The 143,013-nt window shown below is 46.9% G+C and overlaps 3 protein-coding genes and 1 long non-coding RNA gene across 7 annotated transcripts; 3 read left to right on the top strand and 1 right to left on the bottom strand.

Annotated features, from left to right (window-relative positions):
- The first annotated feature begins 13,212 nt into the window (after positions 1-13,212).
- Positions 13,213-15,089, top strand: LOC148144662 (uncharacterized). The gene has a single exon (XM_087975030.1). It carries the CDS (start codon positions 13,364-13,366, stop codon positions 14,144-14,146), a length of 783 nt encoding a protein of 260 aa, XP_087831156.1. The 5' UTR covers positions 13,213-13,363; the 3' UTR covers positions 14,147-15,089.
- Positions 15,090-21,918: 6,829 nt separating this feature from the next.
- LOC148144660 (uncharacterized) lies at positions 21,919-86,479 on the top strand. The gene is made up of 3 exons (XM_087975432.1): positions 21,919-21,964; positions 42,384-43,383; positions 84,018-86,479. The coding sequence occupies exons 2-3, from the start codon at positions 42,754-42,756 to the stop codon at positions 85,815-85,817; spliced, it is 2,430 nt and encodes an 809-aa protein (XP_087831558.1). The 5' UTR covers positions 21,919-21,964; positions 42,384-42,753; the 3' UTR covers positions 85,818-86,479.
- On the top strand, positions 47,414-58,812 carry LOC148144661 (uncharacterized). The gene is made up of 3 exons (XR_015751576.1): positions 47,414-47,727; positions 55,468-55,572; positions 58,445-58,812. It is a non-coding gene; the product is annotated as an uncharacterized LOC148144661 (long non-coding RNA).
- A 32,703-nt stretch (positions 86,480-119,182) lies between the features above and the next one.
- LOC148144659 (uncharacterized) lies at positions 119,183-135,749 on the bottom strand. Of its 4 annotated transcripts, XM_087975034.1 has the most exons (3): positions 129,642-129,718; positions 125,018-125,074; positions 119,183-120,843 (listed from the first exon to the last, which is right to left on the bottom strand). In XM_087975034.1, exon 3 carries the CDS (start codon positions 120,431-120,433, stop codon positions 119,717-119,719), a length of 717 nt encoding a protein of 238 aa, XP_087831160.1. In that variant the 5' UTR covers positions 120,434-120,843; positions 125,018-125,074; positions 129,642-129,718; the 3' UTR covers positions 119,183-119,716. The 4 variants fall into 4 exon arrangements, with proteins under 4 accessions (XP_087831160.1, XP_087831161.1, XP_087831162.1 ...); XM_087975035.1 differs by lacking the exons at positions 125,018-125,074; positions 129,642-129,718 and adding an exon at positions 135,730-135,749; XM_087975036.1 differs by lacking the exons at positions 125,018-125,074; positions 129,642-129,718 and adding an exon at positions 130,036-130,055.
- Between the last annotated feature and the right edge of the window lie 7,264 nt (positions 135,750-143,013).

Here is a 143,013-nt window from a genome sequence, read left to right as displayed (position 1 = left end):
CTGCCTGCCTGCGCCTCTCTCTCTGCCTGCCTGCGCCTCTCTCTCTCTCTCTGCCTGCCTGCGCCTCTCTCTCTCTCTCTGCCTGCCTGCGCCTCTCTCTCTCTCTCTGCCTGCCTGCGCCTCTCTCTCTCTCTCTCTGCCTGCCTGCGCCTCTCTCTCTCTCTCTCTGCCTGCCTGCGCCTCTCTCTCTCTCTCTCTCTGCCTGCCTGCGCCTCTCTCTCTCTCTGCCTGCCTGCGCCTCTCTCTCTCTCTCTCTGCCTGCCTGCGCCTCTCTCTCTCTCTCTCTGCCTGCCTGCGCCTCTCTCTCTCTCTTTCTGCCTGCCTGCGCCTCTCTCTCTCTCTCTCTGCCTGCCTGCGCCTCTCTCTCTCTCTCTGCCTGCCTGCGCCTCTCTCTCTCTCTCTCTCTGCCTGCCTGCGCCTCTCTCTCTCTCTCTGCCTGCCTGCGCCTCTCTCTCTCTCTCTCTGCCTGCCTGCGCCTCTCTCTCTCTCTCTCTGCCTGCCTGCGCCTCTCTCTCTCTCTCTCTCTCTCTCTCTCTGCCTGCCTGCGCCTCTCTCTCTCTCTCTCTGCCTGCCTGCGCCTCTCTCTCTCTCTCTCTCTCTGCCTGCCTGCGCCCCTCTCTCTCTCTCTGCCTGCCTGCGCCCCTCTCTCTCTCTCTCTGCCTGCCTGCGCCCCTCTCTCTCTCTCTGCCTGCCTGCGCCCCTCTCTCTCTCTCTCTGCCTGCCTGCGCCCCTCTCTCTCTCTGCCTGCCTGCGCCTTTCTCTCTCTCTGCCTGCCTGCGCCTCTCTCTCACTCTGCCTGCCTGCGCCTTTCTCTCTCTCTGCCTGCCTGCGCCTTTCTCTCTCTCTGCCTGCCTGCGCCTTTCTCTCTCTCTGCCTGCCTGCGCCTTTCTCTCTCTCTGCCTGCCTGCGCCTTTCTCTCTCTCTGCCTGCCTGCGCCTTTCTCTCTCTCTGCCTGCCTGCGCCTTTCTCTCTCTCTGCCTGCCTGCGCCTTTCTCTCTCTCTGCCTGCCTGCGCCTTTCTCTCTCTCTGCCTGCCTGCGCCTTTCTCTCTCTCTGCCTGCCTGCGCCTTTCTCTCTCTCTGCCTGCCTGCGCCTTTCTCTCTCTCTGCCTGCCTGCGCCTTTCTCTCTCTCTCTCTCTCTCTGCCTGCCTGCGCCTTTCTCTCTCTCTCTCTCTCTCTGCCTGCCTGCGCCTCTCTCTCTCTCTCTCTCTCTGCCTGCCTGCGCCCCTCTCTCTCTCTCTCTGCCTGCCTGCGCCTCTCTCTCTCTCTCTCTCTGCCTGCCTGCGCCTCTCTCTCTCTCTCTCTCTCTCTGCCTGCCTGCGCCTCTCTCTCTCTCTCTCTCTCTGCCTGCCTGCGCCTCTCTCTCTCTCTCTCTCTCTCTCTGCCTGCCTGCGCCTCTCTCTCTCTCTCTCTCTCTCTCTGCCTGCCTGCGCCCCTCTCTCTCTCTCTCTCTCTCTGCCTGCCTGCGTCCCTCTCTCTCTCTCTCTCTCTCTCTGCCTGCGCCTCTCTCTCTCTCTCTCTCTCTCTCTCTCTCTGCCTGCCTGCGCCTCTCTCTCTCTCTCTCTCTCTGCCTGCCTGCGCCTCTCTCTCTCTCTCTCTGCCTGCCTGCGCCTCTCTCTCTCTCTCTCTCTGCCTGCCTGCGCCTCTCTCTCTCTCTCTCTCTCTGCCTGCCTGCGCCTCTCTCTCTCTCTCTGCCTGCCTGCACCTCTCTCTCTCTCTCTCTCTCTGCTTGCCTGCACCTCTCTCTCTCTCTCTCTGCCTGCCTGCACCTCTCTCTCTCTCTCTCTCTGCCTGCCTGCACCTCTCTCTCTCTCTCTCTCTCTCTGCCTGCCTGCGCCTCTCTCTCTCTCTCTCTGCCTGCCTGCGCCTCTCTCTCTCTCTCTCTCTGCCTGCCTGCGCCTCTCTCTCTCTCTGCCTGCCTGCGCCTCCCTCTCTCTCTGCCTGCCTGCGCCTCCCTCTCTCTCTGCCTGCCTGCGCCTCCCTCTCTCTCTCTGCCTGTCTGCGCCCCTCTCTGTCTCTGCCCGCCTATGCCCCCCTCTGCCTGCGTGCCTCTCTCTCTCTGCCTGTCTGCGCGTCTCTCTCTCTGTAACACTCTTCAGCTTTCTACATGTCTCAGTTAATAGTTGCCCAATGTGTCCTGTATGCCAAATTCATTCATGTCTGGACATCCTGAAGCGAGCAATTATAGTTCAGATTTCTACTCGCCAATTAAAACTAACATTGGGCACTCAAACAGATCGGGGGCACCTTGAAGCATGCCACGGACCTCAGTGTGGGTCCTGGGATTATCAAATAGGGTTTCACCTCTCGTAACCCTGGGGTAAGCAAATTCATTATTACTAACTTTGTAAAGCCACAAGTGCTCTCAGCAACATAACGTCAGGACACGAGGACCCTGTTGAGTTCTCTCACTAGTATCTTGTGACTGAGTAGGGAGAATTGTATCATCATTTCTAACAGCATTTTTGTCCCTGGCCAGCTTTCCCCTTTATTTTGGACACAACAAAAGCAGCAACCACCCTCTATATTTCATCTCTCAAAGGATATCGGCCGGTGACCTGGCAGGACCCGGTTATCTCCTGCCTGACTCGCCAACTGTGGGGGATGGAAATAAAGGCTCATGTCAGGAAAGAATTTGTTTATCAGGAAGCAGTACAGCTGCAAGGCCAACCATCTCCGCTGAGCCTGGGAAACACGAGCTTTAGCAAGCAGACACTAAGCTGAGATTCAAAATGGTTTCCTGGCTGACCAAATCTAACAATTCTCCCACATCATCGCAGGGAATAAAACAAGAAAAATGAAACAAAATTAGAAATAAGTAGGGGATCATGCTTAATGTTGGTTCATTACAAAGTAAACAAGAAATACAAGTCTCCCAGGATTCGTATGGTGCCCTACTTGAGAAATTCTGTCCAACAAGTTTAATTGGAAGCAGTAGCTTTCGGAGTGCAGCTCCTTCATCAGGGGATTGTGGAATATAAAATTGTAAGACACAGAATTTATAGCAACAGTTTATAGTGTGATGTAACTGAAACTATATATTGAAAAAGACGTGGATTGTTTGTTAAGTCTCTCATCTGTTCGAATGACCATGATCGTTTCAGTTCTTTCAAATGTAAATCACAAAACCTTTTAAAATAGTTAAATCCTCAAGTGAACTTTACCAATTGGTGTCGTGTCAGTCCAGATAATGTATTGAAGGTGTGAGCTCCCCTGTGTGAGACTGTCTGTGGCACAATGGTTAAACTGATTTACAGAATCTTACATGGAGTCATGCAGTTTTTGAGCAAAGTAAGACATAATTCTGCAAGTACGAATTCACCCAACAAATTTGTGTGTGTGTGTGTATGGGGGGGGGGGAGAGAGAATGTATATTTGCAGATACATTCTATGTGCATTTTTTTTAAGGAAAAATCTGCAGGCAGTCCAATACATGTAATAGTTTGTAAATTCGACTTTGGAAACAGAATCAGTCTGACTCAAGATTGGGATACAGGCAGACTCTGACCTCACACCTTTAATGCATTGTCTGAGCTGAGATGTGAGCTTTTGCTATAAAACCTTGTTATCTCGAGAAGGTGACAACAAGAAGTTCTGGGGTTTACATTGTAATGATATCTGCAACCTATTTGAAAAGGTGGAAGACTTAACAATCCAGGTTTGTTCAATATACCATTTCAGTGGCAGGACACTGGAATGTTTTGCTCTAAATTGTGTCTTAGGATCTTATCCTCCACAACCACCTGATGAAGAGGCAGCACTCCAAAAGTTACTGCTTCCAAAGAAGCCTGTTGGACGACAACCTGGAGTTGTGTGATTCTAGAATCTGGTTTCTAGTATCTGCAGTCCTTGTTTTTACCGAGTTGATTTTAACCCTACAGCGAATCCTCTTGCAAGGATGCCTGCCTTGAAGAAGTTTTCCTCCTCTCTCTACGAGAATCTCAAGGAATCCCTCTCCCACTGCAACTTCCAGGTCATTTCCTCTGCCCTGAAGCTCTTCAACCATGTCCTGAAACAGACTTGCTACCACAGCCACATTTGCTTCCTCAGTGCTTGTCTCCGTAACCAACTCATCCTACACAGATTCCGGACCACCTTTAAACCAGCAGAGTTCGGATCCGAACAGGCCACTCCATCCTCCTGTCTGACCTATCACCTTCATCCCCACCCCTATTCATCCATTGTACTCTTTGCTACCTTCCCCCACCCTCCTCCCTGACCTATCCCCTCCATCCCCACTCCCATTCACCTATTGTACTCTACGCTACTTTCTCCCCACCCCCACCCCCACCCCCACCCCCACCCCCACCCCCACCCTCCTCTCATTTATCTCTCCACCCTGCAGGCTCTATTCCTGATGAAGGACGTTTTCCTGAAACATCGATTTTCCTGCTCCTCGAATGCTGCCTGAACTGCTGTGCTTTTCCAGTACCACTGTAATCAAAAGTGGATTGGCCATGTTGAATTACCCATAGTGCCCAGGGATGTGCACGTGAGGGTGAATTGGCCATGCTATATTATCCATAGTGCCTAGGGAGTGGAGGTTAGGGTGAATTGGCTGTGCTAAACTACCCATAAGCGCCCAGGGATGTGCAGGTTAGGGTGGATTGGCCATGCCTAAATTACCCATAGTGTCCAGGGATGTGCAGGTTCGGGTGGATTGGCTGTGCTAAACTACCCATTGTGTCCAGGGATGTGCAGGTTCGGGTGGATTGGCTGTGCTAAACTACCCATTGTGCCCAGGGATGTGCAGGTTAGGGTGGATTGGCCATGCTAAATTACCTGTAGTGCCCAGGGATGTGCAGGTTAGGGTGGATTGGCCATGCTAAATTAGGCATAATTAGATTAGATTAGATTACTTACAGTGTGGAAACAGGCCCTTCGGCCCAACAAGTCCACACCGCCCCGCCGAAGCGCAACCCACGCATACCCCTACATTTACCCCTTACCTAACACTACGGGCAATTTAGTATGGCCAATTCACCTGACCTGCACATCTTTGGACTGTGGGAGGAAACCGGAGCACCCGGAGGAAACCCACGCAGACACGGGGAGAATGTGCAAGCTCCACACAGTCAGTCGCCTGAGTCGGGAATTGAACCCAGGTCTCTGGTGCTGTGAGGCAGCAGTGCTAACCACTGTGCCACCGTGCCGCATAATGTGCAGGTAAGGTGCATGATTCAGGGTTAAATGTAGGGGAGTGGCTGTGGGTGAGTGACCCTTGGGAGGTTCGATGAGGCCGAGTGGCCTGCTTCCACACTCTGGGGATTCTCTGAAGGGAGGGGTTTTTTTGGAAAGTGTTTTCTCGTCCTCGTCTGCAGCAGGCGTGGCGCATGCGCGGTGCGGCGGCCCGCTGTTGGCCATGCCCCGCCCCTTCAGCTGTCACTTTTCCTCGCCCCGCCCCTAGTTTCTTTGTGACATCACAACGCGGAAGTTGCCCTGTCAGTTTCAAAGTGAATCTCCCGCCTTCCTGACGACTGTTCATCCTGGGAGGGAGACAGAGATGGGTGGAGGGTAAATTGGTCACTTGTAGCAACGAGAGTGAATGCAGAGAGGGAGCAGACTCCGCAAACTCAGGTATGTGTCTTAGTTAGCCAGGTGGGGAGGGACTGAAGGATAGAGATTGGGAAGTGGGAGGGCTGGATATCTTTTCTATTTTTATTTTTAAAATGCACCCGATTCCCACCAATAACTGCAACAGGTACAAGTACAGCACATGCAATATTCCTCATTGCAGCTTCAAGCAAGTTTTGCATCCTCTGTTCTTCCTCCACTTTGGCTCCGCACATTCAGCTTCTTTCCCTCATCCACATTCCTCCCCCCTCGCCCTGATACTCCAAGCTGACCCGCAAAAGATCGGTTTGTCCCTCCATTCTTTCCCGGTGGCGCCCATTACTCTTGTCTATTTCTTGCCTTATCCAGCCTTGTGCGTGAACAAAGTGTTAGCGTATATCCTCTTTCACTGCCAGCTACTTCCTTGTTTCCGAAAGCAACATTTCCTCCCATTTTTCGCCGACACTGAGCCTTCTGACCTCCTTGATTGTGTTTTTTTTTTGTTTTTGCAGAAGCAGGAAACAGATGATTATAACTTTGTACGAGCATATCTAGCTTAACCTACACCCCCTCCCCTCACAGCACCTTATCTGTTTGTCTGTAACATCTACCATTGTTGGCAGGCACATTTCATGTATGCACATTTTAGCTAATACAAAAGCAATTATATATTTCCTTCACATAGCTTTCATTCTTGTTAACTCCACGCTTGGCTGAAACAATTATACCCTGGCGTTAGTTCATTTACCTTGCAGAAGCAATTATGGTTGCAGAAGTAACACTGCTTTACCTATATCCCACAGGGGTGACCCTACAACCTTGTATAAAATAATATGGGGCATGGCAAGAGTAAATAGACAAGATCTTTGATCTGGGATTGCTCATAGGTTTAGGGTGAGATTTAAAAGAAACCGAAGGGGCAACTCCTAAATACAGAGGGTGGTGTGTGTAAAGAATGAGCTGCCAGAGGAAGTGGTAGCTGCTGGTACAATTACAACCTCTAAAAGGTATATGAATGGGTATATATTGGGAAGCATTTAGAGGGACATGGGCCAAGTGCTGGCAAATGGGACAAGATTGATTTAGGATATCTGGTCAGCATGGACTGAAGGGACTGTTTCTGTGCTGTACATCTGTGATTCTGGCTTGCCACGAATGTTTGTCACATCTGTATGTTCAGTTTCTCCCTGGTGTTGGTGTTAACGCCTTGTTGTCTTATTTTGCTCCCCACATCCTGGGGACATTAACGATTTCCTATCTGGTTGTTCTGATCTGGACTGCCGTCCGGATCTTCAGATTTCTGGGATTGGTCAATAAACACACCTGGAAGTGACTTTGTCAATCATACAAGCAATAGTTTATTCTTTGATATTGCTGGGTCGGTAGACTCTGATCAGCCCAGAAGGATTAGATTAATTCCCAACAGTGTGGAAACAGGCCCTTCGGCCCAACCAGTCCACACCGATCCTCTGAAGAGTAGCCCAGCCAGACCCATCTCCCTCTAACTAATGCACCTAACATTATGGGCAGTTTAGCATGGGCAATTCACCAAACCTGCACATCTTTGGATTGTGGGAGGAAACCCACGCAGACATGGGGAGAATGTGCATACTCCACACAGCCAGCCCCCTGAGGCTGGAATCGAACCTGGGACCCTGGTGCTGTGAGGCAGCAGCGCTAATCACTGGGCCACCGATGAGTACTCCCAGAGTGCCAAAAGAATCCGCCAACTTTTACAGAGTTTGTATAGAACTTATGTACATTGTTTAGAGTCAGACATTGAGCATGATCACATAGTAACAACCAATCAGATCCCGCAAGGTCCTCATGCATTTTTGACTTAGCCTAGGGTGTCACGGTGGCTCAGTGGTTAGCACAGCTGCCTCACAATACCAGGGTCCCAGGTTCGATTCCAGCCTTGGGTGACCGTCTGTGTGAAGTTTGCACATTCTCCCCGTGTCTGCGTGGGTTTCCTCTGGGTGCTCCGGTTTCCTCCCAGAGTCCAAAGATGTGCAGGTCAGGTGTATTGGCCATGCTAAATTGCCCATGGTGTTAGGTGCATTAGTCAGAGGGAAAATGGTTCTGGGTGGGTTACTCTTTGGAGGGTCAGTGTGGACTGGTTGGGCCAAAGGGCCTGTTTCAAACTGTAGGGAATCTAATCTAATCTATCATAATTTCTTGTAGACAACTTGTTCTTGGAATCGTATTTGTCGTGTCTGGTGGTTAGGATTAAACTGTTACTTCTGCGATTGATGGTTAGGTTCAAATTTGCAATTTTCTTTCACTGGATTGACATCAGTCTGTGGTTTCTTGTTTGTTCTGAGTCATGAGTATCTGCCTGACTCAGTCCCACCGAGTTAGCCAAGCAGAAGCCATTTTGTCCGACCTCCCATGTTAAAGTGGAGATTTGAGGTGGCCCTCAGGAATCCTTTGAGAACTCAGACCTGTAAAGCCTCTCTCTTGGTTTGTCCTGGAGATCATACTCTTTGGAAGCCTGGAATAAAAATCTCTCATCAATTCAATTCAATCCATAGTAGATAAGCACTAAGAGTTAATTCTCTATGGGATTCAACAGCCTCAGCCCTAAAATGGTCTCTCTCTCTCTCGTGTCCTTTTGAACTCTCAAGACAGCAAAGATTTATTTTGTGAATGCCCCGCTTGCAAGAGGTAGTAAGAATCCATTATAATGGACAAGATCCACCCATTAATTACACAGCTATGGATAGTACCGAGTCTTGTTTCAGGGTCAGATTCAAATACTATCATTCATTTCACAAGGGAACGGCTGTGAATGTTATCACTTGGTGTCCTGTTCACACAGATTCACCGATGATAAAGTAAACGTTCTTAATTGCCTTACAGCATCTTGTTATCGCTTGGTGAGCCCAGGTGTCCCTCTCTTTAAGTTCTCTCCTCTTTCTGAGCCTTCCTGCCTGTTTATTTTCTAGTGCAGTAAATGTATTCAATAATTCAGCATTACATTTTAGTCTGAATGTTGAAAGACAAGTTTTAAGGCTATAGACTTTATCACCCAGATGCACACACCCTCATTCCTCCCTTTGATTGCACCGCGATCACTGAAAGAGAAGGCTCGTCCAAACAAATGCCCTTCAAGGTGGTCCAGCCATCAACATCCTGCAGAGCAACACCACCATCTTCGCAGCTCATCTGGTCATATTTATCATCGCCATCGACACGTGTGGGTGAACCATCGGATCGCAAAAGCAGGATCTTCTGGGGCAAATCTATATCACTAAGGGACCTCATAAGCCTAGCAATTAAACACCTAACAATACCAATACCAACAAACAGACATAGCTAAATTGCTAAGCCAATTGTACCATGAGCCCGATCTGCAGTTTCCCCAACTGGTCCCTTCAGTCATTCTGTCAAGGAATACCTGGATCTCTTCTTTTATCTTAGTTAATATTGCCAGTGAGATCAGGAATGCCCATAGTGCATTTATCTTGGACAATGGTGCAGACCTCACCCTCCCGGACGAGTATATAGTCTAAGGCATACCGATTCTGCATAGAGTAAAGACACAGGTCTGATAATCCCAGTTTACTCTGTTCCAGAGCCTCTTTAGTCTTATTTCCTTGAATGGTCAGGCCGCAAAAGAGGGAATTGCGGTTCTGTTGACTTGTCACCCCTGCCGATCCTTCCAACCCCAGGGTACTCTGGATTCCCCAGCCTATCGGGTGTCCTGTATTGTCACCCAGTCCCTTGGGATCCTTCCAGTTGGAGCAAGGTTGGCTGAGACCGACCGCTGCATCCTCCTCAGATGGAGGTTCCATCGACTTGTCCACTGGCCAGGACAAGGTACTGTTGTGGGAACAAGGACTCCGATAGTGACCTTATGAGGGACATCTTTGCCATCCAGGACAAGGAAATTGGTAGCATTACCTTAGCTGAAGAAATAATAGTCTGGTTTGGTGTATATTAGGGAGAGTTTGTCAAACTAGATTACTGAAATGTTACAGCAGGGGGTCTGGTCAGGTCTACAGGAGTAAAGGGTCGACGTTTTGCAAGAGGAGTTGCTTGAGCACTGTAAAAATGGGCCAAGTGACTCGAGCACTCGCACTGTATAGGAGACAATGGTCCTCAGAATGCTGTTCCCATTGGGCTCTCCCTCAGCTCTATTGTACATGGTCTTGGTGACAGTATCAGATTCTGAAAAGAGAAAAGGCCTATAAATGCGCAAGGGAAGGATTCCGTTCCAGGTCCATGTGCCGCATAAGGCCTGCTGTACCCCAGCCAGTGTTACACCAGCTGTTTGTATACACAGACCCGAGGTATTGGAAAGTGATATTTCTCTTCGCAGGGTCGACAGTAGGAAGTCTGACGAATAGAATGGAATCGGGGACTGGGGACGGGGCAAGTAAGTCATCTCCCGATAGAGAGGAGTAACATACTACTGCCTCTGGGGTGAAGAGCGTTCTGTGGGCCTGTATAAATAAGTTGTTTGTGGATTGAGGAGTTTCCCCTATCAGGCTTCCCTTTTCTCGAGTTGGCCCGTCCTGCAAAAAGGGATGGTGTACCTCGGCGTCCTTAAAATATTTACCATAATAACGGGGTTGATCATTTTTATCCTCACTAGGCTTGCGTCTGCAGGTAAAATAAAAAAAAACATGATAAAGACATGGTAACTCCCACTGATTTCTACTGGCCAGATGGACCATCTGGTCTTTCTGATGTAAGAGTCCATTGCAATAATCAATCGTCATCACGTTCCACACGTCAAAGGCGTCTGGTCCGGTGCACTGGATGACATCTCCTCAGCATGGGTGGTGGATAATCTCTGATCATTCCTGGTCGCATCCATACTTAGTGGCTTTCCCCATCAGGATGTTGTACGTGATCAGAAAGGTGAGGAGATAGGCGATCCCCTACATGTCCCTCCTCCTAGTTCAAGTATCTGTAATAAGATTAACATTAGAACAGCAGCAAGATTCAAAAACCCAACCGGACAGGGTCCACTCCTTTTGTTGGGGTTCCAGGATTCTCTCCTCCTCTTCTCCACTTTTGATTTGGTGCGGTCAATCAATTTACAATGGTGCAGTTGCACCCAAGCTGAGCGCCCAGTGACTGTGACCGCCATAGGGGTGGGAAGTAAAACCTGGAAGGGGCCATCGCAACGAGGTTGGAAACCTTTGCCAGTCCAGTTCTTAACGAGCACCAACGAACCAGGCTCTACCCGTGACGAGGCTGAAAGGGAGGGAACATCGCTGTAGGCCGCACGCTCCTGGGAGTCAAAGGCACACATAACATTGGTTAGAGCAAGAACATAACCAATGATTGCTTTGGTCATGTGGTGGAAGTGGACTCAGAAGGGAGCCGAATCGTTCCAAGGGGTACGGAGGCAGTGACCAGAGAAACTCTCAGCTGGAGACAGTCGTGTCTTGCCCACAGACATGGATCGCATCTGGAATAAGGCCACAGGTATTAGCATAACCAGGAGAGGCCACACTCTGCCATTAATTGGGCAAGTTTAGTCTTGCATCTGGTTAAAACATTCAACAATGCCGGCCGCCTGAGGATGATAAGCACCATGCAGTTGCCGACAAATACAAAGCTGGGAACAGAGTTCTCCGTTAATATTACCTACAAAATGTGGTCCATTGTCCGAGCCAATGCACGCAGGTATACTGAAGCAGGGAATTATTTCCTTAAACAAAATCTTCGCCACAGTCTCAGCAGTAGCGTTAGGAGGAGGTTAGGCTTCAATCCACTTACAAAAGACATCAGCAATAAGCAAAACACATTTATAGCAACTCAACTCATTTCTACAACTCAATGAAGTCCAGTTGAAGTGTCTCCAAGGGACCCTCCAGTAAGGGAGTTCTCGTAGAGATACTTGAACTAAGATGTGGGGGATCGCCTACCCACTAACCTGTTTGATCACGTACAACATCCTGATCGGGAAAGCCACTGACTGAGTATCGATGCGATCTGGAATGATCTGAGATTATCCTGGTGTCATTTGGTGCACCAGATCAGACGCTTTCAACATGGAGTCGCTTGAGCGATGGCGTGAGCTGCCAGAGGAAGTGGTGGGTGCTGATACGATGACAAGTTAAAAGGCTCCTGGATGGGCATATGAATATGAAGGGTTCAGATGGGTCAGGGCCAAGTGATAGCAAATGCGACTGGAGTCATAGAGATGTACAGCACAGAAACAGACCCTTCGGTCTAACCCGTCCTTGCTGACAAGATAGCCAACCCAATTTAGTCCCAGCTGCCAGCACCCAGCCCATATAGGGGCCAAGTGATGGCAAACGTGACTAGATTAATTTAGGAAATCTGGGCAGGTTGGGCCAAAGGGTCAGTTTCCGTGCTGTGTGACTCTAATTGTCTTCAGTGAGAGCAGAAGTGTGGTTGTGAAGGCTGGACTTTCAGAGCATGTTTTGCCCTGACTGGGAGCAGAAGAGTTTGACTGAAGTGTGTCAGTGTTAATGCCTTGATGTCTCATTTTGCTCCCACCTTCTCTGGGTCATTAACCATTTTGTGTCTGGTCCTTCCTCAAGAAGCTGCGTTGCAGGTTTACCCTGAATTGACACTTTTTTTTGCTTCCCAAAATCAGACCTGCTCACTCTCAGCAGGATCCCAGTGTTGTGAAAGATATTAACTTTCAGGTGGAGGTATCCAAAATTCAGAGAGATGTCAGTCTTGATGTTTTTGCTTTTTCTGCCCCTGTCAGATCCTGAATCAGCACCTACAGGGGAATTAGTTAGAGCGGAGTGAGAACAGAGGGGGAAGAGAGTGTGGGATGGTACTTTCAATTTTGTGGAACAACAAAAGAATATTCCACAGCAAGTATAATTGCTTGTTCTGAATTTCTACCCTGCACTGACAGTGATGACTTTTGTAATCTCTTTTTGCAGAGTATTTGAAAATCTGAAGAGGGAAGTTTCAAAATCAACGGATGAAGGGCTTATGCCCGAAACATTGACTCTCCTGCTCCTCGGATGCTGCCTGACCTGCTGTGCTTTTCCAGCGCCACATTTTTCGACTGACTCTCCAGTGTCTGCAGTCCTCACTTTGATGTCAATGTCTGACAGTCACACAATCCATCGGGACCACAACGATTTTTGACTGTGATTTCTGTGAGAGGGATCAACGCTTTTTGGTTCCTGTTTGAGGACGTTTTCAGCATCAGTGGGACTGGACGAGAGACCCCACTGTTGCAGCGCACTGTGCGTGGAGCCTGAAACAGTTATACGGCCTGGAAAGGGGATTTCACGGCAGGGAGGGGCTCTACACTTGTTTGTGTGCAGCTGAAGCTGTGGCCATGGAGAAACCTGAGGAATCCCGCCCTGTGGAGGAACCGTGGAAGTGTGGCGACTGTGGGAAAGGCTTCCGTGTCCCGTCTGCCCTGGAGACTCATCAGCGCAGTCACACCGGGGAGAGGCCATTCCCCTGCACTGACTGCGGGAAGGCCTTCAGACATTCCTCCCACCTGTTGGCCCACCAGCAGTACCACACGGGGGAGAGGCCCTTCAGCTGCCCTGAGTGCGGGAAGGCCTTCAGCAATTCCTCCACCCTGCTGACCCACCAGCGCACCCACACCGGGGAGAGGCCGTTCACCTGCCCTGAGTGTGGGAAGGCCTTCAGCAATTCCTCCACCCTGCTGACCCACCAGCGCATCCACACGAGGGAGAGGCCGTTCACCTGCTCTCAGTGCGGGAAGGGCTTCACCTGCTCCTCTCACCTGCGGAGCCACGAGCGGGTCCACACCGGGGAGAGGCCCTTCAGCTGCCCCGAGTGCGGGAAGGCCTTCAGCACTTCCTCCAACTTGCTGACCCACCAGCATGTCCACACGGGGGAGAGGCCATTCACCTGCTCTGTGCGGCAAGGGCTTCACCTGCTCCTCCACCCTGAAGAGCCACCAGCGGGTCCACACGGGGGAGAGGCCCTTCAGCTGCCCAGAGTGCGGGAAGGCCTTTACCCAGGTCTCCACACTGCTGACCCATCAGCGGGTCCACACAGGGGAGAAGCCCTTCAGCTGCATCGAGTGTGGGAAGGCCTTCAGCACTTCCTCCAACTTGCTGACCCACCAGCATGTCCACATGGGGGAGAGGCCATTCACCTGCTCTCAGTGCGGCAAGGGCTTCACCTGCTCCTCCACCCTGAAGAGCCACCAGCATGTCCACACAGGGGAGAGGCCCTTCAGCTGCCCAGAGTGCGGGAAGGCCTTTACCCGGGTCTCCACACTGCTGAGGCACCAGCGTGTCCACACAGGGGAGAAGCCCTTCAGCTGCATCGAGTGTGGGAAGGCCTTCAGCACTTCCTCCAACCTGCTGACCCACCAGCGTGTCCACACTGGGGAGAGGCCGTTCACCTGCTCTCAGTGCGGGAAGGGCTTCACCTGCTCCTCCAACCTCCAGACCCATCAGCGGGTCCACACCGGGGAGAGGCCCTTCAGCTGCGCCGAATGCGGGAAGGCCTTTAACCAGGCCTCCCACCTGCTGACCCACCAGCAGGTCCACACTGGGGAGAGGCCGTTCATCTGCTCTCAGTGCGGGAAGGGCTTCACCCGCTCCTGCAACCTGCGGAAGCACCAGCGAGTTCACGTGCCATCGCAGGGGGATTGAAGGAGTGACGGCCGAGTGCCATTATCGATTGGAATATCAACCCGGTTCCGGGGACTCCCGGGTTCGAATCCTGCCACGACAGATGGCAGAGGGAGGGGGTGGTGCGGGGGAGAAAGCCCCCATCTGATTCCCTCTCTCCCTTGTTAGGGAAGGGAACCGCCATTGTGGGAAAGGATTCACTCAGTCGTTCCAGCTGCATCCTTTACCCGGTCTGGCCTACACGTGACCCCACACCCACAGCAGTCTGGTTGACTCTACACTGCCCCTTCCTGACAAAGGAGTGGGGAGAAACTTACTTGGAGACAGGGTATGGGTTGAAATTGCTGAGTGAGGCAATACTTCCTCCGGGTTACGGCTTTACCAAGGATCCAATTACAAAGGGACAACTTGGTGCTGGCAGTAAAGACAGTGAGGGGGGTGGGACAGGGGAGGTGTGGTGTGTGCACTTTCACCTTGAGCTGTTCAAAAAGCAACTGCTTTTTCTCTGGCTTTTTGCAGGGGAATCTGAAACTGTAACAAAGTTGGGTTGCAATAAAGGTTACCTGAACTTACCACCGGGCTCAGACTCTCATTGAAAGCTTTGAGCTCCAAGAGGTTTTTGTTTTAAAGCTGCTCATTTCTTTCCGCCTCCTGCAATAAGTTTAGAACATAGAACAAAGAACATAGAACAATACAGCGCAGAACAGGCCCTTCGGCCCTCGATGTTGCGCTGACCTGTGAACTATTCTCAGTTCGTTCCCCTACACTATCCCAAAATCAACCATGCGCTTATCTAAGGAATGTTTAAATCTCCCTAATGTGGCTGAGTTGACTACTTTAGCAGGTAGGGCATTCCACGCCCTTACCACTCTCTGCATAAAGAACTTGCCTCTGACATCTGTCTTAAATCTATCACCCCTCAATTTGTACAGGTTGTAGGGGGACTTGGATAAACTGCAGAATTGGGCTGAGAGGTGGCAAATGGAGTTCAATGCAGCTAAATGTGAGGTGAATCACTTTGGGAAACTGACGTCACCATCCTAAGAAAAAGTCTTTCACTGTCTCCCCTATCTAATCCTCTGATCATCTTATATATCTCTATCAAATCCCCTCTTAGCCTTCTTCTTTCCAATGAGAACAGACCCAAGTCTCTCAGCCTTTCCTCATAAGACCCTCCCTCCAGACCAGGCAACAACCTGGTAAATCTCCTCTGCTCCTTTTCCAATGCTTCCCACATCCTTCCTGAAATATGGGGACCAGAACTATACACAATATTCCAAGTGTGGCTGCACCAGCATTTTGTATAGTTGCAGCATGATATTGCAGTTCCGGAACTCAATTCCTCTACCAATGAAACCTAATACACTGTTTGCCTTCTTAACAGCACTATCCACCTGAGTGGCAACTTTCAGGGATCTATGCACCTGGACTGCAAGATCACTGCCTTCCTGTTATTCTTCCCAAAGTGAATCACCTCACATTTAGCTGCATTGAACTCCATTTGCCACCTCTCAGCCAAATTCTGCAGTTTATCCAAGTCCCCCTGCAACCTGTAACATTCTTCCAAACTGTCCAGCACTCCACCGACTTCAGTGTCGTCTGCAAATTTACGAATCCATCCACCTATACCTGTGTCTAAGCCAATTAAAAAATGACAAACCGCAGTCGTCCCAAAACAGATCCTTGTGGCACACCACTAGTAACCGGACTTCAGGCTGAATATTTTCCATAAACCACCACTCGCTGCCTTCTTTCAGAAAGCCAGTTTGTAATCCAAACTGCTAAATCACCCTCAATCCCATGCCTCTGCATTTACTCCAACAGCCTACCATGTGGAACTTTATCAAAGGCTTTACAGAGGTCCACGTACACCACGTCAACTGCCCTACCCTCATCTACATGCTTGGTAACCTTCTCAAAAAACTCTGAGGTTTGTGAGACACGACCTGCTCTTGATGAAACCAAGTTGACTATCTGAAAATAAATTGTTGCTTGCTGAATGATTATAAATCCTATCTCTAATGTTCCTTTCCAAAAGCTTTCCTTCAACAGAAGTAAGGCTCACTGGTCTATAATTACCTGGGTCATCTCTGCTGCCCTTCTTGAACAAGGGCACAACATTTGCAATCCTCCACTCTGGTACTAAACCTGTAGACAATGACAACTCAAATATCAAAGCCAAAGGCTCTGCTATCTCCTCCCTCGCTTCCCAGAGAATCCTTGGATAAATCCCATCCGGCCCAGGGCACTTGTCTACTTTCACTCCTTCTAGAATTGATAACACCTGTGTGCAACTAACCTTGATCTTTTCGAGTCTAATATCTTGTACCTCATTCTTCTCCTCTGCAATATTCTCTTTTTCCTGAGTGAAGACCGATGAGAGATATTCATTAACACCTCTCCAATCTCCACAGGGCCCACACTCAATTTCCCACTTCTGTCTTTGATTGGCCCTATTCCTACCCTAATCATCCTTTTATTCCTCACATACCTATAGAAAGCTTTAGGGTTCTCATTTATGTGTTAAAGACTGCTCATGACCCTCTTTGCTGTTAACTCTCTCTTTAAATCCTTCCTAGCTGATCTGTAACTCTCCATCGCCTCATCTGAACCATCTTGCCTCATCATCACATAAGCCTCCTCCTTCTTTGTAACAAGAGATGCAATGTCTGTTGTAAACCACGGTTCCCTTCCCTTATCACTTCCTCCCTGCCTGACAGGGACATACCTATCAAGGACACATCTGTTCCTTAAACCAGCTCCACACTTCCATTGTCCCCATCCCCTGTATTTTGCTACCCTATTCTATGCATCCTAAGTCTTGCCTAATTGCATTATAATTGCCCTTGCCCCATCGATAACTCTTGACCTGTGGCATGTTCCTATCCCTTTACATCGCTAAATGAAACCTAACTGAATTATGGTCACTCTCTCCAAAGTGCTCACCTTCCACTAAATCAAACACCTGGCCTGGTTCATTACCAAGCACCAGATCCAGTGTGACCTCCCCTCCTGTTGGCCCTTTGACATACTGTGTCAGAAAGCCCTCCTGCACACACTGGACAAAAATTGATCCATACGACGTACTGGAATGAAAGCATTTCCAGTCAATGTTGGGCAAGTTAAAGTCCCCCATAATGACCACCCTGTTCCTTTCACTCCTACCCAGAATAATTTTGCTAATCCCCTCTTCCACCTCCCTGGAACTCTGCGGAGGCCTATAAAAAAACTCCAAGCAGTGTGACCTCTCCTCTCCTGTTTCTAACCTCAGCCCACATTACCTGAGTAGACGAGTCCTCATCAAAAGTTCTGTCAGCCACCGTTATACTATCCTTGACTAACAAGGCCACGCCTCTCCCTCTTTTACCGCCTTGGCTGTTCTTAATGAAAGATCAAAACCCTGGAACCTGCAACATCCATTCCTCACCCTGCTCTCTCCATGTCTCCGAAATGGCCACAACATCCAAGTCGCAGGTACCTATCTGTGCTGCAAGCTCACCTACCTTATTGCGGATACTCTGGCATGGAAGTAGACACACTTCAAATCACTTCACTGTCTGCCAGCACATTCCTGTGACCCTGAAATCCTGTCCTTGTCCTTCCTACTCTCATCCTCCTGTGCATTGCAGCTACACCCCCCGGTTCCCATCCCCCTGCTGAGCTAGTTTAAACCCACCCGAATAGCACCAGCAAATTCCCCACCCAGGATATTAGTACCCCTCTGGTTCAAGTGAAGACTGTCCTGTTTATACAAGTCCCACCTTCCCCAGAATGAGTCCCAATTATCCAAAAACCTGAAACCCTCCCTCCTGCACCATCCTTGCAGCCAGGTGTTCAGCTGATATATCTCCCTATTCCTTGCCTTGCTATCACGTGGCACGGGTAACAAACCAGAGATAACCACTCTGTTTGTTCTAGCCCTCAGCTTCCACCCTAGCTCCCTGAAATCCTGCCTTACATCCCTATCCCTCTTTCTGTGGGAGATTAGGAATGTTTTTGCGGATGGGTGAGGGGGTGTAGTAGGGGGAAGGGAAGCGGAATTCTTGTAGCATGTAGCATACATAAGGCTTAGACTTTAATGAATATAGAGGGTCTTTTAAAGAAAATAGTTTTAAGCTAGGGAATAACTTTAAAGTGTTGTAGTTGACCACAAAAAGAAGCAGCAGGGGTATTTCACAATAAACCTGAAGTAAAGTGATTCCGCAACTTGTAAACTGAATAAGAAAGCGAACAGGCTCTGTTTTGACACACATTTCTGCTTGATTGCAGAAGCGTCCAGTACTTAGAAGACTGTAATAAATTGTTCTTGTTTCCAAGGCTTTGTCTCAGGCTGATTGATTTGTGAGTGAGTTCTGTTTCTCACAATTGGGGGCCTCGTTCCGGGATCCAAGCCTCAGACCGCTCGACACTCTTGGGATGACCGGGGAGGTGCACCTCGCCGATTTCGGTGATCTCCGACTCCCTTGCTTGTCATTCGCGGTTTGGGCGAGTACGATCCGGACTGGGAGACCCTGGAAACAAGGCGGGCAGACGCGGCGGGTTCTGTCGGGCAGCTCTTGTGCACAAGACCCGGGTAGGGAAAGGTCTTAAAGGATATATCCGGGTGACCGGGGGCAGCGGTATTTGCTGCAAGAATTGCTGCGGGACGGGGTGCACTGAAATGACCAGCTAACTCTGTGCACAGACCAAGGTAAGAAGAGAGACCTTTTATGTCTTGCCTTGGTGGTCGGGACATATAAAAGTATGGGGAATTGGTGATATATAAAATTAAGCATATGTCAATGGAAAACAGCCCGTGTCAGAAGGGCTACTGAGGATGCCCTTCATAACTAACTTATGGCCAGACGTCCAGATGAATATTCAAAAGCTAGGGGAGTCGTTGCGGAAAGCTCAAAGTGTCTGTGAGACACGGTGTCTGTGTGTGTGTGCGTGAGAGAGAGAGAGAGAAAGAGCTGTACAGCAACTAGCAAGTTTAACCCTTTGTGATTTGGTTTGAATGCACATTTGTTTGTTGGTGATTGAATGTTTCTGCTTTGTTCCCTGGAGCTTGAGATCCAGGACTGTTTTGAATCTGATTTCTACTATGGAAATTTTAACATGATTTCTTTTCAGGTTAAGGATTTTACAGATTATGAAATAAAATGTTAACTCCTGTTCTTTTTACAGGTCATGACTGCCTTACTATCAGATTAGATTAGATTAGATTAGATTACTTACAGTGTGGAAACAGGCCCTTCGGCCCAATAAGTCCACACCGCCCCGCCGAAGCGCAACCCACCCATACCCCTACGTTTACCCCTTACCTAACACTAGGGGCAATTTAGCATGGTCAATTCACCTAACCTGCACATCTTTGGACTGTGGGAGGAAACCGGAGCAAACCCACGCAGACACGGGGAGAACGTGCAAACTCCACACAGTCAGTCGCCTGAGGCGGGAATTGAACCCAGGTCTCTGGCGCTGTGAGGCAGCAGTGCTAACCACTAATCAGTGCTAATCAGTTTCTAACTAATCTCTTTTATCCTTACATAAAAGTGATTTATGGAGAACAGTTGAAGTCTCAAAAAGCATATAGTTGGTCAGATTAATCGGATGAGTAAGGTGTCTAGTCAGGACCCTGAAGGGGGTGTGGAAGAAGGTGACACCGGACCTCGTTAAGATTAATTAAATTAGCAATGATGTGAGGCACGGGAAGTTGCCTGGGTAACGATCGATCTGTAAATAACGTTAAAGGGGAATATATTTCACCCGACAGTCCTTTGGGGAGAATGTTGGGAAATTGGGAACACAACTCCCCGACACGGGGGAAAGATAAGGCTATAATGGTAAACTACTGTTGTTGTTTTGTCTGGACTAGAGAAAGTATTAAGGCGCCTGGTATTTTTTGGCCCAAATATCGGTCCGATGAGGATTGGCTGTGTCAAGATCTTAATATATATGTCAATCGGAAAGAAGCGTACAGTCAAAAAGAGTCCGATTATGCGGTTTGTTGGATAGGGAGCGAGGGAGTAAAATTATGTCCCATGAATAGGGAGGAATCAGGGAAAGAACAGAAAAAGAATGAACAAGGGAAGCCACAATGGGATCCCTTAACATGTTTGCCGCCCCCATATACTACTCCCCGGAACGAGCCTACAGCTCCCGAAGTAGAACTGAGTCCAGACACAGAAATGGGAACGGACTCTGAACTAAAAGATGCAGAACCTGGGGGGGGCCCCAGAGTCACTCGAGCCACCACACGTAAAGGAGGGGCAGAGATAATGGAAAATGTAAAATTATGTCCCTTACGAGAGGTTCCGATTGGGGAAGGTACAATCAGATATGTAAACGCTGCCTTAACTAGCAGTGAAGTTAGGGTCTTTACAAAGGAAATGAAAAGTTTAATAGAGGATCCGGTTGGACTAGCCGAACAATTAGAGCAATTCCTAGGGCCTAATTTATATACCTGGGGAGAACTGATGGCAATTTTAGGAACGTTATTTTCAGGGGAAGAACGAGGTATGATTAGGAGAGCAGCTTTATAGGAATGGGAAAAGAGGCACGCAGTTGGGGAAGAAGGGGCCCCAGCAGAACAGAAATTCCCAAATGTTGACCCTCATTGGGAAAATAATGACAAAGATAGGGAGTCAATGCGGGATCTATGAGAAATGGGAATATTAGGAATTAAAGAGGCGGCACCAAGATCATAAAACTTTGTTAAGGACTTTGAAGTACGACAAGAGAAGGATGAAACCACTTCTGCATTTCTTAAAAGGCTCAAGGAGGCCACAAGGAAGTGTATGGGAATGGATCCCGATAATCAGATAACACAGGGACTCTTAAAGGTCCAGTTAGTAACTAAATCATGGCCGGACATACAAAAGAAATTACAGAAATTAGATGGATGGAGTGAAAGACAGATGGAAGAGCTGTTACGTGAGGCACGGAAAGTGTATGTGAAAAGGGAAGACGAGAATCAGAAACAGAAAGCCAAAATGATGGTGGAGGCAGTAGAAGAAATAACAAAAATGAGGCTGGGATCAAGGGATAACAGGAAGGGTAGGGGAGGACACGAAAGACAAGGGTCAGATACCTGGGAAAGGAGGCAACAAACCAAAGATAATCACTCTGTTTGTTCTAACCCTCAGCTTCCACCCTCGTTCCCTGAAATCCTGCCTTGCATCCCTATCTCTCTTTTTTTTGTGGTTAGCACTGCTGCCTCACAGCACCAGAGCCCCCGGTTCAATTCCCTCCCCCCCCCCCCCCCGTGCCGCGTCTGTGTGGGTTTCCTCCCACAGTCCAAAGACGTGTGGGTTCGGGTGAATTGGCCAAGCTAAATTGCCCCGTAGTGTTAGGTGACGGGGAATGGGGCTGGGTGTTTTGCTCTTCGGCGGGTCAGTGTGGACTTGTTGGGCCGAAGGGCCTGTTTCCACACTGTAGGGAATGTGATCTAAAGTTCCGGAATTTATATATTGATGAACTGAAACCTGCAACCCATTCTAAAAGATGAAGGACTCAGCAGCGGTCCAGGTTTGTTCCAAATATTGCATCGGTTGCATGACACTGTGATGTTTTGCTATGAATTCTGTGTCTTATGATCCTGCAGCACAGCTACCCGCAGAAGGAGCAGCGCTGCAGAAGCTCGTGCTTCCAAATACACCTGGGTGGGCGGGGTTTACCAGGAGGGGCGGGTTTAGTCTGGGGGCGGGGTTTACGATCTGCGTTCAGAAGGGGCGGGACTTACGCGTCGCTTTGGCGGAAGAGGGGGCGGGACAAGGACCAGGGGGCGTGGCCATCCCAAAGCTGGAAGTATGCCCGCGGCCTGTTTCCTCCGCTGGAGCCTCGGCTGCCGCAAGTAAGGTAAAGCTTTATCAATATTTCCTTTTACAGAGTTTGTATTTAATAACCAGTAATGGCTACTCAATATCATCATAAAGTCCCAAAATGCAATTCATTTAAATCCATAGCACATAAGCACTAAGAGTTAATTTTCCAACAGCCTCAGCACTAAAATGGTCTCACAAGGGAACGGCTGTGAATGTTATCACTTGGTGTCCTGTTCACACAGATTCACTGATGCTGAGGCAAACGTTCTTAATTGCCTTACAGCATCCTGTTATCACTTGGTGAGCCCAGGAGTCCCTATCTTTAAGTTCTCTCCTCTTTCTGAGCCTACCTGCCGGTTTATTTTCTAGTGCAGTAAATGTATTCAATAATTCAGCATTTCATTTTAGTCTGAATGTTTAAAGACAAGTTTTAAGGCTATAGGCTTTCTCACCCAGATGCCCACACCCTCATTCCTCCCTTTGATTGCACCGCGATCACTGAAAGAGAAGGCTAGTCCAAACAAATGCCCTTCAAGGTGGTCCAGCCATCAACATCCTGCAGAGCGGCACCACCATCCTCGCAGCTCGTCTGGTCATATTTATCATCGCCATCGACACGTGTGGGTGAACCATCGGATCGCAAAAGGAACATCTTCTGGGGCAAATCTATATCACTAAGGGACCTCATAAGCCTAGCAATTAAACACCTAACAATACCAATACCGACAAACAGACATAGCTAAATTGATAAGCCAATTGTACCATCAGCCCGTTCTGCAGTTTCCCCAACTGGTCCCTTCAGTCATTCTGGATCTCTTCTTGTATCTTAGTTAATATTGCCAGTGAGATCGGGAATGCCCATAGTGCATTTATCTTGGACAATGGTGCAGACCTCACCCTCCCGGGTGAGTATATAGTCTAAGGCATACCGATTCTGCATAGAGTAAAGACACAGGTCTGATAATCCCAGTTTACTCTGTTCCAGAGCCTCTTTAGTCTTATTTCCTCGAATGGTCAGGCCGCAAAAGAGGGAATTGCGGTTCTTTTAACTTGTCACTCCTGCCGATCCTCCCAACCCCAGGGTACTCTGGATTCCCCAGCCTATCGGGTGTCCTGTATTGTCACCCAGTCCCTTGGGATCCTTCCAATTGGAGCAAGGTTGGCTGAGAGTGACCGCTGCATCCTCCTCAGATGGAGGTTCCATCGACTTGTCCACTGGCCAGGACAAGGTACTGTTGTGGGAACAAGGGCTCCGATGGTGACCTTATGAGGGACATCTTTGCCATCTAGGACAAGGAAATTGGTAGCTTTTCCTTTACCTTAAGAAATAATAGTCTGGTTTGGTGTATATTAGGGAGAGTTTTTCAAAGTAGGTTACTGAAATGTTACAGCAGGGGGTCTGGTCAGATCTACAGGAGCAAAGGGTCGACGTTTTAGATTAGATTAGATTTGGTTACTTACAGTGTGGAAACAGTGATGAATAGATTGGAATCGGAGACTGCGGACGGGGCAAGTAAGTCATCTCCCGATAGAGAGGAGTAACATACTACTGCCTCTGGGGTGAATAGCGTTCTGTGGGCCTGTATAAATATGTTATTTGTGGATTGAGGAGTTTCCCCTATCAGTCCACATCGCCCCGCCGAAACGCAACCCACCCATACCCCTACACATCTACCCCTTACCTAACACTATGGGCAATTTACCATGGCCAATTCACCTGACCTGCACATCTTTGGACTGTGGGAGGAAACCGGAGCACCCGGAGGAAACCCACGCAGACACGGGGCGAATGTGCAAACTCCACACAGTCAGTCGCCTGAGGCGGGAATTGAACCCGGGTCTCTGGACCTGTGAGGCAGCAGTGCTAACCACTGTGCCACCGTGCCGCCCATTGGGCTCTCCTTTAGCTCTATTGTACATGGTCTTGGTGACAGTATCAGGTTCTGAAAAGAGAAAAGGCCTATAAGTGCACAAGGGAAGGGTTCCGTTCCACGTCCATGTGCCGCATAAGGCCTGCTGTACCCCAGCCAGTGTTACACCAGCTGTTTGTATACACAGACCCGAGGTATTGGAAAGTGATATTTCTCTTCATGGGGTCGACAGTAGGAAATCTGATGAATAGATTGGAATCAGGGACTGGGGACGGGGCAGGTAAGTCATCTCCCGATAGAGAGGAGTAACATACTACTGCCTCTGGGGTGAAGAGCGTTCTGTGGGCCTGTATAAATAAGTTGTTTGTGGATTGAGGAGTTTCCCCTATCAGGCTTCTCTTTTCTCGAGTCGGCCCGTCCTACAAAAAGGGACTATGTTCCTGGGCATATTTACCATAATAACAGGGTTGATCATTTTTATCCTGACTAGGCTTGCGTCTGCATGTAAAATCAAAAAAAACATGGTAACGACATGATAACTCTCACTGATTTCTACTGTCCAGATGGACCATCTGGTCTTTCTGATGTAAGAGTCCATTGCAATAATGAATCTTCATCACGTTCCACACGTCAAAGGCGTCTGGTCCGGTGCACTGGACGACATCTCCTCAGCATGGGTGGTGGATAATCTCTGATCATTCCTGGTCGCATCCATACTTAGTGGCTTTCCCCATCAGGATGTTGTACGTGATCAGAAAGGTGAGGAGATAGGCGATCCCCCACATGTCCCTCCTCTTAGTTCAAGTATCTGTAATAAGATTAACTTTAGAACAACAGCAAAATTCAAAACCCAACTGGACAGGGTCCACTCCTTTTGTTGAGATTCCAGGATTCTCTCCTCCTCTTCCCCACTTTTGATTGGTGCGGTCAATCAATTTACAGTGGTGCAGTTGCACCCAAGCTGAGCGCCCAGCGACTGGGACCGCCGTAGGGGTGGGAAGTAAAACCTGGAAGGGGCCATCCCAACGAGGTTGGAGACCTTTGCCAGTCCAGTTCTTGACGAGCACCAACGAACCAGGCTCTACCCGTGACGAGGCTGAAAGGGAGGGAACATCGCTGTAGGCCGCACGCTCTTGGGAGTCAAAGGCACGCATAACATTGGTTAGAGCAAGAACATAACCAATGATTGCTTTGGTCATGTGGTGGAAGTGGACTCAGAAGGGAGCCGAATCGTTCCAAGGGGTACGGAGGCAGTGACCAGAGAAACTCTCAGCTGGAGACAGTCGTGTCTTGCCCACAGACATGGATCGCATCTGGAATAAGGCCACAGGGATTAGCATAACCAGGAGAGGCCACACTCTGCCATTAATTTGGCAAGTTTAGTCTTGCATCTGGTTAAAACATTCAACAAGGCCGGCCGCCTGAGGATGATAAGCACCATGCAGTTGCCGACAAATACAAAGCTGGGAACAGAGTTCTCCGTTAATATTACCTACAAAATGTGGTCCATTGTCCGAGCTAATGCACGCAGGTATACTGAAGCAGGGAATTATTTCCTTAAACAAAATCTTCGTCACAGTCTCAGCAGTAGCGTTAGGAGGAGGTTAGGCTCCAATCCACTTACAAAAGACATCAGCAATAAGCAAAACACATTTATAGCAACTCAACTCATTTCTACAACTCAATGAAGTCCAGTTGAAGTGTCTCCAAGGGACCCTCCAGTAAGGGAGTTCTCGTAGAGATACTTGAACTAAGATGTGGGGGATCGCCTACCCACTAACCTGTTTGATCACGTACAACATCCTGATCGGGAAAGCCACTGACTGAGTATCGATGCGATCTGGAATGATCTGAGATTATCCTGGTGTCATTTGGTGCACCAGATCAGACGCTTTCAACATGGAGTCGCTTGAGCGATGGCGTGAGCTGCCAGAGAAAGTGGTGGGTGCTGATACGATGACAAGTTAAAAGGCTCCTGGATGGGCATATGAATATGAAGGGTTCAGATGGGTCAGGGCCAAGTGATAGCAAATGCGACTGGAGTCATAGAGATGTACAGCACAGAAACAGACCCTTCGGTCTAACCCGTCCTTGCTGACAAGATAGCCAACCCAATTTAGTCCCAGCTGCCAGCACCCAGCCCATATAGGGGCCAAGTGATGGCAAACGTGACTAGATTAATTTAGGAAATCTGGGCAGGTTGGGCCAAAGGGTCAGTTTCCGTGCTGTGTGACTCTAATTGTCTTCAGTGGATGCAGAAGTGTGGTTGTGAAGGCTGGACTTTCAGAGCATGTTTTGCCCTGACTGGGAGCAGAAGAGTTTGACTGAAGTGTATCGGTGTTAATGCCTTGATGTCTCATTTTGCTCCCACCTTCCTGGGGTCATTAACTATTTTGTGTCTGGTTCTTCCTCAAGAAGCTGCATTGCAGGTTCACCCTGAATTGACACTTTTTTTGCTTCCCAAAATCAGACCTGCTCACTCTCAGCAGGATCCCAGTGTTGTGAAAGATATTAACTTTCAGGTGGAGGTATCCAAAATTCAGAGAGATGTCAGTCTTGATGTTTTTGCTTTTTCTGCCCCTGTAAGATCCTGAATCAGCACCTTCAGGGGAATTAGTTAGAGCGGAGTGAGAACAGAGGGGGAGAGAGAGTGGGATGGTGCTTTCAATTTTGTGGAATAACAAAAGACAAGAATATTCCACAGAAAGTAGAATTGCTTGTTCAGAATTTCTACCCTGGTCCGATAGTGATAATTTTTGTAATCCCTTTTTGCACAGTATTTGAAGATCTGAAGTCGAAAGATTCAAAATCAACAGATGAAGGGCTTATGCCCAAAACATTGACTCTCCTGCTCCTCGGATGCTGCCTGACCTGCTGTGCTTTTCCAGCGCCACACATTTCGACTCTGACTGTCCAGCGTCTGCAGTCCTCACTTTGAAGTCAATGTCTGACAGTCACTCAATATCGGGACCGCAATAATTTTAAACTATGATTCTGTGAGAAGGAGCAAAGCTTTTTGGTTCCTGTTTGAGTACGTTTTCAGTATCAGTGGGACTGGAAGAGACACCCTACTGTTGCAGCGCACTGAGTGTGGAGCCTGAAACAGTTATACGGCTGGGAAAGAGGAATTGACGGCAGGGAGGGGCTGTATCCGTGTTTGTGTGTAACTGAAGCTTCAGCCATGGAGAAAACAGAGGAATCGCACCTTTTGGAGAAACAATGGAAGTGTGGTGACTGCGGGAAAAGTTTCTGTTACCCTGGACTCTCATTGGCACAGCCACACTGGGGAGAGGTCATTCCCCTGCCCCGAGTGTGGGAAGGCCTTCAGCAATTCCTCCACCCTGCTGACCCACCAATGGGTTCACACAGGTGAGGGGCCCTTCACCTGCCCAGAGTGTGGGAAGTGCTTTACCCAGGTCTCCACCGTGCTGACCCACCGGCAGGTTCACACCAGGAAGAGGCCGTTCACCTGCTGTCAGTGCAGGAAGGCTTACACCTGCTCCTCTGCCCTGCGGAGGCACCAGCAAGTTCACCTGTAGGGGAATTGAAACAGTGATGGCCAAGTTGCATCCTTGGATTGAAATTGCTGAGTGAGGCAATACTTCTTCCGGGTTACAGCTGTTCCAAGGATCCAATTACAAAGGGACGACTGGGTGCTAACCATTAGTAAAGAATGTGAGGTGGGGGAAGTGTATGTGCTTTGACCTTGAGCTGTTTAAAACGCAGCTACTTTTTCTCTGCCTTTTTGCAGGGGGGGATCTGAAGCTGTAACAAAGTTGGGTCGCAATAAAGGTTACCTGAACTTACCGCCGGGCTCAGATTCTCATTGAAAGCTTTGATCTCCAAGAGGTTTTTGTTTTAAAGCTGATCAGTTCTTTCAGCCTCCTGCACTAAGCTTCCAATGTTGTCTATCAGATGGAGCAGTGAATGAGGAGCCAGTATCATTAGAAATTGTGAATTTTTCAGGATTGTAGAGTGCATCATTTCATCGGCATTGTAAAGTTTACTGGCAGCATTGGGAGGTGTGGGCTGTGTTCAGTGGAAACGATGTGGAGGAGCCGGTGGTGGATTTGGCCTGGTTAAAGTGAAAAATCACACAACACCAGGTTATGGTCCAACAGGTTTATTTGGAAGCACTAGCTTTCGGAGCGCTGCTCCTTCACCGGGTAGCTGTGGAGCAGGTTCAAAAGACACAGAATTTTTGGAAAAACTCACAGTGTCATGCAACTGATAGGATATACTGAACAAACCTAGATTGCTGTTAAGTCTTCCATCTTTGAGAATGGATTGCAGGTTTTGGTTCATTAATCTGTAAATCCCAGAACATCTTTTAAGTTACGTTCTTGAGATGACTTAAGGTTTTATTTTTAAAAAGGCTGACAGTTCAGACAATGCATTAAAGGTGTGACATTCGAGTCTGTCATACCTCAATCTTAGATCAGACTGGTTCTATTTCCAAAGTAGGAATTTATAAAATATTACATGGATTGACTGACTGCAGTTTCTGCACTTTTTGAGCAAAGTAGAATGTATCTGCAAATAATTCTGCCAATTCAAATTCACTTCTTGGAGTTATTTGTGTGTGTGCATGTGAGTTTGTGTGCATGCTTGGTAAAGAGTATAAGCCTGTGAGAGTGTTGGGGGGTGTATGTATGTGTATATGTATGAGAGAAGTATGAATAAAAGCAAGGGGTTGCATTTTGCTGAAACAAGGAAGGATGGACCTATACAGGTGATGGTAGGGCCTTGAGCCTTGTTGGAGAACAGAGACATGGGAGGATTCAGGTGCATAGCTGCATCACTGGGAGACAGGGTGGTTAAGAAGGTGTTTAGCACACTTGCCTTCATTGTTCACCCCATTGAGTATAGGGTTGGGACATCATGTTGAGGTTGTACAGGATGTTGGTGAGGCCACTTTTAGAGTACTAAGTACAGTTCTGGTGGCCCTGTAATAGGAAGAATACTATTAGAGAGGGTTTGGTAAAGATTTACCAAGACATTGCCAGGACTGGAGGGTTTGAGTTATAAGGAGAGACTGGGACACTTTTCACTGAAGTGCAAGAGGTTGAGTGGTGATGTCATTGAGATTTATAAAATCATGAGGAGTGGAGGTAAGGTGAATAGCAAACGGCTCTTCCTTGGTGTAGAGGTGCTCAAACTAGGAGGCATAGTTTTAAATGAGAGGGGAGAGAGATTTAAAAGGAGCCTGAGGGACAACGTTTTGGTACAGGGTGGTTTGCATATGGAATGAACTTGCTGAGGAAGTGGTAGATGCGGGGACAGTTACAATATTTAAGCGAAATTCAGATGGGTACATGAATAGAAAGGTTTAGAGGGATATGGGCCAAATGTAAGTAAGTGGGACTAGTTATTTTGGGAATTGGACGAGTTGGACCGAAGGGTCTATTTCTGTGTTGTCTGCCTCTATGAACCAGAAGTGATCTTATTGAAACCAGTAGAATTCTGAAAGGGGCTTGACAGGATAGATGCTGATCAAATGCTCTTTTGTGGTGGGAGTCATAGAATCCCAACAATGTGGAAGCAGGCCATTCAGCCCATCTACTCCACACTGGCCCTCTGAAGAGCATCCCGCCCATACCTAACCCCTTTTTCCATATTTCTCATGGCTAATCCACCCTAACCTACACCCTAAAATACAGAGGAGGAAGTATTGGATGTCTTGAAACATAAAGGTGGATAAATCCCCAGGACCTGATCAGGTGTAGCCTAGAGCTCCATGGGAAGCTAGAGAAGTGATTGCTGGGCCTGTTGCTGAGATATTATCATCAATAGTCACAGGTGAGGTGCCGGAAGACTGGAGCTTGGCTAACATGGTTCTACTGTTTAAGAAGGGTGGTAGACAAGTAAGCCTGATGTCATTGGTGGGCAAGTTGTTGGAGGGAGTCCTGAGGGACAGGATGTACATGTATTTGGAAAGGTAAGGACTGATTAGGGATAGTCAAATGACATTGTGCGTGGGAAATCATGTCTCACAAACTTGATTGAGTTTTTCTGAAGAAGTAACAGAGAGGATAGATGAGGGCAGAGCAGTAGATGTGATTTATATGGACTTCAGTAAGGCATTCAACAAGGTTCCCCATGGGACACTGATTAGTAAGGTTAGATCTCACAGAATACAGGGAGAACTAGCCATTTGGTTACAGAATGGGCTCAAAGGTAGAAGACAGAGGGTGGTGGTGGAGGGTTGTTTTTCGGACTGGAGGCCTGTGACCAGTGGAGTGCCACAAGGATCGGTACTGGGCCCTCTACGTTTTGTCATTTACATAAATGATTTGGATGTGAGCATAAGAGGTACAGTTAGTAAGTTTGCAGATGACACCAAAATTGGAGGTGTTCTGGACAGTGAAGAGGGTTATCTCAGATTACAACAGGATCTGGACCCGATGGGCTGATAAATGACAAATGAAGTTTAATTCAGATAAATGCGAGGTGCTGCATTTTGGGAAAGCAAACCTTAACAGGACTTCTTTACTTAATAGTAAGGTCCTAGGGAGTGTTGCTGAACAAAGAGACCTTGGAGTGCAGGTTCATAGCTCCTTGAAAGTGGAGTTGTAGGTAGATAGGATAGTGAAGAAGGTGTTTGGTATGCTTTCCTTTATTGGTCAGAGTATTGAGTACAGAAGTTGGGAGGTCATGTTGCGGCTGTACAGGTTAGCCCACTTTTGGAATATTGCATGCAATTCTGGTCTCCTTCCTATCAGAAAGATGTTGTGAAACTTGAAAGGGTTCAGAAAAGATTTACAAGGATGTTGCCAGGGTTGGAGGATTTCAGTTACAGGGAGAGGCTGAACAGGCTGGGGCTGTTTTCCCTGGAGTATCGGAGGCTGAAGGGTGACCTTATAGAGGTTTACAAAATTATGAGGGGCATGGATAGTATAAATAGACCAAGTCTTTTCCCTGGGGTCGGGGAGTCCAGAACTAGAGGGCATAGGTTTAGGGTGAGAGGGGAAAGATATAAAATATACCTAAGGGGCAACATTTTCATGCAGAGGGTGGTACGTGTATGAAATGAGCTGCCAGAGAATGTGGTGGAGGCTGGTACAATTGCAACATTTAAGAGGCATTTAGATGGGTATATGAATAGGAAGGATATGGGCCAGGTGCTGGCAGGTGGGACTTGATTGGATTGGGATATCTGGTCGGCATGGACGGGTTTGACCAAAGGGTCTGTTTCCATGCTGTACATCTCTATGACTCTAAAAGCAAGTTGTAGACAAGTAAAAAGGCTGACCAGGCAAGGAGGTGGTTAACAACCTCAGGGCATCCCTCTTAAACCATGCATCCTGTTTGTTTACAAATTAAACATGCTCCAGCTCTTTTCCTATCTGCTTTCTGGAAATCTGGGTGACACCAGGTTTGTAATACAGTACTAACCATTCCCTCCTTGCCCATGTGTGTACAATAATGCACATAATCAATTGAAAAAGGCAGCAGCAAAGAAGGAACACAAAGTAGTCCATCAGGGATCACCCACATTTCAGTTTGAGAATTGAGGGAGAATCCTATTTGAGGCCATAGTTTGTGCTGCTCAGCAGGGGGCCTCCCCTGTGATTTCAGTCCCATACCCAGGCCTGGCGTACCTGTCCCCATATTGTCTCTATCTGGGTTTTGCTGGGGACCCAATGGGACCAGAAGTTTGGGGTGTCAGGCTGCCTGCTTGGCAGCAGCATCCATCTGCTCATTCCTTTGGAGACTGTATCCATTGCCTCAGCATGAGCTGAACATCTTGATAGCTGCCAGATTGCTTGGACAAAACAGCATTACTATTCGTCTGCCCCGTGGGGGTTACAAATCCTCTATGTTCCCACAAGTCTCTGTAATCATGGGTCACACCAAAAGCACAGTGAGAGTTGAAGATCTCAACCCCCCGAGGGGTCTCTCAGTTCCAAGATCGGTCAAAAGAACACTAGGATTATGGTTTGCTTCAGCAAGGTTTCACACTTTAATTTGTAAGGGCCGGGCAAAGATTTGTCCAGCAACACAGATATTAAAAGATTCTGTGTTCCTTGGAGAAACTGCATGATTAACTTGGAATAAAAGATCAATTTTCATATGTTTCTTAAGAGACAGTACAGTCTTAATTACAGAGTAAATCCAATAAAATTACATAATGGACAACAGGTTAACCCAATGATATTTCCTGGGAAATAATGTTGTTTCACACGCATTATCTCCTCATACCTGTGCTTCAAGGATAGCTAGGATGGTCAGTAATGTCCTATCTAGCTTAATTAGATCCATACTATGAAGAAGGCATTGTTTGCTTAGGATTGCTGTGATTCAGTTAGCTCAGGAATGCAGAAATGCAGCTTTTAGCCATTTTAAACACAGTGTTAATGTGTAGCCTGAAGCCATGTTGTTATATTACTTTATATTGAGATGCTATTTTGTGGTTAATAAAAGCTCCTGACAACAGCCTAAATCCAGGTATTAGATCCTCATCTGGTGTCGACCTGCTCCGTCACTCAAAAGAAAACTAGATTTACAATTTAAAGCCATACATGCTATTCTGCTAAATTAATCCAGTTGATTTGTTTTTGTTTAAAAATGTGAAAACCTCATGAACAGTTCTTCAGTTAATCACTGGATATTCAAATTTCTCTTCAAATTAAAGGTCATAACAGAACTGGGTGTCATTGTGGGATTTTGAATCTGGAGGGTGTGCTTGTGAAGGTTGAATCAACAATATTTCAAAGTGAATGTTATCGTGTTCAGTACTAAGACTTTCTGGAGATGAAAAATTTGCCCTTGTGTGTTTTGCAACACTTAACCAAGGTCAGTTCCATAGAATATGCAGTCAGATTGATGCGAGAGTTAAGAGCTGGGGCAAACATCAGAAATAATGGAGGCAGGAGCACAGCAATTAGAGTTAGAAAGTTAGCCAAAAATATAAAAACAGGAAGGAAAGTTTCATCAGCTTTTCTTAAAAAAAGTTAAGAAAGTGTTGGTTCTGTAGAAAATGAGTCTGGGGATTCAATAACAGAGGATAAAGAGATGGTAGATGAATTGAAAAGAGCTTGAATCTGTCTTCACTGGAGAGGACACAAGTAACAGCCCAGAACTAGCTGGAAATCAGGAATTGAAAGGGAAGGAGGAACTGAAGACAATTACAATTACCAGGGAAGTCGTACTGAGTAAACTGTTGGAACTACGAGTTCACAAGTCCCAGTTGGCCAAAGTATTTCATTCTAGACCCTTAAAGAAAAACTAGCTAGTGAAATAGTTAATGCATTGGTTTTAATTTTCCAAATGTCATTAGTTTCAGGGGAGGTTTCTTTAGATTGGAAAACACCTTTCTTCAAAAAGGCAGACCCAGAACAGGAAACTGCACACCATTTACCTTAACATATGCCATAGGGAAAATGTTCAAAGCTATGATTAAAGATGTGATGACAGGGCACTTGTATAAGTTCAGGCAGCGTGAATCTGTTTTTGTCATTGGGAAATAATGTTGTAATGATGTTTTGAAGAACTGCCTCTCCGCACTGCGACTGAGCTGATAAATCTCATCCTAGTTTCAAACTTCCAGCTCAGCACTGTCCCCATGACTTGTCCGGACTTGTCCGACCTGCCTATCTCCTTTTCCTGGATCAATGGTGCTGGAAGAGCACAGCAGTTCAGGCAGCATCCGAGGAGCTTCAGCCAAATCGACGCTTCGGGCAAAAGCCCTTCATCAGGAATAAAGGCAGAGAGCCTGAAGCGTGGAGAGATAAGCTAGAGGAGGGTGGGGGTGGGGAGAGAGTAGCATGGAGTACAATAGGTGAGTGGGGGAGGGGATGAAGGTGATAGGTCAGGGAGGAGAGGGTGGAGTGGATAGGTGGAAAAGGAGCTAGGCAGGTCGGACATGTCCGGACAAGTCAAGGGGACTGGAAGTTTGAAACTAGAATGAGGTGGGGGAAGGGGAAATGAGGAAGCTGTTGAAGTCCACATTGATGCCCTGGGGTTGAAGTGTTCCGAGGCGGAAGATGAGGCGTTCTTCCTCCAGGCGTCTGGCGGTGAGGGAGCGGCGGTGAAGGAGGCCCAGGACCTCCATGTCCTCAGCAGAGTGGGAGGAGGAGTTGAAATGTTGGGCCACGGGGAGGTGTGGTTGATTGGTGTGGGTGTCCCGGAGATGTTCCCTAAAGCGCTCTGCTAGAAGGCGCCCAGTGTTTTGCCCTAACTGGGAGCAGAAGAATACAATGAAGTCTTGCATTTGTGAGAGAGCAACTGAGTAAGGGAGTACATCTGGGATTTTGGTGGAAAATGGGAATTCTTTGCACTGTGGGATGAAGCTCAACCCTATCCAGTTATTTCAGCTCGTGGGTGAGACTCGGCAGTTCATGCAGGCAGTCAATCCAGGTAATATTTTATAAATTCCTGCTTTGGAAATAGAACCAGTCTGATTCCAGATTGGGATACAGACAGACTCTGATCTCACACCTTTAATGCATGGTCTGAGCTGAGATGATATCTTTTGTTATAAAACCTTAAGTTATTTCAATAAAGTGTCTTTCAGGAAGTTCTGGGATTTACATATTAATGATACCTGCAGACCACTCTGAAAGCTGAAAGGCTTAACGATCCAAGTTTGTTCAATATATCATTTCAGTGGCAGGACACTAATGTTTTTCTATAAATTCTGTGCCTTATGATGTTATTCTCCACAACCACCTGATGAAGGAGCAGCACTCCAAATGCTGCTCCTTCCAAATAAACCTTTTGGACGGTAACCGGGGTGTGTGAGATTTGTTTTAACTTTGGACAGGTTAGGGTGGATTGACCATGCTAAAGTGCTCACTGTGACCAGGGAGGTGCAGGTTTGTGTGAATTGGCTGTGCTAAATTACACATCGTGTCCAGGAACGGATTGGTCATGCTAAATTACCTGTAGTACCCAGGAATGTGCAAGTTAGGGTTAATTGGCCAGACTAACTTATCCAGAGTGAAGATCTAAACCCCTCTTAAGGGGCCTTTTGGTTCGCGATTGGTCTAAAGAATCAATGGAATGCAGTCTGTACAAAGCAAGGTTATCAGTTTAATAAGGCATCTTGACACAATTCTGTCCAGCAACACAGCGGTTAAAGCTTCTGTGTTCCATGGTGAAGTTGTGCAATTACATTTGAAAATTACACATTATTTATTTAAGTTTTTTTAAGAGACAGTACAGCCTTAATTTCAAGAAAATACCAATCAAATATAATAAGGTGACATGATTCACAGCAGGTTAATCCAATGATATTTCCTGGGAAAGGAGTCTTAATTACGTAAATCATCATGCCATGGTAGCAGCTCAAGGTTAGTTTAATTGGTCAATTAATGTGTCAGTGTTCATTTTAAACAAACTCCATTGTCCTCTTTGGATTTTAGCTTAATTCTGCAAAACAGCAGGACAAGTTCACAGAGTTCAATCATTATTCTCGGCCATTTTGTTCTATTATTTTAAATTGAAAAGCCATTTTGTGGTTAGTAAAAATCTACATATACTTGTTGCATGTGACAATAACCTAAATTCAAATTTTAGATCCTCACCTGAAGGATCAGAGTCTGAAGGGTGACCTTATAGATGTTTGTAAGAGGCATGGATATGGTGAATACCCAAGGTCTTTTGCCCAGGGTAAGGGAGTCCTACCCTGTTTGAGGTGAGAGGGGAATGATTTCAAAGGGACCTGAGGGGCAACTTCACGCAGAGAGTGGTGCATGTATGGAACGAGCTGCCAGAGGGAGTGGTGGCGGCTGGTAAAATTACAACATTTGAAAAGCATCTGGATGGGGATATGAATAGGAAGGGTTCAGAGGGATATGGGCCACATGCAGACAAATGAGACGAGATTAGTTTTGGATATCTGATCAGATGAATTGGACCAAAGGGTTTGTTTCAGTGCTGTATGACACTAATCGTCTTTGGAGAAAGCAGAAGTGTGGTTGTGAAGACTGGGCTTTCAGAGCAGCTTTCAAAGATGTTTTGTCCTTCCTGGGAGCAGAAGAAGTTCCAATGAAATCTTGCATTTGTGAGACAGCGACTGAGTAAAGGGAGTACATCTGCGATTTTGGCGAAAAATGGGAATTCATTGCACTGTGGGGATGAAGCCGAACCCTATCCAGTCACTTCTGCTGGTGGGTGAGACCAGACCTCAAGACTAGGGGGAGTAGATTTAGGACAGAGATGAGGAGGAGAATGTGAGGACTACTGCTTTTCCTGGAGTGTAGTGAATCTATGGAATTCTCTTCATTAAGTATATTCAAAATGGGTTTTTGCATGGTTGGGGAATTAAGGGTAGTTGGGGCAATGCTGCTAGGAGGAGCTGAGACGATGGATAGATCGGCCATGATCGCAATGAAGAACGGGGCAGGCTAGATGGGCAAAATGGCTGACTCCTGCTTTTATTCCTGAAGAAGGGCTTATGCCCAAAACGTCGATTCTCCTGATCCCTGGATGCTGCCTGACCTGCTGCGCTGTTCCAGCAACACATTTTCGGCTCTGATCTCCGGCATCTGCAGACCTCACTTTCTCCTCCTGCTTTTATTACTGTGAAACTATTTCCCACAGCTAACCCATCACTGGGCACTATGGGTAGTTTAACATAGCGAATCCACTCTAACCTGCACCCTACCTGGACACCATGGGTAATTTAGCACAGCCAATCCAACCGAATCCGCACAACACTGAACACTGGGTAATTTAGCATGGTCAATCCACCCGAACCTGGACAAAGTTAAACATCACACAACACCAAGAAGTACTAGCTTTCGGAGCACTGCTCCATCATCAGGTGGTTGTGGAGCACAAGATCATAAGGCACAGAATTTATGGAAGAAGATTAAAGTGTCCTGCCACGGAATTGATATATTGAACAAACCTGGATGGTTACACCTCTCATCTTGTACAGTGGGTTGCAACTATCATTCATATGTAAATCTCGATAACATAAGGTTTTATCACAAAAGGTAACAACATCTGGGTGGCATGGTGGCTCAGAGGTTCTTAATTCTGCCTCACAGCGCTTGGGACCCAGGTTCAATTCCAGCCACTGGCCACAGACTGTGTGGAGTTTGCACATACTCCCCGTGTCTGCATGAGATTTCTCCAGGTGCTCCGGTTTCCTCCCACAATCCAAAAGTATGCAGGTTAGGTGAATTGGCCATGCTTAAATTGCCCAGTGTGTTACATGCACTGGTCAGGGGTAAATATGGGGAATGGGGCCTGGTGGGTTACTCTTTGGAGGGTTGGTGTGGACCTGTTGGGCCTGTTTCCGTACTGTAGGGAATTGAATCCAATCTCAGCTCAGACATTGCGTTAAAAGTCAGAGTCTGTCTATCCCCACCTTGAATCTGACTAGTTCTGTTTCTAAAGTAGGAATTTATAAAATACAACATGTTCTGACAGCTTGCAGATTGTGTATTTTTGAGCAAAATAGAATTTATTTGAAAATATAATTCTGCAAATGCAAATTCACCCCCATGGACTTGTGTGTGCTTACAGCTAAAAAGTTTATTTCCGTGCTGTGTATCTCTGTCTATTTGGTAACAGATGCTTTATTTCTGTTGGCATAACTATTGTTGTAAGTCATAGCTGGGTACTAATAGTTAGATATAAAGCAAAGAGAATTCCTCAAGTAGGGCACTATCAGAATCCTGGGAGACCCCTATTTCTGGTTTACTTCCTATTGACAAACATTAAGCATGAGCCCTTATTTATTTCTATTTTTTTGTTTCACTTTTCTTGTCTGATTCCCTGGTACGACTACACTCTGTGTCTGGTCGGTTGTCAGGCTGGGAGATAGTGGATTGGGTTTCGATTGACTGAATGTTGTATTGTTCTGGAAGGTGTAAAGGGGTGGGGGGTGGGGTGTTGGAGAATCAAAACTTCAGCAGAGCTGAGAACAGACCAACATCTTACTCTGTGGGAACAGGGAGATCAACAGAGGACAGAGAAACCAGGACCTGAAATCCGACCTGACACCTGATTACTGTGATCAGTGTTTTCATTAGCAATGCCAACCCTCTACCTTCACCTAGCTTCCCGTTTGACTACCCGCTCGATATTCAAGATCCAATCCTTGTCGTCCTGAAGCCATGTCTCTGCAGGGAGTCTCAGATCATAATTATTCTCTTCAATGTGTGCAGTCAATTCATTCACTTTTGTAACAGTGCAGCACACATGCAGACACACTGTTTTCGGTTTACATTTTTATGATCTTTGCAATCCAGTTTTAATTGCTGGTACATTTACTCTCCTTGTCTCCATCATTCTGTGATGTTCATTTCCCACATCACTACATTGCTCACTGGCCTTGATTGGGATTGGCCATAGTGCCCAGGGATGTGCAGGTTAGGTGTATTTGTCAGGGTAATGTAGAGCGGTAGGGGAATGGGTCTGGGTGGGTTCCCCTTCAGAGGGTCGGTGTGGACTCGTTGGGCCGAGTGGCCTGCTCCCACACTGTGGGGATTCTCTGAAGCGAAGGGATATTTGCAAACGTTGCAGGACAGCGCAGGCGCAGTGCGTGCGCCCGACTTGGCCCCGCCCATCCGCTCCTTTCGTGACGTCACAACGCGGAAGTGACACTGAATGAATGAAAATCCCTCCGTCTGGGCTAATCCTGGGGCGGGAAAATCTGTTCACTTGTAGCAACGGGAGTGAATCCAGGGCGGAGCAGACCCTGTCAACTCAGGTATGGGAGTTAGTTACCAGGTGAGGAGGACAGAGATTGGGAGGAGTAGATATCTTTTCTGTTTTCCTTTTCAAAATGCGCCCGATTTCCACAAGTAAATGCAACAGGTATAAGTACAGCACATGCAGCTTCAAGCCGGCTGTGCATCCTCTGTTCTTCCTCTGCCTTGGCTCCAGCACTTTTTTGGCTTTCTTTCCCCCCACCTGCCTGGTGTTCATACCTCAATGTTTTCCCGGTTGTCTTTTGTGGGCTTTGAAAACTTTCCCAATCGTCTGAGTACAGGATTTGGGAGATTATGTTGCAGCTGTACAGGACATTGGTTAGGCCACATTTGGAATATTGTGTGCAGTACTGGTCTCTCTGCTGTAGGAAGGATGTCATAGAGTCATGGATGTTGTGAAACTTGAAAGGGTTAAGAAAAGATTGGCAAGGATGTTGTCAGGGTTTGAGCTGATCAGGATGGGGCTGTTTTCCCTTGAGTACCAGAGGCTGAGGGGTGACCCTACAGATTTCTATAAAATCATGAGGGGCATGGATAAGATGAATAGACAAGGTGTTTCCCTGGAAAGGAGTAGAACTAGAGGGTAATAGGTTTAGGGTTGGGGGGAGATTTAAAAGGGCCCTAAGGGGCTACTCTTATATTCAGAGGGTGGTGCATGTAAGGAATGAGCTGCCAGAGGAAGTGGTGGAGGCTGGTACAATTACAGCATTTAAAAGGCATCTCACTGGGTATATGAATAGAAAGGGTTTAGAGGGATATGGGCCAAGTGCTGTCAAATGGGACTAGTGATTTAGGATATCTGATCGGCATGGATGAGTTGGACCGAAGGGACTATTTCTGTGCTGTACATCTGGTAGACAATGGTCCTCAGAATTCTGTTCCCATTAGGCTCACCCTTAACTCTATTGCACATGGTCTTGGTGACAGTATCACATTCTGAAATGAGAAAAGACCTATAAATGCGCAAGGGAATAGTTCCGTTCCGGGAGTGTACATAGAGATGGGGATAGTTACTTAGGACGCATAAGGCCTGTTGTTCCCCAGCCGGTGGAACGCAAGCCATCTTTGTACATGGGCAGGAGGTATAAGGCTCCTTTTGTCTTACATGAGTGGGCGTGACAGGTCTCAAGTAGGCAGGTGATGTTATGTGGAACATGAACAATTGCACACCCTTAGCCGGTTCCATTAAAGCAATTCTCATACGACCATGCAGTAGAGTGAAAAGATGTCAGCAAACAGGTAACAGGAGGCTCATATGGTGTTGGAAAGTGATACTGTATTTCTCTGCGGAGGGTCGGCAGTAGGGAGTCTGATGAATAGAATGGAATCGGGGACTGGGGACGGGGCAAGTAAGTCATCTCCCGATAGAGAGGAGTAACATACTATTGCCTCTGGGGTGAAGAGTGTTCTGTGGGCCTGTATAAATAAGTTGTTTGTGGATTGAGGATTTTCCCCTATTAGGTTTCCCTTTTCTCGAGTCGGCCCATCCTGCAAAAAGGGATGGTGTTTCTGGGCGCCCTTAAAATATTTACCATAATAATGGGGTTGATCACTTTTATCCTCACTAGGCTTTCGTCTGCAGGTAAAATCAAAAAGACATAACTCCCACTGATTTCTACTGTCCAGACGGACCATCTGGTCTTTCTGATGAAAGAGTCCATTGCAATAATCAATCTTCATCATGTTCCTCACGTCAACGGCGTCTGGTCCGGTGCACTGGATGACATCTCCTCAGCATGGGTGGTGGATAATCTCTGATCATTCCTGGTCGCATCCATACTTAGTGGCTTTCCCCATCAGGATGCTGTACGTGATCAGAAAGGTGAGGAGATAAGCATTCCCCACATGTCCCTCCTCTTAGTTCAAGTATCTGTAATAAGATTAACATTAGAACAACAGCAAAATTCAAAAACCCAAATGGACAGGGTCCACTCCTTTTGTTGGGATTCCAGGATTCTCTCCTCCTCGTTCCCACCCCCTTTTGATTGGTGCGGTCAATCAATTTACAATGGTGCAGTTCGACCCAAGCTGAGCGCCCAGTGACTGGGACCACCACAGGGGTGGGAAGTAAAACCTGGAAGGGGCCATTCCAACGAGGTTGGAGACCTTTGCCAGTCCAGTTCTTGACGAGCACCAACGAACCAGGCTCTACCCGTGACGAGGCTGAAAGGGAGGGAACATCGCTGTAGGCCGCACGGTCTTGGGAGTGAAAGGCACACATAACACTAGTTCGAGCAAGAACATAACCAATGATTGCTTCGGTCATGTGGACGTGGACTGAGAAGGGAGCTGAATCATTCCAAGGGGTACGGAGGGGGTGACCAGAGAGACTCTCAGCTGGAGACAGTAGCATCTTGCCCGCAGACATGGATCACATCTGGAATAAGACCACAGGGATTAGCATAACCAGGAGAGGCCAGACTCTGCCATTAATTTGGCAAGTTTAGTTTTGAGTCTGGTTAAAACATTCAACAATGCCAGCTGCCTGAGGATGATAAGCACCATGCAGATGCCGACAAATACAAAGCTGGGAACAGAGTTCTCCGTTAATATTACCTACAAAGTGTGGTCCATTGACCGAGCTAATGTACACAGGTATACTGAAGCGGGGAATTATTTCCTTAAACAAAATCTTCACCACAGTCTCAGCAGTAGTGTTAGGAGGAGGGTCGGCTTCAATCCACTTACAAAAGACATCAATAATAAGCAAAACACATTTATAGCAACTCAACTCATTTCTACAACTCAATGAAGTCCAGTTGAAGTGTCTCCAAGGGACCCTCCAGCAAGGGAGTTCTCGTAGAGATACTTGAACTAAGATGTGGGGGATCGCCTACCCACTAACCTGTTTGATCACGTACAACATCCTGATCGGGAAAGCCACTGACTGAGTATCGATGCGATCTGGAACGATCCAAGATTATCCTGATGTCATCTGGTGCACCAGACCAGACGCTTTCAACGTGGAGTCGCTTGAGCGATGGCGTGAGCTGCCAGAGAAAGTGGTGGGTGCTGGTACGATGACAAGTTAAAAGGCTCCTGGATGGGCATATGAATATGAAGGGTTCAGATGGGTCAGGGCCCAGTGATGGTAAACTGGAGTCATAGAGATGTACAGCACAGAAACAGACCCTTCGGTCCAACTCGTCCTTGCTGACCAGATAGCCAACTCGGACAGATTGGGCCATGGGTCAGTTTCCGTGCTGTGTGACTTTAATTGTCTTCAGTGAACGCAGAAGTGTGGTTGTGAAGGCTGGACTTTCAGAGCATGTTTTGCCCTGACTGGAAGCAGCTGAAAATGTGTTGTTGGAAAGGTGCAGCAGGTCAGGCAGAATCCAAGGAGCAGGAGAATCGACATTTCGGGCATGAGCCCTTCTGCGTTTTTCCAGCAACACATTTTCAGCTCTGATCTCCAGCATCTGCAGTCCTCACTTTCTCCTGACTGGAAGCAGGAGAAGAGTTTGACTGAAGTGTGTCAGTGTTGATACCTTGATGTCTCATTTTGCTCCCACCTTCCCGGGGTCATTAACCATTTCGTGTCTGGTCCTTCCTCAAGAAGCTGCATTGCAGGTTCACCCTGAATTGACACTTTTGTTTTTGCTTCCCAAAATCAGACCTGCTCACTCTCAGCAGGATCCCAGCGTAGTGAAAGATATTAACTTTCGGGTGGAGTTATCCAAAATTCAGACAGATGTCAGTCTTGATGTTTTTGCTTTTTCTGCCCCTGTAAGATCCTGAATCAGCACCTTCAGGGGAATTAGTTAGAGTGGAGTGAGAACAGAGGGGGAGAGAGAGTGGGATGGTGCTTTCAATTTTGTGGAACAACAAAAGAATATTCCTCAGAAAGTAGAATTGGTTTTTCTGAATTTCTACCCTGCACTGATGATCCCTTTTGTAATCCCTTTTTGCACAGTATTTGAAAATCTGAAGACTGAAGTTTCAAAATCAATGAATGAAGGGCTTACGCCCGAAACATTGACTCTCCTGCTCCCCAGATGCTGCCTGACCTGCTGTGCTTTTCAACTGACTCTCCAGTGTCTGCAGTCCTTACTTTGATGTCAATCTCTGACAGTCATTCAATCCATCGGAACAGCAACTATTTTTGACTGTGATTTCTGTGAGAGGGATCAACGCTTTTTGGTTCCTGTTTGAGGACGTTTTCAGCATCAGTGGGACTGGACGAGAGACCCCACTGTTGCAGCGCACTATTTGTGGAGCCTGAAAGGGGAATTCACGGCAGGGATGAGTTCTACACGTGTTTGTGTGCAGCTGAAGCTGTGGCCATGGAGAAACCTGAGGAATCCCATCCCGTGGAGAAACCGTGGAAGTGTGGCCACTGTGGGAAAGGCTTCCGTGTCCCGTCTGCCCTGGAGACTCATCGGCGCAGTCACACCGGGGAGAGGCCATTCCCTTGCACCGACTGCGGGAAGGCCTTCAGACATTCCTCTCACCTGCTGGCCCACCAGCGGGACCATACGGGGGCGAGGCCCTTCAGCTGCCCAGAGTGCGGGAAGGCCTTCAGCACATCCTCCCACCTGCTGACCCACCAGCGGGTCCACACAGGGGAGAGGCCCTTCAGCTGCCTTGAGTGTGGGAAGGCCTTCAGTTATTCCTCCACCCTGCGGAGCCACCGGCGTGTCCACACGGGGGAGAGGCCCTTTAGCTGCCCCGAGTGCGGGAAGGCCTTTACCCACGTCTCCTCCTTGATGAGGCACCAGCGGGTCCACACAGGGGAGAGGCCCTTCAGCTGCCCCGAGTGCGGGAAGGCCTTTAGCGATTCCTCCAACCTGCTGACCCACCAGCGGATCCATACAGGAGAGAGGCCGTTCATCTGCTCTCAGTGCGGCAAGGGCTTCACCCGCTCCTCCCACCTGCGGAGCCACCAGCGAGTTCACGTGCCATCGCAGGGGGATTGAAGGAGTGACAGCTGAGTGCCATTATCGATTGGACCATCAACCCAGTTCCGGGGACTCCCGGGTTCGAATCCCCCCATGACAGATGGCAGAATTGGTATTCGGTCAGAAATGTGGAGTTGGGAATCTAACGATGAGAGTGTTTCAGGGAGGGGGTGGTGCGGGGGAGAAAGCCCCCATCTGATTCACTCTCTCCCTTGTTAGGGAAGGGAACCGCCATTGTGGGAAAGGATTCACTCAGTCGTTCCAGCTGCATCCTTTACCCGATCTGCCCTACACGTGACTCCAGACCCACAGCAGTCTGGTTGACTCTACACTGCCCCTTCCTGGCAAAGGAGCGGGGAGAAACTTACTTGGAGACAGGGTATGGGTTGAAATTGCTGAGTGAGGCAATACTTCCTCCAGGTTACGGCTGAACCAAGGATCCAATTACAAAGGGACAACTTGCTGCTGGCCAATAGTAAAGACAGTGAGGGGGGGTGGGACAAGGGGAGGTGTGGTGTGTGCACTTTGACCTTGAGCTGTTCAAAAAGCAACTACTTTTTTCTCTGTCTTTTTGCTGGGGGGATCTGAAGCTGTAACAAAGTTGGGTTGCAATAAAGATTACCTGAACTTACCACCGGGCTCAGACTCCCATTGAAAGCTTTGAGCTCCAAGAAGTTTTTGTTTTAAAGCTGCTCATTTCTTTCAGCCTCCTGCACTAAGTTTAGAACAAAGAACATAGAACAATCCAGCGCAGAACAGGCCCTTCAGCCCTCGATGTTGCGTCGACCTGTGAACTATTCTTGTCCCCCTGTACTATCCCAAAATTATCCATGCACTTATGTAAGGATTGTTTAAATCTCCCTAATGTGGCTGAGTTGACTACCTTAGCAGGTAGGGCATTCCGCTCCCTTACCACTCTGTGTAAAGAACTTGTCTCTGACATCTGTCTTAAAGCTATCCCCCCTCAATTTGTAGTTATGCCCCCTCGTACACGCTGACGTGATCATCCTAAGAAAACGTCTTTCTCTGTCTACCCTATCTAATCCTCTGATCATCTTGTATGTCTCTATCAAATCCCCCCTTAGCCGCCGTCTTTCCAATGAGAAAAGGCCCAAGTCTCTCAGCCTTTCCTCATAAGACCTTCCCTCCAGACCAGGCAACATCCTGGTAAATCTCCTCTGCTTTTCCAATGCTTCCACATCCTTTCTGTAATTGGGTGACCAGAACTGTACACAATATTCCAAGTGTGGCTGCACCAGCGTTTTGTATTGTTGCAGCATGATATTGCGGTTCCGGAACTCGATCCCTCTACCAATGAAACCTAACACACCGTATGCCTTCTTCACAGCACTATCCACCTGGGTGGCAACTTTCAGGGATCTACGCACATGGACTCCAAGATCCCTCTGCACATCCACACTACCAAGAATCTTTACATTGACCAAGTAGTCTGCCATCCTGTTATTCTTCCCAAAGTGCATCACCTCACATTTAGCTGCATTGAACTCCATTTGCCACACCTCGGCCCAATTCTGCAGTTTATCCAAATTTCCCCCTGCAACCTGTAACATTCTTCCAAACTGTCCAGTACTCCACCGACTTTAGTGTCGTCTGCAAATTTACTAATCCATCCACCTATGCCTGTGTCTAAGTCAGTTATAAAAATGACAAACAGCAGTGGTCCCGAAACTAGTAATTGGATTCCAGACTTAATATTTTCCATCAACCACCACTCGCTGCCTTCTTCCAGTTTCTAATCCAAACTGCTAAATCACCCTCAATTCAATGCCTCTGCATTTTCTCCATCAGCCTACCATGTGGAACCTTATCAAAGGCTTTACTGAAGTCCAAGTATACCACATCAACTGCCCGACCCTCATCTACATGCTTGGTCACCTCCTCAAAGAACTCAATCAGATTTGTGAGACGCGACCTGCCCTCCACGAAACCATGTTGACTATCTGAAATCAAATTGTTGCTTACTAGATGATTTTAAATCTTCTCTTATAATCCTTTCCAAAATCTTTTCTACAATAGATGTAAGGCTCACTGGTCTATAATTACCTGGGTCATCTCTGCTGCCCTACTTGAACAAGGGCACAATATTTGCAATCCTCCAGTCCTCGGGTACTAAACCCATAGACAATAACCGACTCAAATATCAAAGCCAAAGGCTCTGCTATCTCCTCCCTAGCTTCCCAGAGAATCCTCGGATAAATCCCATCCAGCCCAGGGGACTTGTCTACTTTCACTCCTTCTCAAATTGATAACACCTGTGTGTAACTAACCTCGATCCTTTCGAGTCTAATATCTCGTACCTCATTCTTTTCCTGAGTGAACACCGATACAGGGTCCATGCTCAACTTCTCACTTCTGGCTTTGACTGGCCCTATTCCTACCCTAATCATCCTATTATTCCTCACATATCTATAGAAAGCTTGAGCGATTTCCTGTATTCTATTTGCTAAAGGCTGCTCCTGTCCTCTTTGCTCTTCTTAACTCTCTCTTTAAATCCTTCCTACGTGATTTGTAATTCTCCATCGCCTCATCTGTTCCATCTTGCTTCATCAACACATAAGCCTCATGGAACAGCATCATAAGACACAGAACTTATATCAAAACATCAGTGTCATGCAACTGATAGAATATATTGAACAAACTTAGATAGTCTTCATCTCTTAGAATGGGTGTGGGCTTTGGTTCATTAATATGTAACACTTTTAGAGTACTCAGTACAGTTCTGTTGGCCCTGTAGTAGGAAGAATACTATGAGAGAGGGTTTAATAAAGATTTACCAGGATGTTGTAAGGACTGGAGGGTTTGAGGTTATAAGGAGAGGCTGGGACTTTATTCACTGGAGCACAGGAAGTTGGGGGGGGAGGGTGACCTCATTGAGATTGATAAAATCATGAGGATTGGAGGTAAGGTGAATAACAAAGGGCTCTTGCTTAGCGTCGGTGAGCTCAAAACTAGGGGGCATTTTTTTTTAATGTGAGGAGAGAGATTTAAAAGGAACCGGAGGGGCAACATTTTGAAAGAGGGTGATTTCCACGTGGAATTAACTTGCTGAGGATGTGGTAGATGCAGGTACAGTGACAACATTGAAACAGCATTTGGATGGGTACGTGAATGGAAAGGTTAGAGGGATATGGGCCAAATGCAGGCAAGTGGGACTGGTTTAGTTTGGAATCCTGGTCGGCATGGACGAATTGGACCGAAGTGTCTGTTTCTGTGCTGTATACCTTTATTGAAACTGGTAGAATTCTGAAAGGGGCTTGACAGGATAGATGCAGATAAAATGCTCCTTTGGTGGGGAGGGTCATCGAATTCCGACAATGTGGAAGCGGGCCATTCAGCCCATCGATTCCGCTCTGGCCCTCTGAACAGTATCCCACCCATACCCAACCCCTTACTGTGTATTTCCCATGGCCAAGCCACCCTAACCTGTACATCCCTGGTCACTATGGGTAACTTAGCACGACCAATCCTCCCTAACCTACCACCCGAATCTATAACTTACCTTCTCAAGAATGTAATTTAAATGCAGAGCTTTTCTAAAAAAAATGTCAGTCTGACTCAACATTGGGACACAGACAGAATTCACACCTATTGTCTCTACTTATAAATAGGGCAACGTCTCTTCGAAATGTAGATTCATTTAGATATAACTGCGTCATTTTACATATGAAGATATCCCTTTGAATGTGCCCACACCGATTTGAAATGTAATCTCGTCCATTTAAACCTCTTTATTTGCAGAAATACCCGTTAAAATGTCCACGTCCCTTTTAAAATGCAGATTGCCCCCTTTAGATATGACACCGTTCCGTTAGATGTCGGAATATCTGTTTAAATTGAGCCGTGAGCTTTCCCAATGTGGACAGGGCTCCTGGAAACGTGGCAGTGTTCCCCATGCAGCTGCAGAGCGAGACAGGAGAGTTTGTTTTTGTGAATGAGCAGTTGTAGCGCGAGGTGGCTGTTGCTTGGTGACGGTGAGGCTCCCCCGGCCCCGCCCATCCCCCCGTGCAGACGTCACGCGGGGGCGAAGGCGGTTGGGAGGAGAAGTCGCTCGAGCGGGGAAGCGGCGGGAGGGCGGCCGTTAGGAAAATGGCGCCGTGCGGCCCGGGGCAGACACCCGTCACTGGGCACCGCCGCCTTCCTGGCGCAGCTGCTGTGTCACGGCCACACCGGCCGGCTGTACAGCAGGCAGGAGCCGGTGAGCATTCTGGAGGCGGATGAGGTTAAGGGCCTGCTTGGGAACTCGTCGGCCGCCTGGGTGGTGGAGTTCTCCTGGTCGTGGGGCGGCCTCTGTGTCAACTATGGGGCCACCTGGAAGGTACTGGGTCCGGGAGGTGAAAGGTGAGGCAGGTTGTGGGGGGACGGAGGGGAAGGAATGTGGGGCCTGTCCTGTCATAGTGACATTTTACACTCACTTTCCATCTGCTTTTACTGGCGCTTGTGCTGTTTCCCCCTCACTGTGTGTTTAATCCTTGTGCTGTTTGCCCCTCACTGTGTGTTTAATCCTTGTGCTGTTTGCCCCTCGCTGTGTGTTTAATCCTTGTGCTGTTTGCCCCTCACTGTGTGTTTAATCCTTGTGCTGTTTGCCCTTTGCTGTTACTTGTGCAATTGCTGAGGGTAGTGTGTAAATACTAGTGAAGGAGATTATGCACCAGCATGTATATGTTCCTCAGGCATTGAAGGGGCAGGATCTGTTGAGAATGGTTGGTCAAGTGTGTGGTGTACTAAACCTTGTTAATATGGGTATAGTTATGATTTGGAGATGCCAGTGTTGGACAGGGATGTGCAAAGTTAGAAATCACACAACACCAGGTTATAGTCCAACAGGTTTAATCAGCTGATGAAGTAGCATCGCTCCGAAAGCTCGTGTGCTTCCAATTAAACCTGTTGGACTATAACCTGGCGTTGTGTGATTTTTAACTGGGTATAGTTTGTTACTTGGAAAATATACTTTTTATTATTTAGAGTCATAGAGATGTACAGCACGGAAACACCCCATTTGGTCCAACCTGTCCATGCCAGCTAAAAATCCTAAATTAATCTAGTCACATTTGTCAGCACTTGGCTCATATCCCTCTAAACCCTTCCTATTCATAGACCCATCCAGATGCCTTTTAAATGCTGTAATTATACCGGCTTCCACTACTTCCTCTGGCAGTTCATTCCATACAAGCACCACCCTCTGCATGGAAACGTTGCCCCTTAGGTACCTTTTATATCTTTCTGCTCTCGCCCTAAACCTATGCCCTCTAGTTGTGAACTTCACCCCAACACTGAGGAAAAGACATAAAAACATTGAGCAGCCAGACAAATGCAAAAGCAATAAAATATCGAGGCACATAGTGTAAAACAAATTATGGCTCTAATCCTTTTTGTTCTCTGAGGCATATGGACACTTAAAATTTGTCAAAAACGTCAGCATTGCTACAGAGCATATTGTGTACACTCCTCAGTGTCAACAAGCAGGGCACATGTTTGCCGGTGTCACCAAAACATTGGGCATGTTCCTCGCTGTCGGCAGAAAAGGGGCGAGACTTACTTTTGATGGACAAATAAGGAGCACTGGAGGACCAGAAGGAGAGTTGTCCTCATGCCAATTGGAGCTCCCCTATTGTCTGAATGCGGAAGGTGGACCATGAGCTTCTTAAGGTCCTGCTCCTCCTCTCACACTGAATGAAGATTGAGCTTCACCTCAGACTGCAATTTCCTTCCTCTGTCCAACATCTGTGAGTACAGCACTCTCTTTTCTCACCCTCTTTTCCATTTACGTTTCATTCTGGGGTTCAATTGTTGACTTGGAGCAACTGAAAGGAATGGGAATGAATCCAGCGAGGGGATAGACTCTGGAAAAGTTAGTCCATGCCTGTGTCTCAATTGGCAAAACAGACAAGCAGGAGTCTGGAAGAATGCAGCAAGCCAGGCAGTATCAGGAGGTGGAGAAGTCGACGTTTCGAGTGTAACCCTTGTTCAGGACTGGGGGTGAGTATAGGGAGAGCTGCAGAACAAGGGTATGCTGAGGGCAGGGTGATGAAGTGGGGATAGGTGTAAATAGGTAGAGGGTACGACCTGGTTGGTGAATGCGAGGAAGGAACCTAGTTGGTGGCAGGGAGGTGGAGGTGGAGGGGCAGGGGCTCGGAAGGGAGGTTATTTGAAATTGGAGAACTCACTGTTGAGTCCTTCGGGCTGTGGACTGCTCAGGTGGAAGATGAGATGTTGTTCCTCCAATTTGCACTTTGGTTTGTTGCGGCAATGGATGGGGCCAAAAATGGTCATGTCAGAAAGGGAGTGGGAAGGGGAATGAAAATGGGTGGTGACTGGGAGGTCCGGTCGGCCTTTGCAGACCTTGCTGCGATGCTCGGCGAACCGTTCCCCAAGTTTATGCTCGTGCTCCCCGACGTAGAGAACGCCACAGTTGGCAAATACAGTACCCCAACGTAAAGTTACAGCCTTTGCTGTGAAAAAAAGTAGAAAGGTATATTGTTTAAGTGGTGATATATTGGGATGTGGAGAAAGTGAGGATTGGAAATGCTGGAGATTAGAGTCAAAAAGTGTGGTGCTGGAAAAGCGCAGTAGGTCAAGCAGCATCCGAGCAGTAGGACAGTCGAGGTTTTGGGCGCAAGCCTTTCATCAAGAGTGATGCGTGGATGTTCAGAGGGGCATCAGTGTCCTTCTGTGCCAGTTGTCAGACAGGTGCAGCAGGCAATGAGCAAGGCAAGTGGTGTATTAGCAAGAGGAATTAAGTTCAGAAGCGGGGATGTCTTCCTGCAGTTGGGGGGTCATTGAATATTCGAGGAGATAGTGAGGTCTGCCGATGCTGGAGATCAGAGCTGAAAATGTGTTGCTGGAACAGCGCAGCAGGTCAGGCAGCATCCAGGGAACAGGAGAATTGACGTTTGATTCCTAAAGAAGGGCTTATGCCTGAAACGTCGATTCTCCTGTTCCCTGGATGCTGCCTGACCTGCTGCGCTGTTCCAGCAACACATTTTCAGGTCATTGAATATATTCAAGGCTGAGTTCATCTGATTTTTATGTGGATGTTTATGGGGAAGGCAAGAAAATGGTCTTGAGACAAGTACAGAACCGAGTTACAGAACCATACAAGCACAGAAACAGACCCTTCAGTCCAACTAGTCCATGCTGACTATGTTCACCAGCTAAACCAGTCCCACCTGCCAGTATTTTGTCCCATACCCTTCTGAACATTTCCTAATCATGTAATTATCCAAATGTCTTTTAAACCTTGTAACTGTACCTGCACCCACCACTTCCTCTGAACCACACTCTGTATATAAAAAATATTGTGCCCTTCAAGTCTTTTAAAAATCTCTTTCTCCTCTCACATTCAAAATTTGCTCCCTCATCTTGAAACCCCCAGCCTCGGGGAAGGACACCTGTCATTCACCTCATCTCTCCCCTCATGATTTTATAAACCTTGATAAGGTCACATCTCCACCTCCTATGCTCCAGTGAAAAAAGTCCCAGCCCATCCACCTAGATGCAGGTAGATCCATATCCAGTCATGATCGGTTCAATGCTGGTCCCAATTCTCTCTCACGGTGTCCAGGACAGCAAGAGACCACAAGACATAGGAGCAGAAATTAGACCACCAGGTCTGCTCATTCCATTCAGTCATCGCTGATCAGTTTCTCAATCCTATTCTTCCACTTTCAACAAAGTGAAAACGGACGGAGAGAGTGTGGGATGGAGATTTTCCGCTTCTAGGGAATAATAGAGGAAAGAGAGTTCACTATAAATTAGAATTTTTGGGATCGGCTGATGAGCCGAGGAGTGTCAGTTGGAGTTTAATTTAGAGAAGTCTGAGGTTTGCATTTTGGTCAAGCAATCCAGGCAGGACTGATGCAGTTAGGGGAATGTTGCAAAATAAAGAGACCTTGGAGTGCAGGTTCATAGTTCCTTGAAAGTGGAGTCTTAGGTGAATAGAATAGTGAAGAAGGCGTTTGGTTTGCTTTCCTTCATTGCTCAGAGCATTCAGTATAGGAGTTGGGAGGTCATGTAATACACCCTTCCCCCTGAAATGTGTGGTATCCAACTGCTTCATTGTTTCTCGTGAATACAGCCCACACCTCCCGCTACTGCCATAACATGAAAGCACTAGCTTTTGGAGTTCTGCTCTTTTATCAGGTGGTTGTGGAGAATAAGATCATGATCATAGAATTTATAGCCAAAGGAGTCCAGTGTCATGGAGATGTGATACATTAAACAATTTAGATTAAATCTTCCATCTTTTAGAATGGGGTTCTGTTCTTTGGTATGTTAATCCCAGAACCTGTTTTCAGTAACTTTCTCAAGAATGTAATTTAAATGCAGAGCTTTTCTATCCAAAATGTCAGGCTGACTCGACATTGGGACCCAGACAGAATTCACACCGATTGAAGGTTAGGCTGGGACTTTTTTCACTGGAGCACAGGAGGTTGAAAGGTGAAGGTGTCGGGTACCTCATTAGGAAGTTTGCAGATGACATTCAGATTGATGGAATATCAGATAGTGAAGGGGACTGTCAGATGATACTGCAGAATATAGATTGGAGAGTTGGGAAGAGAAATGGAGTTTAATCCAGACAAATGTGAGGTGATGCATTTTGGAAGGTGCAATTCGAGAGCAAACTATACATTAAATGGGAAGGTCCTGGGGGAAAGTGATGTACAGAGAGATCTGGGTGTTCAGATCTATTGTTCTCTGAAGATGGCAATGTCTGTCAGTAGTGTGGTTAAGGCAGCATACAACATGCTTTCCATCATCGGACGGAGTATTGAGTACAAGAGCTGGCAGGTCATGTTAAAGTTATATAAGATTTTGGTTCGGCCACATTTGGAATACTGCTGTACAATTCCGGTCGCCAGATTTCCCAAAGGATGTGGATGCTTTGGAGAGGGTGCAGAGGAGGTTCACCAGGATGTTGCCTGTTATGGAGAGCGCTAACTATGAGGAGAGGTTGAGTAGATTAGGAGTATTTTCATTGGAAATAAGGAGGTTGAGGAGGGGTCTTGATTGAGGCCTATAAAACCATCAGGCACGTAGACAGGGGTGGATAGGAAGATTTTTTTTTCCCCCCATAGGGGAAGACTTAATTACTAGGAGTCACGAGTTCAAAGTGAGAGGGGAAAGGTTTGAGGGAGATCTACATGGAAAGTTCTTTACGCAGAGGGTGGTGGGTGCCTCATGCAGTGGAGGCAGTAGGGTTGGGATCGATAGCGTCATTTAAGATGTATCTAGACAGATACATGAATCGGCAGGGAGCAAAGGGATACAGATCCTTAGAAAATAGGCGGCAGGTTTAGATAGAGAATCTCGATCAGCATAGCCTTGGAGGGCTGAAGGGCCTGTTCCTGTGCTGTAGGGTTCTTTGTTCTCTTTATAGAGGTTTCCAAAACCATGAGGGGCATAGATAAGATGAACGGCATGTGTCATTTCAAGATTAGGCCGCAAATTAAGGTGAGAGGAGAAAGATTTTAATAAGAGATGAGCACCTTTTTTGTAAACAGAGTGGTTTGTGTGTGGAATAAATGTCCAGAGGAAATAGTGGATGCTGGTTGTGTAACAACATTTAAAAGACATTTGGATAAGTACATGAATAGGAAAGGTTCAGGGGGATATGGGCCAAACAGGTAGGTGGGACTAGTTTAGTTTGTGAATATAGTCAGTATGGACTAGTTGGGCTGAAGGGTCTGTTTCTGTGCTGTATGACCCTTTAACTGTTCTGTACTGGTCTTAAAATCATTTTACTTGCCTTCCCCCAGAAACATCCACTTCTTTCTTGTTCTAAAATCAGACGAACTCAGCCTTGAATATATTCAATGACCCCCTAACTGCAGAGACTTCTGAACTCATTTCCTCTTGCTAATATACCACTTGCCTTGCTGATTGCTTGCTGCACCCGTCTGACAACTGGCAGTGACTGGTGTGGAAGGACGCTGAGGCCACTTTTTACATTCACACATCATTCCTGAGGAAGGGCTCATGCCTGAAACGTTGATTCTCCTGCTTCTCGGATGCTGTCTGATCTGCTGTGCTTTTCCAGTGCCACACTTTTCAACTGTCATCTCCAGCATCTGCAGTCCTCACTTTCTCCACATCCCAATATGTCACCATTTAAACAACGCACCTCCTTTCAGCAGTTATTTGTTCATAACTGAGGCTATAACTTCACACTGTGGGACTGCATTTGCCATGTGTTTGCCAATTGAGATACAGACCTGGACCAACGTTTCCCGACTCTGTCCCCTCCCTGGATTCACTCACTTTCTTCAGTTGCTGCAAGTCAACAATTGGCTTCTCATTGGTCCATTTGAAGAAGGATTTGCGCCATTTTTGCAGACAGCGAAGAGCATGAATGCCTTTTGTTGAACCAGCATGGAAACAGACCCTTCGGTCCAACCCGTCCATGCCGACCAGATATCCCATCCAAATCTAGTCCCACCTGCCAGCATTTGGCCCATATCCCTCCAAACCCTTCCTATTCATGTACCCATCCAAATGCCTCTTAAATGTTACAATTGTACCAGCCTCCACCACTTCCTCTGGCAGCTCATTCCATACACGTACCACTTTCTGTGTGAAAAAGTTTCCCAGTAGGTCTCTTTTATATATTTCCCCTCTCACCCTAAATCTATACCCTTGACTTCTGGACTCCCCCACCCCAGGGAAAAGACTTTGTCTATCTATCCTATCCATGCCCCTTTGCAGACCTCAGCTTCCGACGCTCCAGGGAAAATAGCCCCAACCTGTTTAGCCTCTCCCTTTTCCCTCAAATCCTCCAACCCTGGAAACATCCTTGTGAATCTTTTCTGAACTCTTTCAAGTTTCACAAAATCTTTCCAATAGGAAGGAGACCAGAATTGCACACAATATTGCAACAGTGGCCTAACCAATGTCCTGTACAACCGCCACATGACCTCCCAACTTCTGTACTCAATACTCTGACCAATAAAGGAAAGCATACCAAACACCACCTTTACAGTTCTATCTATCTGCGACGCCAGTTTCAAGGAGATATGAACCTGCACTCTGAGGTGTCTTCGTTCAGCAACACTCCCTAGGACCTTACCATTAAGTGTAAAGTCCTGCTAAGATTTGCTTTCCCAAAATGCAGCACTTCACATTTATCTGAATTAAACTCCATCTGCCACTTCTCAGCCCATTGGCCAATCTGGTCAAGATCCTGTTGTAATCTGAGGTAACCCTCTTCACTGTCCACTGCACCTCCAATTTTGGTATCATCTGCAAACTTACTAACTGTACCTCTTATGCTCGCATCCAAATCATTAATGTAAATGACAAAATGTAGAGGGCCCAGCACCGATCCTTCTGGCACTCCACTGGTCACAGGCCTCCAGTCTGAAAAACAACCCTCCATCACCACCCTCTGTCTTCTACCTTTCAGCCAGTTCTGTATCCAAATGTCTAGTTCTCCCTGTATTCCATGAGATCTAATCTTGCTAATCAGTCTCCCATGGGGAACCTTGTTGAACGCCTTACTGAAGTCTATATGGATCACATCTACCGCTCTGCCCTCCTCAATCCTCTTTACTTCCTCAAAAAACTCAAAATTTGAGACATGATTTCCCACACAAAAAGCCATGTTGACTATCCCTAATCAGTCCTTGCCTTTCCAAACACATGTACCACCTGTCCCTCAGGACTCCCTCCAACAACGTGCCCGCCACCGATGTCAGGCTCACTGGTCGAAAGTTCCCTGGCTTGTCCTTACCACCCTTCTTAAACAGTTGCACCACGTTAGCTAACCTCCAGTCTTCCGGCACCTCACCTGACATGCGCAGTGTGCTCTATGGAGATGCTGTTCCTGATGGATTTAAAGTGTCCAAATGCCACAATTTCTTCCCCTGTCACTCGACATAACCGCGCACGCTGCTCGCTGTGTTTGATGTTCATCTTCCCTATAACCATCATGATTTTATAAATCTCAAATGAGGTCACCCCTCAACCTCCTGTGCTCCAGTGAAGAGTGTCTCAGCCTCTCCTTACAACTCAAACCCTCCAGTCCTGGCAACATCCTGGTAAATCTTTACTGAACCCTTTCTAATAGAATTCTTCCTATTACAGGGCCACCAGAAGTGTTCTCAGTACTCTACAAGTGGCTTCACCAACATCCTGTACAACTTCAACATTATGTCCCAGCTCCTTTATTCAATGGTGTGAACAATTAAGGTAAGTGTGCTGAATGCCTTCTGAAGCTTCCTTCCAACCAGTGATGCAACTTTCAAAGAAGTATATATCTGAACCCCCCCCCCCGCCCCCCACCATATCCCTCTGTACAAGCCCTGCCCTTCCTTATTTTGGCAAAATGCAACCCCTCACCTTTTATCTGGACACATGTTCTCTCTCAGACATTCACACATACATGCCCCCCCAACACACACACCCTTTCACAGGCTTCTCCTCCATCACACTCACTTTACCAAGCATGTGCACACATACTCTCTTACACACACTCTCATGCTGCACACATACATATAACAATGTGATGCATTTGCAGAATTATATTTGCAGATATATTCAATTTTGCACAAAACGCACAATATGCAGGTAGTCAATCCATGTAATATTTTAAAAATTCCTAGTTTGGAAATAGAACCAGTCCAATTTAAGATTGGGATACTCTCACACCTTTCATGCATTGTCTGGACTGAGATGTCACCTGTTTTTTAAAGTGATCTTGAGAATATGACTTAATAGTAGTACTGCGATGTACACATTAATGAACTAAAACCTGCAACCCATTCTAAAAGATGAAAGATTTAACAGCAATCTACGTTTGTCAATATATCATCAGTTGCATGACACTGATCTTTTGCTCTTAACTCTGTGTCTTATGATCCTGCTCCACAGTTACCCGATGAAGGAGCAGCACTCCGGAAGCTGGTGCTTCCAAATAAACCTGTTGGACTATAACCTGGTGTTGTGATTTTTAAACCGTGTCCAACCTAGTCCAACAGCAGCACCTCCACCTCGTTTCTAGTGAACACAGCCCATACTTCCCAGTGCTGCCAGTAAACTGCCGATGAAACGATGCACTCCTGAAAAATTTATAGTATCTAACGAAACCAGCTACTCATTCACTGCTCCATCTAATACACAATATTGGAAACTTAGTGCAGAAGGCTGCAAGAAATTAGCAGCTTTAAAACAAAAACCGCTTGGAGCTTTCGATGAGAGCCTGAGCCCAGCAGTACGTTCTGGTTACCTTTTATTTTGTGTCCCAACATGGTTACAGCTTCAGATCCCCCACCCCTCCCCCAGCAAAAAGGGCAGAGAAAGAGTAGCTGTTTTTTAGACAACTCCACAACAGGGGAGAGGAGCAAAGGGCGGGGCAAGGCCAACAGCAGGCCCCCACACTACGCCTGCATTGCCTTGCACAGTTTACAAAAATCCCTTCCCCTTCAGAGACTCCCCACAGTGTGGGAGCAGGCCAACTGGCCCAAAGACTACACACCGATCCTCCGAAAGGTAACCCACCCACACAATTCCCCTATTGCTCAACATTTACCCCTGACTAATGCACCTAACCTGCACATCCCTGGGCACTATCTGAACCTGGACAAAGTTAAAAATCTCACAACACCAGGCTAAGTCCGACAGTTTATTTGGAAACACGAGCTTCGGAGCACTGCTTCTTCAGGTGATTGTGGACAATAAGATCATATGGCACAGAATTGATAGGAAAACATTACAGTGCCCTGCCACTGAACTCATATATTGAACAAACCTGGATTGTTAAGTCTTTCATATTTTAGAATAGGTTGCAGCAATCATTAATTAGATTACTTACAATGTGGAAACAGACCCTTCGGTCCAACAAGTCCACACCGCCCCGCCGAAGCGCAACCCACCCATACCCCCTACATTTACCCTTTACCTAACACTACGGGCAATTTAGCATGGCCAATTCACCTGACCTGCACATCTTTGTGACTGTGGGAGGAAACCAGAGCACCCGGAGGAAACCCACGCAGACACGGGGAGAACGTGCAAACTCCACACAGTCAGTCGCCTGAGGCGGGAATTGAACCCAGGTCTCTGGAGCTGTGAGGCAGCAGTGCTAACCACTGTGCCACCGTGCCGCCCACTAAACAAAAACAAACATTGCATAGGGCTTTCTGATAGGAAGGAAACCAGAATTGCATGCAATATTCCAACTGTACAGCTGTAACATGACCTCCCAACTCCTGTACTCAATACTCTGACCAATAAAGGAAAGCATACCAAATGCCATCTGCACTATCCTATTGACCTGCGACTCCACTTTCATAGAGCTGTGAACCTGCACTCCAAGGTCTTTTTGTTCAGCAACACTCCCTCGGACCTTACCATTAAGTGTACAAGTCCTTCTAAGATTTGCTTTCCCAAAATGCAGCACCTCACATTTACCTAAATTAGATTCCACTTGCCACTTCTCAGCCCATTGGCCCATCTGATCAAGATCCCATTGTAATCTGAGGTAACCTCCTTCGTTGTCCACTACACCTCCAATTTTGGTGTCATCAGCAAACTTACTTACTATACCACTTATGCTCACATCCAAAAGGAAGTGGGCCCATTATCTATTTTCAAAGTGGAATTTACAATATATTACATGTATTGACTGCCTGCAGATTGTGCAGTCTTTGAGCAAAGTAGAATGTATTTGCAAACATCATGCTACAAAGACAAACTCCCACCATGGATGATCTATCATGTGTGCATGAGATAGAGAAAAAGTCCATGTCCGTGCTGTATATCTCTGTCTATTTGATAACAGATGCTTTATTCCTGTTGGTGTAAATGTTGTTGTAATTCATAGCTGGGTACTAATAGATGTAAGGGTGACAGAATTCCTCAAGTAGGGCACTGTAAGATTCCTGGGAGACCCCTATTCCTGGTTTACTTCCTCATGAACAAACATTAAGCACGTGCACCTATTTATGATTTTTGTTTCATTTTTTCTTGTTTGATTCCCTGCTATGACTGCACCTTGTATCAGGATGGTTTACAGGCTGGGAGATTGTGGGTTGGGTCTTGATTGAATATTTTATCGTTCCAGAAGTTATAAAAGGCGGGGTCAAAGCTTTAACAGAAATCCAGCAGAGCTGAGAACAGACCGACATCTTAGTCTGTGGGAACAGGAGCATCAACACAGGACAGAGAAATCAGGGCCTGAAATCTGAGCTGACACCAGACCACCGTGTGATCAGTGCTTTGATTAGCAGCATCCTTCTACATCAGTCAATGCCAGTTGTCAGACAGGTGCAGCAAGGCAAGTGGTATATTAGCAAGCTGAACTGAGATTAGAAGTGGGGATGTCTTCCTGCAGTTAGGGGGTCATTGAATATATTCAAGGCTGAGTTCATCTGATTTTTGAACAATAAAGTGTGGATTTCTTTGTACGCAGGAGGTGTTTTTTTTTTTATTTTGAATAATTTATGTGTTGGATGCAGGTACAGTATCCACGTTGAAGGTAAGAAAATGGTTTTAAGATCATGACAGAATAGTTACGTTAGACAGCACAGAAACGGACCCTTCAGTCCAACTATTCCATGCTGCCTATGTTCTCCAACTAAACTAGTGCCACTTGCCAGTGTTTGGCCCATATCCCTCCGCACCGTGCCTCTTCATATACTTATCCAAATGTCTTTTAAACGTTGCATCTGAATGTGCATCCACCACTTCCTCTTTACATTCACTCCACACGTGAACCACTCTGTTTATAAACAAACTTTTCCTGATTCTGTCCACTCCGTGAGTTCATTCCCTTTCCTTTCGGTTGCTGCAAGTCGTAAATTGAAGCCCAGAATGAAAAACATGGAAAAGGAGTTGTGAAGAGAGTACCATACACTCAGATGGTTGACAGAATAAGGAAGTTGCAGTCTGGAGCAAACTCTATCTTCATTCAGAGAGAGCAGCAGCAGCTTCCGAAGCTCATGTTCCAACGTCTGCATTCAGACACTGATTGGCAGGAGGACCAGTCACCTTCCGGTCCTCCAGGGCTCCTGACTGGCCTCTTTCACTACCCTGTGTCCCAATGATGCAACTTTCAAAGAACTATGTACCTGATTTGGAGATGCTGCCGTTGGACTGAGGTGTGCGAAGTTAAATTTCACACAATACCAGGTGATACTCTAACAGGCTCATTTGTAAGCACTAGCATTGGGAGCACTGCTCTTTCATCAGGTGGTTGTGTCTTATGATCCTGTTCCACAAACACCCAATGAAGAAGCTCGTGCTTCCAAATAAGCCAGTTGGACGATAACCTGGTGTTGAGTTTTAACTTTTTCCACCCCAGTCCAACACCGGCACCGTGGGCGGCACGGTGGCACAGTGGTTAGCACTGCTGCCTCACAGCGCCAGAGACCCGGGTTCAATTCCTGCCTCAGGCGGTAAGGGGAATTACCCCTTACCTAGTGTTATGTAAGGGGTAAATGTAGGGATATGGGTGGGTTGCGCTTCGGCGGGTCGGTGTGGACTTGTTGGGCCGAAGGGCCTGTTTCCACACTGTAATGTCATGTAATCTAATCTAAAACCGGCACCTCCACATCATGTCTAGTGAACCAAGCACACACTTCTCAGTGCTGCCAGGAAACTACAATGCTGATGACATTGCACTCCTAAAAATTTTACAATTTCTAACAATACTGGCTACTCATTCACTGCTGCAACCGATACACAACATTGGAAACATAGTACAGGAGACTGTCAGAAATGAGCACAGCAGGTCAGGCAGCATCTGAGGAACATCAACGTTTCTGGCAATTTCCCTGGTCCTTGCACGCTGCCTGACCTGCAGTGCTTTGCCAGCACCACTCTAATCTTGACTCTGATCTCCAGCATCAGCAGTTCTCACTTTCACATGTAAAATGAGCAGTTTTAAAACAAAAACCTGTTGCAGTTTAAAGCTCTCAGTGAGAGTCTGAGCTCAGTGTGAAGTTCAGGTAATCTTTATTGTGACCCAACTTTGTTACAGCTTCAGACACTCCCAGCAGAAAGGCGTAGAAAAAGTAGCAATTTTTAAAAAATAGCTCAAGGTCAATGTGCAACCCCTCACTTTCTTCATTATTGGTCACCACTGAGTCGTCCCTTTGTAACTGGATCCTCGGTACAGCCTTAACCTGGAGGAAGTATTGCCTCACTCAGCAATTTCAACCTGTATTCCAATCAAGTTGGATGAGCAGCGTAGAGTCCACCAGACTGTTGTGGGCTGGAGTCACGTGTAGGGCAGACCAGGTAAAGGATGCAGCTGGGACGACTGCTCTAATAACTGCTCAAGTCTTCCCTAAAAAAGAACTGAGTGAATCAGATGGGGGTTTTCTTCCACCCCCACCCCACCGACAATGGTTTCACCGTTAGATTCTGAAATCCAGATTTCTGACCAAATTCGAATTCCACCATCTGTCGCGGTGGGAATCGAACTCGGGAGCCACTGGAACTGGGTTGATAGTCCAGTTAATAAAGGCACTCGGCCGTCATTCTTTCAATCCCCCTGCAATGCCACATGATCCCGCTGGTGGCTCCGCAGGTGGGAGAAGCAGTTGAAGGCCTCTCCCCTGCGTGGACTCAGCAGGGCAGAGGCCTGGATAAAGGCCCTCACACTGTGTAGGGGAACGGCCTCTTCCCCCGTGTGGACCCGCTGGTGGATCAGCAAGGAGGAAGCCTGGGTAAAGGCCTTCCCGTACTCGGGGCAGCTGAAGGGCCTCTTCCCCTGTGTGGACCCGTTGGTGCCTCAACAGGTTGGAGGATTCACGGAATGTCTTTCTGCACTCGGGGCAGCTGAAGGGCCTCTTCCCCCGTGTGGACCCACCGATGCCTCAGCAGGGCAGAGGCCTGGGTAAAGGCCTTCCTGCACTCAGGGCAGCTGATTCCCTGCTGTGACTACACTGTGCCTGGATTGTTGACTGGCTGGGAGATTGTGGATTGGGGCTTGATTGACTGAATGTTTGTTTGTCCCAGAAGGTGTAGAGGGGGGGCTTCAGAACTTCAACAGACATCCAGCAGAGCTGAGAACAGACAGACATCCACATGCCTTTTAAATGTTGTAATTGTGCCAGCCTCCCTCACTTCCTCTGGCAGTTCATTCCATATATGCACCACCCTCTGAAGTGGTTGCCCCTGCAATCTCTTAAATCATTCCACTCTCACCTCAAACATATGCCTTCTAGTTTTGGACTGCCCTACCCTGGGGAAAAGACCTTAGGGTTTCCCCTCTATCCATGGCCCTTACAAAGGTCTATAAGTTTACCCCTCAGCCTCTGATGCTCCATGGAAAATGCCCCTGGCCTATTCTTTTCTGACCCCTTTCCAAGTTTCATAACATCTTTCCTACAGCAGGGAGACCAGAACTAAATGCAGTATTCCAAAAGTGGCTTAACCAACATCCTGGACAGCCACAACATGACCTCCCAAATCTACTCAATGCTCTGACCAACAAAGGCTATCCTGTCTACCTGAGAACTATGGAACTTGCACTCCAAGGACTCTTTGTTCTGCAACACTCCTCTTAACTGTGTCAGTCCTGCCTGGATTGCTTGACCAAAATGCAACAACTCACATTTCTCAAAATTAAATTCCATCTACCACTCTTTGGCCCCTCCGATCAATTCTAATTTATAGCGAACTCACTTTTCTCTCTCATTCCCTAGAAGCTGAAAATCTCCATCCCACACACACTCCCTCCATTCTCACTTTGCTGACTCTAATCTCTGCTGTACCTCATCCTGAAGGGTCTGGTTCATGCTGATTAACAGGCCCACACTCGGGGGGAGGGAGGGGGGGGGGTCTAATTGAAACATACATAATCTTCACAGCCCGGACAGAGTGGACATTGCAAAGATGTTTCCATTGGTAGGACAGACTTGGGCCAGAGGGCACAGCCTGAGAGTAAAGGGAAGACCTTTTAGAACGGAGAAACTTCTTCAGCCAGAGAGTGGTGAATCTGTGGAATCTATTTCCACAGAAGGCTGTGCAGGCCAGGTCACTGAGGATATTTAAAACTGAGACAGATAGGTTCTTGAGTATCAGGGGGATCAAAGGTTACGGGGAGAAAGTGGGAGAATGGGGCAGGTGGGACTAGTTTAGTTTGTGAACACAGTCAGCATGGTCTAGTTGGATTGAAGGGTCTGTTTGTGCTCTCTGGCTCTGTAACTCTTCTAAACTGGTCTTGAAACCATTTTCATGCCTTCCTCTTGTTCAAAAATCCAATTAAGATCATGGCTAATCTATTCACCATCTGAGATCCTCCTCCCTGCATTGTCCCAACTACCCTTAATTCCCCTATCATTGCAAAAACCCATCCAATTATGTCTTGAATATACTTAATGAAACTGCCTCTACTGCTTCCTTGGGCAGAGAATTCCACAGATACACTACACTCCAGGAAAAGCAGTTCCTCCTCATCTCTGTCCTAAATTTACTCCTCCTAATCTTGAGCCTGGTTTCATTCACCAGCATAAATGACTCAATAAGTAGAGTTTCATCCTCACAGGGCAATGAATTCCCACTTTGCACCAAAACCTCGGATTTACTCACTCACTCAGTTGCTGTCTCACAAATGCAAGATTTCATTGTACCTTCTACTCCCATTAAGGGCAAAACATCTTTGAAAACTCCTCAGAAACACTTCTGCTCTCACCGAAGATGATTGGAGTCATACAGCACAGAAACAGACCCTTTGTCTATCCACATTAAGGGCAAAGCATCTTTGAAAGCTGCTCTGAAACTCCAGCCTTCACAATCACACTTCTGCTCTCACTGAAGATGATTAGAGTTATATAGAACCGAATCAGACCCTTTGTCCATCCACACATCATTCCTGATGAAGTGCTCGGGACCGAAATGTCGACTCTCCTGGTCCTCAGATGCTGCCTGACCTACCACCATTTTCAACGCCACACTTTGACTCTAATCTCCAACATCTGCAGTTCTCACTTTCTCCACATCCCAAAGTATCACCATTTAAACAATACATCTCCTTCCTGCTTTTTTTCCATAGCAAAGACTATAACTTCACATTGAGATACTGCATTTGCCACGTGTTTGCAAATTGTGTTCTTCTCGACTTCGGGGAGACTGAGCATAAACTTGGGGAACGGATTGGCGAGCATCACAGCTGGGTCCGCAGGGGCTGACCAGACCTCCCAGTCACCATCGATTTTAATTCCCCTTCCCACTCCCTTTCTGACAAGAACATCATAGGCTTCCTCTATTGCCACAACGAACCAAACCGCAAATTAGGGAACAACCCCCCATCTTCCGCCCGGGCAGACTACAGCCTGCAGGACCCAACATCGAGTACTCCAATTTCAAATAACCTCCCTTTCCATCACCCGACTCCCTTCTCAGCCCCGTGCCCCTCACTACCACTCCTTCCTGCCACCAACCTGATTTCTTCCACCCAATGATTAATCAGACTGTATCCTCTCCCTGTCTTCACCTATCCCCACTTTAGCCCCCGAACCCGGCACCCATCCCCAGTCCTGAGGAAAGGTTACACCCGAAATATCGACTTCTACACCTCGTGATGCTGCCTGATTTGCTGTGTCCTTCCAGCCTCCTGTCTGTCTATTTTGCCAATTGAGACACAGACCTCGATCACTTTTCCATAGTCTGTCCCCTCCCTGGCTTCAATCCCTTTCCTTTCAGTTGCTGTAAGTCAACAATTGAACTCCGGAAAGAAATAGAAATGGCAAAGGGGGCGAGAAAAGAGAGTGCTGTACTCACAAATCTTAGACAGAGGAAAGAATTTGCAGTCTGGGTGAAGCTCAATGTTGATTCAGAAAGAGAGGAGCAGGAGTAGCAGCTTCAGAAACTCATGGTCCAACTTCCACATTCAGACAATGGGGTGGCTCTGATTGGCAGGAGGACCAGTTTTGTTTTGGTCCTCCATGGTTCCCTATTGGACCATCAAAGGAAGATCGCGCGCCATTTTGTGCGGAGAGTGATGAGCATGCCCAGTGTTTAGCTGACACCGGTGGGCATGTGCACTGCGTTACTGACACCGGGAAACATGCGCAGTATGCTCACTAATGATGCTGGTGTTCCTATCAGATTTTGAGTCCAAATGCCAATAGGACAAAAAAGGGGTCGAGCTACAATTTATTTTTCCCTGTGATTCGACATTGTATTGTTTTTGCATTCTGTCTGGCTGCTCAACTTTTGTATGTCTTTTCCCCACGTTGCGCGAGTCCAGAACTGGAGGGCATTGGTTTAGGGTGAGAGGGGAAAGGTTTCGGAGGGGTAACCTTTTTGCACAGACGGTGGTGCGTGTCAGCCAGAGGAATTGGTGGAGGCTAGTACAATGATAATATTTAAAATGCATCTGGATGGGGATATGAATAGGACAGATTCAGAGGGATAAGGGGCCAAATGCTGGCAAATGGGTCACTAGATTAATTTAGGATATCTGGTCGGCATAGACCGAAGGGTTTGTTTCTGTGCTCTGTGACGCTATTTCTGGATAGTTGGAACCAACTTCACAAGACTAGAACTAGGCCATTCACCCCTTACATTCAAGATCAGAATGGTATTGGAAATCACAGCAGGTCAGGCAGCATCCAAGGAGCAGGAAAATCGACGTTTCAGGCAAAAGCCTCGAATGCTGCCTGACCGGCTGTGCTTTTCTGGCACCACTCTAATCTTGACTCTAATCTCCTGCATCTGCAGTGCTCACTTTCGCCCATTCACCCCTTCCAGCCTGTCCTGAGCGGTGGTCTGACTGCGTTTATTTCAGTGAAAGAATTAGATAGATTTCAGCAGCTCTTTTAAAAAACTTGAATACGCTTTCTGGCTTTAATGATGTTTCTGAAGATATCATTTTAGGTTTAGGGTGTAGGTTTGATATCCACACGTTTCATCACCTGGCTCGGTAACATCATCAGTGGCGACCTCCAAGTGAAGTGAAGCTGTTGTCTCCTGCTTTCTATTTATATCTTTCTCCTGGATGGGGTTCCTGGGGTTTGTGGTGATGTCATTTCCTGTTCGTTTTCTGAGAGGTTGATAGATGGTATCTCGGTCTATGTGTTTGTTTATGGCGTTGAGGTTGGAGTGCCAGGCCTCTAGGAATTCTCTGGCAAGTCTTTGCTTAGCCTGCCCCGGGATAGATGTGTTGTCCCAGTTGAAATGGTGTTTTTTTTTCCTTTGTGTGTGGGGCTACAAGGCCTGGCACTCCAACCACAACGCCATAAACAAACACATGGATCTTGATGCCATCTATCAACCCCTCAGAAAATGAACAGGAAATGACATCACCACAAACCCCAGGAACCCCATCCAGGAGAAAGATATAAATAGAAAGCAGGAGACAACAGCTTCGCTTCACTTGGAGGTCGCCACTGATGATGTTACCTAGCCAGGTAATTAAACACCTGGATATCAAACCTACAGCCCAGCGAGCAAACCTACACCCTAAACCTCAACCTGAGCTACAAACCTTGCAAAAATCATTTTAGGTATTCTCAATTTTGAAGATCAGCCATTTCTCACCCCCCCCCAACTCCCAGGTAGAGTCATTACTATCCATTATCTCTCTCTCTCTGTCCTTTGAAGGGCTTGATACAGCGGTCAAAGATGGTTCGAGGCTTGAGAAAGGACGGGTGTGGTGGGGGCTGGCGAGAAAAGAGACCGAAAGGATGGGGGACAGCGAGAGAGCAAATGGCGGTCAGAGTGTGGGGGTAGAGAGAAAGAGATTGAGCGGGGAAGAGAGAGTGGGCGTTGCGGAGAAGTGGGAGATGGCACAGGACAGGGTGACACTAGGCACATAGATACACAAGAAGAAAGTGCTGGAGATCAGAGCTGAAGAAGGGTTATGCCCGAAACGTCGATTCTCCTGTTCCTTGGATGCTGCCTGACCTGCTGCGCTTTTCTAGCAACAGATGTTCAACATATATACACAAGATGGCCACTGAGCCATCAGTTGGTCATCTTGACACACAAGATGGGCTCTGGATCACAATATGGAGAGAAACAGCAGAGCAGATACAGACACTGCCTGGGTCACCAGAATACCAGCACAATGGACTCACAACCCAGGTAATTAGTTTAAGGTGGGTGGGGGAGAGAATACACATGAGTAATGAACATTGCCCGCTGAAATGTCTGGGTCCAGACAACACCTCCTATAGAAGTGCTTACAGCTTGATACAGACTCAATACCAAATGCTAATAGCCAGGGCTGCAGGAATCCTCCTTCTCAGGAAGAGCAATTAGCGCCCATTACTACAAAAATGGATTTCCATGCAGACATTGAAATGGACAATGTCTGCACTGAAACTGACAACGCCTGTTGGAAATTAACAAAGGTTGTGTTGGAACTGACAATGATTGTATCAACTATCAACGATTCTGCAAGGATTACCATAAACAAATCATGTTACAAAGACAATAATCTCATCCCTGATCGATTGTATCACAAAATGTATAAAAGTTTCTTGACGTGTTCTCCAGGTCGAGAGACGTCTCGCAGCTGACACTGTGCTGTTGGTGTCTTTCTCTCCCCGGAGCCCTGTCATGATGAACTCTGTCATTGAACCCCAATTCTGACTCTAAGCCTGGTGTTTTTCCCCACAACAGGGGAGAGAGAATGATGTGGGGGGTGGCAGATAGTAGGGGGAGCGAGAGAGAATGGATGATGGGGGCTGGTAGAATGGACATGGGACAGAGGGTGGGGTGAGAGAGAATAGATGGGGGCAGAGGGTGGGATGGAGAGAGAATAGATGGCGGGGCAGAGGGTTGATAGAAGGACTAGTCAGGAGGCAGAGGGTGGGGAAACAAACGACAGGGGTGCAGAGGGTTGCGTGAGAAAGAATGGACAGGGTGTTCGGATTATAGAGGGAGAATGGACAAGAAGTTGGGGGTGAAGAGAGAAATTACATGGGACGCTGTAGATGGCGAGGGAATGGACAGTGGGTGGAATGAACAGGGGGAGCTGTGGGTGTCAGGGGGAATGGACAAGGGGGAGCTGCGTGGTTAGCACTGCTGTCCCACAGCATCAGGCTGCCAGTTTTGATTCCAGCCTCGGGCGATTGTCTATGTGGAGTTTGCACATTCTCCCTGTGTCTGCATGGGTTTCCTCTGGGTGCTGCAGTTTCCTCCCACAGTCCAAAGATGTGCAGGTCAGGTGAATTGGCCATGCTAAATTGCCCATAGTGTTAGGTGCATTAGTCAGGGGTAAATGGGTCTGGGTGGGTTACTTTTCAGAGGGTCGGTGTGGACTGGGTGGGCTGAAAAGCCTGTTTCCACACTATAGGGAATCTAATCATCTAATCAAAAAGAGGGGTGTCTCATATGTATTCCTTCAATTAGTTTTGAAATATTGTTTGTGTGTCATAATTGTTAAGGTATACCTGGCATATAGAGAGATGGCTATGGTTGTTGGAAGTCAATCATCTCAGTTCCAGGACATCTCTGCAGGAATTCATAGGGTAGTGTCTTAGGCTCAACCATCTTCATCAGTGACCTTCAACTATCATAAGGTCAGGGGTGGTGATATTCGCCAATAATTGCACAATGTTCAGCACGATTCACAACTGCTCACAAACTGAAGCAGTTCAGCTTGAAATGCAACAAATCTTAACAATATCCAATGGGCTGATGAATGGCAAGTAACATATATGCCATTCCAATGCCAAACAATGACTCATCCCCAAAAGAGATAATCTGACCACTGCCCCGTGATATTCAACAGTGTTACTGTCACTAAACACCCCACTATCAACGTTCTTGGGGCATCCAAAAAGCTTGATACCATCTAGGACAAAGTCGCCTGCTTGATTGGCACCATCTCCACATCCATCCACTCCCTCTGTCCCACTGTTCAGAAGCAGTAGTGTGTACGATCTACAAGATGCAACACAGAAATTCACCAAAGATACTTAGAAAATACCTTCCAAACCAAGAACCACTTCCATCTAGAAGGATCAGGGCAACAGATGCTTGGGAACATAACCTCTTAACTTGGAAACACATTGCTGTTCCTTCAGTGTTGCTGGGTCCAAATCCTGTAATTCTCTCCCTCAGGACATTGTGGGTCACCGTACAGCGTGTGGACCACAGCAGTTGAAGAAGGCACCTTCTCAAGGGGAACTAAATGCTGGCCAGCCACCGGTGCCCATGTAACATGAATAACTTTTAATAAATGATTGAAACGGAGGGTTGGAACCTTCAAACTAAAAAAAAATTGACGTTCAGGTGGAACAGACGTTGGGCTTTGATTCGGTCCTTATTTGAGGACAGATAAAGAGCGATATACTGACACTGAACTGGAAATAGAGTTTAGAGTTGAACACCTGTAGTGTTTCACTCAGTGTATAAATTGAAAATCGATTAAAGATTAGCTCTTGACGTGTCCGTCTCCAACACATAAAAAAGGACGGTTAAGGAGGCGTACGGGACTCTTGCTTTCATCTCTTTAATGGCTGATGTAGGACCCAAATCCCATGCGATCGACATACTGCTCTATCGGCCGTGAGGAGTGTTCATGGTGCGCATGTGTGAGATCGAAATGGGGCCCCGCCCCTCGTCGTTCTGATGGACGGGGAGACCAATCTTTGGGAAACCCGATAGGACCGGAAGGGGCCTGGTCCTCCTGCCAATCAGAACCCCCGCCACTGTCTGAATGCGGAAGTTCGACCATGAGCTTCTGAAGTTGCTGTTGCTCCTCTCTCTCTGAATGAAGATTGAGCTTCAGCCCAGACTGTAACTTCCTTCCTCTGTTTAACATCTGGGAGTACCCCACTCTCTTTTCTCGCCCTCTTTCCCATTTCTTTTCTCATCCTTTGGTTCAGCTGTTGGTTTGTAGGAGCTGAGGGAAAAAGAAAGTCAATCGAGGTGAAGGGACAGACTCTGGAAAAGGTTGGTCTAGATCTGTGCCTGTTAATGTTTGACAGGCTTTGTTTCCTGAACTTGACACATTTACTTGTCTGCAAAAAAGGATGGCCTCTTAATCCATGTTGGGGATGGAAGTGGATTATGCTGTGGGTGACTTGCTGGTAGTAGTCCAATAAGCATTGGATAAGTAATCATGACACACAAGCCTTGAGTTATTGACTGTTTATTCGGAGCTCACGGGGAGAGCCAAGTCGACCTAATAGTCACAAGTCACTCCGACGAGAAACAGAGTTGTGTGATTCTATAGGTTACAATCATTTAACAATTAGCAAACTGTTAATTGCAGGAAATTGAGCAAACTGAGGCACTTTACCCAGTCACGTAGTGTCTGGACAGTGTTGGATGTGTACAGTAGGTCCTTGCAAAGAGAAAGATATTGCCATGCAAGGAAATAATTTGTTTATCAGGTAGCAGTACAGCTGTAAGGCAGACTGTCTCTGTTGAGTCTGAGAATTAAGGGTAGCTGGGACAATGCAGGGAGGAGGAGCTGAGACAATGGATGGCAGAGCAGGCTAGATTGGTCAAATGGCCTACTCCTGCTTCTATTGCTCTGAAACTATAACCCCGCATTTCCCATTGGCTAACCCACCTAACCTGCACATCCCTGGACACTGGCCAATTTAGCATGGCCAATCCAAATCGAGGCCGGTGAGTAATGTAGTGATTTGGAAAATGAACATCAGAGAACAATAGAAAGGGACAAGGAGAGTAAATATACCAGCAATCAAACCTGGATTATAAAGATCACAAAAACTGAAACGATACATGGTGAGTCTGGATGTGTGCTGCATTGTAACAAAAGTGAATGAATTAACTGCACACACTGAAGTGAATAATTATGGTCTGAGAGTCATCACAGAGACATGGCTTCAGGATGGCAAGGATTGGATCCTGAATATTGACGGGGGAGTCAGATAGGAAGCGAGGTAAAGGCAGAGGGTTGGCACTGCTAATCAAAGCACTGAGCACACGGTAGTCTGGTGTCAGCTCGGGTTTCAGGGCCTGATTTCCCTGTCCTCTGATTCCCCTGTTCCCACAGAGTAAGATGTCGGTCCGTTCTCAGCTTTGCTGGACTTCTGCAGAAGCTTTCACGCCTCTTTTACAGCTTCCAGAACAAGAAAACATTCAGTCAATCGAAAGTCGAACCACAATCTACCAGAAATAGGGCTCTCCCAGGATTCTGATAGAGCCCTACTTGAGGAATTCTCTCTCCCTTCAATGTAACTATTAGTATTGGGGCAAAGTAACTCGTGTGTCAAATCGTTTAAAGCAAAGTAGTCAGGAGAGGAGACCTTGAGCAATTAACTAGCTTTATTCATTGCCATTGGGGAATACCTCTTAGTTTAAAACAAAGTCTGACGTATTCTAATGTAGTACAGAATGTTACAAGTTTTATGGTAAATCACAAGTCCCACTCTCCATTAATTATGCAACTGAGGGGCAGTCGTAAGGTTCACATACATTGTTGAGACCTACATTTCTTAATGTCTACAAAACTGAATGTTATCTTATACTGCAGGTTCAGCTCAGCTCGAATTACCGATAAGGGACAGAGAGAACGAATCCATCATTCTATGAAGCAGCACAGTCTAATTGCCTGAAGAGCAGAGACAGCCTGCAGCTGCAAGGTCAGTCTATCAAAACAGAATTCCTTAGCCAGGGCTCAGACAGCATTATGTTAACAGGCTACATTTTCCTGCAAACATTGCTTTGTGACAAAATGGCTTCCATGCAGTTTTGTCAGTTTTGATCAAATTCTCCCACAATCCCTCCTTTTTATTAAAAAGAAGAGATTGTGGATGTCAGCAAAAGGAGGAATTATACCCAGAGCCAGGGGTATTGTCAGGGGTTGGTGTTTGGAGATCAGACTGATAGTCCTCGGGTTCAGTAAGGACAGGAACAGAAGGCTCCAGGGATTGGGAATCATCATCAGGGGTTTCATCAGGAATGGCAAATCTCGGCATCTGGGAGATCGCTGGAGAGGAGGGCCACAACAGTGAACTGAGCAGAGCACAGGATTGTCTGCGGGGTGACTTTGGTATCCAGTTCCAAAGGCAGGGGAAAAGAAAGCTGCAAGTTGCTCAAACTCTATAAGGGCTCGCTTGATACGAGTTCAGGACGGATGGGGATATGGGCACATACCTAGCAGCTAGAGTGGTTGACCTACTGTGCATAAAAAAAAGTAATCAACTGTAATTCCTGTTACTAGAGGTTATCAGGCCCAATCAAACATAGTTAGTGAAAGAAAGATAAGGAATAGTGCAGTGAAAGGCAGAATGATCAGGCCGAGCCATTGACGGATGAAGGCTGAAGATGTGTCTCTGACGGGGTCTTCTGGTGTTCCTCCAGGAGGTGGCGCCCGTTTGCATTGTGTTGTGTGTGTCCATGTGGCCTCCCCTTGACCCTGACTGCTGACCGGGTAACCCAGCAGGACTAGGAACGGGCCTTTCCATCTCAGCTCCAATATGTCCCGGTCCTAATGCTGAGGCTTGGCGTACCCATGAATGTAAACTCTGAAGAGTTTTGGTTAACTGATGCAAATATTTCCCACTTGTCCAACACTAGAGTGTCAGCTGTTTCAGTCATTGGGATGGTTTTGATTCATCTACTAAATACATCTACTCTTATTCGACAATATTCATAACAATGTACGCGAGGTGATTCTATAAAAGCAAGTTGTAGACAGGGAAAAAGGCCGACCAGGCAAGGAGGTGGTTAACAAACACACACTCTCTGCCTGCCTGCCTGCGGCTCTCGCTCTCTCTTTTTTTTTTCTCTCTCTTTTTTTTCTCTCTCTCTATTTGCCTGCCTGCGCCTCTCTCTCTGCCTGCCTGCCTGCGCCTCTCTCTCTGCCTGCGCCTCTCTCTCTCTGCCTGCACCTCTCTCCCGCTAACTGCGCCCCCCCTCTCTCTCTGCCTGCCTGCGCCCCTGTCTCTCTCTCTCTCTGCCTGCCTATGCCCCCCTCTGCCTGCACCTCTCTCACTCTCTGCCTGCCTGCGTCTCTCTCACTCTCTGCCTGCGTCTCTCTCACTCTCTGCCTGCCTGCGTCTCTCTCACTCTCTGCCTGCCTGCATCTCTCTCACTCTCTGTCTGCCTGCACCTCTCTTACTCTCTCTGCCTGCGCCCCTCTCTCTCTCTCTCTGCCTGCCTGCGCCCCTCTCTCTCTTTCTCTCTCTGCCTGCCTGCGCCCCCCTCTCTCTTTCTCTCTCTCTGCCTGCCTGCGTCCCTCTCTCTCTCTGCCCGCTTATTCCCCCTCTGCCTGCACACCTCTCTCTCTCTGTCTGCCTGCGCGCCTCTCTCTCTCTAACACTCGTCAACTTTCTACATGTCTCAGTTAATAGTTGCCCAATGTGTCCTGTATGCCAAATTCATTCAAGTCTGGATGTCCTGAAGCGAGCAATTATACTTCAGATTTCTACTCGCCAATTAAAACTAATGTTGGGCACTCAAACAGATCGGGGGCATCTTGAAGAATGCCACGGACCTCAGTGTGGGTCCAGGGCTTATCAAATAGGGTTTCACCTCTCGTAACCCTGGGGTAAGCAAATTCATTATTACTAACTTTGTAAAGCACAGGTGCTGTCAGCAACTTTACGTCAGGACACTAGGACCCTGTTGAGTTCTCTCACTCGTATCTTGTGGCTGAGTAGGGAGAATTGTATCAACATTTCTAACAGCATTTTTGTCCCTGGCCAGCTTTCCCCTTTATTTTGGACACAACTAAAGCAGCAACCACCCTCTATATTTCATCTCTCAAAGGATATTGGCGGTGACCTGGCAGGACCCGGGTATCTCCTGCCTGACTCGCCAACTGTGGGGATGGAAATAAAGCCCCATGTCAGGAAAGAATTTGTTTATCAGGAAGCAGTACAGCTGCAAGGCCAACCGTTTCCGCTGAGCCTGGGAAACACAAGTTTTAGCGAGCAGGCTCTAAGCTGAGATTCAAAATGGTTTCCAGGCTTTAATATGTGACCAAATGGCTGACCCAAATCTAACAATTCTCCCACATCATCGCTGGGAATAAAACAAGAAAAATGAAACATAATTAGAAATAAAAAGGGGATCGTGCTTAATGTTTGTTCATTACGAAGTAAACAAGAAATAGCAGTCTCCCAGGACTCGAATGGTGCCCTACTTGAGGAATTCTGTCCAACAAGTTTAATTGGAAACAGTAGCTTTCGGAGTGCAGCTCCTTCATCAGGGGATTGTGGAATATAAAATTGTAAGACACAGAATTTATAGCAACAGTTTATAGTGTGATGTAACTGAAACTATACATTGAAAAAGACCTGGATTGTTTGTTAAGTCTCTCATCTGTTCGAATGACCATGATCGTTTCAGTTCTTTCAAATGTAAATCACAAAACCTTTTAAAATAGTTAAATCCTCAAGTGAACTTTACCAATTGGTGTCGTGTCAGCCCAGATAATGTATTGAAGGTGTGAGTTCCCCTGTGTGAGACTGTCTGTGCCACAATGGTTAAATTGACTTACAGAATCTTACATGGATTCATGCAGTTTTTGAGCAAAGTAAGACGTAATTCTGCAAGTACAAATTCACCCAACAAACTTGTGCGTGTGTGTGTGTGGGAGGGGGGATGTATATTTGCAGATACATTCGATCCACTTTTTTAAGGAAAAATCTGTAGGCAGTCAATGCATGTAATAGTTTGTAAATTCGACTTTGGAAACAGAACCAGTCTGACTCAAGATTGGGATACAGGCAGACTCTGACCTCACACCTTTAATGCATTGTCTGAGCTGAGATGTGAGCTTTTGCTATAAAACCTTGTTATCTCGAGAAGGTGACAACAAGAAATTCTGGGATTTACATTGTAATGAGACCTGCAACCTATTTGAAAAGGTGGAAGACTTAACAATCCAGGTTTGATCAATATACCATTTCAGTGGCAGGACACTGGAATGTTTTGCTCTAAATTGTGTCTTAGGATCTTATCCTCCACAACCACCTGATGAAGAGGCAGCACTTCAAAAGTTACTGCTTCCAAAGAAGCCTGTTGGACTACAGCCTGGAGTTATGTGATTCTAGAATCTGGGTTCCATCATCTGCAGTCCTTGTTTTTACCTAGTTGATTTTAACCTTACTGTGAATCCTCTTGCAAGGATGCCTGCCTTGAAGAAGTTTTCCTCCTCTCTCTACAAGAATCTCAAGGAATCCCTCTCCCACTGCAACTCCCAGGTCATTTCCTCTGCCCTGCAGCTCTTCAACCATGTCCTGAAACAGACTCGCTACCACAGCCACATTTGCTTCCTCAGTGCCTGCCTCCGTAAGCAACTCATCCTACACGGATTCCGGACCACCTTTAAACCAGCAGAGTTCAGATCCGAACAGGCCACTCCACCCTCCTGTCTGACCTATCACCTTCATTCCCACCCCCATTCACCCATTGTACTCTTTGCTACCTTCCCCCACCCTCCTCCCTGACCTCCCCTCCAAACCCACCCCCATTCACCTATTGTACTCTATGCTACTTTCTCCTCACCCCCACCCTCACCCTCACCCTCCTCTCATTTATCTCTCCACCCTGCAGGCTCTATTCCTGATGAAGGGCTTTTGCCCGAAACGTTGATTTTCCTGCTCCTCGGATGCTGCCTGAACTGCTGTGCTTTTCCAGCACCACTCTAATCTAAAGTGGATTGGCCATGTTAAATTACCCATAGTGCCCAGGGATGTGCAGGTTGTGGTGGATTGGCTATGCTAAATTACCCATAGTGCTGTGAGAAACGAACCCCACTTAATCAATAATTTTCAGTCCGAGTCAAAGAGTTCTGAAGCAGCACATTTATTCGAACATCTTGCAAGATGGGTGGCTGTATGAAGAGAGACACACCCGACAGTAAAATAAAGAGTTTTTTATACTTTTCTGAGGGGTCTCTCGACATCCCTACACTGAGCAATAAACCTATCATAAGTGTCTATTTCATTCTATCCCTTTATTTGGTTATTACTTGCGCCCGTTATTCCTTTATTTGGTAATTCCTGCACCCAAGCCTGAGCCTATCATACTTATTAATTACCTCGCTTGTTTTTCTTTAAATCTGCCTTATTTGGCTGTCCTTGTTCGTTACAGCCTTCCAGTTATTTTGTCCAGTTCCTCTTATCTTATCTAACCGTCTGACTTCTGAGATCATCCTTTACTATCTTGATAGTCCAAAACGCGGACCTACAAACTATGAACTTATTGCGAAATGCCCCTGCTGCCCTTTTTTTGTGGTCAGCAACAAGTAATTTCTTAGCTTAAAACTATTTCTTAAAAGACCCTTTATATTCTTTAAAATCAACATACAACTGACAACCTGAAATTTATCTCTCTCAATCCCCTCCCCCTCTCACTCTCACTCTCACTCTAATTTATCTCACCACCCTACTGGCAATCTGCCTCTATTCCTGATGAAGGACTTTTGTGCGAAACGTCGATTTTCCTGCTCCTCGGATGCTGCCTGAACTGCTGTGCTTTTCCAGTACCACTTTAATCTAAAAGTGGATTGGCTATGTTATATTACCCATAGTGCCCAGGGATGTGCAGGTTAGGATGGATTGGCCATGCTAAATTACCCATAGTGCCCAGGGATGTGCAGGGTAGGGTGGATTGGTCATGCTAAATTACCCATAGTGCCCAGGGATGTGCAGGTTAGGGTGGATTGGTTATGCTAAATTACCCATAGTGCCCAGGGATGTGCAGGTTAGGGTGGATTGGCTATGCTAAATTACCCATAGTGCCCAGGGATGTGCAGGGTAGGGTGGATTGGTCATGCTAAATTACCCATAGTGCCCAGGGATGTGCAGGTTAGGGTGGATTGGTTATGCTAAATTACCCATAGTGCCCAGGGATGTGCAGGTTAGGGTGGATTGGCCATGCTAAATTACCTATAGTGCCCAGGGATGTGCAGGTTAGGGTGGATTGGCCATGCTAAATTACCCATAGTGCCCAGGGATATGCAGGTTAGAGTGGATTGGCCATGCTAAATTACCCATAGTGCCCAGGGATGTGCAGGTTAGAGTGGATTGGCTATGCTAAATTACCCATAGTGCCCAGGGATGTGCATGTTAGGGTGGATTGGTTATGCTAAATTACCCATAGTGCCCAGGGATGTGCAGGTTAGGGTGGATTGGCAATGCTAAATTACCCATAGTGCCCAGGGATATGCAGGTTAGAGTGGATTGGCCATGCTAAATTACCCATAGTGCCCAGGGATGTGCAGGTTAGAGTGGATTGGCCATGCTAAATTACCCATAGTACCCAGGGATGTGCAGGTTAGGGTGGATTGGCCATGCTAAATTATCCATAGTGCCCAGGGATGTGCATGTTAGGGTGGATTGGTCATGCTAAATTATCCATAGTGCCCAGGGATGTGCAGGTTAGGGTGGATTGGCCGTGCTAAATTACCCATAGTGCTCTGGGATATGCAGGTTAGGGTGGATTGGCCACGCCAAATTCTGCAGGTAAAGTGCATGATTCAGGGTTAAATGTAGGGGATTCGGTGTGGGTGGGTGACCCTTGGGAGGTTCGGTGAGGCCGAGTGGCCTGCTTCCACACTGTGGGAATTCTCTGAAGGAAGGGGTTTTTTTGGAAAGTGTTTTCTCGTTCTCGTCTGCTGCAGGCGTAGTGCATGCGCAGTGCGTCGTCCCGATGTGGGTCATGCCCGGCCCCCTAAACCGTCACTTTTCCTCGACCCGTCCCTAGTTCCTTTGTGACGTCACAACGCGGAAGTGGCCCTGTCAGTTTCAAAGTGAATGTCCCGCCCTCTGGGCAACTCTTCATCCTGGGAGGGAGACAGAGATGGGAGGAGGGGAAATTGGTCACTTGTAGCAACTGGAGTGAATGCAGGGAGGGAGCAGCCTCCGCAAACTCAGGTATGTGACTTAGTTAGCCGGGTGAGGAGGGACGGAAGGATAGAGATTGGGAAGGGGGAATGGGAAGGGCTGGATATCTTTTCTGTTTTGATGTTTAAAATGCATCCGGTTCCCACCAGTAACTGCAACAGGTGCAAGTACAGCACATGCAATATTCCTCATTGCAGCTTTAAGCCGGTTTTGCATCCTCTGTTCTTCCTCCACTTTGGCTCCAGCACATTCAGCTTCTTTCCCTCAGTCACATTCCTCTCCCCCCCCCATGTTCCAAGCTGACCCTCAAAAGATCGGTTTGTCCCTCCATTCTTTCCCGGTGGCGCCCATTACTCTTGTCTATTTCTTGCCTTATCCGGCCTTGTGCATGAACAAAGTGTTTGGCGTATATCCTCTTTCACTGCCAGCTGCTTCCTTGTTTGCGAAAGCAACGTTTCCTCCCATTTTCGCCGACACTGAGCCTTCTGACCTCCTTGATTGTGTTTTATTTTTGTTTTTGCAGAAGCAGGAAACAGGTGCTTATAACCGTTTGTACGAGCATATCTAGCTTAACCCTACACCCCCTCCCCTCAAAGCACCTTATCTGTTTGTCTGTAACATCCACCATTGTTTGCAGGCACATTTCATGTATGCACACTTTAGCTAATACAAAAGCAATTATGTATTTCCTTCACATAGTTTTCATTCTTGTTAACTCCACTCTTGGCTGAAACAATTATACACTGGCGTTAGTTCATTTATCTTGCAGAAGCAATTATGGTTGCAGAAGTAACACTGCTTTACCTATATCCCACAGGGGTGACCCTACAACCTTGTATAAAATAATGTGGGGCATGGCGAGGGTAAATAGACAAGATCTTTGATCTGGGATTGCTCATAGGTTTAGGGTGAGATTTAAAAGAAACCTAAGGGGCAACTCCTATATACAAAGGGTGGTGTGTGTAAAGAATGAGCTGCCAGAGGAAGTGGTGGCTGCTGGTACAATTACAACCTTTAAAAGGTATCTGGATGGGTATATGTTGGGAAGCATTTAGAGGGATATGGGCCAAGTGCTGGCAAATGGGACTGGATTGATTTAGGATATCTGGTCAGCATGGACTGAAGGGATTGTTTCTGTGCTGTACATCTGTGATTCTGGCTTGCCACAAATGTTTGTCACGCCTGTATGTTCAGTTTCTCCCTGGTGTTGGTGTTAACGCCTTGGTGTCTTATTTTGCTCCCCACATCCTAGAGACATTAACCGTTTCCTATCTGGTTGTTCTGATCTGGACTGCTGTCCGGATCTTCAGATTTGACTCTTTGTCAATCACACAAGCAATAGTTTATTCTTTGATTCGTCTGGGTCTGTAGATTCTGATCAGCCCAGAAGGATTAGATTAGATTCCCAACAGTGTGGAAACAGGCCCTTCGGCCCAACCAGTCCACACTGATCCTCTGAAGAGTAGCCCACCCAGACACACCTCCCTCTAACTAATGCACCTAACATTATGGGCAGTTTAGCATGGCCAATTCACCAAACTGTACATCTTTGGATTGTGGGAGGAAACCAGAGCACCTGGAGGAAACCCATGCAGACATGGGGAGAATGTGCAAACTCGACAAGCCAGCCCCCCGAGGCTGGAATCGAACCTGGGACCCTGGTGCAGTGAGGCAGCAGTGCTAACCACTGGGCCACCGATGAGTACTCCTAGAGTGCCAGAAGAATCTGCCGACTTTTGCAGAGTTTGGATAGAACTTATGTACATTGTTTAGAGTCAGACATTGAGCATGATCACATAGTAACAACCAATCAGATCCTGCAAGGTCCTCGTGCAGTTTTGACTTAGCCGAGGGCGGCACGGCAGCTCAATGGTTAGCACTGCTGCCTCACAGCATCAGGGTCCCAGGTTCGATTCCAGCCTTGGGTGACCGTCTGTGTGGAGTTTGCACATTCTCCCTGTGTCTGCGTGGGTTTCCTCCGGGTGCTCCGGTTTCCTCCCAGAGTCCAAAGATGTGCAGGTCAGGTGGATTGGCCATGCTAAATCGCCCATGGTGTTAGGTACATTAGTCAGAGGGAAAATGGTTCTGGCTGGGTTACTCTTCGGAGGGTCAGTGTGGACTGGTTGGGCCGAAGGGCCTATTTCCAAACTGTAGGGAATATAATCTAATCTATCATAATTTCTTGTAGACAACTTGTTCTTGGAATCGTATTTGTCCTGTCTGGTGGTTAGGATTAAACCGTTACTTCTGCGATTGATGGTTAGGTTCACATTTGTTACTTCAGCATTTGCAGTTTTTTTCACTGGATTTATATCAGTCTGTGGTTTCTTTGTTGTGAGTCGTGAGTATCTGCCTGACTCAGTCCCACCGAGTTAGCCAAGCAGAAGCCATTTTGTCCTACCTCCCATGTTAAAGTGGAGATTTGAGGTGGCCCAGGGAATCCTTTTGAGAATTCAGACCTGTAAAGCCTCTCTCTTGGTTTGTCCTGGAGATCATACTCTTTGGAAGCCTGGAATAAAAACCTCTCATCATAAAGTCCCAAAATGCAATTCAATTCAATCCATAGTAGATAAGCACTAAGAGTTAATTCTCTACGGGATTCAACAGCCTCAGCAATAAAATGGTCTCTCTCTCTCTCTCGTGTCCTTTTGAACTCTCAAGACAGCAAAGATTTATTTTGTGAATGCCCTGCTTGCAAGGGGTAGTAAGAATGCATTATAATGGACAAGATCCAACCATTAATTACAAAGTTATGGATAGTACCGAGTCTTGTTTCAGGGTCAGATTCAAAGACTATCATTCATTTCACAAGGGAACGGCTGTGAATGTTGCCACTTGGTGTCCTGTTCACACAGATTCACCGATGCTGAGGCAAATGTTCTTAATTGCCTTACAGCATCCTGTTATCACTTGGTGAGCCCAGGTGTCCCTATCTTTAAGTTCTCTCCTCTTTCTGAACCTTCCTGCCTGTTTATTTTCTAGTGCAGTAAATGTATTCAATAATTCAGCATTACATTTTAGTCTGAATGTTTAAAGACAAGTTTTAAGGCTATAGACTTTATCACCCAGATGCCCACACCCTCATTCCTCCCTCTGATTGCACCGCGATCACTGAAAGAGAAGGCTAGTCCAAACGAATGCCCTTCAAGGTGGTTCAACGATCAACATCCTGCAGAGCGGCACCTCATCTGGTCATATTTATCATCGCCATCGACACGTGTGGATGAGCCATCGGATCACAAAAGGAACAAGTTCTGGGGCAAATCTATATCACTAAGGGACCTCATAAGCCTAGCAATTAAACACCTAATAATACCAATACCGACAAACAGACATAGCTAAATTGATAAGCCAATTGTACCATGAGCCCGATCTGCAGTTTCCCCAACTGGTCCCTTCAGTCATTCTGTATCTCTTCTTGTATCTTAGTTAATATTGCCAGTGAGATTGGGAATGCCCATAGTGCATTTATCTTGGACAATGGTGCAGACCTCACCCTCCCGGTCAAGTATATAGTCTAAGGCATACCGATTCTGCATAGAGTAAAGACACAGGTCTGAGAATCCCGGTTTACTCTGTTCCAGAGCCTCTTTAGTCTTATTTCCTTGAATGGTCAGGCCGCAAAAGAGGGAATTGCGGTTCTGTTGACTTGTCACCCCTGCTGACCCTTCCAACCTCAGGCGACTCTGGATTCCCCAGCCTATCGGGTGTCCTGTATTGTCACCCAGTCCCTTGGGATCCTTCCAATTGGAGAAAGGTTGGCTGAGAGCGACCGCTGCTGCATCCTCAGATGGAAGTTCCATCGACTTGTCCACTGGCCAGGACAAGGTACTGTTGTGGGAACAAGGGCTCCGATACTGACCGTATGAGGGATATCTTTGCCATCCAGGATGAGGAAATTGGTAGCTTTACCTTAGCTGAAGAAATAATAGTCTGGTTTGGTGTATATTAGGGAGAGTTTGCCAAAATAGGTTCCTGAAATGTTACAGCAGGGGGTCTGCACAGGTCTACAGGAGTAAAGGGTCGAGGTTTTGCAAGAGGAGTCGCTTGAGCGCTGTAAAAAAAATGGGCCAAGTGACTCAAGCACTTGCACCATATGGGAGACAATAGTCCTCAGAATGCTGTTCCCATTGGGCTCTCCCTTAGCTCTATTGTACATGATCTTGGTGACAGTATCAGATTCTGAAAAGAGAAAAGGCCTATAAATGCACAAGGGAAGGGTTCCTTTCCAGGTCCATGTACCGCATAAGGCCTGCTGTACCCCAGCCAGTGTTACACCAGCTGTTTGTATACACAGACTGGAGGTATTGGAAAGTGATATTTCTCTTCGCAGGGTCGGCAGTAGGAAGTCTGACGAATAGAATGGAATCGGGGACTGGGGACGGGGCAAGTAAGTCATCTCCCAATAGAGAGGAGTAACATACTACTGCCTCTGGGGTGAAGAGCGTTCTGTGGGCCTGTATAAATAAATTGTTTGTGGATTGAGGAGTTTCCCTTATCAGGCTTCCCTTTTCTCGAGTCGGCCCGTCCTGCAAAAAGGGATGGTGTACCTCGGCGTCCTTAAAATATTTACCATAATAATGGGGTTGATCATTTTTTATCCTCACTAGGCTTGCGTCTGCAGGTAAAATCAAAAAAACATGGTAACGACATGGTAACTCCCACTGATTTCTACTGTCCAGATGGACCATCTGGTCTTTCTGTTCAAGTATCTGTAATAAGATTAACATTAGAACAACAGCAAGATTCAAAAACCCAACTGGACAGGGTGCACTCCTTTTGTTGAGATTCCAGGATTCTCTCCACCTCTTCCCCCCTTTTGATTGGTGTGGTCAATCAATTTACAACGGTGCAGGTGGACCCAAGCTGAGCGCTCAGCGACTGTGACCGCTGTAGGGGTGGGAAGTAAAACATGGAAGGGGCCATCCCAATGAGGTTGGAGACCTTTGCCAGTCCAGTTCTTGACGAGCACCAACGAACCAGGCTCTACCCGTGACGAGGCTGAAAGGGAGGGAACATCGCTGTAGGCCTCACGCTCCTGGGAGTGAAAGGCACGCATAACACTAGTTAGAGCAAGAACATAACCAATCATTGCTTTGGTCATGTGGTGGAAGTGGAGCTGAGTGGAAGGGAGCCGAATCGTTCCAAGGGGTACGGAGGCGGTGACCAGAGAGACACTCAGCTGGAGACAGTCGCGTCTTGCCCGCAGACATGGATTGCATCTGGAATAAGGCCACAGGGATTAGCATAACCAGGAGGGGCCAGACTCTGCCATTAATTTGGCAAGATTAGTCATGAGTCTGGTTAAAACATTCAACAAGGCCGGCCGCCTGAGGATGATAAGCTCCATGCAGTTGCCGACAAATACAAAGCTGGGAACAGAGTTCTCCGTTAATATTACCTACAAAGTGTGGTCCATTGTCCGAGCCAATGCACGCAGGTATACTGAAGCGGGGAATTATTTTCTTAAACAAAATCTACACCACATTCTCAGCAGTAGCGTTAGGAGGAGGGTAGGCTTCAATCCACTTCGAAAAGACATCAACAATAAGCAAAACATATATTTCTAGCAACTCAACTCATTTCTCCAACTCAATGAAGTCTAGTTGAAGTGTCTCCAAGGGACCCTCCAGCAAGAGAGTTCTCGTAGAGATACTTGAGGTGGGGGATCGCCTACCCACTAACCTGTTTGATCACGTACAACATCCTGATCGGGAAAGCCACTGACTGAGTATCGATGTGATCTGGAATGATCTGAGATTATCCTGATGTCATCTGGTGCACTAGACCAGATGCTTTCAATGTGGAGTCACTTGAGCGATGGCATGAGCTGCCAGAGGAAGTGGTGGGTGCTGGTACGATGACAAGTTAATGGGCTTCTGGATGGGCATCTGAATATGAAGGGTTCAGATGGGTCGAGGACAAGTGATGGTAAACTGGAGTCATAGAGACGTACAGCACAGAAACAGACCCTTCGGTCCAACTCGTCCTTGCTGACAAGATAGCCAATCCAATTTAGTCCCAGTTGCCAGCACCCGGCCCATATAGGGGCCAAGTGATGGCAAACCTGACTAGATTAATTTAGGATATCTGGGCAGGTTGGGCCAAAGGGTCTGTTTCCGTGCTGTGTGACTCTAATTGTCTTCAGTGGAAGCAGAAGTGTGGTTGTGAAGGCTGGACTTTCAGAGTATGTTTTGCTCTGACTGGGAGCAGAAGAGTTTGACTGAAGTGTGTCGGTGTTAATGCCTTGATGTCTCATTTTACTCCCACCTTCCCGGGGTCATTAACCATTTTGTGTCTGGTCCTTCCTCAAGAAGCTGCATTGCAGGTTCACCCTGAATTGACACTTTTTTTTTGTTTCCCAAAATCAGACCTGCTCACTCTCAGCAGGATCCCAGTGTTGTGAAAGATATTCACTTTCAGGTGGAGGTATCCAAAATTCAGAGAGATGTCAGTCTTGATGTTTTTGCTTTTTCTGCCCCTGTAAGATCCTGAATCAGCACCTTCAGGGGAATTAGTTAGAGCTGAGTGAGAACAGAGGAGGAGAGAGAGTGGGATGGTGCTTTCAATTTTGTGGAACAACAAAAGAATATTCCACAGAAAGTAGAATTGCTTGTTCTGAATTTCTACCCTGCACTGATAGTGATGACTTTTGTAATCTCTTTTTGCAGAGTATTTGAAAATCTGAAGACTGAAGTTTCAAAATTAACGGATGAGGGGCTTATGCCCGAAACATTGACTCTCCTGCTCCTTGGATGCTGCCTGACCTGCTGTGCTTTTCCAACGCCACATTTTTCGACTGAACGTCCAGTGTCTGCAGTCCTCACTTTGATGTCAATGTCTGACAGTCACACAATCCATCGGGACCGCAACAAGTTTTGAATGTGATTTCTGTGAGAGGGATCAACGCTTTTTGGTTCCTGTTTGAGGACGTTTTCAGCATCAGTGGGACTGGACGAGAGCCCCCACTGTTGCAGCGCACTGTGCGTGGAGCCTGAAAGGGGATTTCACGGCAGGGAGGAGCTCTACACGTGTTTGTGTGCAGCTGAAGCTGTGGCCATGGAGAAACCTGAGGAATCCCGCCCTGTGGAGAAACCATGGAAGTGTGGTGACTGTGGGAAAGGCTTCCGTGTCCCGTCTGCCCTGGAGACCCATCGGCGCAGTCACACCGGGGAGAGGCCATTCCCCTGCACCGACTACGGGAAGGCCTTCAGACATTCCTCCCACCTGTTGGCCCACCAGCAGGACCACACGGGGGTGAGGCCCTTCAGCTGCCCAGAGTGCGGGAAGGCCTTTACCCAGGCCTCCACCCTGCTGACCCACCAGCGTGTCCACACGGGGGAGAGGCCATTCAACTGCCCAGAGTGCGGGAAGGGCTTTACCCAGGCCTCCACCCTGCTGAGGCACCAGCGTGTCCACACGGGGGAAAGGCCCTTCAGCTGCTCCGACTGCGGGAAGGCCTTCAGCAATTCCTCCAACCTGCTGACCCACCAGCGCGTCCACTTGGGGGAGAGGCCGTTCACCTGCTCTCAGTGCGGGAAGGGCTTCACCTGCTCCTCCAACCTGCGGAGCCACCAGCGGGTCCACACGGGGGAGAGGCCCTTCAGCTGTCTCGAGTGCGGGAAGGCCTTCAGCACTTCCTCCACCCTGCTGACCCACCAGCATGTCCACACGGGGGAGAGGCCGTTCACCTGCTCTCAGTGCGGGAAGGGCTTCACCTGCTCCTCCAACCTGCGGAGCCACCAGCGGGTCCACACGGGCGAGAGGCCCTTCAGCTGCCCCGAGTGCGGGAAGGCCTTCAGCACTTCCTCCAACCTGCTGACCCACCAGCGTGTCCACACGGGGGAGAGGCCGTTCACCTGCTCTCAGTGCGGGAAGGGCTTCACCTGCTCCTCAAACCTGCAGGGCCACCGGCGGGTCCACACGGGCGAGAGGCCCTTCAGCTGCCCCGAGTGTGGGAAGGGCTTCACTTGCTCCTCCAACCTCCAGACCCACCAGCGTGTCCACACGGAGGAGAGGCCGTTCATCTGCTCTCAATGCGGGAAGGGCTTCACTTGCTCCTCCACCCTGCAGAGCCACCAGCATGTCCATACAGGGGAGAGGCCCTTCAGCTGCCCCGAGTGTGGGAAGGGCTTCACCTGCTCCTCCATCCTCCAGACCCACCAGCGGGTCCACACGGGGGAGAGGCCGTTCATCTGCCCAGAGTGCGGGAAGGCCTTTACCCATGTCTTCTCCCTGATGAGGCACCAGCAGATCCACACAGGGGAGAGGCCCTTCAGCTGCCCAGAGTGCGGGAAGGCCTTTACCCAGGTCTCCACACTGCTGAGGCACCAGCGTGTCCACACGCGGGAGAGGCCCTTCAGCTGCACCGAGTGTGGGAAAGCCTTCAGCACTTCCTCCAACCTGCTGACCCACCAGCATGTCCACACAGGGGAGAGACCGTTCACCTGCCCTCAGTGCGGGAAGGGCTTCACCTTCTCCTCCAACCTCCAGACCCACCAGCGGGTCCACACCGGGGAGAGGCCCTTCAGCTGCCCCGAGTGTGGGAAGGCCTTTACCCAGGCCTCCACCCTGCTGACCCACCAGCGGGTCCACACCGGGGAGAGGCCGTTCACCTGCTCTCAGTGCGGGAAGGGCTTCACCTACTCCTCCAACCTGCGGAAGCACCAGCGAGTTCACGTGCCATCGCAGGGGGATTGAAGGAGTGACAGCCGAGTGCCAATATCGATTGGACTATCAACCCGGTTCCGGGGACTCCCGAGTTCGAATCCTGCCACGACAGATGGCTGAATTGGTATTCGGTCAGAAATGTGGAGTTCGGAATCTAACGATGAGACCGTTTCAGGGAGGGGGTGGTGCGGGGGAGAAAGCCCCCATCTGATTCACTCTCTCCCTTGTTAGGGAAGGGAACCGCCATTGTGGGAAAGGATTCACTCGGTCGTTCCAGCTGCACCCTTTACCCGGTCTGGCCTACACGTGACTCCAGACCCACAGCAGTCTGGTTGACTCTACACTGCCCCTTCCTGGCAAATGAGCAGGGAGAAACTTACTTGTTGAGAGGGTATGGGTTGAAATTGCTGAGTGAGGCAATACTTCCTCCGGGTTATGGCTTTACCAAGGATCCAATTACAAAGGGACAACTTGGTGCTGGCCAATAGCAAAGACAGTGTGGTGGTGGGGTTGGGGTGGGGGCGGGGTGGTGGGTGAGTAGGAGGGGAAGTGTGGTGTCGGGGGAGGAGGGGAGGTGTGGTGTGTGCACTTTCACCTTGAGCTGTTCAAAAACTACTTTTTCTCTGCCTTTTTGCTGGGGGGATCTCAAGCTGTAACAAAGTTGGGTTGCAATAAAGGTTACCTGAACTTACCACCGGGCTCAGACTCTCATTGAAAGCTTTGAGCTCCAAGAGGTTTTTGTTTTAAAGCTGCTCATTTCTTTCAGCCTCCTGCACTAAGTTTAGAACATAGAACAAAGAACATAGAACAATCCAACACAGAACAGGCCCTTCGGCCCTCGATGTTGCGTCGACCTGCGAACTATTCTCAGCTCGTTCCCCTACACTATCCCAAAATCATCCATGCACTTATGTAAGGATTGTTTAAATCTCCCTAATGTGGCTGAGTTGACGACCTTAGCAGGTAGGGCATTCCCCTCCCTTACCACTCTCCGTGTAAAGAACTTGTCTCTGACATCTGTCTTAAAGCTGTCACCCCTCAATTTGTAGTTATGCCCCCTCGTACACGCTGACGTGATCATCCTCGGAAAAAGTCTTTCTCTGTCTACCCTATCTAATCCTCTGATCATCTTGTATGTCCCTATCAAATCCCCCCCTTAGCCGCCGCCTTTCCAATGAGAAAAGGCCCAAGTCTCTCAACCTTTCCTCATAAAACCTTCCCTCCAGACCAGGCAACATCCTGGTAAATCTCCTCTGCTTTTCCAATGCTTCCACATCCTTTCTGTAATTGGGTGACCAGAACTGTACACAATATTCCAAGGGTGGCCGCATCAGCGTTTTGTATAGTTGCAGCATGATATTGCGGTTCCGGAACTCGATCCCTCTACCAATGAAACCTAACACACCGTATGCCTTCTTCACAGCACTATCCACCTGGGTGGCAACTTTCAGGGATCTACGCACATGGACTCCAAGATCCCTCTGCACATCCACCCTACCAAGAATCTTTACATTGACCAAGTACTCTGCCATCCTGTTATTCTTCCCAAAGTGCATCACCTCGCATTTAGCTGCATTGAACTCCATTTGCCACCTCTCAGCCCAATTCTGCAGTTTATCCAAATTTCCCCCTGCAACCTGTAACATTCTTCCAAACTGTCCAGGACTCCACCGACTTTAGTGTCGTCTGCAAATTTACTAATCCGTCCACCTATGCCTGTGTCTAAGTCAGTTATAAAAATTACAAACAGCAGTGGTCCTGAAACTAGTAACCGGACTCCAGACTGAATATTTTCCATCAACCACCACTCGCTGCCTTCTTCCAGTTTCTAATCCAAACTGCTAAATCACCCTCAATTTCATGCCTCTGCATTTTCTCCATCAGCCTACCATGTGGAACCTTATCAAAGGTTTTACTGAAGTCCAAGTATACCACACCAACTGCCCTACCCTCATCTACATGCTTGGTCACCTTCTCAAAGAACTCAATGAGGTTTGTGAAACGTGACCTACCCTCGACGAAACCATGTTGACTATCTGAAATCAAATTGTTGCTTACTAGATGATTTTAAATCTTCTCTTATAATCCTTTCCAAAATCTTTTCTACAATAGATGTAAGGCTCACTGATCTATAATTACCTGGGTCATCTCTGCTGCCCTACTTGAACAAGGGCATAATATTTGCAATCCTCCAGTCCTCGGGTACTAAACCCGTAGATAACGATGACTCAAATATCAAAGCCAAAGCCTCTGCTATCTCCTTCCCTGCTTCCCAGAGAATCCTCGGATAAATCCCATCCAGCCCAGGGGACTTGTCTACTTTCACTCCTTCTCGAATTGATAACACCTGTGTGTAACTAACCTCGATCCTTTCAAGTCTAATATCTCGTACCTCATTCTTTTCCAGAGTGAACACTGATGAGAAATGTTCATTTAGCACCTCTCCGATCTCTACAATCTCCACACTCAACTTCCCACTTCTGTCTTTGGCTCTATTCCTACCCTAATCATCCTTTTATTCCTCACATACCTATGGAAAGCTTTAGGGTTCTCCTTTATTCTATTTGCTAAAGACTGCTCGTGCCCTCTCTTTTCTCTTCTTAACTCTCTCTTTAAATCCTTCCTCGGTGATCTGTAATTCTCTATCGCCTCATCTGTACCATCTTGCCTCATCGACACATAAGCCTCATGGAACAGCATCATAAGACACAGAACGTATATCAAAAGATCAGTGTCATGAAACTGATAGAAAATATTGAACAAACTTAGATAGTCTTCACCTCTTAGAATGGGTGCGGGCTTTGGTTCATTAATATGTAACAATGTTCTTGAGATGACTTAAGGTTTTATGAAAAAAAGACATCTCCGCAGTCAATGCATTAAAGGTGTGAGATTTGAGTCTGTCAGTATTCCAATCTTGAATCAGACTGGTTCTGTTTCCAAAGTCAGAATTTGTAAAATATTACATGCATTGACTGCCTGCAGATTGTGTGCTTTTTGAACAAAATTGAATCTATCTGCAAATATAATTCTGCCAATACAATTTCACCCCAAAGAGTAGTGTGCGTGTGAGAGTGTGCAGAAGTGTGTGTGTGTATATGCTTGGGAAAGTGAGAGTGTGATGGAGTATGAGGCTATGAGTGTGACAGAGTGTTGAGGGGTGTGTGTCTGTCTGTCTGAGAGGTAGAGTATGTGTGTGGGAGAGAGAGGCTTAATAAAAGCAAGGGGTTGTACAGTTAATGGTCGGACCATGAGTCGTGTTATAGAACAGACAGACATGGGCGGGAGGTGTTCAGGTACATAGTTCTTTGGAAGTTGCATCACTGCTAGACAGGGTGGTTAAGGTGGCATTTCACAACATTGCCTTCATTGTTCACACCATTGAGTATAGGGGTTGGGACATCATGTTGAGGTTGTACAAGATGTTGGTGAGGCCACTTTCAGAGTACTGAGTACAGTTCTGGTGGCCCTGTAATTGGAAGAATACTATTAGAGAGGGTTTAATAAAGATTTACCAGGATGTTGTAAGGACTGCAGGGTTTGAGTTTGTAAGGAGAGGCTGGGACTTTATTCACTGGAGCACAGGAGGTTGGGGAGCGACCTCATTGAGATTGATAAAATCATGAGGAGTGGAGGTAACATGAATAGCAAATGCTCTTGCTTAGCGTCGGGGAGCTCGAAACTAGGGGGGGGCATTTTTTTTAAATGTAAGGAGAGAGATTTAAAAGGAACCGGAGGGGATTTTGAAAGAGAGTGAGTTGCATGTGGAATGAACTTGCTGAGAATGTGGTAGGTGCAGGTACATTTACAACATTTAAACAGCATTTGGATGGGTCTCTGAATAGAAAGGTTTAGAGGGATGTGGGCCAAATGCAGGCAAGGCCATTCAGCCCATCTATTTCACTCTGTCCCTCTGAACAGTATCCCACCCATACCCAAACTCTTACTCCGTATTTCCCATGGCCAAGCCACCCTAACCTGTACATCCCTGGTCACTATGGGTAACTTAGCACGGCCAATTCTCCCTAACCTACACCCAAATCTATAACTTACCTTCTCAAAAATGTAATTTAAATGCACAGCTTTTCTAAGAAAAATGTCAGTCTGACTCAACATTCGGACACGGACAGAATTCACACCTATTGTCTCTTAAAGGGATATTTCTGCTTATAAATAGGGCAATGTCTCTTCGAAATGTAGATTCATTTAGATATAACTGCGTCACTTTACATATTAAGATATCCCTTTGAGTGTGTCCACATACCTTTGAAATATAATCTCTTTATTTACATCTCTTTATTTGCAGAAATACCAGTTAAAATGTCCATGTCCCTTTAAAATGCAGATTGCCCCTTTAGATATGACACCGTTCCGTTAGATGTCGGAATATCTGTTTAAATTGAGCCGTGAGCTTTCCCAATGTAGACAGGGCTCCTGGAAACGTGGCAGTGTCCCACCTGCAGCTGCAGAGCGAGACAGGAGAGTTTGTTTTTGTGAATGAGCAGTTGTAGCGCGAGGTGGCTGTTGCTTGGTGACGGTGAGGCTCCCCCGGCCCCGCCCATCCCCCGTGCAGACGTCACGTGGGGGCGAAGGCGGTTGGGAGGAGAAGTCGCTCGAGCGGGGAAGCGGCGGGAGGGCGGCCGTTAGGAAAATGGCGCCGTGCGGCCCGGGGCTGACACCCGTCACTGGGTACCGCCGCCTTCCTGGCGCAGCTGCTGTGTCACGGCCACACCGGCCGGCTGTACAGCAGGCAGGAGCCGGGGAGCATTCTGGTGCATAATCTCCTTCACTAGCGTCCCGTCCCGTCCAGTCCAGTCAAGGACACTATGCACCAGCATGTCTATGTTCCTCAGTCATTGAAGGGAAAGGACCTGTTGAGAATGGTTAGTAAAGGATGTGGTGCACTAAGCCTTGTTAACATGGATATAGTTTGTTATTTGGAAAAGTAGAGTCACAGAGATGTACAGCACGGAAACAGACCCATTCGGTCCAACCTGTCCATGCCAACCGGATATCCTAAATTAATCTAGTCCCATTTGCCAGCACTTGGCTCATGTCCTTCTAATCCCTTCCTGTTCATATACCCATTCAGATATGTTTTAAATGCTGTAATTATACCGGCCTCCACTACTTCCTCTGGCAGTTCATTCTATACATGCACCACCCTCTGCATGGAAAAGTTGCCCCTTAGGTACCTTTACTATCTTTCTACTTCACCCTAAACCTATGCCCTCTAGTTGTGAACCTCACCCCTACACTGACGAAAAGACATTTAAAAAATAGTTGAGCAGCCAGACAAAATGCAAAAGCTATAAAATGTTGAGCCACATGGGGAAAAAGAACTGTGGCTCTACCCTTTATTTCTCCTATTGGCATTTGAACACTTAACATCTGTCTATAACACCAGCATCGCCACAGAGCATATTGTGTCTGCTCCTCGGTGTGAACAGCAGTGCACCTGCTCGCTGGTGTCACTAACACATTGTCCATGCTCCTCGCTGTTGGCAGAAAGGGTGACATCGCTTATCTCTGTTCCTAAAGGTCTTCCTTTTATTCTTAAAGCTATGCCCTCTGGTCCTAGTCTCTCCTATCAATGGAAACATCTTCCCAATGTCATTGCACTGTGGGGATGAAGCCCTATCCTGCCTGGTAATTTCTGCTGGTGGGTGAGACTAGGCCTCAAGGTTAGAGGGAGGAGCTTTCAGACAGATGAGGAGGAACTGCTTTTCCCAGAGGGTCATGAATCTATGGAATAGTCTAGATTAGAGTGGTGCTGGAAAAGCACAGCAAGTCAGGCAGCATCCGAGGAGCAGGAAAATCGATGTTTTGGGCAAAAGGCCTTCATCAAAATCTATGGAATACTCTCTGGCCAAGGAAGCAATAGAGGCAGCTTCATTAAGTATATTCAAGACACGGTTAGGTGGGTTTTTGCCTGGTAGGGGAATTAAAAGGTTCCTTGTGACAGTGCAGGGAGGAGGAGATGAGACGATGGATAGATCAGCCATGATCTTAATGATTGCGGAGCAGGCTCACTTGTAGCAACTGGAGTGAATCCAGGGAGGGAGCAGACTTTACGACCTCAGGTATGTGTCTTGGTTAACTGGGTGAGGAGAGACATAAGGATAGGCTGGGACTGTTTTCCGTAGCTTGCCAGAGTCTGAGGAGTGACCTTATATGCTTTTATATCATCATGAGGGACATGGATAGGGTAACTAGACATGGTATTTTCCTTTGGATGGGGGAGCCCAGAACTAAAGGGTAATGAGTTTAGGTTCGAGAGTGTGGTGTTGCAGCAAGTCAGGCAGCATCCGAGGAGCAGGAAAATCAACGTTTCGGGGGAAAAGCCTTTCATCAGGAAAGTGTGTTTGTATGTGAGTTTGTGTATAAGACTGTGCATCAGTGAGTGTGTATTTGCATGTGTGCATGCTTGATAAAGTGTGATTGTGATGGAGAATGTGTGTGTTGAGAGGATGGTGTATGTGTATGTCTGAGAGAGGTATGGATATAAGTGAGGGGTTGCATTTTACTAAAATAAAGGAGGGCAGGACTTGTACAGGTAATGTCAGGGCCTGGGTTATGTTGTAGAACAGAGACCCGGGGGTGTTCAGGTTCATTGTTCTTGAAAGTTCCATCACTGGTAGACGGGGGTGAAGAAGGTGTTTCGCACACTTGCCTTCATTGTTCACATGCTAAGTACAGGAGTTGGGACATCATGTTGGAGATGCACACAGAAAGTACTTTACTCAGAGGGTGATAGATGTCTGGAATGCTTTGACGGCAGAAGTAGAGGCAGGGACGGTAGATTCATTTAAGGTGCATCTGGGCGGGGAAGATCAAAGATGGCGGCGACCCAGCAAGTCTGAGTCTGTAGTGCTCTGCCCAAGACTCAGGCAAAGTGGGCTGCCTGCCTCCACCACACCTGCCAAATCATTTAAATAGCTTTTATTTAAATACAGCTAGTTATTTTGCACCAAACTTGAGCAATTTAGTGCCCCATTAAAATGCCTAAAGAATACCCGCAGCTCGCAGCACATAGGAACCCCACCCCAGCTGCAGCAGAGGCGTCCGCAACTGCCCCAGGGTACTTAACTATGGTGGTGAGCCTTGGTGCAGTGCTGCAGAAGCACAACCGAGATATTGAAAGAATCGAACATCGAGTCGGAGGGGCGGAGCTAAAGGTCGTGACCTCCGAGGCTGCTGCAGAATCAGCCATGGGTCGGGTCTGGACTCTCGAACAGTGAATCCGGGCCTTGGAAGATCACATCACCAACCTCAAAAATCGAGGTCGTCGAGAAAATATTCGTTTGCTGGGCCTTCCCGAATGGGAAGAGGAAGGCCAGCTTGCAATGTTTCTGGAGCAGTGGCTTCCGCAGTTATTGAATCTGGAGGCTGGATCAGGCCAGGTCAGGGTAGAATGGGCCCACCGGGTTGCAATACACAGGCCTGGCTTGGACCAGCGCCCCCACCCGGTCCTGTTCTGGCTGCAGTGCTTTTAGGAGAAGCAGATGCTCCTGGAAGCTTCCAGAAATCTTGGGAAAGATCCCCAAGCCATGATTTACAAAGGATCCAAGATTATGCTGTTTCAGGACTTTCCCCCAGCTCTGGTCCAAAAGAGGAGGGCGTTTAAGGGATTTAAACATTCAGTGCTACCCAGCAGCGCTACGTTTTAGCCACGAAGGGTCCGTGTATAACTTTGGATTGCCGGAGAAGGCCAAGGAATGTTTGGACTCTCTTAGATAAATTGTAAGAGTTAACTCGTGTGGTGAATGATGTTGTTCTGCCCTCCTCCTTCTCCTGTTCACTCTTTTTTTCTCTTTTACGACTTTATTGCTTAATATTATCTCTGGGGAGTAGGGAGGGGGGGGGTCTGCTTATTTGTTCTCCACTCTGCGATTTTTTTTCCCTTTTTTGTAAATATATATAGGCCTGGTGGTCTAGTAGATTTAGATGAGGAGGGGTCTCTGCGAATGGTTAGTAAAGCATGTGGTGCACTAAGCCTGGTTAACATGGATATAGTTTGTTATTTGGAGAAGTAGAATTTATTATTTAGAGTCACAGAGATGTACAGCACGGAAAAAGACCCATTCGGTCCAACCTGTCCATGCCAACCAGATATCCTAAATTAATCTATTTGCCAGCACTTTGCTCATATCCCTCTAATCCCTTCCTATTCATATACCCATCTAGATGTGTTTTAAATGCTGTAATTATACCGGCTTCCACTACTTCCTCCGGCAGTTCATTCCATACATGCACCACCCTCTGCATGGAAAAGTTGCCCCTCAGGTACCTTTAATATCTTTCTGCTCTCACCCTAAACCTAAACCTAAACCTATGCCCTCTAGTTGTGAACCTCACCCCTACACTGACGAAAAGACATTTAAAAAAAAGTTGAGCAGCCAGAGAAAATGCAATAGCTATAAGAGCCACATGGGGAAAGAGAACTGTGGCTCTACCCTTTAGTTCTCCTCTTGGCATTTGAATACTTAAAATCTGTCAATAACACCAGCATCGCCACAGCATATTGTGTCTGTACCGCGCACCTGCTCGCTGGTGTCACCCAAAACCTTGTCCATGCTCCTCGCTGTCGGCAGAAAAGGTGACATCGCTTATCTCTGTTCCTAAAGGTCTTCCTTTTATTTTTAAAGCTGTGTCCTCTGGTCCTAGTCTCTCCCACAATGGAAACATCTTCCCAATGTCATTGCATTGTGGGGATGAAGCCCTACCCTGTGCGGTAATTTCTGCTGGTGTGAGAGACTAGGCCTTAAATTTAGAGGGAGGAGCTTTCAGACAGATGAGGAGGAAGTGCTTTTCCCAGAGGGTTGTGAATCTATGGAATAGTCTAGATTAGAGTGGTGCTGGAAAAGCACAGCAAGTCAGGCAGCATCTGAGGAGCAGGAAAATCGATGTTTTGGGCAAAGTGCCTTTGTATGTGAGTTTGTGTATAAGACTGTGCATCAGTGAGTGTGTATTTGCATGTGTGCATGCTTGATAAAGTGTGATTGTGATGGAGAATGAGCCTGCGAGAGGGTGAGTGTGTTGAGAGGGTGGTGTATGTGTATGTCTGAGAGAGAGCGTGTGTATGAGAGAGGTATGGATATAAGTGAGGGGTTGCATTTTACTAAAATAAAGGAGGGCAAGATTTGTACAGGTAATGTTAGGGCCTGGGTCGTGTTGTAGAACAGAGACCCGGGGGTGTTTGGGTTCATTGTTCTTGAAAGTTCCATCACTGGTAGACGGGGGTGAAGAAGGTGTTCCGCACACTTGCCTTCATTGTTCACATAGGTAAAACCTACCTCTTGCAAAAATGCCATCCCTTATTCCCAATTCCTCCGCCTCCGCCGTATCTGCTCCCAGGAGGACCAGTTCCACCACAGAACATACCAGATGGCCTCCTTCATTAGAGCCCTCCAACGCATCTCGTCCACATCCCGCGCTTCCGCCCCTACCCCTCCAACCGTAACAAGGACAGAACGCCCCTGGTGCTCACCTTCCATCCTACCAACCTTTACATAAACCAAATCATCCGCCGACATTTCCGCCACCTCCAAAAAGACCCCACCACCAGGGATATATTTCCCTCCCCTTTCGGCCTTCCGCAAAGATCGTTCCCTCCGTGACTGCCTGGTCAGGTCCACGCGCCCCCTCCAACCCACCCTCCCATCCTGGCACCTTCTCCTGTCACCGCAGGAACTGCAAAACCTGTGCCCACACCACCTCCCTCACCTCCATTCAAGGCCCTAAAGGAGCCTTCCACATCCAAAGTTTTACCTGCACATCCACTATCATCATTTATTGTATCCGTTGCTCCCGATGCAGTCTCCTCTACAATAGGGAGACTGGACGCCTCCTAGCAGAGTGCTTTTGGGAACATCTCCGGGACACCCGTACCAATCAACCACACCACCCCGTGGCTCAACATTTCAACTCCCCCTCCCACTCTGCCGAGGACATGAAGGTCCTGGGCCTCTTTCACCGCCGCTTCCTCACGACCAGACGCCGGGAGGAAGAATGCCTCATCTTCTGCCTCGGAACACTTCAACCCCAGGGCATCAATGTGGATTTCAACAGTTTCCTCATTTCCCCTTCCCCCACCTCACCCGAGTTCCAAACTTCCAGCTCAGCACTGTCTCCATGACTTGTCCTACCTGCCTATCTTCTTTTCCACCTATCCACTCCACCCTCCCCCCGACCTATCAGCTTCATCCCCTCCCCCACTAACCTATTGTACTCTATGCTACTTTCTCCCCACCCCCACCCTCCTCTAGCTTATCTCTCCATGCTTCAGGCTCTCTGCCTTTATTCCTGATGAAGAGCTTTTGCCCGAAACGTCGATTTTACTGCTCCTTGGATGCTGCCTGAACTGCTGTGCTCTTCCAGCACCACTAATCCAGAATTCATTGTTCACATGCTGAGTACAGGAGTTGGGACATCATGTTGGAGATGCACACAGAAAGTACTTTACTCAGAGGGTGATAGATGTCTGGAATGCATTATCAGGAGAAGTAGAGGCAGGGACAGTAGATTCATTTAAGGTGCATCTGGGCGGGGGAGATCCAAGATGGCGGCGACCCAGCAAGTCTGAGTCTGTAGTGTTTTGCCGAAGACTCAGGCAAAGTGGGCTGCCTGCCTCCACCACTTCAAAATCACTTCAATAGCTTTTATTTAAATACACTAGTTATTTTGCACCAAGCTTGAGCAGTTTAGTGCCCCATTAAAATGACTAAAGGAAAGAATGCCCGCAGCTTGCAGCACGCAGGAACCCCTCCCCAGCTGCAGCAGAGGCGTCTGCAGTTGCCCCAGGGGACTTAACTATGGTGGTGAGCCTTGTTGCAGTGATTTCTAAGCTTGAAGAGAAGATCGACACCTTCATAGAAGAGTCCAGGAGCAGGTGGGAGTCGCTCTCGGTCGCGCAGCAGAAGCATGACCGAGATATTGAAAGAATCGAACATCGAGTCGGAGGGGCGGAGCTAAAGGCCGCGACCTCCGAGGCTGCTGCAGAATCAGCCGTGGGTCGGGTCTGGACTCTCGAACAGTGAATCCGGGCCTTGGAAGATCACATCACCAACCTCAAATCGAGGTCGTCGAAAAAATATTTGTTTGCTGGGCCTTCCCGAAGGGGAAGAGGAAGGCCAGCTTACAATGTTTCTGGAGCAGTGGCTTCCACAGTTATTGAATCTGGAGGCTGGATCAGGCCAGGTCAGGGTAGAATGGGCCCACCGGGTTGCAATACACAGGCCCGGCTTGGACCAGCGCCCCCACCCGGTCCTGTTCCGGCTGCAGTGCTGTTATGAGAAGCAGATGCTCCTGGAAGCTTCCAGAAATCTTGGGAAAGATCCCCAAGCCATGATTTACAAAGGATCCAAGATTATGCTGTTTCAGGACTTTTCCCCAGCTCTGGTCCAAAAGAGGAGGGCGTTTAAGGGATTTAAACATTCAGTACTCCCTGCGCTACCCAGCAACGCTACATTTTAGCCACGAAGGATCAATGTATAACTTTGGATTGCCGGAGAACGCCAAGGAATTTTTGGACTCTCTTAGATAAATTGTAAGAGTTAACTCGTGTGGTGAATGATGTTGTTCTGCCCTCCCCCTTCTCCTGTTCAACCTTTTTTCTCTTTTATTACTTTATTGCTTAATATTATCTCTGGGGAGTAGGGAGGGGCGGCTTATTTGTACTCCACTCTGCGATTTTCCCCTTTTTTGTAAATATATATATGCTGGGTGGTCTAGTCGATTTAGGTGAGGAGGGGTCTCTGCTTTGTCTTATTTTTTCTCTTAAAGCGGGGTTGTTTTCCCCCCATTTTATTTTGTTACCTGTTATTACCTGTTATTACCATAATTATTACCTGGTGAGACTGTAATTTTGTATAGTTTTATATGTTTATACGTGGTAACATCACCAAATATATCTAGGTGTTGGGGTGGGTGGGGAGGGGGAGGAGGGTAGGGTACTCACTGTTAACTTTAGCTTGGTAGTACACTTGAATTTTCTTCACTTTATTATGGGGTGCCTGGGTCGAGGGTGGGGCATTGGGCAGGAGAGGATATGATGGGTTTTCGGAAAGGAAGTGGAACGAGGGAACCTGGAAACGAGGGGGAAAATCTCCGTTTAAATATGTTTTTGTTTTTATATTTACAAATAGTTTTTTATTATATTGAGAGTGTATTAAAGAATCTCTATTTTTGTGAATTTTCTATGGTCTATGCTCGAGGTGTTTTGGATGGTGTTTCTCCTCCTGGGAGGTCTCGGACTTGCCTGGATGATTATGGTTAGTCATTCGATTAAATGGTGCACTTGGAATGTCAAGGGGAATAATTCTCCAATCCAAGGGAAGAAAATATTATCAAACCTCAAAAAAGAAAGGGTTCATATAGCTCTCCTACAGGAGACCCATTTATTGGTTAATGGACGTTTGAAATTACAACAGGGTGGATTTGATCAGGCCTTCTTTTCTTCCTTCAGCTCAAAAAGTAGAGGAGTAGTCATTCTTATCTGGAAGAATCTCCCTTTCAAAATCCTAAGTCAGATAAAAGATGAATCTGGACGATATATACTAATTAAAGCCCTTATAAATGGAGAGGAATATGGGATTTTAAACCAGTATTGTCCCCCGGCACATCCTTTCAAATTTATAAAGGAAGCCTTCTCCAAACTGATGGCTCTCGGTGCTCGTCATACAATTATACATTATGGAGCCGGAAACAGACAGGATACCCAAGAGTACTGCGGGTGTATCCCCCAGATCTAGACAATTGGCGGATTTGAATCAAGAATTAAGATTAATAGATGTGTGGAGGTGTCTCCACCCGCAAGGCAGAGATTTCTCTTTTTACTCTAATCCACATAAATGTCACACTAGAATTGACATGTTTTTTGCTCCCTCGACTTTTTTAAATTCCATATCATCCTGTAAAATAGGTGATATGATAATTTCTGATCACGCTGTTGTGTACATGGAAATCAAGGCTAGGAACAATGAGGCATCCCCCTGACATTGGCGTATGGATTCCTTCTTAATGAAGGATAGTAAATTTGCAAAATATTTTTCTCGCGTTTAAAGCTTTCTTGGAAATTAATTCAGGTACGGCTAGTAACCCGTCAATGATATGGGAGACTATTGAAGCTTATGCGAGATCATTTCATACTCGGTGACCCAGAAAAAATTAAAGGGAAAACAACAGCGTCTACTTGCTGCTCGCTTAAAAGCAGCTGAAACAGCATACGCTGACAGACCTTCTATTGCCAAATTACAAAGGATTACGGTCTTTAGGACAGCTCTGAATACCGCGCTCACCCAAATGGCAAAGAGGGAAATATTATTTGCAAAACAAAGATTATATGAATTTGGCAATAAACCTGGTAGATGCTTAGCATTTCTCGCAAGGAAATAAAGGGCCCCTCAAGCTATCACGGCTATCAGGGAAAGTGCTGGTACTCTGACTCATGATCCTAAAAGGATCAACACAATCTTCAGAAAGTTTTATTCTGATCGCAGGATTGTGAAGATAGAGCCAGGAGGATGCAGTCCTTTTTTAAAAGCCTGGCCTTTCCGGACTTAACCCCGGAACAGGTATCGGTCCTGAATGCTCCCCTAACAACCCAGGAAATACTTGACGCGATCAGGCAACTTCAGAGCGGTAAGGCACCTGGCCCAGAGGGCTTTCAGGTTGAATTTTACAAAGAGTTCACAGGAGTATTAGCTGGCCCACTTATGGACATGTATAACTACTCATATAAGTCAGGGCTGCCTCCTGCCTTCACTGAAAGAGGTGAAAATCTCCCTTATTCTCAAAAAAGGAAAGGATCCAGAAGATTGTGCATCATACAGACCAATATCCTTGCTAACTGTAGATTTTAAAATTATCTCTAAAACATTAGCATTGAGGCTAGAGAGGGTACTGCCATATATCATAAAAGAGGAGCAGACTGGGTTTATTAAAGGCCGTAGATCATCTGATAATATTAGAAGGGTCTTAAATGTGAATCAAATCTGTCATCAGGAAAAAATACTGGGAAAAGTAGTCTCATTGGACGCGGAGAAGGCATTCGAGAGGGTTGAATGGTCATACCTGTTCTATACATTGGAAAGGTTTGGCGTTGGAAACGTATTTGCCAAATGGGTCTCAACACTGTATAATGATCCCAAAGCAGTTGTGATCACCAATGAATTAGGTTTGGATAGCTTCAGTGTGGGTAGGGGCTGCCGTCAGGGATGTCCTCTCTCACCATTGCTATTCACGCTAATAATTGAGCAAATGGTGGAAGCTATACGGGCTGACTCTAATATAACGGCCCCGAGGGTTGGTACAGATAAACATAAAATTACCCTATATGCAGATGATGATCTCCTTTTTCTTAGTAAACCTCTGATGTCCGAGCCTCACTTAATCCAAGTTATTAATGCATTTAGTGCATTTTCAGGCTACAAAATTAATTTTTCAAAATCAGAGGCCATGCCTCACTAGTATGTCCCACTTATTGGATGGAGGGTTTCTTATACTTAGGCATTTTTATCACCCCAGTATTTGGCCAGCTATACAAGGTCAATTTTGTGCATCTATTGGAAAGGGTAAGACAGGGCCTTCATCGTTGGGGAAACCTTCCAATTTCCTGGCTCGGTAGAATAGCCCTAATTAAAATGAATGTCTTGCCCCGTCTCTTATACCCTATGAGAATGCTTCCGGTGATACTGCCGAGGCCGGCACTGCGCAGATTGTATGGTTGGTTGGGTTCTTTCATCTGGAATCCTAGACGGCCCCTCATTAAGTTAAAGAAGCTACAGCTTCCACAGGCAAGGGGGGAGGGCTGGACTTTCCAGACTTTAGGAAGTCTCAGTTAAGTTCCTTGTTAAGCTACATAGCCGATTGGGTCACGTCTGACCCACAATCAATCTGGATGGACATCGAGGCTTCTCAAGTACAGTGCCCTCTTATTAACCTCTTATTTTTAGATCAGATGAGTTTGGGGGTAGGGGGGAGTCCAGAACTAGACGGCATAGATTTAGGGTGGGGGGAGTGGAAGATTTGTGAGGGACCTAAGGGGCAACCTTTTCACGCAGAGGGTGCTGAGTTTATGGAATGAGCTGCCAAAGGAAGTGGTGAAGGCCGATATAATTACAGCATTTAAAAGGCATCTGGATGGGGATATGAATAAGAAGGGTTTAGAGGGACATTGGCCAAATTCTGGCAAATGGGTCACTAGGTTAAGTTAGAATATCTGGTCGGCATGGACTGAAGGGTTTGTTTCCATGCTGTACAACTCTATGACTTTATTTCTACACAGTCAGAACCAATTTCACAAGACTATGAACAGGCCATTCACCCCTTCCAACCTGTCCTGAGCTGTGGTTAAACTGCATATAATTCAGTGCAAGTTTCAGAAAGGTTTCAACAGCTCTTTTAAAAAATTTAACATGCTTTCAGACTTCAACTATGTTTCTGAATATATCATTTTAGGTATTCTTAATTGTAAAGATACGCGTACCTAGTGAACACGACCCACACCGCCGGGTGCTGCCAGTAAACTTTACAATGCTGATGAAATGATGCAGTACCTGCACTCACGAAAAATTTACAATTTCTAACGATACTAGCTCCTCATTCACTGCTCCATCTGATACATGACATTGGAAACTCAGTGCAGGAGGCTGCAAAAAAAAAGCAGGAGGCTGCTTAAAAACAAAAACCTCTTGGAGTTCAAAACTTTCAATGAGAGTCTGAGCCTGGCAGTAAGTAAGTTCAGGTAACCTTTATTGTGACCCAACTTTGTTACAGCTTCAGATTCCACCAAAAAGGCGTAGAAAAAGTTGCTGTTTTTTTTAAAATAAGCAGCTCAAGGTCAAAGCGCACACACCGCCACCCCCCTCCACCTCTCTCCTTTACGATTGGTCAGCACCGAGTTGTCCCTTTGTAATTGGGTCCTTGCTACAGCCGTAACCCATAGGAAATACTGCCTCACTCACCAATTTCAACCCATACCTTGTCTCCAAGTAAGTTTCTCTCCACGCATTTGCCAGTGGGGGGAAGGGCAGTGGAGAGTCAACCAGACTGTTGTGGGTCTGGAGTCACGTGTAGGCCAGACCGGGTAAAAGGAGATAGCTGGAACGACTGAGTGAAATGTCTCCCACAACGACAGTTTCCTTCCCTAAAAAGGACGTGAGTGAATCAGATGGGGGTTTCACCACCCCCAACCCCCGAAAATGGTTTCACCGTTAGATTCTGAACTCCAGATTTCTGACCAAATTCCAATTCCACCATCTGTCGCGGTGGAATTCATGGAACAACTTCGGCATTCAGACAATAGTGGATGTTCTCATTGGCAGGAGGACTACCCTACTTCCGGTCCTCCAAGGCTCCCCATTAGCTTCTATAGAAGATCGCGCCCCGTTGCAGCGGACAGCTAGGAGCATGCGCCGTTCTTGCTGACACCGAGGAGCATGCGCTGTACACTCTGTGGCAATGCTGCGATTACTGACAAATTTAAGTCTCCAAATGCCAATAGGAGAAAAAGAAACAGTAGAGTCAATATTTATTTATTTATGACTCGACATAACCAAACATGCTCCTCACTAGTTTTGCTATTCACCTTGCCGACACCCCTCATGATTTTACAAATCTCAATAAGTTCACCCCTCAACCTCCTCCACTCCAGTGAATAAAGTCTCAGCCTCTCCTTATAACTCAAACCCTTCAGTCCTGACAACATCCTGGTACATCTTTACCGAACCTTCTCTAATAGTATCCTTCCGATAACAGGGCGACCAGAACTGTACTCAGTGTTCTAAAAGTGGCCTCACCAACATCCTGTATAATTTCAAAATGATGTCCCAACTCAATATTCAACGGTGTGGGCAGCACGGTGGCACAGTGGTTAGCACTGCTGCCTCACAGCGCCAGAGACCCGGGTTCAATTCCCGCCTCAGGCGACTGACTGTGTGGAGTTTGCACGTTCTCCCCGTGTCTGCGTTGGTTTCCTCCGGGTGCTCCGGTTTCCTCCCACAGTCCAAAGATGTGCAGATCAGGTGAATTGGCTATGCTAAATTGCCCGTAGTGTTAGGTAAGGGGTAAATGTAAGGGTATGGGTGGGTTGCGCTTCGGCAGGGCGGTGTGGACTTGTTGGGCCGAACGGTCTGTTTCCACATTGTAAGTAATATAATCTAATGAAGGTGTGAACAATGAAGGCAAGTGGGCTAATCAACTCTTAACCACTCCGTCTACCAGTGATGCAACTTTCAAAGAACTATGTACCTGAACCACACCCCCATGTCTCTGTTCTACAACATAACCCAGGGCCCTGCCAGTAACTGCTACAAGTCCTCCCTTTTTTTTTAAAAGCAAAATGCAATTCCTCACTTTTATCTATACCTCTCACGTGTACACGCTCTCTCTCGGACACAGACACACACCACCCAACACGCTCACAGGCTTATACTCCATCACACTCATACATTACCAGTTTTTGTTTTAAAGCTGCTCATTTCTGAGGGAGATCCAAGATGGCGGCGACCCAGCAAGTCTGAGTCTACAGTGCTCCTCCCAAGACTTGGGTAAAGTGGGTCACCCACCCCCACCACACTCACCAAATCATTTATAATAGTTGTTTAATTTAATTAGTTGTTTAATATTAAACTTAAACAATCTAATCTTTAGTTAAAATGACTAAAGGGAAGGGAGCCCGCAGCTCTCAACAAGCAGGACCCCCTCCCCCATCCTCTCCAGCTGCAGCTGAGGCGTCCACAGCCGCCCCAGGGGACTTACCTATAGGGGCAAGCCTTGTGGAGATGATCTCCAAGCTGGATGCGAAGATCGACGCGTTTATCGAGTAGTCCCGAAGTCGATGGGACTCACTCTCAGCCGCGCTGCAGAAGCACGACCGAGACATTAAAGAAATCGAGCGCCGAGTCGGAGGGGCGGAGCTAAAGGCCGCGACCTCCGAAACTGCAGCACAATTGGCCGTGGATCAGGTCCGGACTCTCGAACAGCGAGTCCGGACCTTAGAGAATCACACTGACGACCTCGATAATCGAGGTGGTCGAAAAAAATATTCGTTTGCTGGGCCTTTCCGAACGGGAAGAGGAAGGCCAGCTTACAGTATTCCTGGAGCAGTGGCTGTCACAGCTTTTAAATCTGGAAGCTGGATCAGGCCAGGTAAGGGTGGAATGGGCCTACCGGGTCGTAATACGCGGGCCCGGCTCGGACCAGCGTCCCCGCCTGGTCCTGTTTCGGCTGCAGAGCTACAAGGAGAGGCAGATACTTCTAGAAGCCTCTAGAAATCTCGGAAAAGACCCCCAAGCTATGATCTATAAAGGATCCAAGATCATGTTATTCCAGGACTTTTCCCCGGCTCTGGGTCGAAAGAGGAAGGCATTCGACGAGGCGAATAAGCATTTAAGGGACTTAAATATTCAGTACTCCTTACGCTACCCAGCGACGCTACACTTTAACCATGAAAGATCCGTATATAACTTTGGATCACCAGAAAAGGCTAAGGAATTCTTAGACTCTCTTAGATAAACTGTAAGACATAATGGATGTTTGTTTGCCTTTCCCCCCGCTTTGGTTTATATCCCCCCCTTTTTTCTTCTTTCTCTTACTTTACTGTTTAATATTATCATGAGGAGAGGGATTTGATTTTCTCCCTCCCCTTGGGGTTGGTGTTGGCAGGGGGAGGTGGTTACCTTATTCAATTTTACCTCTGTCTCTAGGAGCGGGGTTGTTTTCCCTTGTTATTTTGTACTATTATATTTAATTATTATTTGTTCAGGTGGTAATTTTTATAGTTATATGTTTATATATGGTATTAACGTTACCAAATATATCCGGGTGTTGGTGTGGGTGGGGGTAGGGTGCTCACTGTTAACTCTAGCTTTGTATTATATTTGAATTCTCATTTTATTGAGGAGCGCCTGGTTCAAGGGTGGGGCATTGGTTGGGAGAGGATATGATGGACTTTTGGAAAGGAAGTGACACTCCCTGGGAACAAGGGGGAAAATCTCCACTTAGATATGTTTTATATTTTTTTTATTTAGAAATAGTTTTTTATTGTATTGTTGTGGGTGTATTAGAGAGGCTTTATTGTTGTAAATTTTATATGCTCTACGCTCGGGATGTTCTGGATAGGGTTCCCCCTCCCGAGGGATCTCGGATTGGCCCAGATGATTATGGTTGATCAGTTGGTTAAGTGGTGCACCTGAAATGTCAAGGGGAGTAATTCGCCAGTCAAAAGGAAGAAAATATTATCAAATCTTAAGAAGGAAAGAGTTGATATAGCTCTCCTACAGGAGACACACCTGTCGGATAAAGAACACTTGAAATTACGACAGGGTGAATTTGATCAGGCCTTTTTTTCTTCTTTTAGCTCAAAAAGCAGGGGAGTTGTTATTCTTGTCCGAAAGAGTTTCCCTTTCAAAATCCTAAAGCAGATAAAAGACGAATCTGGACGATATATTTTGATTAAAGCCCTCATAAATGGAGAGGAATATGGGATTTTAAATTTGTACTGCCCTCCGGCACACCCCTTTAAATTTATAACGGAAGCCTTTTCAAAATTGATGGCTTTTGGTGCCTATCATATAATTATAGGGGGAGACTTTAATTGTATTATGGATCTGGAAATAGATAGGATTCCCAAGAGTACTGCAGGAGTATCTCCCAGATCTAGACAATTGATGGATCTGAACAAAGAATTAGGATTAGAAGATGTATGGAGATGTCTTCATCCACAGGGCAGAGATTTTTCTTTTTACTCCAATCCACATAAATGTCATACCAGAATTGATATGTTTTTCGCCCCCCTCGATTTTTTAAAATTCCATATCATCCTGTAAAGTAGGTAGTATAGCAATTTCCGATCACGCTGCTGTATATATGGAAACTAAGGCGAGGAACAATGGGACATCCCCTCAGCATTGGCGTATGGACCCCTTCCTAATGAAAGATAGTAAATTTGTAAAGTACTTCTCTCAAGAATTTAAAACTTTTTTAGATATTAATTCAGGTACAGCTAGCAACCCATCAATGATGGGGGAGACCATCAAAACTTACACACGAGGTTTGATCATCTCCTATTCAGCGACCCAGAAGAAATTGAAGGGAGAACAACAGCGTCTGCTTGAAGCTCGCTTAAAAGCAGCTGAAACAGCATACACTGATAGACCTTCTATTATTAAATTGCAAAGGATTACGGCTCTTAGGACAGCTCTAAACACTACGCTTACTCAAACGGCTAAGAGGGAAATATTATTTGAAAAACAAAGGTTATATGAATATGGCGACAAACCAGGGAGATACTTAGCATTTCTTGCAAAGAAAAAAAAGGCCCCTCAGACTATTAGGTCTATCAAGGAAAGTACGGGTATTTTAACTCATGATCATAAAAAGATTAATGCGATCTTTAGAGAATTTTATTCTGAGTTATATAAATCGCAGGATTGTGAAGATAGGACGAGGAGGATGCAGTCATTTTTTAAAAATTTGACCTTTCCAGGCCTAACTCCGAAACAAGTATCGGTCCTAAATGCTCCTCTTACAGTCCAAGAAATACTTGATGTAATTAGGCAACTTCAGAGTGGTAAGGCACCGGGCCCAGATGGTTTTCAAGCTGAATTCTATAAAGAATTTATAGAAATATTGGCTGGTCCACTTATGGACATGTATAACTATGCATGTAATCAGGGCTGTCTCCCGCCTTCGCTGAAAGAGGCAAATATCTCTCTCATCCTTAAAAAAGGAAAGGATCCAGAAGATTGTACATCATATAGGCCAATATCCTTGCTAAATGTAGATTTTAAAATCCTTTCTAAAACGTTAGCACTGAGACTAGAAAGGGTACTGCCACATATTATAAAGGAGGATCAGACGGGGGTTTATTAAGGGCCATAGATCATCCAATAATATTAGAAGGGTTTTGAATATGATTCAAGCCTGTCATCAGGGAAAGATACCAGGAGTAGTGGTTTCATTAGATGCGGAAAAGGCATTTGATAGGGTTGAATGGTCATATTTGTTTTACACATTGGAAAGGTTTGGCGTTGGTCAGGTGTTTACCAAATGGGTCTCAACATTGTATAGTGATCCCAAAGCAGTTGTGGTTACCAATGGATTAGGTTCAGATAGCTTCAGTGTGGGTAGGGGCTGCCGTCAGGGATGTCCCCTCTCGCCATTGTTATTTACACTAATAATTGAACCACTAGCAGAAGCTATACGAGCTGATCCTAATATAACGGCCCCGAGGATTGGTACAGGTAAACATAAAATTACCCTTTATGCAGATGATGTTCTTCTATTCCTCAGTAATCCTCTGATGTCCGTACCTCGCCTAATCCAAGTTATTAATACATTTAGCACATTCTCAGGCTATAAAATTAATTTTTCAAAATCGGAGGCTATGCCAAAGGGTGGTCTTGCTATGACGCCCCACTTAGTGGACGGATCCCTTTTTCCCTTTCGTTGGTCCCTGGAGGGCTTCTTATATTTAGGCATTTTATTACTCCAGTATTTGGTCAGTTGTATAAGGCTAATTTTGTGCATTTACTGGAAAGGATAAGGCAGGACCTCCAGCGATGGGGAGACCTTCCAATTTCCTGGTTGGGTAGAATAGCACTAATCAAAATGAATGTCCTATGAGAATGTTTCTGGTGATGCTGCCGAGGATGGCTCTATGTAAATTATATGGCTGGCTGGAATCATAGACGGCCCCTCATTAAGCTGAAGAAGCTACAGCTTCCACAGACAAGGGGAGGATTGGACTTCCCAGACTTTAGGAAATATCAGTTAAGTTCCCTATTAAGTTACATAGCTGATTGGGTCTTGTCTGATCCACAATCAATCTGGTTGGACATCGAGGCCTCTCAAGTAAAATACCCACTTATTAACCTTTTATTTTCAGACAAGAGGAAAATCATTACAGATCACTGTAAAAACCCTATAATACTGAATACAATTAAGGCTTGGAATATAATGCGGCAAAATGAGGGCAACTCACATAAAACATCCCCCTATGCACCGATAGTGGGAGCATGGGGATTCCAACCGGAGTTTACAGATGCCACTTTTAAACTCTGGAGATCCAGGGGTATCTCATGTCTCGGGGATTTATTTAAAGATGGGGTCCTGATGTCTTTCGGACAGCTGCGTCAGAAATTCGGATTACCCAATGGAGACCTCTTTCGATACTTCCAAATTCGAGATTTTATACAGAAGAAGACTACGTTATTAGATAGTCTTTATAAATCCGATAGAGAATGTAGTGTCCTACGACCAGTGGGGGTATCTTCCGTCAGTAATATTTATCATTTGCTACATGATGAAGTATCGGGAGATATGGATAATCTGCTTAAAACATGGGATCAGGATTTGGGACTAGAAATCTCTATAGAAACATGGAATGATATTTGGGAAAATGCTAGAAGAATTACTATTTGTAACAGAACCCAGGCTATCCAGCTGAAGATACTTCATAGGGCCCATATAGCACCGGTTCGATTGGCAAAATTTAAGGCAGGAGCATCTCCAATGTGCCCTAAATGCAAAATAGAGGTGGGCACTCTTATACATTGCCTATGGACCTGTCATAAGATCCGTAGATATTGGACTAAAGTAGCAAGTACCCTGACAGAAGTTTTAGGAATGGAAATTAAAGTGGACCCTGTATCTCTCCTTTTGGGCTTTTCGAACTTTCCCTCCCTGGACATGTACTGGAAGAGACTATTTTCTATTCTTTCTTTCTGTGCAAGGAAAAATATTTTGGTGAACTGGGTGGCTGAGGGGCCCCCCTGGACTTTCAAATTGGCACAGATTAATTATGGAATGTATTTCCCTTGACTTCCTCACAAATATGGTGCACCGAAAGACCGAATTATTTTATAAAATATGGCAGCCCTTCTTGAGTTACATAAATACAGATATTTCAGCTATCCTAACAAGGGCTTTTATTTAATTGAGATTACAAACCTGGCTGGTCCGGGGCCCCTCGGGAGAGGAATCCCGCACGAATACGGGTTTTATTACATCTGATGTTAACACATTCCGAGCATGTAAGAGACTTAAATATACACTCTGGTTAGTTGTAGGTCAGATTAGTAGACAGTTGAGTTTTGTTTCTTTTTCTTTTTTGGGTGTTTTTTCTTTTCTTTCTTGTTAAATTTTGGCTATTGATATACAATTAACTCAAATATACAATGTTTATATCTGAGAGTTTTGTTTATTTTTGTAAACTTGTAAAAATGTTAAACTTCTAATAAAAATATCTATAAAATAAAAAAGCTGCTCATTTCTTTCTGCCTCCTGCACTAAGTTTAGAACATAGAACAATACAACGCAGAACAGGCCCTTCGGTCCTTGATGTTGCGCCGACCTGTGAACTATTCTCAGCTCATTCCCTGACACTATCCCAACATCAACCATGTGCTTATCTAAAGATTGTTTAAATCTCCCTAATGTGGCTGAGTTGACTACCTTAGCAGGTATGGCATTCCACACCCTTACCACTCTCTGCATAAAGAACTTGCCTCTGACACCTGTCTTTAATCTATCACCCCTCAATTTGTAGTTATGCCCCATAATAAAAGCTGACTTCACCATCCTAGGAAAAATTCTTTCACTGTCTACCCTATCTAATCCTCTGATCATCTTATATGCCTCTATCAAATCCCCCCTTAGCCGCCTTCTTTCCAATGAGAACAGACCCAAGTCTCTCAGCCTTTCCTCATAAGACCCACTCTCCAGACCAGGCAACATCCTGGTAAATCTCCTCTGCTCCTTTTCCAATGCTTCCCACATCCTTCCTGAAATATGGGGACCAGAACTATACACAATATTCCAAGTGTGGCTGCACCAGCATTTTGTATAGTTGCAGCATGATATTGCGGTTCCGGAACTCAATCCCTCTACGAATGAAACCTAACACACCGTATGCCTTCTTAACAGCACTATCCACCTGAGTGGCAACTTTCAGGGATCTACGCACATGGACTCCAAGATCACTGCCTTCCTGTTATTCTTCCCAAAGTGAATCACCTTACATTTAGCTGCATTGAACTCCATTTGCCACCTCTCAGCCCAATTCTGCAGTTTATCCAAGTCCCCCTGCAACCTATAACATTCTTCCAAACTGTCCACTACTCCACCGACTTTAGTGTCGTCTGCAAATTTACTAATCCATCCAACTATGCCTGTGTCTAAGTCATTTAAAAAATGACAAACCGCAGTAGTCCGAAAACTGATCCTTGTGGCACACCACTAGTAACCGGACTCCAGGCTGAATATTTTCATAAACTACCACTCGCTGCCTTCTTTCAGAAAGCTAGTTTGTAATCCAAACTGCTAAATCACCCTCAAACCCATGCCTCTGCATTTTCTCCAATAACCTACCACGTGGAACTTTATCAAAGGCTTTACTGAGGTCCATGTACACCACGTCAACTGCCCTACCCTCATCTCCATGCTTGGTCACCTTCTCAAAAAACTCAATGAGGTTTGTGAGACACGATCTGCCCTTGATGAAACAGTGTTGACTATCTGAAATCAAATTGTTGCTTGCTAGATGATTATAAATCCGATCTCTAATATTCCTTTCCAAAAGCTTTCCTTCAACAGAAGTAAGGCTCATTGGTCTATAACTACCTGGGTCATCTCTGCTGCCCTTCTTGAATAAGGGCACAACATTTGCAATCCTCCACTCTGGTACTAAATCTGTAGACAATGACAACTCAAATATCAAAGCCAAAGGCTCTGCTCTCTCCTCCCTAGCTTTCCAGAGAATCCTTGAATAAATCCAATCCGGCCCAGGGTACTTGTCTACTTTCACTCCTTTTCTAGAATTGATAACACCTGTGTGCAACTAACCTTGATCCTTTCGAGTCTAATATCTCGTACATCATTCTTCTCCTCTGCAATATTCTCCTTTTCCTGAGTGAAGACCGATGAGAGATATTCATTAACACCGCTCCAATCTCCACAGGGCCCACACTCAACTTCCCACTTCTGTCTTTGATTGGCCCTATTCCTACCCTAATCATCCTTTTATTCCTCACATACCTATAGAAAGCTTTAGGGTTCTCCTTTATGTGTTAAAGACTGCTCATGTCCTCTCTTTGCTCTTAACTCTCTCTTTAAATACTTCCTAGCTGATCTGTAACTCTCCATCGCCTCATCTGAACCATCTTGCCTCATCAACACATAAGCCTCCTTCTTCTTTGTAACAAGAGATGCAATTTCTGTTGTAAACCACAGTTCCCTTACCTTATCACTTCGTGCCTGACAGGGACATACCTATCAAGGACACACAATAACATTTCCTTAAACCAGCTCCACATTTCAATTGTCCCCATCCCCTGCATTTTGCTACCCTATTCTATGCATCCTAAGTCTTGCCTAATTGCATTATAATTGCCCTTGCCCCATCGATAACTCTTGACCTGTGGCATGTTCCTATCCCTTTAAATTGCTATATGAAACCTAACTGAATTATGGTCACTCTCTCCAAAGTTTTCACCTTCCACTAAATCAAACACCTGGCCTGGTTCATTACCAAGCACCAGATCCAGTGTGACCTCCCTTCTTGTCGGCCTTCGACATACTGTGTCAGAAAGCCCTCCTGCGCACACTGGACAAAAACTGATCCATACGACGTACTAGAGTGAAAGCATTTCCAGTCAATGTTGGGGAAGTTAAAGTTCTACCCAGAATAATTTTGCTAATCCTCTCTTCCACCTCCCTGGAACTCTGCAGAAGCCTATAAAAAAAACTCCAAGCAGTGTGACCTCTCCTCACCTGTTTCTAACCTCAGCCCACATTACCTGAGTAGACGAGTCCTCATCAAAAGTTCTGTCAGCCACCGTTATACTATCCTTGACTAACAAGGCCACGCCTCTCCCTCTTTTACCGCCTTGCCTGTTCTTAATGAAAGATCAAAACCCTGGAACCTGCAACATCCATTCCTCACCCTGCTCTATCCATGTCTCCAAAATGGCCACAACATCCAAGTCCCAGGTACCTAGCCGTGCTGCAAGCTCACCGACCTTATTGCGGATACTCTGGCGTTGAAGTAGACACACTTCAAACCATTTCACTGTCTGCCAGCACATTCCTGTGACCCTGAAATCCTGTCCTTGTCCTTCCTACTCTCATCCTCCTGTGCACTACAGCTATACCCCCTATTCCCATCCCCCTGCTGAGCTAGTTTAAACCCACTCGAATAGCTCCAGCAAATTTCCCACCCAGGATATTAGTACCCCTCTGGTTAAAGTGAAGACTGTCCTGTTTGTACAAGTCCCACCTTCCCCAGAATGAGCCCCAATTATCCAAAAGCCTGAAACCCTTCCTCCTGCACCATCCTTGCAGCCACGTGTTTAGCTGATATCTCTCCCTATTCCTTGCTATCACGTGGCACGGGTAACAAACCAGAGATAACCACTCTGTTTGTTTAGATTAGATTAGATTACAGTGTAGAAACAGGCCCTTCGGTCCAACAAGTCACACCGACCCGCCGAAGCGAAACCCACCCATACCCCTACATTTACCCCTTACCTAACACTACAGGCAATTTAGTATGGCCAATTCACATGACCCTGCACATCTTTGGACTGTGGGAGGAAACCGGAGCACCCGGAGGAAACCCACGCAGACACGGGGAGAACGTGCAAACTCCACACAGTCAGTCGCCTGAGGCGGGAATTGAACCCGGGTCTCTGGCGCTGTGAGGCAGCAGTGCTAACCACTGTGCCACCGTGCCGCCCACTCTGTTTGTTCTAGCCCTCAGCTTCCACCCTAGCTCCCTGAAATCCTGCCTTACATCCCTACCCCTTTTTTGTTGTGGTTAGCACTGCTGCCTCAGCGCCAGAGCCCCGGGTTCAATTCCCCACCCACGTCTGCGTGGATATCCTCCCACAGTCCAAAGACGTGCGGGTTAGGGTGAATTGGCCAAGCTAAATTGCCCCGTAGTGTTATGTGACAGGGAATGCGGAAGATGGGCCATCAGGTTCTGAAGCTGCTGCTACTCCTCCCCTGCAAATACAGATAGAGCTTCACCTCAGACTGCAACTTCATTTTTTCATTCTGGGGTTAAATTGTTGACTTGCAGCAACTGAAAAGAAAGCAAGTGAATCCAGGGAGGGGACAGAGTCGGGAAACGTTGGTCCAGGTCTGTGTCTCAATTGGCAAACACACGGCAAATGCAGTTCCACAGTGTGAAGTTTAGATTAGATTACATTACAGTGTGGAAACAGGCCCTTCGGCCCAACAAGTCCACACCGCACCGCCGAAGTGCAACCCACCCATACCCCTACATTTACCCCTTACCTAACACTACAGTCAATTTAGCATGGCCAATTCACCTGACCTGCACATCTTTGGACTGTGGGAGGAAACCGGAGCACCCGGAGGAAACCGACGCAGACACGGGGAGAACGTGCAAACTCCACATACTCAGTCGCCTGAGGCGGGAACTGAACCCGGGCGATTCAATTCCCGGTTATAGCCTCGGTTATTAGATTAGATTACATTACAGTGTGGAAACAGGCCCTTCAGCCCAACAAGTCCACACCGACCCGCCGAAGCGCAACCCACCCATACCCCTACATTTACCCCTTACCGAACACTACGGGCAATTTAGCATGGCCAATTCACCTGACCTGCACATCTTTGGACTGTGGGAGGAAACCCACGCAGACACGGGGAGAACATGCAAAATCCACACAGTCAGTCGCCTGAAGTGGGAGTTGAACCCGTGTCTCTGGCGCTGTGAGGCAGCAGTGCTAACCACTGTGCCACCGCGCCGCCCAAAAATAACTGCTGAAAGGAGGTGCGTTGTTTAAATGGTGATATATTGGGATGTGAAGAAAGTCAGGACTGCAGATCCTGGAGATGAGAGTCAAAAAGTGTGGCACTGGAAAAGCACAGGAGATCAGACAGCATCCGAGGAGCAGGAGAATCGACATTTCAGGCACGAGCCCTTCCTCAGGAATGATGTGTGGATGTAAAAAGTGGCATCAGCGTCCTTCCACATCAGTCACTGCCAGTTGTCAGACGGATGCAGCAAGCAATCAGCAAGGCAAGAGGTATATTAGCAAGAGGAATTGATTTCAGAAGTAGGGATGTCTTCCTGCAGTTAGGGGGTCATTGAATATATTCAAGGCTGAGTTCATCTGATTTTAGAATAACCATGAAGTGGATGTTTATGGGGGAAGGCAAGTAAAATGGTTTTAAGACCAGTACAGAACAGTTACAGAGTCATACAGCACAGAACAGACCCTTCAGCCCAACTAGCTCTGATCTCCAGCATCTGCAGTCCTCACTTTCTCCCCTAATTAAGTCTTCCCCTCTGGGAAAATAATTCTTCCTATCCACCCCTGTTTACACCCCTCATGGTTTTTAGGCCTCAATCAGAACCCCCCCTCAACCTCCTTATTTCCAATGAAAATAATCCTAATCTACTCAACCTCTCCTCATAGCTAGCGCTCTCCATAACAGGCAACATCCTGGTGAACCTCCTCTGCACTCTCTCCAAAAGTATCCACATCCTTTTGGAAATCTGGCGACCGGAATTGTACGCAGTATTCCAAATGCGGCCGAACCAAAATCTTGTATAACTTTAACATGACCTGCCAGCTCTTTTACTCAATCCGTCCGATGATGGAACGCGTGTTGTAAGCTGCCTTGACCACTCTACTGACATGCGTTGCCACCTTCAGAGAACAATAGACCTGAACACCCAGATCTCTCTGTACATCAATTTCCCCTAGGACCTTTCCATTTACGTATAGCTCGCTCTTGAATTGCATCTTCCAAAATGCATCACCTCACATTTGTCTGGATTGAACTCCATCTGCCATTTCTCTTCCCAACTCTCCAATCTATATTCTGCTGTATTGTCTGACAGTCCCCTTCACTATCTGATATTCCAACTTGCTAATGAGGCACCCGATACCTTCACCTTTCAACCTCCTGTGCTTCAGTGAAAAAAGTCCCGGCCTACCCACCAATAGGTGCGAAAGCAAACCAAACGCCGCCTTCACTACTCTGTCCACCTGAGACTCCAGCACTCCAAGGTCTCTTTATTCTGCAACACTCCCCTTAACTGTGTCAGTCCTGCCTGGATTGCTTGACAAAAATGCAAACCTCTGATTTCTCTAAATTAAACCCCAACTGACACTCCTCGGCTCATCAGTCGATCCCATAAATTCTAATTTATAGTAAACTCTTTCCTCTTTTATTCCCTGGAAGCTGAAAATCTCCATCCCACACTCACTCCCTCCATTTTCACTTTGGTTATAACGGAAGAATGTAACTGAGAAACTTATCAGCCACGATTGAATGGAATGAGCAGACCTGGTGGCCTAATTTCTGCTCCTATGTCTTGTGGTCTCTTGCTGTCCAGGACACCAAGAGAGAGAATTAGGACCAGCATTGAACCGACCATGACTGGATATGGATCTATTTGTATCTAGGTAGATGGGCTGGGACTTTTTCACTGGCGCATAGGAGGAGGAGATGTGACCTTATCAAGATTTATAAAATCATGAGGGGAGAGATGAGGTGAACGACAGGTGCTCTTCCCCTAGGGTTGGGGTTTCAAGATTAGGGAGCAAATTTTGATGGTAACAGGAGAAAGAGATTTTTAAAAGACTTGAAGGGCACAATTTTTTTATACAGAGTGGTTCACATGCGGACTAAATGTCTCAAGGAAGTGGTGGATGCAGGTACAGTAACGACGTTTAAAAGACATTTGGATAAGTTCATGAATAGGAAAGGTTTGGAGGGATATGGGCCAAACACTGGCAGGTGGGACTGGTTTAGTTTGAGAACATAGATTCAATGACCCCCTAACTGCAGGAAGACATCCCCATTTCTGAACTTAACCTCTTGCTAAGACACCACTTGCCTTGCTCATTGCCTGCTGCACCTGTCTGACAACTGGCACAGAAGGACACTGATGCCCCTCTGAACATCCACGTATCATTCCTGATGAAGGGCTCGTGCCCAAAACTTCGACTGTTCTACTGCTCGGATGCTGCTTGACCTGCTGTGCTTTGCCAATTGTGGTCTTCTCTACATCGGGGAAAGCGAGCGTAAACTTGGGAAACGGTTTGCTGAGCATTCCAGCTGGGTCCGCAGAGGCTGAGTGGACTTCCCATTTTAATGCCCCTTCCCACTCCCCTTCTGACATGACTATCTTTGGCTTCCTCCATTACCACAACAAACCAAACCACAAATTGGAGGAACAAAACCTCCATCTTCTGTCTGAGCAGTCAACAGCCCGGAGGACTCAACACTGAGTTCTCCAGACCCACAGCAGTGTGGTTGAGGGCAAACAGCACAAGGATTAAACAAACAGTGAGGGGCAAACAGCACAAGGATTAAACACACAGTGAGGGGCAAACAGCACAAGGATTAAAACAAACAGTGAGGGGGAAACAGCACAAGCCCCAGTAAAAGCAGATGGAAAGTGAGTGTAAAATGTCACTATGACAGGACAGGACAGGCCCCACATTCCTTCCCCTCCGTCCCCCCACAACCTGCCTCACCTTTCACCTCCCGGGCCCAGTACCTTCCAGGTGGCCCCATAGTTGACACAGGGGCCGCCCCACGACCAGGAGAACTCCACCACCCAGGCGGCCGACGAGTTCCCAAGCAGGCCCTTAACCTCATCCGCCTCCAGAATGCTCACCGGCTCCTGCCTGCTGTACAGCCGGCCGGTGTGGCCGTGACACAGCAGCTGCGCCAGGAAGGCGGCGGTGCCCAGTGACGGGTGTCTGCCCCGGGCCGCACGGCGCCATTTTCCTAACGGCCGCCCTCCCGCCGCTTCCCCGCTCGAGCGACTTCTCCTCCCAACCGCCTTCGCCCCCGCGTGACGTCTGCACGGGGGGATGGGCGGGGCCGGGGAGCCTCACCGTCACCAAGCAACAGACACCTCGCGCTACAACTGCTCATTCACAAAAACAAACTCTCCTGTCTCGCTCTGCAGCTGCAGGGGGGACACTGCCACGTTTCCAGAAGCCCTGTCTACATTGGGAAAGCTCACGGCTCAATTTAAACAGATATTCCGACATCTAACGGAACGGCGATATATATAAAGGGGGAAATCTGCATTTTAAAGGGACATGGACATTTTAACGGGCTACTTTTGCAAATAAAGAGGTTTAAATGGACAAGATTACATTTCAAAGGGATGTGGGCACATTCAAAGGGATATCTTCATATGTAAAGTCACGCAGTTATATCTAAATGAATCTACATTTCGAAGAGACGTTGCCCTATTTATAAGTAGAGACAATAGGTGTGAATTCTGTCTGTGTCCCAATGTTGAGTCAGACTGACATTTTTCTTAGAAAAGCTCTGCATTTAAATTACATTCTTGAGAAGGTAATTTATAGATTCGGGTGTAGGTTAGGGAGAATTGGCTGTGTGAAGTTACCCATAGTGACCAGAGATGTACAGGTTAGGGTGGCTTGGCCATGAAATATGGAGGAAGGGGTTGGATATGGCTGGGATACTGTTCAGAGGGCCAGAGAGGAATAGATGGGCTGAATGGTCTGCTTCCACATTGTTGGGATTGTATGACCCTCCCCATAAAGTGTCCATTTTATCTACATCTATCCTGTCAAGCCCCTTTCAGAATTCTACTGGTTTCAGTAAAGGTATGCAGCACAGAAACAGACCCTTCGGTCCAATTGGTCCATGCCGACCAGGATTCCAAACTAAACCAGTCCCACTTGCCTGCATTTGGCCCATATCCCTCTAAACCTTTCCATTCATGTACCCATCCAAATGCTGTTTAAACGTTGTAAATGTACCAGCAACTACCACATCATCAGTAAGTTCATTCCACATACAAAGCCACCCTCTTTCAAAATGTTGCCCCTCCGGTTCCTTTTAAATCTCTCTCCTCACCTTAAGTAATATGCCCCCAAGTTTTGAGCTCCCCGATGCTAAGCAAGAGCCCTTTGCTATTCAGCTTACCTCCACTCCTCATTTTATCAATCTCAATGATGTCACCCCCTCACCTCCTCTCCTCCAGTGAATAAAGTCCCAGCCTCTCCTTATAACTCAAACCCTCCAGTCCTGGCAACTTCCTGGTAAATCTTTACCGAACCCTCTGTGATAAGAATACTTCTGATTACAGGGCCATCAGAACTGTACTCAGTACTCTGAAAGTGGCCTCACCAACATCCTATACAACCTCAACATGATGTCCCAACCCCTGTACTCAATGGTGTGAACAATGAATGCTATGCTGCTAAATGCCTTCTTAACTGCCCTGTCAATCAGTGATGCAACTTCTAACGAACTATGTACCTGAACACCACTCCCCCATGTCTGTCTGTTCTATAATATGACCCATCACACTCACTTTACTAAGCATGTACACACTCTCACGCACAAACTCACATGCACCCACACACAATTCTATGGGGTGAATTTGTATTGGCAGAATTATATTTGCAGATGTATTCAATTTTGGTCAAAAAGCACACAATTTCCAGGCAGTCAATCCATGTAATATTTTATGAATTTGGAAATAGAACCAGTCTGACTCAAGATTGGAATACTGTCAGACTCAATTCTCAGGAAGAAAGTGAGGACTGAAGATGCTGGAGATCAGAGCTGAAAAGGTGTTGCTGGAAAAGCGCAGCAGGTCAGACAGCATCCAAGTAGCAGTAGAATCGACGTTTCGGGCATGAGCCCTTCTTCAGCCCTTTCCTGAAGAAGGGCTCATGCCCGAAACGTCGATTCTCCTGCTCCTTGGATGCTGCCTGACCTGCTGTGCTTTTCCAGCAACACATTTTCAGACTCAATTCTCACATCTTTAAATGCATTGTCTGAGCTGAGATGTCATCTTATTTATAAAACCTAAAGTCATCTCAAGAATGTGACTTAAAAGATGTACTGGCAGTTACACATTAATGAACCAAAACCTGCACCCATTCGAAGAGATGAAAGACTTGACAGCAATCTAGGCTTGTTCAATATATTCTATCAGTTGCATGATACTGATCTTTTGATATACATTCTGTGTCTTACAATGCGGCTCCACAGCTACCCGATGAAGGAGCAGCACTCAGAAAGCTAGTGCTTCCAAATAAACCTGTTGGACAACAACCTGGTATTGGGTGATTTCTTTTTAACTTTATCAACCCAGACTAATACCGACACCTCCACATCATTTCTAGTGAACACAGCCCACACCTCCTGGTGCTGTCAGTAAACTTTACAATGCTGATGAAACAACACAGTACCTGAAAGATTTACAATTTCTCACGATACTAGCTTCTCATTCACTGCTCCATCTGATACATGACATTGGAAACTCAGTGCAGGAGGCTGAAACGAAGGAGCAGCTTTAAACTAAAAACGTCTTCCAGCTCAAAGCTTTCAATGAGAGTCTGAGCCCGGCGGTAAGTTCAGGTAACCTTTATTGTGACTCAACTTAGTTACATCTTCAGATTCCCCCCCTGCAAAAAGGCATAGACAAAGTAGCTGCTTTTTAAACAGCTCAAGATCAAAGCCGACACACACCCCACTGTCTTTACTATTGGGCAGCACCAGGTTGTAATTGGATCCTTGTTACAGCCGTAATCCGGAGGAAGTATTGCCTCACTCAGCAATTTCAACCCATACCCTGTATCCTGGTAAGTTTCTCCCTGCTCATTTGCCAGTGGGGAGAGGGCAGTGTAGAGTCAACCAGACTGCTGTGGGTCTGGAGTCATGTGTAGGCCAGACCGAGTGAAGGATGCAGATGGAACGACTGAATGAATACTCTCCCACAATGGCGGTTCCCTTTCCTAACAAGGGAGAGAGTGAATCAGATGGGGGCTTTCTCCCCCGCACCACCCACTCCCTCTGCCATCTGTCGTGGTGGGATTCAAACCCGGTAGTCCCTGGAACCGGATTGATAGTCCAATCGATAATGGCACTTGACCGTCACTCCTTCAATCCCCCTGCGATGGCACGTGAACTCGCTGGTGCTTCCGCAGGTGGGAGGAGCGGGCGAAGCCCTTCCCGCACTGAGAGCAGATGAACGGCCTCTCTCCGGTGTGGATCCGTAGGTGCCTCAGCAGGGTGAAAGATGTGCTGAAGGCCTTCCCACACTCGGGGCAGCTGAAGGGCCTCTCCCCCGTGTGGACCCGCTGGTGGGCCAACAGGGTGAAAGATGTGCTGAAGGCCTTCCCGCACTCGGGGCAGCTGAAGGGCCTCTCCCCCGTGTGGACCCGCTCGTGGCTCCGCAGGTGGGAGGAGCAGATGAAGCCCTTCCCGCACTGAGAGCAGGTGAATGGCCTCTCCCTCGTGTGGATGCGCTGGTGGATCAGCAAGGTGGAGGAAGTGCTGAAGGCCTTCCCGCACTCAGGGCAGGTGAATGGCCTCTCCCCCGTGTGGACCCGCCGGTGGGCCAACAGGGCAGAGAAAAACATGAAGGCCTTCCCACAATCTGGGCAGTTGAAGGGCCTTTCCCCTGTGTGGTCCCGCTGGTGGGCCAGCAGGTGGGAGTAATGTCTGAAGGCCTTCCCGCAGTCGGTGCAGGGGAATGGCCTCTCCCCAGTGTGACTGCGCCGATGAATCTCCAGGGCAGACGGGAAACGGAAGCCTTTCCCACAGTCGCCACACTTCCACGGTTTCGCCACGGGGCGGGATTCCTCAGGTTTCTCCATGGATGAAGCTTCAGCCGCACACAATCGAACTTCCAGCCCCTTCCTGTCGTGAATTCCTCTTTCCAGGTCGAATAGCTGCTACACGCTCCACGCACAGTGCGCTGCAACAGTGGGGTCTCTCGTCCAGTCCCAGTGATGCTGAAAACATACTCACTCAGTCAGGAACCAAAAAGCTTTGATCCCTCTCAGAGAAATCAGTCGAAAATCGTTGTGGTCCTGGTGGACTGAGTGACTGTCAGACATTGACGGCGAAGTGAGGATCGCAAATGCTGGAGAGTCAGTCAAAACATGTGGCACTGGAAAAGCACAGGGATGTCAGACAGCATCCGAGGAGCAGGACGGTCAATGTTTTGGGCATAAGCCCTTCATCTGTTGATTGAGAAACTTCCGCCATCAGATCTTCAAATACGCTGTAAAAAGAGATTACAAAAGCCATCACTGTCAGTGCAGGGTAGAAATTCTGAACAAGCAATTCTACTTTCTGTGGAATATTCTTTTCTTTTATTATTCCACAAAATGGAAAGCACCATCCCACTCTCTCTCCCCCTCTGTTCTCACTCCCCTCTAACTAATTCCCCTGCAGGTGCTGATTCAGGATCTTACAGGGGCAGAAAAAGCAAAAACATCAAGACTGACATCTCTCTGAATTTTCGATACCACCACCTGAAAGTTAATATCTTTCACAACACTAGGATCCTGCTGAGAGTGAGGAGGTCTGATTTTGGGAAGCAAATACAATGTGTGTCAATTCAGGATGAAGCTGCCACGCAGCTTCTTGAGGAATAACCAGACACAAAATGGTTAACATCCCCGGGAAGGGGAAGCAAAATGAGACATCAAGGTCTTAACACTGACACCAGAGAGAAATTGAATATACTGACATGGCAAACATTAGTGGAAAGCCAGAGTCATAGAGGTAGACAGTACAGAAACAGACCCTTCGGTCCAACTCGTCTGTAATGACCAGATATCGTAAATCAATCTGGAACCGTTTGCTCACACGTGGCCCATAGCTGGGGTCATCCCCACCCCCCTGTCCTGAGACCTTGATGCTTCCAAGCTGACCTTCAAAGGTTCGGTTTTTCCCTCCATTCTTTCCCGGTTGTCTTTTGTAAGTTTTGAAAACTTTCCCAATCCTCTGAGTATAGGATTTGGGAAGTTGTGTTGTCGCAGTACAGGACATTGGTTAGGCCACATTTGGAACATTGTGCACAATTCTGGTTTCCTTCCTATCAGTAAGTGGTTGTGAAACTTGAAAGGGCTCAGAAACATTTACAAGGATATTGCCAGGGTTTGAGCTAAAGGGAGGCTAAGGCTGTTTTCCCTGGAGCGTTGGAGGCGAAGGGGTGACCTTATAGAGGCTTATAAAATCATGAAGGGCATGGGTAGGATAAATAGGCAAAATCTTTTCCCTGCGGTGGGGGGAAGGGGAGGTCCAGAACAAGAGGGCATAGGTTTAAGGTGAGGGGGGAAAGAAACAGAAAAGAGATCTGAGGGGCAACCTTTTCACACAGAGGGTAGTAAATGTATAGAATGAGCTGCAGGAGGAAAGGTGGAGCTGGTACAATTGCAACATTTAAAAGGCATCTGGTTGGGTATATGAATGGGAAGAGTTTGGAGGGATATGGGCTAGGTGCTGGCAGATGGGACTAGATTGCGATGGGATATCTGGTCGGCATGGACAAGTTGGACCGAAGGGTCTGTTTCTGTGCTGTATGACTCTGGAACTGTTCTGTACTGGTCTTAAAATCATGTTCTTGCCTTCCCCCACAAACATTCACTTCTTTGTTGTTCAAAAATCAGATGAGTTCAGCCTTGAATATATTCAATGACCCCCTAATTGCAGGAAGGCATCCCCACCTCTGAACTCAATTTCTCTTGCTAATATACCACTTGCCTTGCTGAATGCTTGCTGCACCTGTCTGACAACTGGCAGTGACTGGTGTAGGAGGACGCTGGGGCTCCTTTGTCCATCCACACATCATTCCAGATGAAGGGCTCGTGACCAAAAAGCCAACTGTCCTGCTCCTCAGATGCTGCCTCACCTACCGTGCTCTTCTAGTACCACATTTTTTGACCCTGATCTCCAGCATCTGCAGTTCTCACTTTCTCCACATCCAATTACATCTCCATTTAAACAATGCATTTCCTTTCTACTTTTTTTTTCCCCACAGCAATGGCTATAACTTCATATTGTGGTACTGCATTTGCCAGTTGTGGTCTTCTCTATATCGGGGAGAGCGAGCGCAAACTTGGGGAATGGTTCACTGAGCATCATACCTGGGTCCACAGAGCCGACCAGCTCATTTCAATTCACCACCCATTTCAATTCCCCTTCCCACCCCCTTTCTGACATTACTTTCTGTGGCCTCCTCTATTGCCACAACGAATCAAACCGCAAACTGTAGGGACAACATCTTAATAGAGAAGGAAGCAAGCAATAAATAATAGACCCCTACAGAGTGCTGAGGAAAAAAAGGGACCTTACTGTCCAAGTTCAGAGATCCCCAAAGGTATCAGTACAAGTAAAACGGGGAATGAGGAAGGCAGCTGGATGGGTATGTGAATACGTGGGGTTTAAAGGGATATGGGCCAAGTGCTGGTAAATAAGATAGATTAATTTCAGATATCTAGTCAGCATGGACGAGATGGACTGTTTCTGTGCTGTACAGCTCTATGGCCATCCACTTCATTTTGAAATGTTTGCACTACCACTTGGAACATCCTGTTAGGGTCCAGAGAGTGCCAGGTCCTGACATCTCCTTCCTCATGTCTCCTATGTATTTTAAATCAAAAATACCATTTTTATGTTCCTGGGTTAGTACTTTAAATACACAGACACATACAATATAATCAGAGTTTCTACTCAGTAGAGACAGTGATGATTTATTTCAACTTGCTAACAGGGTATCAGAAGGGGAGGATCTGCAGGCAGAATTCTTGGAAGAAATTCCATAACAAGATCTGACAGGGTCACTCAATATCATTGGGGGGTTGAATCTGGAAAGAGAAATCCATTCGACCTGCTTCAAAGAGGAACTACCAGTGAACTGAGCTTTAACTGGTTACACAGAATGAGTGTATGTGTCCCAGTGAACTGACAATGGGAAGGAGCTTTAACCAGTTACACAGACAGAGAGGGGCTGGGGCATTTATTTTACACCTGGAGCATCAGAGTCTGAGGGGTGACCGTAGAGGTTTATAAAATCATGAGGGGCATAGATAGGGCAAATAGCCTAGGTCTTTTCCCCCCAGGGTGGGGGACTCGAAAACTAGAAGGCATAGGTTTAAGGTGAGAATGGAAAGATTTGAAAGGGACAACTTTTCACGCAGAGGGTTGTGCATGTATGGGATGAACTGCCAGAGGAAGTGGTGGAGGTGGGTACAATTGCAATGTTTAAGAGGCATTTGGTTGGGTATATGAATAGGAAGGGTTTGGAGGGATATGGCCTGGGTGCTGCCAGGGGGAATTAGATTGGATTGGAATATCTGGTCGACATGGAGGAGTTGGGCCGAAGGGTCTGTTTCTATGCTGGTTCTGGTTATGCTAATCCCTGTGGCCTTATTCCAGATGCGATCCATATCTGCAGGCAAGACACGACTGACTCCAGCTGAGAGTCTCTCTGGTCACCCCCTCCGTACCCCTTGGAACGATTCGGCTCCCTTTCTCAGTCCACTTCCACCACATGACCGAAGCAATGATTGGTTATGTTCTTGCTCTAACTAATGTTATGCGTGCCTTTCACTCCCAGGAGCGTGGGGCCTACAGCGATGTTCCCTCCCTTTCAGCCTCGTCACGGGTAGAGCCTGGTTCGTTGGTGCTCGTCAAGAACTGGACTGGCAAAGGTCTCCAACCTCGTTGGGATGGCCCCTTCCAGGTTTTACTTCCCACCCCTACGGTGGTCACAGTCACTGGGCACTCAGCTTGGGTCCAACTGCACCATTGTAAATTGATTGACCACACCAATCAAAAAGGGGGGAAGAGGAGGAGAGAATCCTGGAATCCCAACAAAAGGAGTGGACCCTGTCCATTTGGGTTTTTGAATCTTGCTGTTGTTCTAATGTTAATCTTATTACAGATACTTGAACTAAGAGGAGGGAGATGTGGGGGATCGCTTATCTCCTCACCTTTCTGATCACATGCAACATCCTGATGGGGAACGCCACTAAGTATGGATGCAACCAGGAATGATCAGAGATTATCCCCACCACCCATGCTGAGGAGATGTTATCCAGTGCACCGGACCAGGCGTCTTTGACGTGTGGAATGTGATGAAGATTGATTATTGCAATGGACTCTTACATCAGAAAGACCAGATGGTCCATCAGGACAGTAGAAATCAGTGAGTTATCATGTCGTTACCATGTTTTTTTGATTTTACCTGCAGACGCAAGCCTAGTCAGGATAAAAATGATCAACTCAGGAACACCATCCCTTTTTGCAGGTCGGGCCAACTTGAGAAAAGGGAAGCCTGATCGGGGAAAATCCTCAATCCACAAACAACTTATTTATACAGGCCCACAGAACGCTCTTCACCCCAGAGGCAGTAGTATGTTACTCCTCTCTATCGGGAGATGACTTACTTGCCCCATCTCCAGTCCCCGATTCCATTCTATTCATCAGACTTCCTCCTGCCGACCCTGCAAAGAGAAATATCACTTTCCAATACCTCCGGTCTGTGTATACAAACAGCTGGTGTAACACTGGCTGGCGTACAGCAGGCCTTATGCGGCACATGGACCTGGAACGGAACCCTTCCCTTGTGCATTTATAGGCCTTTTCTCTGTTCAGAATCTGATACTGTCACCAAGACCATGTACAATAGAAGGGCTTATGCCCGAAACGTCGATTCTCCTGTTCCCTGGATGCTGCCTGACCTGCTGCGCTTTTCCAGCAACACATTTCCAGCTCTGATCTCCAGCATCTGCAGACCTCACTTTCTCCCCATGTACAATAGAGCTAAGGGAGTGCCCAATGGGAACAGCATTCTCAGGACCATTGTCTCCCATACAGTGCGAGTGCTCGAGTCACTTGGCCCATTTTTTTTTTTTTTTAACAGAGCTCAAGCAACCCCTCTTGCAAAACGTCGACCCTTTCCTCCTGTAGACCTGACCAGACCCCCTGCTGTAACATTTCAGTAACCTATTTTGACAAACTCTCCCTAATAGACACCAAACTAGACTATTATTTCTTAAGGTAAAGGTAAAGCTACCAATTTCCTTGTCCTGGATGGCAAAGATGTCCCTCATAAGGTCACCATCGGAGCCCTTGTTCCCACAACAGTACCTTGTCCTGGCCAGTGGACAAGTTGATGAAACCTCCATCTGAGGAGGATGCAGCGGTCGGTCTCAGCCAACCTTGCTCCAACTGGAAGGATCCCAAGGGACTGGGGTGACAATACAGGGCACCCGATAGCCTGGGGAATCCAGAGTACGCTGAGGTTGGAAGGATCAGCAGGGGTGACAAGTCAACAGAACCGCAATTCCCTCTTTTGCGGCCTGACCATTCGAGGAAATAAGACTAAAGAGGCTCTGGAACAGAGTAAACTGGGATTATCAGACCTGTGTCTTTACTCTATGCAGAATCGGTATGCCTTAGACTATATACTCACCCGGGAGGGTGAGGTCTGCACCATTGTCCAAGATAAATGCACTATGGCCATTCCCGATCTCACTGGCAATATTACTAAGATACAAGAAGAGATCCAGGTATTCCTTGACAGAATGACTGAAGGGGCCAGTTGGGGAAACTGCAGGTTGGGCTCATGGTACAATTGGCTTATCAATTTAGCTATGTCTGTTTGTCGGTATTGGTATTATTAGGTATTTAATTGCTAGGCTTATGAGGTCCCTTAGTGATATAGATTTGCCCCAGAAGATGCTCCTTTTGCGATCCAATGGCTCACCCACACGTGTCGATGGCGATGATAAATATGACCAGATGAGCTGCGAGGATGGTGGTGTTGCTCTGCAGGATGTTGATGGCTGGACCACCTTGAAGGGCATTCGTTTGGACTAGCCTTCTCTTTCAGTGATCGCGGTGCAATCAAAGGGAGGAATGAGGGTGTGGGCATTTGGGTGATAAAGTCTATAGTCTTAAAACTTGTCTTTAAACATTCAGACTAAAACGTAATGCTGAATTATTGAATACATTTACTGCACTAGAAAATAAACTGGCAGGAAGGCTCAGAAAGAGGAGAGAACTTAAAGATAGGGACACCTGGGCTCACCAAGTGATAACAGGATGCTGTGAGGCAATTAAGAACGTTTACTTTATCATCGGGTGAATCTGTGTGAACAGGACACCAGGAAGTGATAACATTCACAGCCGTTCCCTTGTGAAATGAATGATAAGTCTTTGAATCTGACCCTGAAACAAGACTCAGTACTATCCATAGCTGTGTAATTAATGGGTGGAGCTTGTCCATTATAATGGATTCTTACTGCCCCTTGCAAGTGGGGCATTCACAAAATAAATCTTTGCTGTCTTGAGAGTTCAAAAGGACACGAGAGAGAGAGAGAGAGAGAGAGAGCGAGAGAGAGAGAGAGAGAGCGAGAGAGAGAGAGAGAGAGCGAGAGAGAGAGAGAGAGAGCGAGAGAGAGAGAGAGAGAGCGAGAGAGAGAGAGAGAGAGACCATTTTAGTGCTGAGGCTGTTGAATCCTGTAGAGAATTAACTCAGTGCTCATCTGCAATGGATTGAATTGAATTGCATTTTGGGACTTTATGATAAGAGGTTTTTATTCCAGGCTTCCAAAGAGTATGATCTCCAGGACAAACCAAGAGAGGCTTTACAGGTCTGAGTTCTCAAAGGATTCCCTGGGCCACCTCAAATCTCCACTTTAACATGGGAGGTAGGACAAAATGGCTTCTGCTTGGCTAACTCGGTGGGACTGAGTCAGGCAGATACTCACGACTCAGAACAAACAAGAAACCACAGACTGATATAAATCCAGTGAAAAAAACTGCAAATGTGAACCTAATCATCAAGTAACGGTTTAATCCTAACCGCCAGACAGGACAAATACGATTCCAAGAACAGGTTGTCTACAAGAAATTATGATAGAGTAGGTTAGATTCCCTACAGTTTGGAAACAGGCCCTTCGGCCCAACCAGTCCACACTGACCCTCCAAAGAGTAACCCAGCCAGAACCATTTTCCCTCTGACTAATGCACCTAACACCATGGGCAATTTAGCATGGCCAATCCACCTGACCTGCACATCTTTGGACTGTGGGAGGAAACCGGAGCACCCGGAGGAAACCCACGCAGACACGGGTAGAATGTGCAAACTCCACACAGATGGTCACCCAAGGCTGGAATCGAACCTGGGACCCTGGGGCTGTGAGGCAGCAGTGCTAACCATTGAGCCACCGTGCCACCCTAGGCTAAGTCAAAAATGCATGAGGACCTTGCAGGATCTAATTGGTTGTTACTATGTGATCATGCTCAATGTCTGACTCTAAACAATGTACATAAGTTCTATACAAACTCTGTAAAAGTCAGCAGATTCTTCTGGCACTCTGGGAGTACTCATCAGTGGCCCAGCGGTTAGCACTGCTGCCTCACAGCACCAGGGTCCCAGGTCCGATTCCAGCCTCCAGGGGCTGGCTGTGTGGAGTTTGCACATTCTCCACATGTCTGCGTGGGTTTTCTCCGGGTGCTCTGGTTTCCTCCCACAATCCAAAGATGTACAGTTTGGCAAATTGCCCATAATGTTAGGTGCATTAGTTAGAGGGAGATGGGTCTGGGTGAGCTACTCTTCAGAGGGTCGGTGTGGACTGGTTGGGCCGATGGGCCTGTCCACACTGTTGTTAATCTAATCCTTCTGGGCTGATCACAGTCTACTGACCCGGCTGTATCAAAGAATAAACTATTGCTTGTATGATTGACAAAAGTGTCATTTCCAGGTTTGTTTATTGACCAATCCCAGAAATCCAAAGATCCAGACAGCAGTCCAGATCATCAGAACAACCAGATAGGAAACGGTTAATGTCCCCAGAATGTGGGGAGCAAAATAAGACACCAAGGCATTAACACCAACACCAGGGAGAAACTGAACATACAGACGTGACAAACATTTGTGGCAAGCCAGAATCACAGATGTACAGCACAAACAGTCCCTTCAGTCCATGCTGACCAGATATCCTAAATCAATCGAGCCCCATTTGTCAGCACTTGGCCCATAGCTCTCTAAATGTTTCCCAACATATACCCATCCAGATACCTTTTAAAGGTTGTAATTGTACCAGCAGTCACCACTTCCTCTGGCAGCTCATTCTTTACACACACCACCCTCTGTATATAGGAGTTGTCCCTTAGGTTTCTTTTAAATCTCACTCTCACCATAAACCTACGAGCAATCCCAGATCAAAGATCTTGACTATTTACCCTCACCATGCCCCACATTATTTTATACAAGGTTGTAGGGTCTCCCCTGTGGGATATAGGTAAAGCAGTGTTACTTCTGCAACCATAATTGCTTCTGCAAAGTAAATGAACTAACGCCAGGGTATAATTGTTTCAGCCAAGAGTGGAGTTAACAAGAATGAAAACAATGTAAAGGAAATATATAATTGCTTTTGTATTAGCTAAAATGTGCATACATGAAATGTGCCTGTAAACAATGGTAGATATTACAGACAAACAGATAAGGTGCTGTGAGGGGAGGGGGTGTAGGTTGAGCTAGATATGCTCGTACAGTTAAAACCATCTGTTTCCTGCTTCTGCAAAAACAAAAAAAAAACCACAATCAAGGAGGTCAGAAGGCTCAGTGTCGGCGAAAAATGGGAGGAAATGTTACTTTCGCAAACAAGGAAGCAGCTGGCAGTGAAAGAGGATATACGCTAACACTTTGTTCACGCACAAGGCCGGATAAGGCAAGAAATAGACAAGAGTAATGGGCGCCACCGGGAAAGAATGGAGGGACAAACCGATCTTTTGCGGGTGAGCTTGGAACATCAGGGCAGGGGGAATGGGAATGAGGGAAAGAAGCTGAATGTGCTGGAGCAAGGTGGAGGAAGAACAGAGGATGTAAAACCGGCTTGAAGCTGCAATGAGGAATATTGCATGTGCTGTACTTGTACCTGTTGCAGTTACTGATGGGAATCGGGTGCATTTTAAACTTAAAAACAGAAAAGATATCCAGCCCTCCCCCTTCCCAATCTCTATCCTTCAGTCCCTCCTCGCCCGGGTAACTAAGACACATACCTGAGTTTGCGGAGGCTGCTCCCTCCCTGGATTCACTCCAGTTGCTACAAGTGACCAATTTCCCCTCCTCCCATCTCTGTCTCCCTCCCAGGATGAAGAGTCGTCCTGAGGGCGGGAGGTTCACTTTGAAACTGACAGGGTCACTTCCGCGTTGTGACGTCAATAAAGGACCGAGGGGCGGGACGAAACCAACAGCGGGACGCCGCACTGCGCATGCGCTGCCCCTGCAGCAGTCGGGGTGGAGAACACATTTTCCAAAAACCCCTCCCTTCAGAGAATCCCCACAGTGTGGAAGCAGGCCACTCGGCCTCACCGACCCTCCCAAGGGTCACCCACCCACACCCATTCCCCTGTCCCCATTGCTCTTCATTTATCCCTGAGTCATGCACCTTACCTGCATATTATGCCTAATTTAGCATGGGTAAAAACAATGACTGCAGATGCTGGAAAGCAGATTTTGGATTTGTGGTGCATCCGAGAAGCAGCAAAATCGACGTTTCGGGCAAAAGCCCAACATCAGGAATAAAGCATAGCTAATCCACCCTAACCTGCACATCCCTGGGCATTATGGTAATTTAGCATCGCCAGTCCACCCTAACCTGCACATCCTTGGGCACTATGGGTAATTTAGCATAGCCAATCCACCCTCACCTGCACATCCCTGGGCACTATGGTAATTTAGCATCGCCAGTCCACCCTAACCTGCACATCCTTGGGCACTATGGGTAATTTAGCATGGCCAATCCACCCTAACCTGCACATCGCTAGGCACTATGGGTATTTCAGCATGGCCAATCCACTTTAGATTAGAGTGGTACTGGAAAAGCACAGCAGTTCAGGCAGCATCCGAGGAGCAGGAAAATCGACGCTTCACGCAAAAGCCCTTCATCAGGAATAGAGGCAGGTTGCCTGCAGGGTGGTGAGATAACTGAGAGTGGGTGGGGTGGGGGTGGGGGTGGGGAGAAAATAGCATAGAATACAATGGGTAAATGGGGATGGGGTTGGAGGGGATAGGTCAAGGAAGAGGGTGGGGGAAGGTAGCAAAGAGTACGATGGGTGAATGGGGGTAAGGACTGATAGAGATAAATTTCAGGTTGTCAGTTGTACGTTGATTTTAAAGAATATAAAGGGTCTTTTAAGAAATAGTTTTAAGCAAGGAAATTACTTGTAGCTGACCACAAATAAAAGGGCAGCAGGGGCATTTCGCAATAAGCTCATAGTTTGTAGGGCCGCGTTTTGGACTATCAAGATATTAAAGGATGATCTCAGAAGTCAGACGGTTCGATAAGAGGAACTGGACAAATCAACAGGAAGGCTGTAACGAACAAGGACAGCCAAATAAGGCAGATTTAAAGAAAAGCAGGTGAAGTAATTAATAAGTATGATAGGCTTAGGCTTGGGTGCAGGGAATTACCAAATGAAGGAATAACGGGTGCAAGTAATCACCAAATAAAGGGATAGAATGAAATAGATACGTTAGGGTCCGGGTGTCCTTGGAGAAGGAGTACGCGGTGTCTACCAACACCCTGGAGTTGTTCAGAGAGAGGTGGGCGCCGCAGGGAGTGGAGTGCATCATTTCTCCCTCCAATTCTATTTTGATTTAGTCCCTACCCTCCCCTTCACTGTTTTGATCACACAGCACTGCCCTTTGATGTGAAGGGCAGTGTTTGTCACTGGCCACCCGGGTGTTTTCCTATCTTCCTGGTGGTGGAACTTCAATAACGATTGGTGCACTTAAGAAAAAAAATAAACAACAGTTTCAGGGCAGGTCTGAAGACCTCCTCGTGGGTAGAAAAAAAAATAGAATGAAATAGATACGTTAGGGTCCGGGTGTCCTTGGAGAAGGAGTACGCGGTGTCTACCAACACCCTGGAGTTGTTCAGGGAGAGGTGGGCGCCTCCAATTCTATTTTGATTTAGTCCGTACCCTCCCCTTCACTGTTTTGATCACACAGCACTGCCCTTTGATGTGAAGGGCAGTGTTTGTCACTGGCCACCCATGTGTTTTCCTATCTTCCTGGTGTTGGAAATTGAATAAAGATTTGTGCACTTTGTGTCTTTCACTGTGTCTCACACCTGCACACACACCATGGGAAAAAAAATAGAATGAAATAGACACTTATGATAGGTTTATTGCTCAGTGTAGGGTGTTGAGAGAGCCCTCAGAAAAGTATAAAAAACTCTGTATTTTACTGTCGGGTATGTCTGTCTTCATACAGCCACCCATCTTGCAAGATGTTCGAATAAATGTGCTGCTTCGGAACTCTTTGACTCGGACTGAAAATTATTGATTAAATTGATTAAATTGATTTGTTTCTCACAGCACTATTTGGCATGGCCAATCCAACCTAACATGCACATCCCTGGGCACTATGGGTAATTCAACATGGCCAATCCACTTTTGATTAGAGTGGTGCTGGAAAAGCACACCAGTTCAGGCAGCATCCGAGGAGCAGGAAAATCGACGTTTCAGGCAAAAGCCCTTTATCAGGAATAGAGCCTGCAGAGTGGAGAGATAAATGAGAGGAGGGTGGGGGTGGGGAGAAAGTAGCATAGAGTACAATCGGTGAATGGGGGTGGGGATGGAGGGGATAGGTCAGAGAGGAGGGTGGGGGAAGGTAGCAAAGAGTACAATGGGTGAATGGGGGTGGGAATGAAGGTGATAGGTCAGACAGGAGGGTGGAGTGGCCTGTTCGGATCCGAACTCTGCTTGGTTAAAGGTGGTCCGGAGTCCGTGTAGGATGAGTTGGTTACGGAGGCGGCACTGAGGAAGCAAATGTGGCTGTGGTAGCGAGTCTGTTTCAGGACATGATTGAAGAGCTTCAGGGCAGAGGAAATGACCTGGGAGTTGCAGTGGGAAAGGGATTCCTTGAGATTCTTGTAGAGAGAGGAGGAAAACTTCTTCAATGCAGGCATCCTTGCAAGAGGATTCACAGTAGGGTTAAATGCAACTAGGTAAAAACAAGGACTGCAGATACTAGAAACCAGATTCTAGAATCACACAACTCCAGGTTGTCGTCCAACAGGCTTCTTTGGAAGCAGTAACTTTTGGAGTTCTGCCTCTTCATCAGGTGGTTGTGGAGGATAACATCCTAAGACACAATTTAGAGCAAAACATTCCAGTGTCCTGCCACTGAAATGGTATATTGAACAAACCTGGATTGTTAAGTCTTCCACCTTTTCAAATAGGTTGTAGGTCTCATTACAATGTAAATCCCAGAATTTCTTGTTGTCACCTTCTCGAGATAACAAGGTTTTATAGCAAAAGCTCACATCTCAGCTCAGACAATGCATTAAAAGTGTCAGGTCAGAGTCTGTCTGTATCCCAATCTTGAGTCAGACTGGTTCTGTTTCCAAAGTCGAATTTACAAACTATTACATGTATTGACTGCCTGCAGATTTTTCCTTTAAAAAATGCACATAGAATGTATCTGCAAATATACATCTCCCCCCCCCCCCACACACACACACACATACGCACACGCACAAGTTTGTTGAGTGAATTCGTACTTGCAGAATTATGTCTTACTTTGCTCAAAAACTGCATGAATCCATGTAAGATTCTGTAAATCAGTTTAACCATTGTGGCACAGAGTCTCACACAGGGGAACTCACACCTTCAATACATTATCTGGGCTGACGTAACACCAATTGGTAAAGTTCACTTGAGGATTTAACTATTTTAAGAGGTTTTGTGATTTACATTTGAAAGAACTGAAACTATCATGGTCATTCGAACAGATGAGAGACTTAACAAACAATCCAGGTCTTTTTCAATGTATCGTTTCAGTTACATCACACTATAAACTGTTGCTATAAATTCTGTGTCTTACAATTTTATATTCCACAATCCCCTGATGAAGGAGCTGCACTCCGAAAGCTAATGCTTCCAATTAAACTTGTTGGACAGAATTCCTCAAGTAGGGCACCATAAGAGTCCTGGGAGACTGCTATTTCTTGTTTACTTCGTAATGAACAAACATTAAGCACGGTCGCCAATTTATTTCTCATTTTGTCTCATTTTTCTTGTTTTATTCCCTGCGATGATGTGGGAGAATTGTTAGATTTGGGTCAGCCATTTGGTCACATATTAAAGCCTGGAAACCATTTTGAATCTCAGCTTAGTGCCTGCTTGCTAAAGCTTGTGTTTCCCAGGCTCAGCGGAGACGGTTGGCCTTGCAGCTGTACTACTTCCTGATAAACAAATTCTTTCCTGACAAGGGGCTTTATTTCCATCCCCCACAGTTGGCGAGTCAGGCAGGAGTTACCCTGGTCCTGCCAGGTCACCGGCCGATATCCTTTGAGAGATGAATTATCGAGGGTGGTTGCTGCTTTTGTTGGGTCCAAAATAAAGGGGAAAGCTGGCCAGGGACAAAAGTGCTGTTAGAAATGTTGATACAATTCTCCCTACTCAGCCACAAGATACGAGTGAGAGAACTCAACAGGGTCCTAGCGTCTGGACGTAATACTGCTGAGAGCACTTGTGCTTTACAAAGTTAGTAATAATGAATTTGCTTACCCCAGGGTTACGAGAGGTGAAACCCTATTTGATAAGCCCTGGACCCACACTGAGGTCCGTGGCATGCTTCAGGATGCCCCCAATCTGTTTGAGTGCCCAACATTAGTTTTAATTGACGAGTAGAAATCTGAAATATAATTGCTCGCTTCAGGACATCCAGACTTGAATGAATTTGGCACACAGGACACATTGGGCAACTATTAACTGAGACATGTAGAAAGTTGACGAGTGTTACAGAGAGGGAGAGAGGCGCGCAGGCAGAGGGGGGCATAAGCAGCCAGAGAGAGAGGGGGGGCGCAAGCAGGCAATGTGGGAGAGAAAGGTGCAGGCAGGCAGAGAGAGAGTGAGAGGCGCAGGCAGACAGAGAGAGCTTTATTCCTGACGAAGGGCTTTTGCCCGTAACGTCGATTTTGCTGCTGCTCCTCGGATGCTGCCTGAACTGCTGTGCTCTTCCAGCATCATTGATCCAGAGAGAGTGTGTTTGTTAACCACCTCCTTGCCTGGTCGGCCTTTTTCCCTGTCTACAACTTGCTTTTATAGAATCACCTCGCGTACATTGTTATGAATATTGTCGAATAAGAGTAGATGTATTTAGTAGATGAATCAAAACCATCCCAATGGCTGAAACAGCTGACACTCTAGTGTTGGACAAGTGGGAAATATTTGCATCAGTTCACCAAAACTCTTCAGAGTTTACATTCATGGGTACGCCAAGCCTCAGCATTAGGACCGGGACATATTGGCGCTGAGATGGAAAGGCCCGTTCCTAGTCCTGCTGGGTTACCCGGTCAGCAGTCAGGGTCAAGGGGAGGCCGCATGGACACACACAACACAATGCAAATGAGCGCCACCTCCTGGAGGAACACCAGAAGACCCCGTCAGAGACACATCTTCAGCCTTCATCCGTGAATGACTCAGCCTGATCATTCTGCCTTTCACTGCACTATTCATTATCTTTCTTTCACTAACTATGTTTGATTGGGCCTGATAACCTCTAGTAAACAGGAATTACAGTTTAATACTTTTTTTATGCACAGAAGGTCAACCACTCTAGCTGCTAGGTATGTGCCCATATCCCCATCCATCCTGAACTCGTACCAAGCGAGCCCTTATGGAGTTTGAGCAGCTTGCAGCTTTCTTTCCCCCTGCCTTTGGAACTGCTCGATTGGAAATCAAAGTCACCCCGCAGACAATCCTGTGCTCGGCTCAGTTCACTGTTGTGGCCCTCCCCTCCAGCGATCTCCCAGATGCCGAGATTTTCCATTCCTGATAAACCTCTGATGATGATTCCCAATCCCTGGAGCCTTCTGCCCCTGTCCTTACTGAACCCGAGGACTATCAGTCCGATCTCCAAGCACCAACCCCTGGCTCTGGGTATACTCCCCCTTTTGCTTACACCCCCAATCTCCTCTTTTCAATAAAAAAGGAGGGATTGTGGGAGAATGTGATCAAAATTGACAAAACTGCATGGAAGCCATTTTGTCACAAAGCAATGTTTGCAGTAAAATGTAGCCTGTTAACATAATGCTGTCTGAGCCCTGGCTAAGGAATTCTGTTTTGATAGCCTGACCTTGCAGCTGCAGGCTGTCTCTGCTCCTCAGGCCATTAGACTGTGCTGCTTCAGAGAATGATGGATTGGTTCTCTCTGTCCCTTAGTGGTAATTCGAGCTGAGCTGAACCTGCGGTATAAGATAACATTCAGTTTTGTAGAAATTAAGAAACGTAGGTCTGGATAATGTATGTGAACCTTACGACTGCCCCTCAGTTGCATTATTATTGGAGAGTGGGGCTTGTGCTTTACCATAAAACTTGTAACATTCTGTATTTTATTGGAATACGTCGGACTTTATTTTGAACTAAGAGGTATTCCCCAATGGCAACGAATAAAGCTAGTTAATTGCTCAAGGTCTCCTCTCCTGACTACCTTGCTTTAAATGATTTGGCACACGAGTTACTTTGTCCCACCAGTACTAATAGTTACATCGAATGGAGAGAGAATTCCTCAAGTAGGGCACTATCAGAATCCTGGGAGAGCCCTATTTCTGGTTTACTTCCTAATGAACAAACATTAAGCCTTTATTTATTTCTGATTTTGTTTCATTTTTCTTGTTTGATTCCCTGCTGTGACTACACTCTGTGTCTGGATGGGTGACAGGCTGAGATTGTGGGTTGGCTTTCGATTGACTGAATGTTTTATTGAAGAAGGGCTTATGCCCGAAACATCGATTCTCCTGTTCCCTGGATGCTGCCTGACCTGCTGCGCTGTTCCAGCAACACATTTTCAGCTCTGAATGTTTTCTTGTTCTGGAAGCTGTAAAAGAGGTGTGAAAGCTTCAGCAGAAGTCCAGCAAAGCTGAGAACAGACCAACATCTTACTCAGTGGGAACAGGGAGATCAGAGGACAGAGAAATCAGGCCGTGAAACCCGAGCTGACACCAGACTACTGTGTGCTCAGTGCTTTGATGAGCAGTGCCAACCCTCTGCCTTTACCTAGCTTCCCATCTGACTCCCCCCTCAATATTCAGGATCCAATCCTTGCCATCCTGAAGCCATGTGTCTGTAAGGAGTCTCAGACCATAATTATTCATTTCAATGAGTGCAGTTAATTCATTCACTTTTGTTACAATGTGGCACACGTTCAGACTCACCATGTATCATTTCAGTTTTTGTGACATTAGTATCCAGTTTTCATTGCTGGTATATTTACTCTCCTTGTCCCTTTCTATTGTTCTCTGATATTCATTTTCCACATCACTACATATTATTTTATTAAACAAATTACAAAAACAGTTTACAACAAACAGTTACATTTACAGCTGCATACAAGAGACAGCAATTTTACAAGGGAGAGGAGCAGCAAAGCCAGGCCCCAAACCCTACCATACATTTTTCAGGGACATGAGGACAAACCTCAAATCCCAGTTTCACAAAGATATAAAGAGACAACAGCAGTGACAGTTATACATTAGACAATCCTGTTACATACAAAAGTGCAGACAATACAGACCCAGCAAGCCCCCATCCCTCCCACCTTCCGACCACTCTAAGGCAGCCCGCCCCTACCCACCTTCCGGTTCTCGGTCCACCCCATGCCCCTTCCAGTTCTCGGTCCGCCCTGACACACCTTTCGACCACCTCTAGGACAGCCCGCCCCGGTACCCGCCCAGGGTGACAGCGGTCAGGACAGCCTACCCACCTTCCAGCTTCACAAACCACCCTCAGCACCTTCTGACCACCTCTGGGGCAGCCTGCCCCGGTACCTGCCCGGGGTGACAGCGCTGAGGATGGCTACCCGCCTTCTGGCTCTCGGTTTGCCCCTACGTACCATTGGGCTCTCACCCACCCTGTTGCACCTCCGAGCAGTGGGCTATCCTGGCACACCTTTCGGCCACCTCTAGGACAGCCCGTCCCCTTCCCTGGGACGACAGCGTGTAGGGTAGCCCACAAGCCTTCCGGATCTCAGCCCGCCCCTACGTGCTTTCTGGCTCTCTGCTCTGACACCTTCCGACCACCTCTAGGATAGCCCATCCTGATTACCCCTTATCAGGATGACAGTGCTCAGAACAGCCTACCCACCGTCTAGCTTTCAGGGCGACTGGCATCAGGGTGGCCTACCCACCCTCTGGCTCCACATCACGACATTACTCACCGGTCTTGATTTGGATTGGCCATGCTAAATTGCCCACAGTGCCCAGGGATATGCAGGTTAAGTGGGTTAACCATGGGAAATGCAGGGTTATAGTTTCATAGTAATAGAAGCAGGAGTAGGCCATTTGGCCCTTCCAGCCTACATTAAGATCAGGGCTGATGCATCCATTGTCTAAGCTCCTCTTCCCTGCATTGTCCCAACTACCTTTAATTCCCTGACTTAACAGAGACACTAAGCCTTGCAGTTGTACTGCTACCTGATAACCAAATTATTTCCTTGCGTGGGAATATCCTTCTCTTTGCAAGGACCTATTGTATACTTATCAGCTACTAACCAACACTATCCAGACACTGTGTCGCTGGGCAAAGTGACTTAGGTTCCTCAAATTCCTGCAATTAACAGTTTGTTAATTGTTAAATGATTGTAACCTATATAATCATACAACTCTCTGTTACTCGTCGGAGTGACTTGTGAGCTCCCAAATAGACAGTCAATAACCCAAGGTTTGTGTGTCATGATTACTTATCTAATACTTATTGGTCTACTACGAGTAAGTCACCCACAGCATAATCCACTTCCATCCCCAACATGGATCAAGACGCCATCCTTTTTTGCCAGACAAGTGAATGTATCAAGCTCACGAAACAAAGCCTGTTAAACATTAATAGACACAGATCTAGACCAACCTTTTCCAGAGTCTGTCCCTTCACCTCGATTGACTTTCTTTTTCCCTCAGCTCCTACAAACCAACAGCTGAACCCAAGGATGAGAAAAGAAATGGGAAAGAGGGCGAGAAAAGAGAGTGCGGTACTCCCAGATGTTAAACAGAGGAAGGAAGATGCAGTCTGGACTGAAGCTCAATCTTCATTCAGAGAGAGAGGAGCAACAGCAACTTCAGAAGCTCATGGTCGAACTTCCGCATTCAGACAATGGCGGGGGGGGGGGGACGACTCTGATTGGCAGGAGGACCAGGCCCCTTCCGGTCCTTTCGGGTTTCCCAAAGATTGGTCTCCCCGTCCATCCGAACGACGAGGGGCGGGGCCCCATTCCGAGCTCACACATGCGCACCATGAACACTGCTCACGGCCCAAAGAGCGGTTTCTGGATCGCATGGGATTGTGGGTCCTACAACAGCCATTAAAGACGTGAAATCAAGAGTCCCATATGCTGTCTTAACCGTCCTTTTTTATGTGTTAATGATGAACACGTCAAGACCTAATCTTTAATCGATTTTCGATTGATACACTGAGTGAAACACTACAGGTGTTTAACTCTCTATTTCCAGTTCAGTGTCAGTATAACACTCTTTATCTGTCCTCAAATAAGGACCGAATCAAAGCCCGACGTCTGCTCCACCTGAAGGTTGTTTTTTTTAGTTTGCAGTTTCCAATCCTCCGTTTCAATCATTTATTAAAAGTTACTCGTGGTACATGAGCATTGCTGGCTGGCCAGCATTTAGTTCCCCTTGAGAAGGTGATGGTGACCTGCCTTCTTCAACTGCTGTGGTCCACACGCTGTCCGGTGACCCATCATGTCCTTACGGAGGGTATTCCAGGATTTAGACCCAGAAACACTGAAGGAGCAGCAATATATTTCCAAGTCAAGATGGTGAGTGGCTTGGAGGGGTACTTGCAAGAGGTTGTGTTCCCAAGTATCTGTTGCCCTGGTCGTTCTAGAGGAAGTGGTTGTTGGTTTGGAAGGCATTTTCTAAGGATCTTTAGTGAATTTCAGTGTTGTGTCTTGTAGATCGTACACACTCCTGCTTCTGAACAGTGGGGCAGAGGGAGTGGATGTATGTGGAGATGGTGCCAATCAAGCATTTGTCCTGGATGGTATCAAGCTTTTTGAATGTTGTTGAAGCTGCACCCATCCAAGCTGGTGGGAGAGTATTCTATTACACTGCAGACTTGTGATTTGTAGAAGATGGGCAGGGTTTGGGGAGTCACAGTATGCCTGACCTGTTGCCTGCTCTTGTTGCCATTGTGTCTGTGATTAGTCTAGTTGAGTTTCTGGTCAATGGTAAACCCCAAGGATGTTGATAGTGGGGTGTTTAGTGACAGTAACACTGTTGAATATCACGGGGCAGTTGTCAGATTCTCTCTTTTGGGGATGAGTCATTGTTTGGCATTGGCGTGGCATAAATGTTACTTGCCACTCCTGAGCCCATTGGATATTGTGAAGATCTTGTTGCATTTCAAACTGAACTGCTTCAGTTTGTGAGGAGTTGTGAATCGTGCTGAACATTGTGCAATTATTGGCGAATATCTCCACCTCTGACCTTATGATGGAGGACGGTCATTGATGAAGATGGTTGAGCCTAAGAAGACACTACCCTATGAATTCCTGCAGAGACGTTCTGGAACTGAGATGACTGACCTCCAACAACCAAAGCCATCTCTCTATGTACCAGGTATCCCTGAACAATTCAGATACACAACAATATTTCAAAACTAATTGAAGGAATACAGATGCAACACCCCTCTTCTGGGAGTCTCCAGTGCAAGTTTTTTTGTTCGGGAAACAATCTGATAAGTGTTGACTGTCATCAACCTTTTTGATCTTGGCCACACACACCGCCCCCTGTCCATTCGCCCCCGCCACACACAGCGCTCCCTGTCCATTTCTTCCCCGCCACTCCAGCGCCCCCTATCCATTCTCCCTCACCACTCACAGCACCCCCGTTCTTTCCTCCCACCACCCACAGCTCCCCCTGTCCATTCCCACCACCAACCACAGCGCCCCTTGTCCATTCTCTCTCCATCCCAGGTTCTTGCCCATTCTTCCTCTATACTACAAACACCCTGTCCATTCTCTCTCATGCAACTCTCTGTACCCCTGTCGTTTCATTCCTCAGCCCCTGTCTAGTCCATCTCCCCACCTTCTACACCCATCTATTCTCTCTCATCCCACCCTCTGTCCATGTCCATTCTTCCAGCCCCCACCATCCATTCTCTCTCTCTCGCTCCCCCCACCATCTGCCACCCCACCCATTCTCTCTCCCCTGAAATACACCAGGCTCGGAGTCAGAATTGGGGTTCAATGACAGAGTTTATTGCACAAGGAAATACCGGGGCTCCGGGGAGAGAAGCACTTTTTTTTATTTCAAAATATACTTTATTCATAGAAATAAATCTTTGGTACTTGTACAATTTGTCATGTCGTTCATAGATATATACATTGCATGTCTTCACATTACAAAGAACAGATTAAATTAATTGAATTTACAGAAATCCTATTTACAGTTCCCTTTATTAACCATCCAGTCTCTTATTATTTAGCTGTGGCTTCATCAAGACCCACCTACTGAGTGGGTGCCCTGTTAAGAACAGAATTTTTTTTTATTTCAAAAATATACTTTGTTCATAAAATACTTTGGTGATCTGTACAACTGGACATGCCATACATATGTAAACATTCCATTTGTTTGCATTCCGAAAACAGAGTAATCATTCCTGTTTACAGGTCGGTACGATTACATTTTTAGCTGAGGCGTCAGCAGAGCCCAAATGACTGCATGGGCCCCCTGTTCTTCTTTAGGCAGGCAGATGTTACACGGTGGTCTTTCCCCACTGCGCCTTGGTGGCAGCTGCCCCAAGCTTCAGTGCGTCCCTCAACACATATTCCTGGACCTTGGAATGTGCCAGTCTGCAACACTCAGACAGGGTCAACTCCTTCAGCTGGAAGATCAACAGGTTTCGGACCACCCAGAGAGCGTCCTTCACCGAGTTGATGATCCTCCAGGCACAGTTGATGTTCGTCTCGGTGTGTGTCCCTGGGAACAGGCCGTAGAGCACGGAATCCCGCGTCATGGCACTGCTCGGGACGAACCTCGACAAACACCACTGCATTCCTCTCCAGACTTCTTCTGCATAGGCACATTCCAGAAGGAGGTGTGTGACAGTCTCGTCCCCCCCCGCAGCCGCTTCGAGGGCAGCATGCGGTGCGGCTGAGAGTCTGGGCATGCATAAAGGATCTCACAGGCAGAGCCCTTTTCACCACCAGCCAAGCCATGTCTTGGTGCTTGTTGGAAAGTTCTGGTGATGAGGCATTCTGCCAAATGGCTTTGACAGTCTGCTCAGGGAACCGCTCGATAGAATCCGCCCTCTCCTTTTCCCAAAGGGTCTCAAGGACACTACGTGCTGACCACTTCCTGATGGACTTGTGGTCAAAGGTGTTTTTCTTCACAAACTTCTCCATGAAGGACAGGTGATACGGAACGGTCCAACTACTCGGAGTGTTCCGTGGCAGCGAGGCCCAACTTTCGCAACACCGGGGACAGGTAGAACCTCAATACGTAGTGACACTTGGTGTTTGCGTACTGGGGATCCACGCACAGCTTGATGCAGCCACACACAAAGGTGGCCATCAGGGTGAGGGGAGAGAAAGACACCAACAGCACAGTGTCAGCTGCGAGACTTCTCTCGATCCAGAGCACACGTCAAGAAACCTTTATACATCTTATGATACAATCGGTCAGGGATGAGATTATTGTCTTTGTAACATGATTTGTTTATGGTAATCATTGTAGAATCGTTGATAGTTTCGGTACAGTCTTTGTCAGTTCCAGCACAGCCTTTGTTAATTTCCGCACAGTCGTTGTCAGTTTCAGTGCAGACATTGTCCATTTCAATGTCTGCATGGAAATCCATTGTTGTAGTAATGGGCGCTAATTGCTCTTCCTGAGAAGGAGGATTCCTGCAGCCCTGGCTATTAGCATTTGGTATTGAGTCTGTATCATGCTGTTAGCACTTCTATAAGAGGTGTTGGCTGGACCCAGACACTTCGGTGGGCAGTGTTCATTACTCATGTGTATTCTCTCCCCCACCCGCCTTAAACTAATCACCTGGGTTGTGAGTCCATTGTGCTGGCATTCTGGTGGCCCCAGGCAGTGTTGTATCAGCTCTGCTGTTTCTCTCCATATTGTGATCCGGCGGCCATCTTGTGTGCCAAGTTGGCCAACTGATGGCTCAGTGGCCACCTTGTGTATCTGTGTGCCTAGTGTCACCCTGTCCTGTGCCATCTCCCACTTCTCCGCCACGCCCACTCTCTCTCCCCCACCCAATTTCTCTATCAACCCCACTCATTCTCTCTCTCTGTACCCTCTAGTCTCTCTCTACCCCCACCCTCTGCCCCCCGTCCATTTTCTCTCTCTCTGTCCCCCATCCATTCAGTCGCTTTTCTCCCCAGCCCCCACCACACCCGTCC

This window comes from Chiloscyllium plagiosum, unplaced genomic scaffold, assembly GCF_037043375.1.
Source record: "Chiloscyllium plagiosum isolate Xiang-an unplaced genomic scaffold, Cpla_swu_hap1 HiC_scaffold_27, whole genome shotgun sequence".
In the NCBI taxonomy this organism is placed as follows: domain Eukaryota; kingdom Metazoa; phylum Chordata; class Chondrichthyes; order Orectolobiformes; family Hemiscylliidae; genus Chiloscyllium; species Chiloscyllium plagiosum.
Note: the sequence above shows the minus strand (reverse complement) of the source record. Positions and strands in the feature narration are given on the sequence as shown.

Bases quoted from the DNA above. Each gene is read 5' to 3' on its own strand.
- LOC148144660 (XM_087975432.1), top strand. From the start codon at position 42,754: ATGGAGAAACCTGAGGAATCCCATCCCGTGGAGAAACCGTGGAAGTGT. The intron at 43,384-84,017 runs TGAAGGAGTGAC...TTTCTGTGAGAG, and splicing joins ACGTGCCATCGCAGGGGGAT to GGATCAACGCTTTTTGGTTC.
- LOC148144659 (XM_087975035.1), bottom strand. From the start codon at position 120,433: ATGGAGAAACCTGAGGAATCCCGCCCCGTGGCGAAACCGTGGAAGTGT.
- LOC148144662 (XM_087975030.1), top strand. From the start codon at position 13,364: ATGTCCACACGGGGGAGAGGCCATTCACCTGCTCTGTGCGGCAAGGGC.